This window comes from Suricata suricatta, chromosome 9 (assembly GCF_006229205.1).
Source record: "Suricata suricatta isolate VVHF042 chromosome 9, meerkat_22Aug2017_6uvM2_HiC, whole genome shotgun sequence".
Classification (NCBI taxonomy): Eukaryota; Metazoa; Chordata; class Mammalia; order Carnivora; family Herpestidae; genus Suricata; species Suricata suricatta.
The window spans coordinates 14,647,737-14,759,999 of NC_043708.1; the positions used below are offsets into that span (position 1 = coordinate 14,647,737).

Here is a 112,263-nt window from a genome sequence, read left to right on the forward strand (position 1 = left end):
TTTGTGGTTCCATACGAATTTGAGGATAGTTTGTTCTAGCTTTGAGAAGAATGTTGGTGCAATTTTGATGGGGATTGCATTGAATGTGTAGATTGCTTTGGGTAGTAATGACATTTTCACAATGTTTATTCTTCTATCCATGAACAGGGAATGTTTTTCCATTTCTTGGTGTCTTCTTCAATCTCTTTCATAAGTTTTCTGTAGTTTTCATCATATAGGTCTTTTACATCCTTGGTTAGGTTTACTCCTAGGTATTTGATAGTTTCTCGTGCAGTCGTGAATGGGATCAGTTTCTTGATTTATCTTTCAGCTGCTTCATTTTTGGTGTATAGGTATGCAATGATTTCTGTACATTGATTTTGTATCCTGCAACTTTACTGAATTCATTGATCAGTTCTAGGAGGCTTCTGGTGGAGTCAGTTGGGTTTTCCATGTAGAGTATCATGTCATTTGCGAAAACTGAAAGTTTGACTTCTTCTTTACCAATTCTGATGCCTTTTATTTCCTTTTGTTGTCTGATTGCAGATGCTAGGACTTCCAGCACTATGTTAAACAGCAGTGGTGAGAGTGGGCACCCCTGTCGTGTTCCTGATCTCAGGGGGAAAGCTCTCAGTTTTTCCCCATTGAGGGTAATATTGGCTGTGAGCTTTTCATACCCTCGAGGAGAAAGTAGGAAAAAACCTCCTAGACCTCCACCGCAGCAATCAGCAATCAGCAATCAGCAATACAGTAAGTAGGTCTTCCTTTCTCATGGTCCCTTTGAACATGGGTATCACACTTTCCCTTCTTGAATTACCAGAGATGCACTGAAAGCACTGCCCTAAAGATCTAAAATGGCTTTCCTTAGCACCAGAAAGTGTCATCTCCATGAAGGGTTAATGGCATGAGATGATGCTTTTTAGTCATATATATATATACATACATATACCCTCATAGGCCCTAGTAGATCTGGCACTCATGTGTGCCCTTCCAAAGATTCATAGTACACCTCTCTGTGGCCTTTCTAATTTCTACTGAGGCACTTTTTAGTCCATTATTTTAATCCTTTGATGTGATATAATTAACTGTGAAATGAAGTCAGGGTTTCCAAGTTCATCTATTTGTTAGTAAATGTCAATAGTCTTGGAGCCAAGACCAGACAGTTTACAATAATTTTGAACTGGATTCTTTTAGAAGGATGTTTACAAGTTCAATTACATATCCAAGGGGGATCCATGAAATGCCAGGAAGGCACGTTAATATTTTTCATAGCACTGGCAAGTCAAATCATTGTAGAGCAAGATTTCTTGATTGTATTTGATTTGAAATTAATGGAGCACACATTTCCTCAATAACAAAATTTATATTTTTATTTTCAGAGCTTGCAGTGAACAATATGGAGCCTTCCCTGGCTTGTTTCTTTATTGGCTTGCTTTTGGAACACATAACTACAACATTATTTGAGAAATCATAACCTATTTTCTAAATATGTAAAGATACACTGGTGTTTCATAAAGGGCTTAAGAAAATTATGGGCAGAAGAAAAACAGATTAGAGGCCATTATACGTTTAATGATATGTAAATGCCATTAAGTTATGACTGCCTTACTTGACTTTGGGGAGGAACCAATATAAACAATTCAAAACAACAGATATATTTTTAGGGCTGAGATATCACAACAATTAATTTGAAATTAAAAGTCATCATATATTGAATTACATCTTGAATTTCTTAGATAATAATTTTATCAAGGTGGACAAAATTGCAAACTTCTGATAGCTAAGATGATTTACATGTCTACGTATGTGAAAGGTGGCTAGTATTTTCTTACATGGGTAAGATAAATAGGGACAAGTCATCTGCGTTATAACTACAATCCTGCAGAAATTACACCATGTAGCTTATGTTCTTTTACATGTAGCCTCATCAATTTTGAACATCTGGAAAAATATAACACTGAAATAATATACGGAGTTTAAATCAAGTGAAATTATCTGATGATTACTGAGCTTTCCAGAAAACATAGAAACAAGTCATTCGAACTGAATTTCAACATTTCCCCCCTTCATTTCCAATTTATAGGAAATACATCTTGTGTCTTGGATAGAAACGAAAGTCACATTACGTTACTCTGCTCTTTGGAAGTGGCGGTCAGCACATAGCTACATACAAGGTTCTAACTAGAACATGATCGACACCTAGTGGCCACAGGTAAGTCCTCTCCAGGATTTTTCTCCTCCAGCCACACAAGAGGCAGCAAGAAAAGGATCTTTGGAGGAGAAAGAATCCAAACTCCCACATAGCTTTCCCTCATCCAAGTTTGACCCAATTTTGCCATTGTCAGCTTATTTCTGCAAACAGGGGGCATTCAGTGAATGCAACTAAATAACATAAACTTTATCACCTTGTGCTCCATCTTTAAGGTGTAGGAGATGCCAAAAAATAAAAGAAATGAATGGTCATTAAAAATTTTTTTAAAAATATTTTTTATTTATTTTTGAGAGACAGTGCGAACACAGGAGGGTCAGAGAGAGAGGGAGACACAGAATCGGAAGCAGGCTCCAGGCTCTGAACTAGCCGTCAGCACAGAGCCTGACGCGGGGCTCGAACCCACCAACCATGAGATCATGACTTGAGCTGAAGTCGGCACTGAACCGACTGAGCCACCTAGGTGCCCCTATGGTCATTTTTTTAAAGTTGAATCCAATCAGGTGTTTATTTTACGAACAAAGAATAAAACAGGACATTCCTGCATTCTTTTATTTAAAATTTTTTTTTAATGTTTATTTATTTTTGAGAGAGAGAGTGCAGGGGAGGAGTAGAGACAGAGGGAGATACAGAATTGGAAGCAGGCTTCAGGCTCTGAGCTATCAGCACAGAACCTTACTCGAGACTCGAGCTCATGGACAATGAGATTATGACCTGAGCTGAAGTTGGACACTTAACCAACTGAACCACCCAAGTGCCCCCCGTTCCTACTTTCTTTTAAATTAACCTTCTGTTACCCTCCCCCATACGTTTCTGTCCAGAAGATGTAAATAAAACAACTCAGGCAGAACTGGATTTTTCCAGAGTATAACTTTCCACAATAGGCTTTGGCAGCAACTTCTGGCTGCAGAGATAGTAAGGGAGAATCTTAACAATGCCCCTTGACCGCTGAGCTCATAAACAAGAGAATGAAAACACTCACGCAGTGCATTATTTCAGAAATTAAGGAGGTAATACGTGTTCTCCTAGTTGGTAGTAGACACCTTACATAATAGTACAATCATGTGTTAAAAGATCCTGAGAACTTTTGTTTGTTTTTGTGAGATGGGGCAAGTTGTTGGGTCTGTGAATACGTGTTATTTGTGTGTGTCTGCTGGAGGAATGGCCTACTGATGCATGGCGGGGTTACCCAATGGACCCAGACAAAGACGTCTATCATCAACAAAGCCCTTCTTGGGTCAGGGTGTTGTTGTAGCTGTTGTGTTTCCATGGCAACCTGTGGACCCAGTTAGCCAGAAAAGAACAGGGCTCTGTGCATAAATGACAGATTGATGGCAGTGTGGCTGGCCTAAAAGAAGCCCAGGGCAAGATAGAGGTGTTGAAAAAAAAATGTCTCCCTGCCATGCATTACAGATTCTATTTTAAAATTGGTATTGTGTAGGGCTGCCTGGGTGGTTCAGCCGGGTAAGTGCTGACTTCAGCTCAGGTCATGATCTCATAGGCCGTGGGTCTGAGCCCTGTGTTGGGCTCTGCGCTGACAGCGCAGAGCCTGGAGCCTGCTTTGGATTCTGTGTCTTTCTCTCTCTCTGCCCCTCCCCTGCTTGCTCTGTCTCTCTTTTTCTCATAAATAAATAAATATGAAAAAAATTAAAATTGGTGTTGTGTAATTTAAAAAAGATAAGTCAAGTTTGCAGCATCAACAGAGGTAATTGGTAAATAATTGTTTATTAGATCATAACATTAAAGAATGGAAATATAACATCTTTGGGAGAATGTATGGCTTAAATTGCAAACGGAAAATGGAATAAATGAGGGTGGGAAGCAGATTTGCCAAGGTTGTGCCTAAGCAGATGATGCTGTATCATTTGATCCAAATGAGGTGGTTATTTTTGAAATCTTTTAACTTTCTCACCCACGAACCTTCTTCAGACTAGCTGGGGAAAATGGAGGTTTTAAAAAAGACCTGTGCTCAGTTTATTCACTGGCCTTTCCAAGAGGTCTAACTGAGTTCATGAAACTAAAAAATAACATTCTGAATAAGGAAATGAAAATCAGAAATTTAAAGATGGAGAAACAGCAAGGGCCCTTAAGTCACGGTGATAGGTGTGTTTAGCCTCCTGGAAGAAGCAAGCCGGGTGATGGGGTGCTGGAGCCAGCCCGTCAGCTCGTGTGGCTATATTCCTGCCCTGCTGTCCTGAGGACCATTCTATCTCCTGGTGATGCGATTTTGGAGTGAGGTGGATTCAGAGCTGACGGCCAGGAGAGAATTCTTGAGGTGTTTTAGGTGCAGAAAAGGTGATTTTATTAGAGCACAGGGACAGGACCCGTGGGCAGAAAGAGCTGCACTGGGGGTGTGAGGAGTGACTGGTTATATACTATGGAGTTGGGGGGTCGGGGGTGGCAAGCGGGAGTTTCCAAAGGGATTTTCTTTCTTTCTTTTTTTAAAAATTTTTAACGTTTATTTATTTTTGAGAGACAGAGACAGAGCATGAGCGGAGGAGGGGCAGAGAGGGAGACAGAATCCGAAGCAGGCTCCAGGCTCTGAGCTGTCAGCACGGAGCCCAATGCAGGGCTCCAACTCATGGACCAGGAGATCAAGACCTGAGCCTGTCAGACGCTTTACAGCTTTACGGACTGAGCCACCCAGGTGGCCCTCCAAAGGGATTTTTCATATGCTAAAGATGACTTATAGGACGCTGAAGGTCTAGTTATTGTCAAGCTCAGGTTGTTTTTCCTTCTAGCAAGTTCCTGGAGAAATGATATAGTCCCCTGCCTGAAGTATTCGTCAGTGGGCTGCAGGTTACACCGAAATTTAACTTCTTGCCTTTGTTCCCCATATCTCTATGGAGGGGTGATGTTGGAGCTCCAGGAAACTGAGTCGATAGGTTTCTGGAGATTAGGCTAGAGATGAGATTGCCTTTTTCCTTGTAATTTACTAAGATATTTATGAACTGATGGAGCCTTACATCCTGCATGACTGTGATCTCTATCGGTTAACCATTTGTTTTCTTTCCTTTCCTTTGCTCTTGGGCAGCGGGGAGTGGCTGAGGGATGTCACACATCCCACCTCAGGTGGGGGCAGAGGTGAGGTAGGGGTGCTGGGGCTGGGGTGAAGGTGGGAGGGCAAAGGCCAGGTAGGAGGGGTTGTTTGCAGGGTGTCAGCTTGCCTTACGCTCCCTCATCATTAAGTAGTTGTCCTCTTATCTTGACAAAGATGAGAATAACTAGCAGTAATGAACATTTAGAAATCTCATCACAGTTTACAGTGTTTTTCACACCTATTTGTTAAAAGCAAGTGTTACTATCGACCTGGCAGTCTATAAACACTGAGCCTTAGGGAGGGCTTGAAAATTCTTTAAGGTCAAACAATTCCTCAGTGGATTATGGGGGCTGTGCCAAACTAAGTCTTCTGCCAACAGAGTCCCAGCCAGGGAGATAATAGTGACAAGGTCTTTCTCCCTCCAGACAGACTTTCCGGTTAATGGAGGACTCTAATTAGGAATTGAAAAGGCTTTTCAAAACTGAAGGGTTAACTTCCCAATGTTGGGGCTGTGGATGATTTGAGATCCTGTCTAGAAAGCTTTGCCCTGAAATCATGAGAGCATCCCCCAACCCTGGGCTTTCAGAGAGTGGCCTGCTCTGACAGGATGGATAGGCTTTTTGAAGATTTTGGCAGCTTGGTTCCTTTATCAGTTACCCCACAACATTCTAAATCAATGATTCTGTCGTCAATCAATAAGTAGAATGTTCTTATTAAGGATGTCACGAATTTGTATTTGTCCCATCTCTTTATACAGCCAGATTGAGGGAAAGTCTTGACCAGCTCTACATAACAGATCATCGTAGTTACTCTCCATATGACTTAACACATTGCCAGAGGTATTCATTCATAAAACAACTTTCCTTGTTTCCTTTTATTCTAAGTCCAATGATGCTCCTGAGTAACTCTTCATGCATATATATCTTTTGGATCCCTACAGGAAGAAACGGTAGACATGTTAAGAACAAACAAATATAAAGGAGGGAAAGCAACTCTAGAGGGAAGTCAGGAGTTTGGGGTTCAAGCCTGGCCCTGCTATCGCTTAACTGTGTGACCTTGGACAAGACACTTAACTGGCATCTGAGTTTCCAGATGTGGGTAACATTGTTTCTGGATCTCTTACTTTTACAGGTGAATATTCAAGTTACAAGTTGCCAATAATTTATCAATAATTAATCAACAGCGAAAACTATTTTAATTACTCTTCATTTTAATGGTGTATCTTTAGCCTTTAAGCATATGTTAGTGTATCTCAGCAAGACCAGACACAATCTACTAATTCTCCAGAGACTTTATGATCAGAAAAATGCAAAGAGCAGAGAGTAAACAAACAGCCTCAAAGCAAGATGGTTTTCTCTTGTGTACCTAAACCATCACAAAAAACTTTAGTAGAAAATGTAGACAGTTTGTGCACTCACTGATTTATTAGTGTGTGTCTATACAAATTTATTACTGAAAAGATATTAGTCTTGTTACCAGGATTTTTGTTTTCTAATGTGAGGGCATCAAACTGTACCAAGACATCTGCGATTAGATCATTTTGCAGGGAGGGGGAGTAGAAAGGACAGATAGGAAGAAGATAGGGAAGAGAAAGAAGAGAATGAGAGAAGAGGAAGCATATGATAAAAAAAATCTTTAAAAAAAGCACTTTGGTTCATAAAAATGTTTACCTAATGAATGCGCCTCCTTAAAACTATGCAGAGTGATGTCCACAATGAGAAAATACAAATATAAAGGAATAGAGTGTATCAAGATTCTCTAAATATTTAAAGTCCAAAAAGAAGTCCCTGAATGTAAGATTTAATGCAGTAAGTGTCTTTGTTGTCTTTAATAGGTCTTCTTGTCTAGACATTAAACTGATAATTTCAAGCATATTGTACTTAACTGTAGAATTTTAAAAAATTATCATTTTAAAGAAAGCAAAGAAGGTGTCTGAGTAGCTGAAAGAGCTTTCACAGAGCTCATAGATTTATATCATGGAAGAGGCCTTCAGAATCCTGCTCAGAGCCTATTTGCTTTTTCTTTATAAAAAGTCTTACAATCTCAGTGACTAGGGTTCCAAACTGATGTAAGCTTCGTAAGGGCTTCATGAGACCATTTCTTCTGTAACCCCAGTACTTAACCAAAGTCTAGCATATAATTTTTTAAATTTATATATTTTTTGAGAGATAGAGTGAGACAGATCAAGAGTAGGGAGGGTCAGAGAGAGGAGACACAGAATCTGAAACAGGCTCCAGGCTCTAAGGAAGCATTCAGCACAGAGCCCGATGTGGGGCTCGAACCCTCCAACTGTGAGATCATGACCTGAGCCAAAGTTGGACGCTTAACCAACTGAACCACCCAGGTGCCCCTAAAGTCTAGCATATAAAGTGAGCTCAAGAAATATTTGTTAACTAATGAGAAGATTGGAAGCAGTATTTAGTAGTCCGGGTTGTTGGAGACTGGTACATACAGTTGGGAAAAGAGATAGTTGATGGTCTGAAATCCATACAATGAGTGAGAAAAATAATGAAAACCAGACACAAAACTCACCAATTTAAGGACATAGAGTTCCATACATCTTAGTGACCTCTGAAAGGCTATAGCACAGATTAAAAAAACTAATCAATTGCCATCAATAATGACGATCTTGAGTCATTAGGATATTAAATTTTGTTTAATACTCATTTAAAATAAGTCAGGGAGCTATAGTACACTTGTAAAAGATTTCCATTGAAGAGGATTAGAATATTCAATTGGAACACTTCCTTCCCTCCCAAGCTAGACTTCCTCTTCAAAATGTAATCTTAATGATATGATACTGTGTATCTTAAAAAAATTCTTTGCTTCTATTCCAGGATGTCTAATTCCATGGTGTCTTTTGTAGACACAGAAAGCATGCTTTTTCTTTGTGCTTGTGAGTTATTAAGCTTCCCAGTACAGAATTTTAATATATTCCACATATCAGCTCTTCCTGTTTCAGTTACAAAACAGTACAGAATTGGATCAGCAACACAATTTAAGCTTGTTAGTGCCACCGTAATTCTATACATTTTATAAACTGGATTCCCAGACTTGTTGTGGTCAATTATATGTGCGTCAGGGTTCACATCATGCTCTAAAATGCTGCGAATCAGCAGCATCACATGAAAGGGAGTAAAACACAAGACAAACGTCAATGTGATACTAATAAGTAGTTTTATGATTCTCTTCTTTTCATTGTTTTCCGTGGCTTGATTATGCTGCACAGCATGGTAGACTTTTTGGTTGCAAATCATTATAATGACCAAAGGTAATACATAGCCTGTACACGTCCTAAACAGGTTCAAATTGACTTGCCATTTCTCCAGTGGGTATTTGTCATAGCATAAAGTAAAATTAGACTTTTTGGCTTCACAGTATTCTATAGTTGTTTCATCTTTCCATAAAATGACACTATTGAACATGGTTTCCAACACCCAGATGGACAGGCTGACCAGGAAGGCAGATCTTCTTGTCCTTAGAAAAGAAAACCTCAAAGGGTGGACAACTGCTAAATACCGGTCAATGGCGATGCAGGTGAGGAACGCTGTGCTGCTGTAAAAGTTCATGTACATGAAGAAAGCATTCCCTTTGCACAAGGCAGGAGAGAACGTCCAGTTGTCATTATTCCAAGTATAATCGATCCATAGAGGGAGTGTTGATGTGTAGAGCAGATCTGATAGTGATAAACTGAAGAGGTAAATTCCTAATTCGTTCTCCTTCTTTGCTTGCAGAAAAGACACACACAGAGATCCAATATTGGCTGGAACACTGGCTATAATCACAAAGATGTAAATAACTGGAAACAAGTAGTGATCCAAGTAGTGCTGTTCTTCAATGCATGAGCTGTTCATTTTTTTGTTTTGTTTTGTTTTTTCGTTTTAAGGCAGGAGTTACATTTGGTTTGACAAGGTAAATAGCAAGGTGAAGCCTTGCCTCCTTCTAGTTTGTTGTTAACATCTCATTCTTTGCTAAAATGTCTCAAATTTTCTTTGCTTTCAAAGGTTCTGACTCATCCATCAGTGCTTTTAAAGGGTGGATGTAGACTGATTTTCACAAAGATATCAATGGTTGGAAGTCAGAATCCAGCCTCCTGGCAGTTAGCTAAAATGGCTGGTGGATTTTAATGAGCAGAAGTCCATGTTCTTATTATCACAGAATGCTGATGAAGAACCCTCAGCAATCAACGGGGGCATCCCCCAGTGTCCACAGAGTGTTGTCTCCAATTTGTTTTTCTTTGCAAAACTCAGAGGAGATTGGCGGGCATGTGAATATAGAAGGCTTTGTTTTCACAGAGACTGACATCTCTTTTTAAATGCCTTGTTTCTGTAATGAAAGATGAACTAGAATAGTTTAGATGTTTACCAGATACATGACGATTTGAAACAATCCTTTTTTTGTTTTAACTTCTTGAAGATATCAAAAATGTATTAAATTACAATAAAGGCATTTAAAAAGGGGGATTATGTAATTGACTTCAATGAAGGAAATCAAGCTGAGAGATTTTTATCTATTTCAAATAAGAATTATTCACAGGATGACAGATTAGGGGGCATTCGATTTCTCACTGGACATGATCACAAAACTAAAGTTAAGAGGCATTTTAGGAGCTAATAAAAAAGATGGCAAATTTAATGATTTGCTTGCAATCAGTAAATGCTTTTGAGTTGTATGATAAACTATATAGTTATGTGGTCTCAAATGTTGCATTTTGTGTGCAATCTAGGTATAAGGCACCTTCAATATCAGCTTACTGGCCAAGAATATATTGTCACATGAAATTACATAAAGTGAAACATTTTAAAACATAGCAGCTTGCTAAAACTTCATAAATAATTAAACTGTGCTGCCTCTTATGTTTTTCCCTTTGCTTCCTTTGGGGGACGCTTATCTTACTTTTGTGAGAGGGCAGAATGTTCTTAATTCTGGGTAACATCTTGGCATCATCAGTGTCTGTCTTTGTACCTGATTGTTTATTGGCTAGTTTCTGTTTAAAGGTCTGATGTTATAGATTCACAAAGGAACAGACACTCCATTCTTCTCTTCACGGTGGAGTAGAGAAGTGCTTCGGTCTATATGCCTTTGCTTTGAATGATTTATGTGATGGGGAGCGTGAGAAGATGTACCCTCTTGTTGTGTGTTGCGGGGCCTCCACTGGACCCCATGTCCCCCCTTCCAAGTGTCATCGAGCCCTGAGCACGCAGAGGCCTTGCCATCACAAGTCACAAGGCTTCTGCTAGCAGAAGAAACTGTATGCAGAGTACATATTTATATGGCACTCTTAAAAGAAAGTGGGGAACTATATTTCCTGAAATGTCATTGTTTCCTCCCCTCACCCATAAATATGAACACAATGTGAAAAAACGTTTTAAATCAACAGGTGAAACTTCCAGAGAGAAAAACAAATTGTGATTAAAAAAAAAAAAAGAAGAAAGTGGGAGCTGAGATGGGGAAGGTAAGTGAGCAGAGAAAACTCTGGGTGCCCAGGAGGCATACTTGGATCAGAAGAACTAGCTTGGGCCCCGAATGCAGGGGAGCTAGAGACAGAGCGCTGACCCACTCAGACAGGAAGTGGTCCTCAGCCACCCCCCACCCCCCACCCCATGCAGGCTGGAGTCCAGGAGCCTCTGCCCTCAAGCAAAGCTTGACCTAGAAAGTAAACAAAAGAAGACTACAAACTGGACAGCTATTTGCAGACAGCAGGAAAGGTTGGCAAGTTTTCTGTCTCAGCTTTGTTTCTGTGAGGAGCTATGATGAAGGATTCATGGCCTCTGGCTGGTGTTCACTTGACAATGGTGCCTGAGTCTACACTACATTTTTGTAATGAGATTTTTAAAAACTGTTCATTTATTTATTTTGAGGGAGAGAGAGAAAGACTCCCAGCAAGCTCCTCACCACCCACAATGCAGACCCTGATGGAGGGCTTGAACTCACCAACTGTGAGATGATGACCTGAGCCAAAAGCAGGAACCGGATGCCTAACCGACTGAGCCAGAGTCTAACACTGTGAACTGCAGGCCAGCTATGAACTGGATCTATGTGCTCGCCTTTATCAAGGAAGTACAAACTAAAACCACAAGGAGATACGACTGTGAACCCACCAAAATGAAAAAAAAAAAAAAAACGAAAAAGACAGAAGGTAACAAGTTGTGGTGAGAGTTAGACCTCCTGGGACTCTTCTGTACCGTTGGTTGGAAAATTGCTTTGGCCCTTGTGTGTATCCCACATGGTTTGGCGATCCTCTTCTAGGCATTTGGTCAACAGAAATACATACGTACGTTTACCGAAAGACATGTGGTAGAATGAGGATATTCACCGTAGCATTATTTGTAATGTCCCCCAGAGGAATGACCACTTGCGGTAGAACAGGCAAGTAAATTATGGCATATAACACAGTTGAAATCTATACATCAGTGAAAATGAACATATTACTGCTGTGTTCAGTAACACAGCTGAAACTCTGAAACACAATACAGAGTGATGAAAAAGGCAGGCACTAAAGTACATGTACTATCTGATTAAAAACTGGGTAAAGTTAATCTATGCTCATCAGAAATCGGAGTAGTGGTCCATTTATTAAAGGCTTTCTTTTATGTGCTGGGCACCATACTAATTGGCATGCATGTTTGTTATAATTTACATTTTACTACCAGTCTATGTTATTTATTATAATCTTATACTACAAATAAAGAATTGAGCCACATATTAAGCAATTAGCCCCCAAATACCTATCTAATCTTTGGTAGAACTTGGCCACTATCCTGTATTTCAATGCTAAATAAAGCCTCTTGACTCTTAGTTATTTTCCCTTCTACTTTTTACATAAAAATGCCTTAGAGGGCTCCTGGATGACTCAGTTGGTTAAGCATTCAACTCTTGATTTTCGTTCAGGTCATGGTTTCAGGATTCATGAGTTCGAGCCCAGCATTGGACTCTGCACTGACAATGTGGAATTCTCTCTCTCTGTCTCTCTCTCTCTGTTCCTCCCCCACTCATTCTTTCTCAAAATAAATAAATAAACTTAAAGAATGCCTTAGAAATTGAGGTATTTTTGCAGCAATGCAAACCAGCTTTGTTGAGAAAGAAGAATATTTTCTATTTTCTATTAAAATTTCTAGCGCTGATTGATTAGTACAAGCCATAAGTGGTGCCTGCATGGTCCAGTCAGTTTAGCGTCCAACTTTGGCTCAGGTCATGATCTCGTGGTTCATGGGTTTGAGCCCCGCATCAGGCTCTGTGCTGACAGCTCAGAGCTTGGAGCCTGCTTCAGATTGTGTCTCCCTCTTTCTCTGCCCATCCCTTACTCATGCTCTGTTTCTCTGTGTTAAAAAAAAAATTAAAACAAAAACAAGCCATAAACAGATCTAATTAAAGAAAATAATTTGTGAATAATCATTTCTGTAAATTAGATAGAAAGTAACCACATATTTTCTAGAAAACATCACTTTCATATTGTCTATTAGACTACATAGGCTTCAAATAAACTTGTGAAAATCATCTCACATCATGTCCTCACACTTAGTGACAATGTGGTGTTATGTGCCCATAGATTTCAATGGTTTCTTTTCTATAATGGCTACTGTAGCAGATTCACTTAGACAGGCTTTATTTTTACTGCACTTGATTTGAGAAAACATGACTAAAAGGAGCAAATATCCTGCTACCACACTCAAAAGACCCTCCCTGTTCTTAAGAGTTATGAGGCTGAGTTCCGAAGAGTCTATTTTCTCCTTCAGGAATCCTCTGTGAATTATTTCAAAGTTGAAATTAATCGTCCTTAGCCACTCATAATGTGGTAGCAAACAATCTGTACATAAGACCGATTGTGAGATAGAGCCCTATGCAGCACGATACGTCTGCATTGTTGCAAATAGTCACATGGAGTTGAAGCTGGTATCTGTCTCATCAGTTCAGATGCGAGAATGAACACTAGATATCAGACCACCTTCAGGCACAGTTCAATGAGCAAGGGAACCTGTTCGAATGCAACCGCACTGACTTGCAAGTAGTCAATTGGCACTACCTTAAAGATAAAATTCCTAAGCGTGCTAAATGCAATCTCTAACAGAAAGAAGAAAGACATTTTGCAGAATCTATGTCTCTTGAGATGGAAAAGACCTTCAGGGGACCAGGTGAAGCAGGATCAGAGCACCTGTTAACATGATCTCATGGGTCTCTACTGAACAGTGCCTACCTTCTCAGGAGACCTCTGCTGACCTCATGGGCCCCCACTGAATGACGTTTGCCTTCTTAGGAGACCTGTGCTAGAATGACCTCATGGGCTCCCAGTCAACAGTGTCTACCCTCTCAGTAGACCCTGCTAACATGACCTCACAGTCCACTTCCTCAGGAGACCCTTGCCCCAAATTTTGCCCTTCAAACCTCTCACTTGCAAGACCTTGGGGAGTTCAGGATGGTAGAGTGTTAGCTCCCCATTCTCCTGGGTGGCACCATATCAATAAAGAGCTTACCTTTTTTCACTTCAAAAGCTCAATGACAGTTTTAACTGACTTGCTGCACATTAGGTGGACAAACTGTCGTTTGGTTTGGTTACAGAGTCTCATATGAAACATTCGTCAGAAAAAAAAATCAGGTACTGGTTTCGTTGGGGGAGGGGCTGGGTAATGACTGGAAGAGGGCACAAAAGGGACTTCTGAGAATTTGTCATGTTTTGGTTTTTGATATGAGTGTTGATTCTGTGAAAGAGGTCAGTTTGCAGGCACTCAACTCATCAAGCTGTACACCTAGGACATGTATATTTTTCTGCATGTATATTACACTGCAATTCAAAAGCTAAAAAGTGGAATCAAAGGCTGTGTGAGGTGAGACATAGAGAATCCTGACAACCAACCAACATCTATGTTACCTGCAGATGGGGCATAAGGGCCTTCCTAAGAACTGATATAATTTTACTTCTTTTCTCATATATACAAAGTAAATCATAGAAGCCAAAACAAACAATAAATAACTTAAACGATATGAAAATGAATTCACAAAAAAATGCTATGTGAAAAAACAAGTATCCTAGGCACCTGGAAGAAATAAATATGAATTGTCCCTTGAGGAAAGCTCAACCTAGGCTTCAAGGAATTCTCATGGAGCAAATGGATGGTTGCCAGAGGGAAGGGGCAGGATGATGAGCAACCTGGGTGAAGGGGACAGGAAGACTCTGGCTTCTAGTCATGGAAGGAAGGAGTCACGGGTCAGAAAAGGTACGGCTTAGCGAAGATTCTCAGTGGTTTTGTGATAGCGTTGTGTGGTGGTGACGGACGGTTGCTACATTTGTGGTGAGCACAGAATCACGTATTCTGTTACTGAATCACTATTTTGTCCACCTGAAACTAATGGAACATTGTGTTTCCATTATACTTATATAAAAAATATTAAGTAAAGAAGAATTCTCACATATTCTGACAAATATGAGCTCATTAAAACACACACACACACACACACACACAAATTAACCACTATGTTTGAGATTCAGCAAAAATGAGAAAGATGTGTAGTAGACCCATAAGAGATAGATTATACAATTAATTAACAAATCCATTAACAAATTAGTAGATACACAACACAAAACAAGTATGTTTAATGAGAAATAAATAACAGAATTTGAACACATGAGTATGGAGCAAGAGACTTCAAAAGATGAGTAGGCATATTTTTGGAAAGACTGGAATAGGCTTTCCAGAAATAAAAAGTGAAATAATTTAACTTAAAAAAATCAACACAGGGATTAGCTTCAGCTGAAGAGAAAATATACTGCAAGATTGATCTAAGGAAATAATACAAGGGGCGCCTGGGTGGCTCAGCCAATGAAGCCTCTGACTCTTGATTTTGGTTCAGGCCATGATTTTCAAGGTTGTAGGATCGAGCCCCATGTCAGGCTCTGCAATGATAGCATGGAGCCTGCTTGGGATTCTCTGTCTCCTTCTCTCTTTGCCCCTCTCCCGTTTGTGCACTCTCTCTCTCTCTCTCAAAATAAATAAACATTAAAAAAAATAAAGAAATAATACAAAATTATCATTGTTAAAGATAAAGATGGAAGATAAAGTGGAAAAAGCTCAGCATATGTTTAATTGGAGTTCTGTAAGGGACAGAAGAGAGAAAACAGGAAAGAGGCAATGTTCGAAAAGATAATGACTGAGAGCTGCCTGGAGCTGATGAAGGACACAGATGGAATCCTCAGATTTATGAAGTCCAGCAAATTCCAAATAGGGTTAAAAACAGGCAAAGATGGACACACTGCAATGAAGCCGCAGACCCAAGATGGAGAGAAAGAAGGCCAGAGGGCAAAAAATGGGGTACTTACAAAGAGCAAAATTTAGAGTGACAAAGGACTTCACAGAAGTAGTAACAGAAATCAGGAGACAGGGGATTGATATTTCCAAATTGTTATGAAAATGTATGTAATCCTATAATTATCTATCTAACAGAACTAAATTTCAAAACCAGAGCAAAATTAAGGACAATTTGAGATGAACTACCAGTTGGCGCCCCTGGGTGACTCAGTCGGTTGAGCAACTGACTCTTGATTTCAGGTCAGGTCATGATCCTTGATCGAGCTCCCTGTTGGGCTTCATGCTGGGAGTGAAACCTGTTTAGTCTCTCTCTCCCTCTCTCTCTCTCTCTCTCTCTCTCTCTCTCTCTCTCTCTCTCTCTGCTCCAATCTCTCTCGCTCTCTCTCACATGTATAATGGTAATAATAATAGTAAAGAGAAACTACCACTGAGGAAATTTACACCCAAAATTTTCATTAAAGAGACCTTTAAAGGATAAAAGTGAAGAAGGAAAATGACACTAGAAAAAAGTCTGAGATGCACAAAAAGTTGAATAAGCTACTGAGGACGGAACTCTGGGCTGCACAGTGTCCCGTCTATCACTAGGTTCGTGTGTCTGGGGAGAACACCTTGACCATGAAGATATTCCTCCTTGGGAGCAGGATTGAGAGATCAAGGGGACTAGCAGTGGGTGCTCCTTCCTTCCGTAGCACCCACTAGGTGGGTACCCCTTCGTCTTGGATCTGCATTTTCATTTGTCCAGTGACATTTCACATACAATACCAAGCTCTGTAGATAATAGTTGTTAAACTAATTGGTGTGAATCTGAGTTTATTTTTTTTGCTGCTGAGATTTTAATGGAATATATAATTCTTCTTATGCATACATTTTTTCAGATATTATTTTTACTACTTTAATAAAATTGTGACAAAACTGAACCAGTGCTGAGAAATTTGGGCAAGTGGCTAATTTTGACTTTAATTTTTATCAAATGCGAAAAGAAGATAATCCCTAGTGCATTGAAACAGATCCATTGTTAACCAGCTCCTCAGATGGTACAAATCACTGATGACAATTATCAAAAGATAAAATGTTTTCCCCCAGGTTATAGGAAATACTTGCTTTCATTGATCAGTTGAATAGCTACTTATGACTATTACGTCTCAACAGACTGTGAAAGTCACTTATTCAGTAAGCATTATTATTTAATATTTATTAGTACTAGAAATACTATTTCCAAATTTCACATTATTTCTGATCATATAAAAGGTATCATGAGACCACTGTACTAATGAGGAAATGGTACGGGGTAGTTTGTACGGCTGGGAGCTGGGAGCTAGGAGCTTTCTTCACAGCCACTTAATTCAGTTTGCCAGTATGATGTTTCCTGAAAAGAGAATGGAGCATAAATATTCCTCTTTTGTATATTGATAGGCTTACCTAACCATTTCTAAATGTCAATTTTGACACCCTTCTGCCACTGCTCAGAAGAAAGAAAACATGTGCCAACCTCATTTCTCTTTGTCTTATAAGGTTCTGCTTTATTGCATTTATGTAGCCTAGACTTGGCGAAAGGTTGTGAACATTACCTACAATCATGCCTAAGTCTGTTCTCTACTCATAAATATTATTTTATTGTTGAATCTAACACTTACCCATGTTTCTTGAGGTGACAGTCTTGTCGCCCGGGGAGCCGGATAAATCTGCTTGCATCGAGATGAGAAACCGGCACTGCAAGGGGACAGGAAATTACACTCCTATTTCAACATAAAACAATGAGGAAGCAGCATTTCAAAAAGAAGGATGTATTATTCATGTTTGACCAAAGAAGTCTCCTAAAGAGTTTAAAAGCTATTTTGGTTTATTACTTACCATAGTATAATTTTCATGACTCACTCTCCTCTTCGCTTCTTAATTACAATGTATACTGACATTTCTGTGTCTTAATTAATAGAATATGTACTAGACTTCCATGTAATAATTCACTCACTCATTTAGTCTGTCAACACACATGCCTATTACAGTCTTAGGGCACTGTGCTGGGAGTGATTTAGGACCTGGCAATAGCACGGGAGAAACTCATCACCTAGTGAAAGGGAAAGGCATGTTTGGTAATCATCGTAACACAATGGCAAGAGTAGATAAGTAGTACTCCAAGAGAAGTCCAAAAAAGAAAAAAGAAAAAGATAAAAGATCAGTCATGGGAATGTGTGACATAGGAGAGGGTGGCCTACATGGATTCAGCATGATCAACTTCCTGGGAGAAAAGCAGTGGAGGAAAAACGGGTGTTGGGTGTATAATGAGCGTGTTTCCTTGCTTAATGCTGCACCTTTGTGAAACCTTCCCCCCCCCCCAAGGGAACAACAGGATAAGCTATACAGTATTTCATTGTAGATCTTAAAACATTTTTTAATGTTTATTTTTGAGGGGGGTGTTGAGGCAGAGAGAGAGGGAGACACAGAATCTGAAGCAGGCTCCATGGTCTGAGCTGTCAGCACAGATCCTGACATGGAGCTTGAACTCCTGAATTGTGAGATCATGACCTGAGCTGAAGTTGGATGCTTAACTGACTAAGCCACCCAGGCACTCCTCTTTTTTTTTTTTAATGTTTATTTATTTATTTATTTTGAGACAGAGAGAGACCCACATAGAAAGAGAGGCACCTCTATTGTAAATCATTTTCTCTGATTGCCCTCTTGGGCCTGGAGTGCTAAAACCAGTTGACCTAACTGGCTTAGGTAAATCAATAATTCTACGTGACTTGGTTATATGAGAAAGATGTGAATTGTTTTAATGAAACCACATGTAGTACTTTACATGCTGACATTTGCTGCCAAATCTATAAATGGTTTAATACAAAGTGAAATTAACTCCCAGAACTTTTGAGATATAAAAAAGTCAGAAACCTCCCATATGAACTGGTTTTCATAAATTTTTATTACAAATGAAGGGAAGGGTTGCCTGGGTGTCTGGGCTTACAGCTCAGAGCCTGGAGCCTGCTTCGGATTCGGTGTCTCCCTCTCTCTCTCTTCCCCTCTCCTGCTCGAATTCTGTCTCTCTCTCAAAAATAAACATTAAAAAATAAAAAAAAACAAATGAAGAGGACAAATTATGAGGACAGAATTAATGTGGGATGGATAAATTTGACTTAAATTAGAAACTATCATCAGGACAATCTGTGTCTATTTTTGTAAAAGGACATCAGGGGATGTTGTTGGTAGGTGTTTTGTTTTGTTTGTTTGTGTTTGATTTTGCTACACAGAAGTAGAACGGGTGATCTTGCGATATAACCAAGACTTTTAATCTTGCAATTAGTCAGGACATAACACAAATGTAAAGGATTTTCTATGCTGCCTTTATAGTTTTTTCCTGGAGAATAGTAAAAGTAAGAGCCCACATTTATAAAGTACATAAAAGTTTGCAAGGTAATTTAGCATACAGTTAATTAAAACTCCATAATAATTTACATTTTTATTGAGATAATGAAAATTTTAAGTATAACCTGGAAAATTAAAAATAAAACCCTTAGGACTTTGCAAAAATGAAAGTTTCAGTTTACTTGTGGCTTTACTATAAAATTCTCATTTTTGCTCGGTTTTGCACATCTGCTTCTCTGTAGCTTCTGTGCATAGGTACTCCGTGGCCCTCACACTGTCTTATTTTACCTAAATAGACTATGCCTCTGCTTTTAAAGAAAAGGCATATTCATATTCATGTCTAGTATTTATATGTTATGCTCTTCAGAACAAAAAGGTATATAGTTACAAGATACAAGAAACGCAATCAAACTTTCACTTCTGCTTAAATAGGACAAAAAGCCGAGGTCACCTGTGCTAAAATTAAAATGTTGCCTGGGATACAACGTAAGACGTTGAACAACTTACAGTAAATGTGTTTGTTGTTTAGACCAGAATATACAACACAGTGTTTTCGACCATCAGGTTATCTAATAATCAGTTAGAAATGCCAGAGCATTGAGTCTCTGAGACATTTTAACAGCTGTGATGTGGGGAAAGCCACGCAGCAGGTGTGCAGAACACCGCCTCGAGGGGGCTGGTGTTGGCCGCGTGCCAGGTCTTTGCTCCTCTGAGGCCAGTCTGAGCCAGTCTGGCGGGGCACTCTGTCCACCCACGGGGAGAAGGACGAGGGACCATGGTTCTGCCTGGTTCCAACTTCTCCCTGGGGCAGACAGCGCAAGAGCCGAATCTGCTGATGAGGGGTCCTCTGCGAGGCCACGCGGCCCACTTGGGCCAATTTCACGAGTTAAAGCAGCAGGTAGACATGGCAGGGCACGTTCTTGGAATACTGTTGTATTTCCCTGGCTGTGTTTCCTTTTACTGCCTCCACCCAATGCAATTAGCTAGTTTGCATTTATTGCAGCTGAAGAGGAATTTTTGGCAGAAGAGTAGAAGGTTAAGGGGAGAAAGACAGTCCTAGGTTTTGAGTTTCAAAAAAATGTCTGCAGCTTAGGAGACTGGAAAGGACTGAGGCCCAGACCGTATGCTTGGGAGGGTGCCTTTAGAGACAAAGCTGAGCTTTCTGCCCCCAAGAACAGGAAGAGTCCTGCCTGGTGGGCGTGGGACTCGGGGTTGTGAGAGAGGAAGTTCTGAGGGCACAGATGTAGTGTCTGAGACCGGGACTTTTCAGCCTGACGGCTTTGCACCCCTTCCCTAGCCAGCTCTGCAGTGGGGTGCGGTCCCAGTCACTCCAGATGAGGTATACAGTCTAGGGAGAAGAGTGGACCTGTGGCCCAGGTCCATGGTGAAGTCCAGGTGGCGGGACTCAAGGGTGTGTGTGGGAGAGGTGGGAGGCAGCCTCAGCAAGATCCCCTGTGCCTAGCATAGCACTGGGGGAGTAGAATCATTTCTGGAAGGCCACGCAGGGCACACAGAAGTGATGGAAGGCCTCAGCCCACGTCATGGTGCTGCCAGAGGCCCAGCGTGTCCCACAAGCAACCTTGCAGCCATAGATGAGAGACGACTCAGGTGAGTCCTACATGAGCTGACTACTGGAGACCAGAAGGGAGTGAGAGCATCTCAGGAGAGGCCAGTGTTGATCGAGGGTCACCCTGGGATACAAGGGTGGGGCTACCACCTTCCAGCATTGCCAACATGAAAACTCCCTGCCTCTTAGCTGGCGTTGTGAACTGAATTGTGTCCCTTCAGCCCTCTGCCAAAATTCATACGCTGAAGCCCTAACCCTTAGTAGCTCAGAATGTGACTATATTTGGAGATGGGGCCTTCAAAGAGGTAAGTTAAAATGAAGGGCCCTAATCCAATCTGACCAGTGTCCTTACCAGAAGAGGAGACTAGGATACAAAGAAAGACCCGGGGTGCAGGTGCACACAGGAAAGACCCCATGAGGGCACAGGGCGGAGGTGCTGTCTTTAATTCAAGGAGAGAAGCCTCAGAAGAAACCAAACCTGCCAGCACTTTGATCTTAGACTACAAACCTCAAGAACTATGAGAAAATGAATTTCTATAGTTTAAGCCGCCATTCTGGGGTACTGTGTTGTGGTAAATACAGGTGGAACCCAGAGGAAGGAGAGGTTGGACCCTGAATTAATTGCAACTAAGTTTCCACTGCCTTGGCAGAATGAGGGATTAAAACAATTTTATCTGAGTTACAGAAAGATAGAGAATGTTCTGTTTCTTGCATCTGGCCTGAGATTGGAATCATTCGCATCCATGTGTGTCCAGGCGTGGTTCTTGGATTAGCAGCATCACGGCATGAGACTCCTGTCACGTTTGAGAGCTGCAGTGGTCTGTGCCTCCCCAGGCCCGGGGCACCAGGAGCTCAGGTGGGAGTCCAGCCATGTGTGTGGTCTAACAAGCCATGCAAGGAGTTCTGCTGCTCCCGAGTTTGAGAACAGCTGGTGTCCAAGATGGGTGTCCGGGCAGGAGACTGGGATGGGGAGGGGAGAACCCCTGAAAGGAGGGGAGTAAGGAAAACCCCTCGGTTTAAATTCTTGCCTTTGGTTACTTTAACCCTAATATTCCTTCACCAGTGATTAAATTCCATTTCGCATCATTGTACCATTAGTTTCTTAGCTCCAATGGTTTTGAAAAATTGGAGCTAATACAGCCTGTCATGTCAGACTTGTAAATGCTTTTGACTTCAACGTCAAGTCAGACAAGCCTGCGTATAGTAAGAGTTAAAATGAAGATCTGTTACCAAACTAAAGACTAGAGGCTTTAATATCTTACATACATTTTTAGAAGATCTAATATGTATTTCTCAATAGCTATAAATTACATAAATAACTTTTAATGGCCCTTATTGTGTTCACTTATTGAAAAAACCTAACAAAATGTTAAGAAGGATATTAACTCGAAATAGTTTCCTCTGATGTATTGTGGGTGTGCACACTGCTGATTACCTTAATTTTTGAAGTCGTGGTAATAAGTACACATCTTTGTGGAAGTATCTGTTCTGTTGAGTCTGTTTATGGTAGGGATAGTCAGATAGTTTAAGATTTAAGATCCAAAAAGCACTTCATGAATCCAAGTTTAACCAAGGCCAATATATTCTATTTAAGGAAGTGCAACCCGAAAGGACAGGGAAGAGAAGTACGGATGATTGGCAAAAGAAATTGGGTCGGCTGGGGCCGAGGGACTAAGGACAGACAGGAGGGAGGGGGTGGAGCCAGCTTGACTGGAGTGGACTCCGTGGTATGGGGCCAGTGAAGACAGGTTCTGTTACCCAAATCTGCAAGTAATAAAAACTCCATGGAATGCACAGAGCAGACATTATAATGAAAATCTAAGAGTGCTAGAAATACTTGCAATTTTACAGAAAGACTCTAGCATTAGACTCTTCATTCTCCCTGGTGCTTTTTTAGAGGCTGCTAAAACGTCTTGCAAATGTGCAGCAGTTGAACACAACCCTTATGGTGTTTTATAATGCCCACTTCTTTAATTTAATTCACCCAATATTAGTTACCGCAATATTTAATCCTGTATCATATGAGTGGCTTGTGGATATACGTCCTGAGGATGTGTGGTGATTTTAAAATATGTTCACAAATTCTTTGACATTCTTCCTTTTAAGAGGTGAAGCCTAATTTCCCTCCCCTTTAGTGTGGGCTAGACTTTAGCAATTCACTCTTAGTGAATAGAATAAAGCAGAAGTGATGGTCAGAAAGATCCCGTGACTTCCTCCTCACTCTCTCTCTTTGGTCTGAGGGAAGCCAGCTGCCATGGCGTGAGAAATGTCTGCTGGGTGAGTCCCTGAGTGTGCCATTTCGGAAGTGAATCTGCGAGCCTTCAGATGCTTGCAGCTCCTGCTAACATCTTTACTGCAACGCCCTGACACATGCGGACCTAGAACCACCCAGCTAAGGAGCTCCTGAATTCCTGACTGACAGGAAGGAATAGGGAGAAACGCTAAATATTTGGTGCTTTAAGTTACTGATTTTCAGATAGTCTGTTACACAGCAACAGATAAGTAATTCAGTATATATACTGTAGAGTTCACTGAACGTTATGACGTGGAGAATGGGTGCCGGTGGTAGGAGGAAATTATGAGCTCAGGATCAATTCAGCCAGATGTCAATATTCAAGAAGTTTTTCCCTTTTATAATTCAAATATTCTGTTTATTCTCCGGACTTATGGCATGTTTTAAGACATTTGAAACAAAAGTTTCTAATAATCATGGTTACTTACTGTTGATTAAAAAATATTGTATATTAAAAAAATGGAACTTCAATCCCATGGGTTGGCCATGCAGGAAGGGCAGATGTAGTGTCTTAGCCAGCTCAGGCTGCCATAACTAAAGTCATACACTAGGAGGCTTATACTGATCTTCTCATAGTTTTGGAGACTGGAAGTCCAAGAGCAAAGGGTCTGTTACTCAGTTTCCGGCAGGGGCTCCTTTTCTGTCCTGCAGGGAGCTGTCTTCCTGCTATGTTTTTACACGGTGGGTGGGGGGAGGGAGCAAGCTCATGCATGAATAAGTGTGCTAGTGTGAGCACTCTGGTGTCTCTTTTTTTATTTTCTTAATTTTTAATTTATTTTTGAGAGAGAGAGAGAGGGAGAGAGAGAGAGAGAGAGAGAGAGAGAGAGAGAGAGAGAGAGAGAGAGAGGCCAAGCAGGGGAGGGGCAGAGAGAGAGAGGGAGACACAGAATCCGAAGCAGGCTCCAGGCTCTGAGCTGTCAGCATAGAGCCTGACGTGGGGCTGGAGCTTGTGAACTGTGAGATGGTGACCTGAGCTGAATGAAATTGGATGCTTAATGTACTGATACACCCAGGTGCCCCTTTTGTGTCTCTTTTTATGAGGACACTAACCTTGTTGTACCAGGGCCCTACCTTTATGATCATATTTAACCTTCATCACCTCCGTATAGGTCCTATTTCTAAATACAGTCTCACTGGAGGGTTAGGGCTTCAACATATGAATTTTTAGGGAGAAACAATTCAGTCCATCCTATTAGGCCATAAAGTCTAAAATGGGTGTGGGAAAGCACGCTGTTGTCTAAGTTCTCCTTTCCTGATGTTGGGGGTGGAGCAGTATGTGGTGGAAGGAAGCCAAACAGCCTTCGAAGCTTCTGTGGGGTTTCTATTATCCAAAACTGTTGGTGTCAATATCAGTGAAGTGAAGTGGGGAGCCAGGACTGCTGATGTAGCCTTTAAATTGGAGTGGAAAACCAAAAACAATGCTGACAGCCAGATATGGGGAGAGGGATCTAAAATCTAGGGAGCATGAGCAGGAAGCAGGAATACAGACAAATGCTACAGGTAGTTCTTGCAAATAGGCACAGGATGGGCTTATGCTTGCTGTGGGCTGGCGAACGGAACGTCTGGCTACTGCTGTGGTCTGTTTCTACCCAGAGAACACAGCAGATATGTGGGTTGCCCCTTCTGCCAACAAATGGTTCTCTACCACTCCAGACACCAGCTAGATGTCCTACGATTCAATTCGTTTGTGTTACCAATGACCTGGAGTTAGAATTAGATCCCACAAGTTAAGGGGTCAGTCCCACAAGACCACCTCACTTCGATGTCCGTCAAAAGTCCTGGACCTCCACTACTTCTGACCAACCAGCCATAAATAGGGGTTCCCATAAGCCTTTCCTCAGGTTGAAAATTGGCTAGAACGGCTCCCAGAACTCAGGAAAGCATTTACCCCTTTATTATGAGGGATATTTATATACAGGATTCGGTAAGGCTATTTAAATGGGTACAGATGAATGGCCAGATGAAGTGGTTTACAGGGGAAGTCCAGGAATGTCCTTGCTCAGGAGATTTTGTCCTGTGGCATAGGGGCACTCTACCGCTCCCCCCAGGGTGTGGTTGTTTTTACTAACACAGAGGCTCTTCAAACCCCATGGTTTAGGGTTTTTTTTAATGGGGGGAGTTTCATTACATGCGCATGATTGAATCCTTGGCCAATTGGTGATCAATATATAGCACCTCTCCCTTTCCAGAAGGTTGGCAAGTTGGGCTGAAAGTTCTTTTTTTTTTTTTTTTTTTTTTTTTAAGGTCGGTAAATTGGGCTGAAAGTTCTTTTTTATTTTTTTTATTTTTTTAAAAATTATTTATTTATTTATTTATTTATTTATTTATTTAAATACTTTATTGTCAAATTGGTTTCCATAAAACACCCAGTGCTCTTCCCCACAAGTGCCCTCCTCCATCACCACCACCTTTTCCCCCCCTTCCCCCTTCCCTTTCAACCTTCAATTCGTTTTCAGTATTCAATAGTCTCTCAAGTTTTTCGTCCCTCTCTCTCCCCAACTCTCTTTCCCTCTTCCCCTCCCCCTGGTCCTCCATTAGGTTTCTCCTGGTTTCCTGTTAGACCTATGATTGCAAACATATGGTATCTGTCCTTCTCCGCCTGACTTATTTCGCTTAGCATGACACCCTCGAGGTCCATCCACTTTCTTACAAATGGCCTATTTTTTAAAAAATTTTAAATGTATATTTATTTTTGAGAGAAAGACCAAGACAGAACATGAGTTGGGGAGGAGCAGTGAGAGAGGGAGACACAGAATCTGAAGCAGGCTTCAGGTTTTGACTGTCAGCACAGAACCCAATGTGGGGCTCGAACTCACAAACAGTGAGATCATAACCTGAGACAAAGTCAATGCTTAACCTACTGACTGAGCCACCCAGGCTCCCCAGGAAAGTTCTAATCCTCTAGGCTTGCCTTCGTTCTTTCTGGTGACCAGGCCCATCCTGAAGCTCCCCAGGGGCCATAAGCCACAGGGCATCTCATTAGCTTAGAAAAGAATACTCATCACTCTGCAGATTCTAAGGGTTGAACCTCTATTGGGAACTGGGGACTAAGACCAAAAATCACAACCAAAGATGTTTCAATCCCCTCTATCACTCAGAAAATTATGGGGGTTTTAGGAACCCTGTATCAGGTACTGGGGGGGGGGCAAATGTATATTTCTTACTATATCACAAAACCTCAACCACATTAAATGGGACAGAGATGGGGCGGATAGTTGTGGTTACAGGCATTCAAACCATTGGCCAGGGGACTCAAGGTGGCAGTCAGACAAAGAAGCATCTGGCCAGGCCTCTGGGGAGTAGCAACAACTAGGGAAGGTGTCAGGCCCAGGTGAATGCCCTGAGGTTGAGCTAATCTCTAATTCCAGCCCTGGCCCCTAGAATCACAAATAGAAAACAGAGACAGAAGCCCAGTCCAGGACAAGCCAGTAGGATCAGACTAGAGTCGTTTGTAACAGTTCATTTCTTCACAGGGTCTTTGTTCTGACCAAGGTCCACTCTGAGCACGGTGAAAACACTGGTTAAACCTCTCAGTTCTACTCTGTCTCCCACCCCTTCCCTGCATTTCTTAGATGCCCTGGACCTGCTTGCTTTATTCCTTCCTCCTGCAACCCAAATGGGATCTCCTGAAAGATTCTGTGGCTAATGCATTTTAATACCTTTAAGACATGGGCCCAATCCCCCTGGGTGGATTTTGGCAGCAGCTTAAAGAGGTATTATTTTGAACCTTCAGATTAAATGTTCTTTCAGTGAATCTTTCCACAAATATTTATTAACACTTATTAGGTCTGTTGTAAACAAACATCGTCTGCCCTACCATAACACTATGCTGCTGTAATAGAAATTCCAGTGATTCATACACGGGACTTCACCTTCATCAGACTTGTAAAGAAGATATATGAGAGATTAGAGGGAGGGAAGGTGACTTTAAACAGATAAATCCAGGGAAGGGAAAGGAGGCACCACTGAGATGTGTCTTTAAAAATGAGTAAAGGCTTTGCCCATTTAGATATGGGAGAAAGGATATTTTCAAGCTGTAACAGCCTGAGGTAAGTTATAGAAAAGAGCACCTGTCAGGTGTGTCCTGGGAAGAGCAAGTGATTACATTGAACACAGTCTATGAAAAGAAATGGGGAACTATTTTTTTCCTACTTCCAGTCTTTTGTGACTTGGGTGCACACAGTTGTGGATTCTCAAAACATGCAGTGGTATGTTGATTATACAACACATTTTCCCTTGGACACCAAAGTATACATTTAAATTTTCTGAAGAAAATTCTAAATTCTCCTGATGACTTTGGTTGTATGTTTATTGATCAGTGATCAACCATACACTCAATATATAGAACTGGTGCCCTTATAAGAAGAGAGTTGGACCCACAAAGGTACATCATCGACTTGCAAAGGTACATCATCGACTTGCAAGCACAGAGGAAGAATCATGTAAGGACATGGAGGGATGTGGCCATCTGCGGATGCCTCAAAAGGTATCAAATCTCCCTACAACTTGATCTTGAACTTCAGAACTGTGAGGAAATAAATTTCTGTGGTTTAAACCATCGTTTTGTTGTATTTTGTTATGGCAACTTTAGCAAAGAAAGGACATTCTTCAGCTTTATCTTTAGCCACAGAGATAGACATTTACTGAGTGTGCCTCGCCCAGGGCCCAGCAGATCCTAGATCTGTTCTGTCCAATACAGGAGCTACTGACCACATGTGACTACTGTGCACTTGAAATGTGGTTAATACAAATTGAGGTGTGCTCTACATGTAACATGAACGCTAGGTTTTTGAAAACTTAATATGAAAAAAGAACATAAAGTATTTTGTTAATATATTTTCCATTGATTATATATGATAATATATGGATATTTGGGATTAAATAAAATAGATCATGAAAATTGCTCTCACTTGCTTTTTTAAAATGTTTATTTATCTTGAGAGAGAGAGAGAGAGAGAGAGAGAGAGAGAGAGAGAGAGAGAGAGAATGTGTAAGTGGGGGCAGGGGGAGGGCAGGGGCACAGAGAGAGGGAGAGAATCCCAAGCAGGTTCCATGCTGTCAGCACAGAGGCCTATACTGGGGTCGAACTCCCCAACTGTGAGGTCATTACCTGAGCTCAAATCAAGAGTCAGATGCTTAAGTGACTGAGCCACCAAGTGCCCCGAACCTTTTTTTTTTTAATGTGTCTACTAGAAAATTTCAAATTACATATGTGCTTTGCCTTATATTTGTTGGACAGCAAAGCACTAAATGTTTAAAGGAATCTTTTGAGTGGTGGGAACCTCTTGCATTGTTCCTTTCTTCGTGCTTAGGATTTGGGATTGGGTAGATTCTTCCCCTGGCAACAGTGCAGAAAATGGCACAACAACCCAAAGAAGAGACACAAGAGGCCAGAACAACTTCCTGAAGTTCTCTTATTTGAGCAAATCCACACAGTAACATGACCAGTGGAAGAACTAGGGATGGCGACATTGAGACATGTGTTTTAAGGCGAGGGAAATGCAGACACAGAAGCTGAGAACTCTCGATGATCCTCTCCATTCTGGATCCTAACCTGGAGTGTTGGCCGCGGGTCTTTGCTGTGGGCAACCGTACCCTCCGTGGCTAACTTGAGCAGAAGATGAAGGACTTCGAGAAGCCTTCAGGATGCTGCTGAGGCTGCCCAGCCAGGCTTGAGAAAAGAGGCCAGAGCCAGAGGACCAGGAAGACAGCTCAGGTCACTCTGTCCGAGCAGTGTTAGGACGGCGCTTCTGATCGTGCCGTTCTGGGCGCTAGGGGCTCCTCAGTGCCACTGCCTCTGCTGGACTTGGACGTGGTCCGGGTTGCTTTCTTGGCTGCTCATGTATCTGTCTAGTTGCCCTACATGATCAAAGTCACAGGCTCCAGGAACTCGCTCAGGGACACTGCAGAGCCCTCGCTGCTGGGGGCAGGAAGAGGGGGGATCTCGCTCCCTCCCTCCCGAAGGAGTGGGATCTGCCTCCCACCGAGTGGCACCTGGAGAATCAGCCATATGGGGCATGGGTTTAAATGACTGTCCATAACAAAAATAGGGAACAAAAATTCAGAATAGTACAAAGACATGAATGATCTTTCCCTCCAGAATTGTGTTAGTTTTGTGGACAGCAGTAAAGTTAAAAGTTATACTGTACTTAAATCTGTGTGCCATTTATGTTATTTATATGATAAACACTTGTATAGCATGTACAAACGGGGAGGGGCAGAGAGAGAGGGAGACACAGAATTCGAGCAGTCTCTGGGCTCTGAGCTGTCAGCACAGAGCCTGGCATGGGGCTCAAACTCACGAACTGTGAGATCATGACCTGAGCTGGAGTTGGAGGCCTAACTGAGCCACTCAAGCACCCCTATGCTGGTCACTTTTCTAAGTGCTGTATGAATTTTAACTCAGCTAGCCTTCCTATGAACTAATTACTGTCATCTCTATTTATAGATGGATAATCTGAAGTCCAAAGATGGAAAGTAACTGGACCAAAATCACACAGCTAGCAGGTAGAATTAGAGATTTGACACTATGCAGGCTGGGACTCCAGGGCTGATTCTAACCACTGTACCACATTGCTCTTTGCTATAGCGGTTTTAATATGAGTTATCCTTAAGAAAATGTTCAGTAAGCAATATACGATTTATTCCATTATGTGGATTCTGTCCTGTGAACTACTGTTATTGTTCTCATATAAAGCCCTGGATTAAGAGAATTCCTACACATATTCTACACTGAACAGGACACTATTAAATGCAATCAAACAATGTATGTCAAAGTAGAAAAAATCAGATAAACAGCAGATGCTACTGGATAGTTCATGAAGAGAATATACTTCATACTCTTCTGTGCCCCAGGGGATTCTACTTGAACAAATATTCCTACTTGCTTTTGTAAATAATCCTTTTCTTCCTTATCCCTTTATGTGATTATTCAGTGATTTTTAAAAATCAAACTTTAATGTTTTTTGTATTGAGACGTTGATACTTAGACCCCCAGGTTATATAGAAATTTACCCATGCTTTGTATTAGAACTTGTAAAGTTTCATAGTTTACATTTAGAGCTCTATCCATTTGAAGTTTATGTGTGGTGTGAAGTATAGATCTCAAATTTGATCATTTTCCAAATAGTTATCCAGGTATCTCCATTCATGTTTTTTTTATTGTTGTTGTTGTTTTAAGTTTATTTATTTTGAGAGAGAAACAGAGCAGAGAAAGAGGGAGAGAGAATCTCAAGCAACTTCCATGCTGTCAGCACAGAATTTGATAGGAGGCTGAGCCCAAATCAAGGCACCGATGTTTAACTGACTGAGCCACCCAGCCCTCTCCATATGTTTTAAAAAATTCCATCCTTACCCCAGTGATTTTCAGTACCATTTTCACAGTGATTTGTTAAGCATGTTTATTTATTTTTGAAGAGAAACAGAGTGTGAGAAAGGGAAGGGCAGAGAGAGAGGGAGACAGAATCCGAAGCAGGCTCCAGGCTCCGAGCTGTCAGCACAGACACCACTGTGGGGCCAGAACCCAGCAACCACGAGATCATGACCTGAGCCGAAGTTGGATGCTTAACCGACCGAGCTACCAGGACACTCTCAGTGAATTTTTTTAAAAGTTTATTTCAACTAATACGTTTTGAGTACCTATTGAGGTTTGGACACTGCACTCAGGAAGTACGAAGAGGGAAAAGACTTGGCCTCTGTCCTTCAACATGATGGCTTAATTCAGATTTTTAAAAGTAGAGCCATTTTCTAAAGTGAGACAACAGATTGCTATCAGACTTTATCAATAACCTTTCACTGAAAGGCAAAATCTCTCAACTCAAAGACCATCTGATTTTGATCACATTTTTCACTTTCATAGAATGAGAGATTTTGCTGTGATTGAGTACAGTTGTGATACTCAGAAACACTGCTCCTTTAGAAGAAAAAGTCTTTACTTTCAAAACTCACCTGAAATTCGAAAACTGAGAACCATGCTCTTCTCTTGTTTAGCTCACACCCCAAAACCACAGGAACAGGGGAAGCTGAACACATGAATACTTGTCTGAAAACAGCTATTTCCCTTGATCTTACCTCTTGAGCCAATCTGACTGCTGTGTCCAGGAGGACATGAATCTTTCTCACTTGGCTTGGATTTAATTGCTTTCTTATCGGAAACTTTCTTTTCTAATGGTGTGCTGAACATGAATGAGAAATCTGAAACAAGAGGTATTTTCTGTGGTAAGGAATTACTTTGGTATATGAACTAATAGGAACTAGGGATATGTCCTAGGGATGAGAACACGTTCTCTGTTAAATATTGTTTCCTCTTCTATAGATATCACAAAGTATACAAATATTTGTGGTGTGCCATACTTACTGTGGCTTAAGATATTGTGTTAGATAGGATGGACTGGAATAAGTTCTGGGAAGGTAAATCTATGGAATCTGGGTAGTTATCATCATGTATCACAGAGCGGAGGTGGTAGAGAAGGCATAGTTCAGGCATGTGCTGTCCTGGGAAAATAAGAAATAGAAAAAAAGGTGGCCCATATACAGAGGACTATGTAATGAATCATCCAAGCCAGAACACTTTTTAAAAAAAAAACTATTTATTTTGAGAGCCGGGGGAGGGACAGAGAGAGGGAGAGTGAGTGCTAGGCTGGATCTCAGGAACTGCAAGATCATGACCTGAGCTGAAATCAAAAGTTGGACCCTTGAACCACGAGCCCCTCATACGCCCCAAGCCAGAACACTTTTGAGGGTGAAAGGGGCTCTATTAACATTTATGTTAGAACAGACATAAGCTGGGGGTGTCCTTGGTAATCCAAAATAGATAGATCTACAGCAAGGTAAGAGAAACAGCAAGCATTGCCATCATGCGTTGAGAAAGGAGAGATGGCTGCATGGCCTGACAACTGCATTTTTGAGATGGCACAGACAGAGATTTTTCCTCCTAGTATAATTGAGATCATGAAACTTCAGTTTCTTGTTAAGGTGAAAACAATCTGAGTCCAAATAGGACCCTGAAGATAAAGGCTCACATGTCCTATAGTCTTTGGGTCTTCTCCTTGACATTTTGGGGTCTCCAGGGCTTGCATAGATACCGAAAACCTATTCCATGGGTCTGCAAAAGGGAAATTTGGGGATCAGAAATGCTTTCTCTGCAGCCACTCAGTCTCTTCAATTTGCTCAGATACCAAGAAAATCAGAAATCTTAGGCCGATACTGAATGTGGCAGAAATCTCAAAACAATTCACAACTTCCCTACCAAGGTAGGGTTATCTTTCTGGAACCACGTCAACGGGCTACATAAGGTAGTTTATGAAGCTAAACGCCAAATATCCATAATGGTTACCAGAATGGAGAACCCTCTCAGCTAACATCAGCCAAGTAGGCAACGCATTCAGCTTGGATTCACTGAGTGCCTATACCTTGTATTTCGTTTAATCACATGTCCCCCGGCGGCTGCTCTTGTTTCACCTTACACAAAGGAGACTCAGGCTCAGGAAGCTAAGTGATTCGACCAAAGAGACACCTGAACTAGGATACAGTTAGGGGCTGCAAGCTGGGTCTTCCCTCTTGCTTTGCCATAGATTGGCACGTGGTAGATGCTCCCTGAGACGTTAAGGGAAGTCCAGTTCCTTTGGCTGGCTTTGGACATCCATCTCCCCTGAGCTAACGTGCTCCAGCAGGTGAGGCCGGAAGAGTCGCAGGGAAGTGAGTTCACATGCAGGCCACACTCCACAGGGTCCCTACCAGAAGACACTCTTGGTCCACTACCCCACAACACTACTGAGGCTGCTTCCACGACGTGTGGCCCGCACTAAAGATGGCGGCCTCGGCGTCAGCAGCCTCCTGCCCTTTTCCATCATGGCGGCGGCAGGACCCGCCTCCCTAGGCGCCGGAGTCATGTGACCCACACAATGGCTGAGTGCCGACTCCAGGCTTCCCGGCAACGCAGAACGAAAGCCATGACGCCCGCCGCGGGTTCGGCGGGCCGCGCCGCGGTGCCCCTGCTGCTGTGCGCGCTGCTGGTGCCCGGCGGCGCGTACGTGCTGGACGACTCCGACGGGCTGGGCCGGGAGTTCGATGGCATCGGCGCGGTCAGCGGCGGCGGGGTGAGCGGCGGGCGGTGGGATGCGCCGGCGTTGCCAGAAGGGCGCCCCACAAGCCCCCGCCGCGCAGCCTGGCGTTTCGACGCTATCCCTTCGCGGCGGGGCTCCCGGAGGCTGCCCCTGGGCCGGGGGTCCTGGCGCCTACAGGGTTGGAACCGGAGCAGCTCGTTTTAGATGAACCTCTGTATAGAGACAATTTTAATAGACGAGGATCAGGAGGTCCTCCGAGGAGGTGACAGGTGTAGATAGTGACAAAGCTGGGGCTCGCACCGTCACCCTCGTTCCAGCCTGGGCTCCCTTGGCCGCGGAGAGGGCATTTCTGAGGCTCGCTCCAGAAATGGCCAGGGACCCGGGGAACATCTCTGTTTCCAAGAGGATGCCTGAGTGCGGGTCGGACGCGCCGGACCACTAGTGCAGGGTACGCTAACTTCAGAGGGGCCAGTGCACAGTATATTTTTATTTGGAGGCAAGACCGGTGCCTCAAGGCCTCTTTAGGAAGGTAAGAGGCCTGTCTGAGAAATGCCAGGCTAATCTAGTATCAAACGGTAGTCTAGGATTGTTTACTCTTGGGGGGCTTTTTTCTTGGCAGTGGTCAAGGTGGGGTGAATTGCCCACTCGATAAGTCAGTGCCTGTGTCTCATTAGCGGCTATTTTCGTGTGCAGGGAGGGGAAAACAGTGGGTCAACAGCCAAGGTGGCTTGCCACCTTAAGGGTAGAGGAATGCTAAAATGTACTCCCCATTCTGACTGTAGTTCTGGATTGGGACTTGAGAATGTGCATTTCAACCAATACAACCAATATGAGGTGATTCTCATATTAAGTATTGAGAGACCTTTTTTCTTTGAAGTAGAATTAGCTTTAGAATAGTTTTACATGTACAGAAAAGGTTCCGAAACAATAGAGTTCTCGTATACCCTGCAGCCATTCTTTGTTATCAACATCCCAGATGAGTAGGGCATATTTGTTACAACCTGAATTGATGACATGAAAAGCCATATTTTATATTTACTTTGTTGTTTCCTGATGCCCATTTGCTGTTTCAGGATCCCATTCAGAATGTCAACGGTGTTTACTTGTCATGTCTTAATCCATTCTGGGTGTGACACTTGGGATGGGTTCATGTTACCTAGGCATTCCGGAGACTTCTGTGAAGGGAGACAGGGCCTTTCCAGCTCTGTGTAAAATTGTGTGGGCAACAGCTGGTAATTGTCTGAGTTCCCTGGTCCCCCTGACAGGTGGCCTCTTGGCCTGGGAGCTTGCTTTGGTAGCATGATTATTGTTGGCTCTGACAAAATTTCTGTCACATGCCCTTGGTAATTGTAAGATGTCCTCAGCAATAATCTTCAGGAACCTTTGGGGAGAAAAAGAGGGGAGGGGTTATTATTCACAGATTCTGGCAAGCACATGGTGCCAGAGACCAGCTCCAGCAGGTCCAGAGCTCCCTGAAGGATGGACAGTGTCAGCGAAAGGAGTGAGAGAGCCTTGAGTTTCTTTCTGATCGCCAGGCAGGCATCTCTGCTCTGTCTGTTTTGGTGTCTTTATTTATAGGTCAAGCGATAACATGACATCAGAAAATAGAATTTTTTAGTGGCTGATTTTTTTGTGATAAGATGCTTTTTATAGTGAAAGTGTACAGAAACAGGTTTTACAGAAGTATTCTTGTAGAAACACCCCCTTCGTTCTTGAAGCCAGTACCCCAGAACAAGAAAGGAACAAACTTATCGTATTTTGCACTGGTTGGTTTTTTGCCAATATTTATGACTTTGTTCTTAATTAACAAGTTACAACCAAGTCATGTAACAGACTTACAGTGAGGTTGAGTAAATCTTATAACCAAGAGAATAACAGGATATTTTTAGTAAAAATCCAGATAACATACACATTATTTAAGTTAGTAACGCTAAAATTAAAACAGTTGTATATAGATAGGCTAGGAGTTATTTTATCTGGCTCATTAACCACAAGAGAAAGAATGTTTGTTAACGAGTTCTTTGAGAAAGCCCTTTCTTTGATGGAAGCACAAGGGGGCCCTATGCGTGTTGGCCTTGGACCTGGGTTTCTATTTTATCCATCCTCAGAACTGAAGTCAGTACAAGGGAGGGTATTTGTAGAATGTGGGCCTTGGGAAGGGACTATGTTCTGTCCTTGTTTTCTGTTTCTTATCTTCAAATTAGGTTCCTTTTCTCTGGGCCAGACTTAAATGCAACAGTTGTGTTTTTAACTCCTTCATAGTCTATGTTTTGATAACCTGGTCTGTAGTTGATGACAGGTCTGACCTGCTTTGCAGGTTGAGGTGAGTTGGGAGTGACAGACCTTTTCCCTAACCCAACTTACTCTGTCTTGATTTTTATACTTTTATTTTCTGATGTTACGTTACTCTAAGGTGCCGGGGCATATTTCAGGGTAGACTGAACTAATGGGCCAATGTTTGTGTTCCTTACTATAACCACCTTTCTTTTTATTTTTGTGGTTTAAACCTAAAATAGCCAGTAGTTCATTAAATGAGGACCCATCAGTCTTAGTATCTTTACTTGTGGCATTAAATCCAGTGTTTAAACTTGCTGGAAAATGGAGATCGTTGGTTACTTTGTACTTATTAACTCAGTTAAAAAGTATTAAAATGAGAAGAATTGTTTCATAACTCAGAGTAGGAAACTCTCATCCATTCAATAGTGTCCGTGTGTATAGTGAGGTGCTCATCTTAGATGCTTAATAAATAATGATTAGGTGAAAATTGGCACACCACTTTAGACTTCTCTGTGGAGTCCCTGGTACAGAGACTAGTTTGTGGCAGTAGTGTTTGGAATGTTCTTATTTAACCTTCACGTCTGATAGGGAAGGCGTTATGGGGCAGGTAGTTAAGAGCGTGGGTTTAAGGGGTGTTTGGGGAGCTCAGTTGGTTAAGAGTCTGACTTCCCTTTAGGTCATGATCCCAGAGTTCATGAGTTTGAGCCCCATGTCGGGCTCTGCCCTGACAGCCCAGAGCCTGCTTTGAATTCTTGCTCTCCCTCTCTTACTGCCTATTCCCTGCTTGCACTCTCTGTCTCTCAAAAATAAATAAACATAAAGAAAAAGCGTGGGTTTAAGAGCAGATTATCAGGGGTCTGTTCTGGGCCCTGCCATTCACTGTACAGCCATGGGGAAGGTGTTTAACCTCTCAGGGTCTCAGTTTCTTTTCTGGGGAGACTGTGATACCTGGGGGGAGCATTGTGAAGATAGATATAAAGTGCTTAGGATGACATCTGGAACGTGGTTATTTCATCAGTATCATCCTTTTTGATCAATTAAGAAGGTGGAAGTTATTCCAAGGACTTTACATGAAAAAGTTATTGGGCTATAAAATGTCTCAGTAGATTGAGAACTTACCCTGTGTCAGCTGTGTGCTAACACAGCTCCAGGGCTTTTTCAGGGACTGTGATTGGTAATTTGGTAATTTGTTATTCTTTGATGATGCATTTCAACATTTGGCTGTACTGCTCTGAATGGACTATTGCCAGTGACTGACACTTTTGTGTTGAGAATGACACAGGCTTGCAGTAGCATAATGATGTGGGGTGCTTAAAGTTAGCACTCTCTGTGTTAAGGATAGGTGTGCATAGAGGGCAAAAAAAACCCCAAACAGGGGGCTCTTTAAAAAAATTTTTTTTTAATGTTCATTTACTTTTGAGAGGGAAATAGTGTGAATGGGGAGGGACAGAAAGAGAGGGAGACATAGAATCCAAAGCAGGCTCCAAGCTCTGAGCTGTCAGAGCCCAATGTGGGGTGCGAACCCATGGACTGTGAGATTATCACCTGAGCCGAAGTTGGACATTTAACCAACTGAACCACTCAGGCGCCCCACCCCCACCCCCCAGAACACACCGTTCTCATGATGTAATTCAGGGTGGGAAACATTGTTTACATCTGATCAAGGATAGGTTATTGTGCATAGACAGTGTTCATTCACTTTTTAAAGAAGACCTCCTTTAATATTTGAGCCTCCACCGTCTGTAAGCTCTTTGAGAACCATGACTGTATTTTTAAGAACACTTTGTATAATGCTGGTCATTTATGGAGAGCTTACTGTGTGCCAGCTACTGTGCTGTGTCATTTACATACATCTTATTTTAGCCTTAGAAGTGCTGAAGGAGTCCTAAGGAGTATGACAGCCTACTTTACAACAGTGTGCCCTTGGTCACATAGCTTGTAGGTGATGCAGTCAGGACACAGGCGCCCTCTGACTCAAAGCCGCCTATTTTCTGTTGTCTGTCCCAGTGCAACAAACAGTACCATAGAAGATACTGCTGAATAAGAGAACAAATGGGGATATGAGCTTGAGTAAGACATAGTCCCTGTCCTCAAGGAACTCAGAGGGGAGACAAAGAAGTGTGGCAGTGAGTAGGGGGCCGGGTGAAGAGTTATGGTAGAGATGTAGACCTGAAGCCAGAGGCACACCTACATCAGATCAGTGGGGAGGGGCAGAGGGGGGCCTTCCCTGAGGAGGATGGATGGAATTGGCCAAATGAGGGTGCGGAATGCATACAGACAGAAGAAAGAGAAGTGGTTTGATCTGTCTAGATAGAAGGCAAGAGAGTGGTACTGGGTAAAGTGTCAAATAATGATCCAAATGATTAAGGGATCTGGGTATAAAACTGAGAATTTGAACTTTATCCTGAAAACTCTTGGTGGATGGGAGGTCTTGGTAGGTTTAAACAGAGTACTTTCATGGTTAGATTTACATTTTGGGAAGATTATTCTGGCATGTAATGGAGGCTAGAGTATAGGAAGGCAGACCAGAGGCCCTGAGAACATTTAGGCTATGTAATGACTGAGGGGGGCCTGGATGAAGGAAATAGGGTTGCCGTGAGGGGATGGATTGGAGTGATATTAGGGAGCTCTTGGTGACTGAAGATGGATGGGAAGTTGGTGGAAGGGTAACCCTAAGTTTATGGTTTAGGCAGATGTTGTTTACTAAGATAACAGATACAGGAGGAGGAACAGACTAAGAAAAAGTGCTATGTTTGGTTGGGGATGTGTTGAACTTGAAGTCAATAGAGGGTAGCTATGTGGGTCTGTGTCTCTGTGGCAGGGGCAGTGGGTGTGAGGGAGATAGATGAAAGTGCCACCAGGATGTCAGTGGTAACATACATGAGAGTAGGAAACAGAACATTGAGTATAAAAGTATCTTGCCCTTGGTGTCAGTGGTTTGAACCTAGAGCCTGTCTGGCTTCCAAGCCTAGGGACATGCCACTATTTCATGTTAAAACATAGTTCGTTTATTTATGGGTCCACTGCTGGTTTTGTGATGTCTTTGTTGGAGCAGTCATTGGCCATGGTTTAGATGTGATCATGTGTTCAATCCAACACCTCTGTCTTTCCATACCTTCCGATGCCAGTCTTGTGGGAGGTTTCCTGAGTACACCTTGGCCTGGGGATCATTGTGTGATCATTCTTAACAGGAACGGCACTTAGAAATCTCTAGTAAATATGGGGAGAGTATTGGTTCCTTTCAGCATTGCTGCTTAGTTTCCTGCAAGATGTTGAGGGGGATAAAATGAGCCGCTGTTCATCCATTCCATCCTGGTCCTCAGATATTGTAGTTGACAAATGCTCTTATGATGGAAAACCAAGGGGTTCCTGGGTGGCTCAGTCCAACTCTTGATTTCAGCTCCTTCATGATCCCCATGGGATCATGCCTTGCATCGGGCTCCATACTGGGCCTGGAGCCTGCTGAAGATTCTCTCTCCTCTGTCCTAACTCTGCCCCTCTCTCCTGTGTGTGCTCTCTCTCTTGTTCTCTTTCTGTCTCTCGAATAAATGAACAAATAAATAGATAAATAAATAAATAAATGATAGAGAACCTAAGTTTCTAAGTTTCATTTCTTCTAATAACTACTCTGAGTTAAGTTTCTCAATACAAATTTGTAATCATGAGGTTCATCAATAGAATGCATTAGCTTACCTCCCGCCACGCCCTCATCTCAGCAGAAGAGACACGTGCTATGGCTTTGAACCTGTGTTTTAGCTGCTGTGGAACAGCCCTATTTGTCCAGTGATGGGCAACATAAAGGCAGGTATACAAATACCCTGGGAAATGACTTTCTGCAGCTCAACTTTGCCCACAATCTGGCTAACTACGGGCATTCCAGGTGGCACGTATCAGCCCTATGGAAACGTGTTCATGATTGGATTTGCTTTATTCACACTTGTGAACTTTTTTTTTTTTTTTTAGGCAACCTCCCGACTTCTAGTAAATTACCCGGAGCCCTATCGTTCTCAAATATTGGATTATCTCTTTAAGGTAATGAAAAAAATAATGATTTAATGGCCCCTGTAATATCACCTTTGAAACTATGGTGAATTTCAATGGTAGAATTGGTCGCCCTTCATATTTCTAGCTTTAAAAAAACTGGAAAATTACTTTTGGAATAAGTGGCTGTTATTCGAAGTTAGTTTTCTCATCTGTAAAACCAAAGGCAGTAATTAGTCACTGTCATGTTTGTCTTCCGTGTGGTAAATCACAGTGTTAACACTCCTTCTTTTTCCCCAGCCAAACTTCGGTGCCTCTTTGCATATCCTAAAAGTGGAGCTAGGTGGTGATGGGCAGACAACAGGTAGGAGACTGGGAAATGGGTTTGTTTTCCTTCAGCACTTTAATCTCTACCTGACCTGAGGGACTGTGAGTCAGAGTGTAAATGATGCCAACAGTTTTTCTGTTGATTATTGCTTAGTGATTCTTATTGTTCCTTTTTTACTCTACTTAAAAAAATATTATATCAAAATACTCACTTTTCCCATAAAATGGCATTTGGACTTCAGATTGCTTATTTAGTTGAATTAATTGGTAGTAAACAAAACCACAGTTTTTAAAAAGCTCTATTCACTAGGCAGAGCATAGACATAGGGGTTTTTCTTGAGAAATTAAAAAAAGAAAGCTTTTACTGTAGAAAGCATGTAAAATGTTATTATGTTATTAGCTTTAAATAAAATACGTGGCAAAAATATGTCTCCAGTATTTCAGAGATGCAGCTTGTTCCTCCTTTAAAAACTGTTATTTTTAACCATTATATTTTCAATCTTCACTGCCACCATTTTGATTGACTTTATGCAGAACATGTAGTCAGTTAATGGACAGGAAGAAGGAAATTCTCCCAGTGATTATGCAGCGTAGTTTTAACAGGCCAGATTCCACTGTAGTGAACTTTACAGTATTGTCTCTATACACGTGTTCCTGTTGGTGACTCGGGAGTAACTTTGTTAAAGAGATATGTCTCTGGGGCGCCTGGGTGGCTCAGTCAGTTAAGCCTCCGGCTTCGGCTCAGGTCAGATCTCACGTTCGTGGGTTCGAGCCCTGCATCGGGCTCTGTGCTGACAGCTCAGAGCCTGGAGCCTGCTTCCAGTTCTGTGTCTCCTTCTCTCTCTGCCCCTCCCCCTCTCATGCTCTGTCTCTCTTTGTATTAAAAATAAATAAAACATTAAAAAAATTTAAAAAAAGAGATATGTCTCTGTGGTGGCACTAGTATTTAATTAATATTGAAAGAAAAAAATGCAAATCACAAACAAAAGAAACCTCTATAACAAACTTTCCCCAAGTCATTGTAAGAGGACATGTATTTTTTGTCCACACTTTGATTCAGAATTGATAATGACTGGCCATCTTCATTTGCTGAAGCGAAATTCTTCAAGTAGTTCTTGTAAATTCTGATATTTACCTTTAAGAGACAAGGCCCCCTCCTTGTGAGACCCTTCCTAACCGGGGCAGCTGTTTGTACAATGTGACATATGAGGACAGGTACCAGGATATCAGTTATCTACCTTGACACACTATGGAAGTTAGGATAGAATTTTCTTACAGAGGAGATGTGTAGCTGTATACTCATTCCTTTTTCTTTTTTCCCTCAAAGCTCTGTTGTCTTGGTGTCACAAGGCATGTTATAGGCTAAGGCCTGGGCAGTGAGAGTGAGGCTTAGGAGCCCGAGATTCACATCTAGGATTGAGAAGGTAAAAGCTGAGGTGATCTGAACTCAGAGTTGGACATGGGGACTTGAAAACCCCAGAGAGACCAGACCAAAAACCCAAGGAGAATGTAGTCCTAGGATTCTTCAGTTCCATGAGTTGATAACACTTCTCCTTCTCTTAACACTGCTTAGGAATAGAAAGTTGTGGTTTTATTTTTCAAGGCCTAACGATACTTAAGAGTAATGAAAAAAGATGAAATAGCACGCTTTGATCATTCATTGTCAAGTTATCTAAGATTATTCTTATTTGCCCGATATCAGGATTGGGACCGGAATACATCTTCTCTGAAATGTGTATGTGTATAGGGGACAGGGGCCCTAGAAAACACCATTAGAGGGGGGTTCCTTTCTTTTTTGCTCTCTCCCACACAGATGGTACTGAACCCTCCCACATGCACTATGCGTTAGACGAGAATTATTTCCGAGGATATGAGTGGTGGCTAATGAAGGAAGCTAAGAAGCGGAACCCTAATATTATACTGATGGGTAAGAAGTGAAGTTTGCAATGCTTTTGCGGGCTGTTTAACTTTCAGATTCTGAATTATTTATATGGAGTTACTGTTAATACTGAAGTACTAATAATGTTAACACTACCAGTATCCTACCAGCAGCAAAGCCTGTGCCAGGCTTGATCCTTTCCTTGTCCTTCTATTTTATGTCTGCTCTTTACATGTAATACCTCTGGAGTAGGGCGTTTCTCTCCCCATTTCACAGAAGCAGTGGGGGCTTAGAGAGGGGATGCCACTGACTTAAGGTCAGATGATCAGTAAATGCCAAGTTCAGATATAGAACCTAATTCCATGCTGGTGGTTTTTGTGATGCTAAACTATTTTCCTCAACAAAATTCTCATCAAAATTTATTAAAGGGCAATACTATTTAGAAAATTGTAATTAGGCACCGTAGTACATCCCAACTCTTTTTGAACTTATGCATTGCATGCGGTAGTAGATGCCATTTCTAGAAGAGGTGCACATAAAAGTGTGTGTTTTGGACCTCCACAATGTGGTGGGCACTGCTCTAGGCATTGGGGATACCCGACAATCCGGCCCCCAACTTCTGCCCGTGCAGAGCCTAAGGTCTGGCAGCAGCTTCACTGGATGATTTCTCAACTGGATCTACCATATGCACTTCACGGGTTTCACACAGCCACGCACAGACCCTTGAGAAATTGCAGGACACACAGTGATGACGTACTATCATTGTTTGAAATCAATTTGATGTTTTGAAACAGGCTTGCACATTCAGTGTGAGTGAGATCGATGAGAATCCATTTCATAGGCTTGATTTCAAGTCATTTTCAAAATCATTTTCAACAATCAAAGGAGAAGCATGAGTTTTTCTAATTTAGAAAAAAATTGAGTCAGTGTGTTCTTTCTAAATGGTCTTTTGTAAAAGATTCCAGAAATGTTGTGAGCAGTAGAAAAAAGAAGCCTCATTGACTTCAGCACATACTCACCCACTGGGCTGCTTTCACGGTCAGTTCTCATTTAAATGTAGACACTCCGGCATGCTGACCCGGTTCTTTTAACAAAGACTTACACATGGCGGGCCTTTAGAATGTATTTGGCATTTCATTGTTTCAAAACATTCCAGTGTTTTAATGTCACATGTCTTATGGGATACACACTTAGGCATTCATTCCTCCAGAGCTTAGAAAAATAAGCATTTTGTTCTTTTGGTTTTGAATTTTTTCAGAGGTGAACTAGATTGGTAATATATATTAACAGTTGAGGAACTTAACAGTTGAGCTTATTTTGATATGTTAGTAACAAAATTAGAACTTAGAATTGTAATTAATGTTCCTCTACTATTCTCATTTTCTTACTTAAAAATAATAATTAGGGTGTTGGGAGAATGTGGGTTATTTGATCTATATCATCCCACAAAGGGGTATTTTTCTGTTGAGACATTGGCATTTATCTTGAACAATGACAAACTAGTTGTGCCGAGTCTGATTGTCTGACTAGTTAGTATATTAAGGAGCCTTAAGTTTTAAGAAGATGTATTAGTGAAGGAGGAATTTATATTATACTCAACCCGTAGGAATAGTGAGGCATATGCCTTTTAGAAGAACCCCTTGATTTGACTTTTGAGGAAAGAAATTGAATATTAAATATCTCTACAGCAGGCGGTGGGCATGAGTTAAAATCTGTGTTACATTTCTTTCTATGAGTGAGTATCCTCAAGAGAGTGTTTGTGTTCTTATTTCTTTTTCTTGAAAGAGCATTTGGAATTATGGAACCTGACTCTAGGGCTCGGGAAAGAGTTGCTGAGTTCATTCACTGGAAGGGATTTTGAGAATACATGCATGATATATAATCTTTGCTCTAGTAAGATCTGCATTGGCTTTTTGTTTAGCCCGTGTTCTTTTTGCTTTCTTTTGCCTTGTTTTGGATGGTCACCAGCACTGTAATTCTCACCCCACCTTTACCTCTTGTTTCCTTCAGGGTTGCCGTGGTCATTCCCGGGATGGCTGGGAAAAGGTTTCAACTGGCCTTACGTCAATCTTCAGCTGACTGCGTACTATGTCATGACCTGGATTGTGGGCGCCAAGCATTATCACGATTTGGACATTGATTATATTGGGGTTAGTAATGTATTTAAACCTTGGTTAAGTTTTGGACTTTATCTGTAATTTCTTAAAGCAATTTGACTGTGTGGCATTTTGTTGACTGACCATTTTGTGGTCATGAGACTAATCTGTTCCGTTGGCATCTGATGACAAATTGTGTGACCTATGGTTTCTCCTCTTTTCCTAACCAAATTCAAGCCCTTTTGAAAACTGTACTAAGTGTATACTTTCTCTGAACTACTTTTTCTTTTTTTTAATTTTGATTTTGATACCACTCCAGCCCCAGTCCTCCTTCCTGAAAGCCTTCCTTGTTTCTCTAGTCGCACAAAAATAACGCGTTTACCATACAGTTAGTGATTAATCTCACTTTGCTCTTTGAGTCTTCTGTCATTCTAAATTGGACAGTGGCAGACTTTTTCTTAGTGGGTCAGAGAGTAAATATAGGTTTAGTGTGTCAGAGGCAATATTAACGATATTATGTATAGGTAATTGTATAGCCATTTAAAGTGTAGCCATTTAAAATTGTAAGAACCATTTTTGGCTTTCAGGTTGTAAATAATACACATGGTGGGCTGGATTTGGCAGGCTGGCTGAAATCTGCCTCGCCTGTCCTAAACTGTTATTTAACACCTTGTAATGATTTAAAAAATGTAAAATATGATGTCTTTCCAGCTGCTCTGTTGGCAGGCTAGAGGCACATATGTGTTGCAGTCTCCATGCATGTGTGCTTAGTAATATGCCATACGTCAAAATTGATTTTAAAAGTGTTCAGCAGTCAGCAAGCAATTACTGAGCTCCTACTACATCACAGGCCATGTGACTATTATATTCTGGGGATGCCGAGCCCTTAAGGAATTTAGTGAGAGAGAGAAACTGGGCAGAGAAACCGATAGCACAGGAGGACATGGGGATAAGTCAAGGGCCTTAGGGAGCCAGAAGCAAGAATATACTTTGTTTTTTATTATCTTTTTAAATCTATAATTGAAAATTAATTTGTATTTGAGAACATTCTTAAATGTCAGGGTATTTTTAAACCTGTAGTGAAATTAATTGTATGTTTGGTATGAAGCGGCATTTTATTATGGTCAAGTGACCATTGGAAAATGTTTCTGGTGAAGATTGGGTCATTCACATCTCAGACTCACGTGCTGTGGTGAGGAGATTCTTTGATAAGATACTTTCCCGTATCACTAGAGTTAAATTAGTTATAGTGCCTAGACTCTAGGCCATCGCTGTTATTTTTTAAAAAATATTTTTACGTGTTTATTTTTGAGAGAGAGAGAAGAGAGAGCCTGAGCAGGGGAGGAGTAGAGAGAGAAGGAGACACAGAATCCGAAGCAGTCGGCCACCTCTGTTACTAAGTTTTCTCAGCTGCAAAACGAAGGTCTTGGATGTTCCCTTTCAATTCTAAAACCTGATCCTTCGTGATGCTAAGCCAGCGGGAGTTGTACATCCTCATTAAGCATTTGCCTTTGTGATGTAGCGCATCACTGTGGTCTTATGTGTGCTAAAAAAATTACTTCTCTAATGTGCTTATAATACTTGGCTTTAGGTGTGCTGGTGGGATCTCGTAAGGAGTATGACAACACTCCCCATGTCTGCTGGGTCTCTGGTACCTAATGTGGTCCCTGGCACACGCTACCTTGTCAGTATTTGTTGAACGATTGAATGGGTATTCTAGTTTTAGAAATCACTAGAATAAGTGACGTTTTGAAAAATATCCACCAAATATTCAAGGTTTTAAAAAATATGTTAATTTTAAAAATTATGTTGTTTTATACCATGTCTACAAATTCAGGAACAGGACATTCCATAAAGTAAGAAAAATTGCTTCTTAAGAATTTTTTAAACTTTTTTTAATGTTTATTTTTGAGACAGAAAGAGAGAGACTGAGAGAGAGAGAAAGTGGGGGAGGGTCAGAGAGAGAGGGAGACACTGAATCTGAAGCAGGGTCCTGGCTCTGAGCTGTCAGCACAGAGCCTGATGTGGGGCTCGAACTCATGGACTGTGAGATCATGACCTGAGTCGAAGTGGGAGGCTTAACCGACTGAGCCACCCAGGCGCCCTGGAAAAAAATGGCTTTTTAGATTATGTTAAAGATGATGAGAGCAGTGACATCGTAACGAAAATGTCCGCTTTTGACACTTCACTTTCAATTCAGACTCTTTGGCTTTCTGTTTTGCAGATTTGGAATGAGAGGTCATTTGACATCAATTATATCAAGGTCTGTACAACTTTAAATCTTTTTATCTTAAAGTTATTAGTAAACAATTCCCTTACGGTTCCATGGAAATTAGTAGTAGGAATACTGTATTTTTTACAGCACAGATACTTGTTTTGCTAGTTGTGACATAAAACTTAAGCAAAAATGTAGTCATGTTTAAATTCCTGATTAAAGCATCTGTAATTCCCTGTGAATCCCAAATTTCATCGTCTAAAGAGTTGTGTTGAATTTTCACATTTTAAAATTTATTATTTGTAGAATTATGATAATCATTATAAAAACAACAGCATCATTTTAGGCTTTTAGGATTTAAAGAAATGTAGCTTTTTGTTTTGTTTTTCCATTTTCAACTGAGCAAACGAGGCTAAGATGAGAAAGAACAAAGCCCTTTATTTGGGGTCTGTCAGGGAGGACAGACTCTGGAGTAACCAGAAAGGGGTCTTGCTCCTGTGGGGAAAGCAAGGAGTTCTTCTGAGAAGGAAGGAACAGGTGATTCCATGATGTAGATAAAGAAGAGAACACTGCTAATCCGGTGCTGACCTGTTGAGCCACTTCTGATGACTGTCGTTGATTACTTTATTGGTGTTACAAACAAAACTGTCTAGAAGGTAGGAATTAACTTTACTGTCTTCAGCCTGTTGCTCTGTTGAAATATTATGAGCACTTGCTTGTAAAACTCTTGCCACTTCTGGCCCAGTTCAAGAGTTCATCTGTTGGAAAGGAAAGTGGAGCTTGAAAGTGGGGTCTTTTATGTCCAGAAATTTTATATATAATTCCACACCTAATATCAAGTTTCTAGTACGCAGTCTCATTATTATTTTCTTTGGAATGTCTGTTATACCAGAATGTTCTCTATGTTTCTATCCTTGGTTAGCAAATAGAGGGCACCTAACATTTGTAAAGGATGTTACTTTCTGAGTCACTCTTCCTAAATTGTTACCTCCATTTAATTCTCATTCTCTTCCATATGAGGTAACTACTATGATCGCTAGTTTTCAGGAAAGGAAAAACCATGACTAATGGCCCCTCTGTCACTGGGAAACTAATGGCAACTTAACTTTACAGGTGGAGATGCCCTCCAGTTTACCCTTCAGTTCCATTTGTTTGTGTTTCCTCCGAGAAGCACAGTTTTGTGGTTCTGTTTTGTTTCAGTTAAAGAAAACTCTTTGTCATACGTTTTTAAGCAGGTAATTCTTTTCATTGCTTCCAGCAGCAAGCATTGACTCAACGCCAGGTTTGTCAGACATTCAATATGTACTTGGAAGATAAAGACACAAAAAGTGCTGTCACTGCCCAAGAGGAGCTCATGCTTGGGGGCCGCAGAGCCCCACACGGACAACTGAAATCTCAGTCCTAAGTTCTCTAGAAGAATAATGCCCGTGCAGGGTGTCAGAAGGCGCAGAGAGGCAATGACATTCCTCCTGGGCGGATTAGGGAACTCTGTTAAAGGAGGTGACCTGGGGTCGGAAGCTTCAAGATGGGATGGATAGGAAGTCCCCTTCTTGCTAGGGCAGGGGCAGGGCACCACAGAGAAGTGAAGATTGAGAATAAAGGGATTTGGGGGAAGAGCAAGGATGGAAGGTGGAGTCGACAAGCTAGGGGTTCTGAGCCTCGCGCAGACCAGTGCGTTCACTGGGGCAATCGTGCACTTTAATCTGTAGCCCTGGAGTCTGATGGGGTGGCTTGCAGCCAGGGCCCGTGACTCAGGGGCAAGTCCAGGCTGCAGGCATTATCAGTATAGTGGTGAGAGTGTGGGGCAGGGTCCGTTGTGTGGTTATGGGAGGTGGGGCAGGGGAAATAGTATCAGATGGAAGCTCTGGGTTGTTAGTGGAAAGTCGTGGCTTCTGTGCGCACAGGGCTGACGAGGGCAGCAAGAGTCTGGAGTGGAAGCCAAGTTAGTGCGTGTGTCCTGGGTGACCTTGCCCTTGGGGCAGCCTCACAGCAGGGTCTTAGTAGTGAAGGGGAGGAACTCTTTGTCTACCCAGATTTGACATTTCACAGCTTCTATTTTTTTTTTTTCCTTGGGACTATCCATGTGTCTCTCTAGTCGTGTCCACTTCATATGAAGGAAGCATTAGGAACATTAGAATCTGGTTTCCTTTTTCTTTTAAACTAATGACCTGCAGCTCTGGTAGTGGTTATATTTATTTATTTTACTATTAAGGGTCTGTTGTGGATGCCATTAAAGTCAGAGGGAAAATCCCTCTAAAACATTTTTACCTCTTTTTTTTTCTTTTTACATTCCAACCAAGAAAGTTATCTTAATGATAATGCTCTTATTTTCCAAAGGAGGCACACTTCTACTGAGAAGTAACATTGACACCATCATGCAGGATGCTGATTTTCAAAGATGCGTCAGGTATTGTGGTTGTAATGCAACAGCTGTAAACACATTTGTAAACTTCTCTGCATCCTGTTTATCTTCCCAAAAGGTGTTAAGAAGGATGCTGAACTATCAAGGTCTCAATCAAGTGAAAATCATAGCAAGTGACAATCTCTGGGAGCCCATTTCTGCTTCTATGTTGCTTGACCCTGAGCTCTTGAAGGCGATTGATGTTATAGGGTAAGTACGGTTTTGCTGTGAAAGCTTACGTTTCTGATTGTCTGCTTGAGATACTGTGCCTTAGTTTTTGCTTTTCCTTCCCACTTGATTACATTTTCAGAGGTAGCGTTCTTGTATTTGCTTAACTAAAGCATGTATAACTGATATCTCATTACTTTTTCTTTGAAATGTATGTACAGTTGACCCTTGAACAGCACCAGGTATGAACTGAGCTAATTCGCTTATGTGTGGAACTTTTGATACTGTGAATCTATTTTCTCTTCCATATGATTTTCTTAACAGCATTTTCTTTTCGCTTATTATAAGAATACAGTGTATAGTACATAGAGCATACAAAATATGTGTTAATTGACTATTTGTGTTATTGGTCTACTGACCAACAGTCTATGAGGAGTTAAATTTTAGGGAGCCAAAGATTATACTCACATTTTTCAAATGCATGTCGGCGGGGGGCCACATGTTGCTCAAGGGTCACCCATACTTTGAGATCTTTCTGTGATAATGAAACGTATTGGTACTTTACAAAAATTGTGTTCACATTTGGAGTAATGAAGCATGGCTTTGTCTGGATTAAGGGACAGGGTAGTTTTTAAATTTTAGAAATTACAAATGCAAGACTTCCTGTGGTTGGGAGTTCTTCTGTGAATGAACACTTATGAAAATGGTTTGGCATAAGCCCTGACCATGGCCCTTGTCATGTTTCCTTAGCAGGTTGGCTTTGACCCTGCTTCTTAGTCCAGCTCTGCCATTCATTACTCTGGGTCTTGGCCTTCCTGAGTGCCAGCAGTAATTTTTTTCTCTGTCTTAACTTATTTTTTTCCAGTATTACTTAGAAATAATTGACGTATATCACTGTATAAGGTTAAGGTTTATGGCATGATGATTTGATTTACATATATTTGAGATGATTACAGAGGTTTAGTTAACATCCATCATCTCATATACGTACAGTGAAAAGGAAAACATGTTTTTTCCCTTATGATGAGTGCTCTTAGGATGTACTTTGTTAACATGCAATGACTGTATCACACGCAGTGTTAATTATAGTCATCATACTGCATATTCCATCTTTAGTCCTTACTTATAACTGGAATTTGGTACCTGTCGACCACCTTCCTCTAATTACCCCTCCTACCCAGACCGAGCAGTGTTTTTTTAAGTGAATTTGAATACAAATTTGAAAAATAGAATAGACATATGTGTCAGATTTGTTCTTTATTTGGTGTAAAGACTATTTGATTGACATGTGTCTTTTTTTTTTTTAAAGGAAGAACTTTGAATGTACACAAAGTAGGCAGAATAGAATAATACAATGAACATCCATGTTCCCATCCCTCAGCCTCCATAACTGTGACCCCATGCCCTGCTCTCCATCCACATACCCATCCATTCTGTTACCTGAACCTGAGTTTGCCTCTTGGTGGCTGTGGAGCCAACAGAGACAACCAAGCCAAAGAACAGGGAAAGGAAGGGTTTTACTTGCAACAAGTAAAGGAGAATGCTGGGCATAGGTCACAGTTATGGAGGGATGGGAACACGGATGTTCACTGTATTATTCTACTGTTTCCAAGAGCGGTGTCTCCTGGAACAGTAAGACTGGGCAAGTTTTAGGCCAAGGGTGCCTGTGTACACATGAAGGGACTTGCACCACAGGGTATTCAGCATGGAACCGGGGCAGAAGTCATCTTAAGGTGACAGGGTCCAGGCCACAAAGGTCAGCATCACCACTTCTGGGTATCTGAGTGCTCAAACACGGTTTAGATCCTGCAAAGATAGCTCCAGAATGTGTGTCAGGTCAGTCTTTATTTTTGAACCAGCACTGGGAGATTTACCACTGATTCATTGTTCCTGGTGCAATCAGCTTATCTCCTGATGTGATAGTGGCTGTGTTCTTACATTCTTTTTGTTCCCTTGTTATCTCCTGGTATCTGTTGTTCTGCAGTTTCAACATATCTCAGGAAGTTCTGCAAGTTCTACAGGCTTTGGGCAGGTAGTGCTGGTTGGTCAGGCATAGATCACAAGGTGGCTGGGGGCCCACGATGACTTTCCTTATGTCAAGGAAGATGGTCTCATCTTTCTTTCTCTGGGACCCCAGCTCTTTCCACTTCCAGTTCCTCTCTTCCTCTTCCCACCTTATTTTGAAGATCCCCCACACATTATGTTATTTCTTCCATACAAATTTTCACATGTATCTTTAAAGATAATTCTTTTTCTTTTTACCTAAATAATGCCATTATGAAATTGAAAAATGTTATCGTTTTTTGATATTATCAAATATCTGTTTTTTTTATTTTATAGTTTCATTTGATTGAATCTGGATCCAACTTAGATTCCTATACTGTGACTGGTTGCTACTAAGTCTGTTCTGATCTTTCAGTTCTTGCCCCATCTTTTTATTCCCTTTCATTTGTCAAAGAGGCTGGATTGTGTGTCCTGTAAAGTTCCCCACAGTCTGGATTTAATGCTTTCATCCTTGCAGTTTGGTTTAACCTGACTATGTGTCCTGTTTCTTGTCAGAAATTGATAGAGGCATGATTAGGTTAGATTTAGACTCTTTTTTTTTTTTTTTGGTAAGAAAACTAAGATGTATTTAAACATTTCATACATTGAAATTATAATTTTTGTCTTTATTGTTAAAACTTTCATAAATAACTCAGGTATTGAGAGGAAAGGAATTTGTATTGATTTTGAATATATTTGGCTAGGAAAATATTTACATGAAGATACAGGTTTTATTGTATCTTCATGAATAAGTTGGATGTTTAATTCATTTTATCTTTATTGATGTGCGTTTAAAATTTTTTAAAAATGTTTATTCATTTTGGAAAAAGAGAGTCTGAGTGAGAGCAGGAGAGGAATAGAGAGGGAGTGCCTTCCAGGGTACGTTTGGTAATGTCTGAAAATATTTTTGATTGGTGCTGGCATGATAGGTAGAGGCCAGAGATGTTTCTAAGTACCCTCACAAGCACTGGATAAGTTTCCCACAACAAACAATTATCCGGCCAATGTCAGTAATGCTAAAGTGGAGACCCTGTTTATACTAATCCTTTTCTTTTCTTTTCTATGTAGTTATCATGTATTGGTTTACTAGATGCAATGAGAAAATTATTTTACAACTTCCTCTCTCTCTCCTTCTCACTCCCACAGTGGAATTTTAATACCAGAATTTCTTAATCTTTGGACTCCCAAATGAGCTTGAGAAGCTTAGGCTTCTACTATCTTGATTTGTGAGCTGCAAGCTGTAACCTTTAGCTCCCGGCCAATTGGCAAGTTTTATTTATGTTTCATTTTCTTTCCTCTTCCTATTTTGCCTTCACGATATTAGTTATACATTATCAGAACATGAAACATTTATGTACTACTTAATTACTCTTTCTTTTAGTATAGTTCTGACATTAGGCATATGCAATGTGCACCTTCAAGTCTTCTGCTGAAGTTTCTTCCATGGATTCGTAGGTGTCCCAAGCTTAATATTTACCATATTTTTCAGGAAGTGCTAATAAAACAATATTTCTTGATTTCTTACATGTTTATCATTGTTTGTGGCCTTTATATGTGAAGGACAGTTTGGCTAGATATAAAATCCCTGCCTTACATTTTTTAAAATACTTGAATGTCATAAAATGTACTCCACTGGTTACTTACATAAAATGTTAACTGCTGAGAATTCTGATGCTAGACTTCTTTTCTTTCTTTCTTTTGTTGTTTTCCTCTCTCTTGGACCTCTCCCTTACTTGAATGTAGAAGACGCTGCCGGTGGTCTGCCAAAACCTATCCTATTCTTTCCAGGCCCACGGCAAGATTCGTAGCATTATTTACAGTTAAGATATGGCAATATGATTAAGTTCCTGGTGATGAAATGAGAGCAAAAGTGGTAAGAAACACCCCAGGTTCATACTCTAGGATATTGGGTACATTGTCTTCTCCCCCTTTTCTTTCCTACTGGCTGGAATCTGAGGCAGCCAGTTGGGCATGGAGAAGATTTAGGAGCTGATTGTACCAACCTTGACTTTCAATTTAGGGTGATCTATGGAAGGAAAATAAACTCTTTTTATTTAAGCCACTAACTTCTTTGTATATCGTATTATTTTTTTTGTAGAAACATTGTTTTGTCCCTGAGAATTCCATATCTTTGCACAATGGAAATAATAATAAAAAAAAGCCCTCTCATATTAGTCAATGAAACTGTCTCCAAGAATAGCAAATATCGTTTTGTAGGTAGGCTTATCTTATATTCCAGTATAAGGAATTACTTCCGTTTCCACAATGTGTCGGAGGCCTGCTCCGGCTGGTCCAGGGTCCCCGGAAGGAGCAGCGGCTTTGGTGAAAAACTCACACAGTTTCTTTCTTTCTTGGTCATCAGCCTGGCGTCATCTCTAGCTCTCTGGCATCTCTCTATCTTGTCAGGTTTTGGGCCTTTATTTATAGATTTATGACATCAAAAAATGGAATTTTTACAAATAATTCTCAGTGATAAAGATGCTTTGAAAAGGGTGCAGAAACAGGTTTTACAGAGGCATTTTTGCAGAACTACTCTAATTACAATGAGGTAACTTACACATCATAGGATAACAGGATATTCTCAGTGAAAAGCAGATAACAGACACATTTGTTTGAACTGGTAGTAAATCTTACAACTAAGAAGATAGCAGGATGTTTTCAGTAGAAGCAGATAGCAAACACATTTTATAACAATAATGCTAAGATTCAGGCATAAACAAGGCTAGGAGCATTCTGTCTGGCTCGCAAGAGGAAGAATGTATTCACGATGGTTAGTAAATAAACCTTTTGTCAACCTTGTTCTTTGATGTTGAAGGTGTAAGCCCCATAGGTGCCCTAGATGAGCCGGCCTTTGCATATGAGTTTAAGTTGTAACTACTCTTACCCATCCTCACAATGGGCACCAACTTAGCCCATTGTATGGACAGTAACTTATGCCTGGCTCTTGTTTGTTTCTTATTCCTAAATTAGGCTCTTCATCTCCGGGCCAGTGTAAATTTCTTGTGTTCTTTAACCCCCTTTATTATCCATGTCTTAAGTTTGTGAAGCTCAATAGAAGAGCCTTTCGACAACATCTGCAGTGCTTTGTTTAACTTCCTCTTTATGGAGGTGGGAATAATGCTTCTCCCCATGAGGTATCTGTGTGGGGAATATCGGTCTGATTTGGAACATTGTGAGCCCTAATCAATAGCAACAGGCTTAATCTCACATGAGCAGTAGTAGCAGAAGGAGATGCCAGTTTCAGCCTCTCAGGGCAGGAGCCGTGCAATGTCTGCCATTTCCTTACTGTGACTGTGTCATCCAGCAAGGCTGGTGCAGCTCCCAGCAACAATGGGATAATTGAAACTTTAACCTGGCCCCTTGGATCGCTGAACTATGTGAGACATCACCGTTGCTAGGATATCACTTACATTGTTTTAAATTATTTTCGTAGACCAAAACAGAATGTAGTTTAAGCAAGATAGATGCTTATTTCTTGAGTAAAAGTACAAAATAGTATACAGGAGCACAGAGCAGCTCTGTTCTATGAGGTGCCCTTTAGTTCCTGTGCTTACAGCATTAGTGTATTATCATTGCTCAGACTGTTTGTTTTTTGTTTTTTGTTTTTTTCCTTATAAATGACTTGGCATAATTCCTGTGTATTCAAAGAGTATTTTTCCTTAGCTTTAAAATCTAGTAGTTATTTACTATTTACCATTTCCAGGTATATAGCATATGCCCTTTCAATATCTGTATTTAACTATTTTCTTATTTCAGTAATATCCCACTCCATGACTTTGATTATGTATTTGGATCTTGTTTGCATATTACCTTTGTCCCATATTATTCTGAAACCATTGTTATCTCTTTATTTTGGTTTGATTCTCTATAATTCTATCCTTGCCATTCTTTCCTTATTGTGCTTTCCATTTCTGTTCTATCTTGTGTTCCTTTTTCTAAAACAGATATTTTACAATTATTCTACAATTCTCTCACTTTAGTCTCAAATACCTCTGTTGTCTAATAATTTCATTTTTATAAATTTTTTTAACGAAGTATAACATAAACACACATGCCTACATCCATACATAAAAGTAAATAAATCCCAAGAATATAGCATAATGAATTGTCACAAATTGAGCATACCCACATAACCCACAAAACCACCACCACCCAGGTCTAGGAATAGAAAATTATCAGTATCCAAGCAGCTCTCTTCTTAGAAATCCTTCTAATCATTAGCGTCTTTTTTGGTCCCAAAGGCAACTGCTACTGTTAGCTCTAACACCATAAATGAATTTTGCCTATTTAGAAACTTTATTTAGATGGCATCTTAGAGTATCTATTATTTTGATTAGCATTATATTTTTAAGATTAACTCATGTTGCCAGGTGTAGATGTATGTCGTTCATTTTAATTGCTGTTTTGCACTCAGCTGTGGGAATATACCACAATTTATCCATCTATTCTTTGTAAATCGTCTTTGGATTATTTCTAAATTTTGGCTATTTTGGCATTATGAGATTTTGCTCAGGAGTTACTGATTCTGTGGCTGCTAGCTCCATAGGAAGAGTAGATTTCCCTGCCCCATTCACATTGTACTTGGCCTGTGCTATATTTATAAATTCTTGTTTTGCAGTCATGGTGCTTTCTAGGGTCAGCTCCTGCTGGGCCCTATTCTCCCTCCTGTCTGATTGTTGTCTCTTCCTCACCTGGGGTGTTCCTGTCTCATTTAGTTTAGATTCTCATTCAAGCAGCTTATTTTCATGGTGAGGCTCTACCATTCCAGATAGAATGGTTTGCTACCTATTTCTGACATTGTTAAGGGTTTGAACCTGTATTGTCCAATATGGGTAGGCACTACCCACAGTTAGCTACAGGGCACTTGAAATGCAGTTAGTCTGAGCTTACGTGTGTTGTAAGTGTAAAATAGACACTGGGTTTTTAAAGCTTTGACATTTTGGGGCATGTGGGTCAGTTAAACATCCGATTTTGACTCAGATCATGATCTTATGGTCCATGGGTTCGAGCCCCATTTCAGGCTCTGTGCTAATAGCATGTTACTTTCCAGACTTTTACTTTTTTATACAAGTATAATTGGACCAGAGATACACAAGAGTACATTTGGCTGAGGAACAACTGAATGAGTCTTAATATTAGTATTCAGCTAAATATCATGATCACAGAATGAAGTTCTGGGATATAAGAATGACTCTAAAATGTAACACTCTGTTGAAATTATATTGCTACAAAGATTAGTAATATATATATTGTTACAAAGGTCAGTAACAGATTCTCCGTGTTGGGCATTCTAGTACCAGAACAGCAATTTCTTAATCCTGTGAGGTGCTAGCTTGCTCTTTGAGGTCTCTGCAGTGTGTGTTTATAGTACAGAATTAGATGTGTGTTTTCAGCTGAGTTCAGTGACTCTACAACATCTTGGTGGTACCCCATCTTTCTTGAATACTTCTTTTTATGTCCCCCTATTCTCTATTACATGCTCTTTTCTTCCTTATGAAATCCTGGAATACCAAACTGATGTTGTGCCAGAATTCATCTTCAAGAGGTAGAATGAATTCCTAAATGAGACATTTTCATGAAAGATTCATGACTTACATGGAATTAAATAATTAAAAATGGAAACAAGTCTTTACAATCACTGTTTTTAGTGTAGTGAATACTATGACCCCAAACTACTGAACTATGATATAATCCAGTCCCCATTATTCTTCTTGTATTGTTATTAATTTTTTAATAAGTAATTGTTGTCTTTAAAGTATACACTCATGTCCCTAAACTTATTTAGCTAATATTCTCTCTTGTTCTTGTGTTGACTGTTAATCTATTTTCTACTTCACATTTGAGATTTCTTAATTGTTGTTATTCAGTAATCAGTAACTTCCAAAATCATCATTAAAGCAGTATTTTACTCTTAGAATAATAAACATACATTTATACTTTCACTGACTGACTTTTCTCAAATAATGGAATAAGGGAGAAATCTATTACTCCAGGGATGGGTTTCTCAACCTCTGAACTTTGATATTTTCACTGGATAATTCATTGTTGTAGAGACCTGCCCTTGCATTGTAGGATGTTTGGAAGCACCTCTGGCCTTTACCCACTAGATGCCAAGAGACCTATGGCCTTTACCCAGTGGATGCCAGGAGACCTCTGGCCTTTACCCATTGGATGCCAAGAGACCTATGGCCTTTACCCACTGGATGGCAAAAGACCTCTGGCTTTAACCCACTGGGTACCAGGAGACCTCTGGCCATTACTCACTGGATGCCAGGAGACTTCCGGCCTTTACCCACTGGATGCCGGAAGACCTCTGGCCTTTGCCCACTGGGTGCCAGGAGACCTCTAGCCTTTACCCACTGGGTGTCAGGAGACCTCCGACCTTTACCCATTGGATGCCAGAAGACCTCCAGTCTTTAGACACTGGATGCCTGGAGACCTCTGGCCTTTACCCACTGGGTGCCTGGAGACCTCTGGCCTTTAGCCACTGGATGCCAGGAGACCTCTGGCCTTTAGCCACTGGATGCCTGGAGACCTCTGGCCTTTACCCACTGGGTGCCCGGAGACCTCTGGCCTTTACCCACTGGATGCCTGGAGACCTCTGGCCTTTACCCACTGGATGCCAGGATCAAACCCCACCCGGCTCTGCATTCTTCACCGGGCAAAACTGCCAGGCTGAGAACAACTACTGCTCTGCGATAATGAATTGTAGCTGCCCAAGATAGTTTTTTCTTTTTTTCCAGAAAGAACTCTCTGGGTTTTTGTTGTTTTTGACTTTGTTTTTTCCTGGGAATAAATACCAAGCAGCCTCTCTCTCTCTCTTTTGTAGAAGTAGGGGAGGAAGCACAACTTTATATAATTGATTCATTAGTCTTATTTTTGGATTCCTTCTTACTCCTTCCTTTGTACTGTTCTGAGCTCTTGAATTCCCCTGGGAATGTGTATTCTGTCTCTACCTCATTCATCTCTTGGGTGTTTTGGGTTGGAGTGTCTTAGGCTGTGGCCTCCTCTGCTACCTCCATCTGTCTGTGTGCTTCCATCCATTTCTTTAACCCACTGATGATCTTCCTTCCCATTGTGCCTGTTGTTATAGGCTTATCGAATTTTAAGGGCACCTGAGATAAAAGAATGGGAAGCAGATGCTTCCGGCTTGTGTGACATCTATCCACAAGCTACCCGGTGATTTAAAATAGAAAATACTGGTAAAGATGTTTTTTTAAATTCACTCAACAAATAGATATAAGTGACATGTTCTGCCTTTTCCCATTTCCTCCCACCCTTTCTTTTCTAGAGCTCATTATCCTGGGACCCGTACAATGAAGGATGCAAGGTTGACCAAGAAGAAGCTTTGGTCCTCTGAGGATTTTAGCACTTTAAATAATGATGTGGGTGCAGGCTGCTTGGGTCGCATATTGAATCAGAATTATGTCAATGGCTACATGACTGCGTAAGTTACTGAAAACTTTTAAAGGTTTTTATTTTGAAAAATTTCAAAAACCCAATAAGTAGAGGAAAAGTACAATGGGCTTCTTATTTCGCAGCCTAGATTCAATGGTTATTAACCACAGGTTGATCTTTACCTACATCTATACCTAAGCTTGTGATTTTTTAAATATTTGAATATTGTCAATATGTATTGGATATAGTCAGACTTACTGAGATGTAATTGATAGTAAGATTCATGGAGTTCTGTGATTTTTGACAAGCCACATATACATTTTAATGAAGAATTATAAATGGTGTATGTCATAACACTTCACCCCTAACCTGTGGCCCCAAGACATAAAGGATATTTTCCTGTATGATCGCTATATCACATTGATACGTAAGAGCATAGAGCACTGTCAAAATATTTCTAGTACTTTGTCTATATTAAAATTTTCCCAGTTGTTCCCCAAAGTGTCACTTATAGCTTTTTTTTTAAAAAAGCTGAGAGCGAATCAAGCACACATTACATTTAGATGTCATGCCCCTACAGTCTTTTTGAATACAGAATGTTTTCCTTCCTTCCCTATTTTTTCATGACAGCAGCCCTTTTGAAAAGACCAGGCAAGTGACCTTGTGGACTGGCCTCTTCCCAGCCTGCCTGATTGATTCCTCAAGACATCGTCTAACTTGTGTAACTGTGTGTTTACAAAATAGAGGTTCTTGGGGTGCCTGGAGGGCTCAGTCGGTTCAATGTCAGGTCCTGATCTTCCGGTTCCTGGGTTGAAGCCCCACGTCAGACTCTGCGCTGGCAGTGTAGAGCCTGTTTAGGGTTCTCTCTCTCTGCTCTCTGCCCCTCCCCAACTTGTGTGCTCTCTCTTTCTCTCTCAAAAATAAACAAATAAACTTAAAAAAAACCCAGATAACAAAACAAACAAAACAGAGGTTCTTAAGAGAGAACACAACTCCTTATTTCCTAGGGAAGGGTTGCTTAAATGCTTTGCGAAGCTTTACCTGTAATTAGATTCAAATTTGCCCTCTAAAATCATAATAAATAGAACAAAAGTAAGCCAATACATACTGTTGTGATGTTAATGTGGGCTAATATATTGTTCTTACAGCCTTTGTTCTTTTTCTTCCTTCTTTAAAAGAAAAGATGCTTATGGAGAGTTCGGTTCTAATAACTTAATTTGGTATTAAGAGTAATGTCCCTCTCATGACAGAGAATTTAGTAACTGCTTTTAAGTACAAAGAGGGAAACAAAATCACCCATATTTTTGCCATCCAGAGGTAACCATCCTTAAAAATTTTGGTGTGTGTCCTCCCATTTATATGAATAAAATTTTAATACAGAATTGAGACCATACTATATAATACTTAGTACATAAGCTGGTTTTTACCTAACAGGGAATTATGAACTCTTGTTTTCATGTTCAAGTATACTCCTGTTTTATCGTTTTTAATGCTTATGTATATTCTGTTACACAGAGCATGGTTTCCTGAACTTGTCTCCAGAAGCACCTGCGACACTTGTATTTTTTTAAAAATGTTTTTATTTTAGAGAGAGAGAGAGAGAGAGAGAGAGAGAGAATGAACACAAGCAGGGGAGGGGAAGAAAGAGAGGGAGACACAGAATTGGAAGCAGGCTTCAGGCTCCAAGCTGTCAGCAAAGAGCCTGACATGGGGCTCAAATTCACAAATGTGAGAACATGACCTGAGCCAAAGTCGGACACTTAACCAACTGAGCCACCCAAGCACCCTGCCCCCTGAGACACATGTTACACTGTTTCCTTGTCTAGTGGGCAGATCTACTGAATCATAACCTCTAGAAGTGTCTGGAGACTGGGTTGGTGTCATTAGTGCCCCAGGTGATTCTGAAACCACATGCGTTTGGGAAGCACTAATGTAGAAAATATACCTCATTGAATATTCTCTTCCAGAAATGGAAGTTGTTCCTATTTTAAATTAACAGATTTGTATACACTGAAATGATCAGCTGTATATAGATATCTTTGTACACATCTGTAATTATTTCATTAGGGTGTATTCTTAGAAACGGAACAAATATCTGGGTCAGGGGTATTTAGATTTTAAAGACTTTTGTGTATGTAACAAAATGCTCTTCAGATAGTTTGCTTTGGTCTATACTTCTCTCACCAGCCAGAGAAGATACTGTGTATCTTGTAATCCATGGGTAAAGTCATGGGAACTCAACATTTTCACTGATAGTAAGGTGTTTTGAAAATTGGAGCTATTATTTCTACTTCATGTTGGCAGTGATTTCCTAAGAATGTCAGTCTCTCATTTTATGACGGGTGAGGACTTGGTAAAAACAAATGAAATTCTGTGGGTAAGCTCTGACTTTTTATTTTAGCTGTGAGGAACATGGCAGTACCTGGTTCCAGAGCTTCCCTGAAAACCACAGAGTCACACTTTCAGGATTCAGTACCAACCAATAGTAGATACCTGAAGGAATGGGCCAAAACGCAGACTGGCAAGCCAGTCCATTAGCACTTGTGGAGGAGACAGAGTCCTCGTAGTAGTGGAGCTGAGACTGTGTTCTGTATGCCTCATCTGCGTTAGCACAGTGACTCCTCACAACACTCCCGTGAGCTAGGTCCACTTATTATCCCCATTTTACAGATGAGGAAACTGAGGTCCAGAGGGGTTAAATGGTGGAACCATGATTTGAACTCTGGTAGTCTGACTCTAAAAATTCTCAATTGTAAAACTTCGTAGCAGCTCAGAGTCAAGTTTTCATAAAATTATATCATGAAACTGAGGCATTGAGAAGGCTGACTGTCAAAAGGAAAGAAGGTATGGACGAAGCCTGTATTTGTATTTGACTCAAATTTGTGACCTGTCTCATGCTGATAGGGTATGATTCATCCGGCTTCACCACTGTTCAGTAAAAATTATATACCCCGTGTACACTTGTGTTTTTTAATTATGTGATTCCCCATGAAAAACACCTAGATGGATTCAACACTGGATTTTTCAAACTGTGAATGAATTTACATGACTTCTGTTTTCTTGTTTCGGGTGGTCATTTTTTGGTTCTGTACATATATTTATGTAAATTCTGATAAGGTGTTTTTACCATAGTCTTCTAGACCTTTACAGTTTGATCATAAGCTCTTTTTGTATTTCTTTTTTTTATCAAACACACCTTTTAGCACAATTGCTTGGAATTTGGTGGCGAGCTACTACGAACAGTTGCCTTATGGACGATGTGGATTGATGACCGCCCAGGAGCCGTGGAGCGGGCACTACGCGGTCGAGCCTCCTGTCTGGGCGGCAGGTACGGTTCTGAGGTACACTTCCTCCTTCCCAAATTTCCCTCCAGCAGACAAAGCAGAAAACAAAGGAGAACATACAAACTGTGTACGTGTGTGTGTGTAAGTTCTTAAGTTTGTGTCTCTGCTTTAAGCAATTGGCCGAAGTGTTTTGCAAGATCTTTTAACTACACTGCTTTCTGTATTCCATTCTTGGTTATCCTAAGACTAGGCTCGTAGAAAAGAAAGGGAAAGAGGGAAGAGAAGAGGGAAAAGAATTATTGCCTGGTGATGGAGACAAACACATTCAATAGTTGATAAATCTATAACTATAAATTGTGATAAAAATCTAATAAATGATGTATTTGTAAAGATTTATTATAACTGAAGAGTATTTAAAAGTCCTAAAATTAGTCTTAGAGACACTTTATTGTTTTATATTAATATAGTTTTGTTGATAAGAATAGTGTGCTAATAAAATCAAATGAATTATTAAATGCATAGTTAAGTATGAAAGCTATGTGAAATATTGTGGCTTTATACTGAGGAATATTGTTACAGGTAAATTTAAGACAAATGTAAAATCATGACTCTCATGCACATAAAAATGAGCACATGTTAGAGATTTGATATTACTCATGATATATAGGAACCAGGCAGATGAACCTACCATTTCAAAGGAAAAAATCAAAACAGTACAAACTTATTTAGTGTAAAGGAATTTGAAAGAAATTGTAATTGGGGACAGATTGGGTTTCCTATAACTGGGAGGGGAGGAAATCAATTAAATCCTTACCAAATAGGACATAATTTACACTTCCATCAGTTACCTACAATTTACAAGGAATTTCAAAATAGTTTAAAGATAACAGGGCTGTAGAAACAAACTTTTGTTACAGTGTCAGTCATTAGTCACAAGGGACATTGAGATCATGCAGACAATGGATGACATTGTACCACTCTTTCATGAATGATGTGATCATACTAAAAATGAATACAATTTAAACAGAATAAAAATCCTGTTGGTGAATAATATTCCAGTTCTTTCTATAATTTTTTTGGTAAAATGAAACATTTATGACCATTTTGTTTTAATATCATAACTACAGTCCTTTTTAAATCCAGTTTTCAAAGGCAGAATGCTTTCATGGGAAAATTCTGAATCTGAACTGAATTTGTTTTCATTTTAAACCTCTGTTTTGGAGATTTTATTTTTTACTTGATGTGTTTTCCTTAGATTTGCAGTCATGACATTAGTCATGAAGTCATGACTTTATTTCTAAACTCTAAAAAATACGGAAAAGTTAAGTTGGACTTGTTTGCCCTCATTGGTTAACCCCTCAAATGCTGTAATTGTTGGTCCCACATTTTCTAGATGAACTACTGTACTCTTCTAATATTGTCATTGTGTTTGGCGGTGGGATCGGGGTGTGGGATGTTGCTCAGTACATTTTCAGGACCAGGTTTGGAGGTACCCAATAAATATATATTGTGCAAGCAAAACTTGCTTGAAACCACAAAGCGTATTAGTTTTAGAAATGCACTATTAATTTTTTAACCTTATTTTTTGTAGTTATGTTACGATGGGTTAAATAGAGATGAATGCAAGTTCAGAAAGGATATCTTTATCTTACTCTTTATCTTATTCTTAAATCGACAGTGTGGTTCATTTATTTTTACCAGTAATTCCAGCTACACTTATTCTTACTACAATCGTACCATTTAACTGTACTAATTAGTCAAAAGTTGAAACATGAGGCTGGCAAATACTTTCCTCTAAAATAGAAAATAGCTTGTTAGACTCAATCAGACTCAAGTCAGTAGACAGCTTTATTTTTTATTTTTTTATTTAAAAGTTTTTAAATATTTATTTTTGAGAGATAGAGAGACAGAGAGACAGTGTGAGCAGAGGAGGGGCAGAGAGAAGAGGAGGGGGGACACATAATCTGAAGCAGCTCCAGGCTCTGAGCTGTCAGCATGGATCCCAAAGCAGGGCTCAAACTCGCAAACTGCAAGATCATAACCTGAGCCGAAGTCAGACACTTAACCAGACTGAGCCACCCAGGTGCCCCTATTTTTTATTTTTTTAAAGAAACTCTTTTATCATTGTTTTTATCTCACTGGATCTCTTTCTGCTTTACTATAGCTCATACCACTCAGTTTACTCAACCAGGTTGGTATTACCTGAAGACGGTTGGTCACTTAGAGAAAGGAGGGAGCTACGTGGCTCTGACAGATGGCTTAGGTAACCTCACCATCATCGTTGAAACTATGGTAATTCTTCATTGTTTTTATGAGATTAACTGTCTTCGTATTGGAAACACAGTATAAGCCACAACTAAACACCTCCTTTAAAGAAACAAAACCCCAGCTTTACTGAAGTGTAATTCACATGTGAGAAACAACATGTAGGGGAGGAAGAAACTTCTTCCTATACCCTCTTTGGTTCAGAAGCTGGGACCCCAGAAATTAAACTGACAAATTAACAAGAGAAAACAAAACAGAGTTTCTTGTGCATGCACCTTGCACACACATGCAAGGTACTCAGTGATGAGTGACTAAGAGGGTGGTCAGAGTTTGGGCTTATATTCCTAGATAAGGAAGTAATAGATAGGGGACACAAGGGGACTTAATGGAAAAGAAGTGCCTTTTTGGAAAGATAAATGGGTTTTCGGAGGACCAGCAGGAATGACTGTGTGGTACTGTGTGTCTGTACTGGACAGCGGTCTTTCTCCTGCCTTCAAGGCTGTAAGAGTCCTCTGCAGAAGGGACTTGGGGCAGCTTTCATTCCCATTCCTCCTTTCTGGGAGCAGATCTACCCTGAAGAGGAAGTTCTGCCAGCCTTATTTCCCAGAGGTTGCTGCTTTCAGTAAGCTAACGGAAGCTCAGAGAAGACTTATTTCTGGCATCTTTTGAATCTCAGATACTTTGAACTTTAAAGAATCTTTATACCAAAGTGGCATAGTTTCTGGTGGGATAATCTGATCCCCTTCAAACACATACTTAAAATGCACACATTTTAATATGGAAGTGACCAGTAAGCCATTGTCACAATCAAGAGAGAGAACATATCAGCACCCCAGAAGAATACTTGTGTCACTGTATAAATATTCCCTCTGTCCTCTGACGTCCCTGATCATTGCTTTTGTCACTGTAGATTAGTTTGCATTTTCTAGAGTTGTGTATCAGTGGAGTCATGCAGAATGTATTGTTTTTGTCTTGCTGCTTTCATTCAGAATAATTATTTTGAATTTCATCCATGCTGTTGATACCTATTGCTAGATAGTGTTCTGTGTAAGGACATACTGTAGTTCGCTTATCTGTTTACTTGTTGGTGATGTTTGAAATGTTTCTACTTTCTGGCTGTTACACATAAAGCTATGAACATTTGTGTACAAGTTTTATATGGACATAGATTTTTTTTGGGTAAATAGCATAGGAATGGAATAGCTGGGAAATAGGGTATGTTTATGTTTAGCTTTATAGGAAGTTGCCAAACTGTTGTCCAAAGTGATTGTATGGTTTTAAATTTCCATCAGTATTTTTCTTTATCTTTGGGAACAGTTGCTGTGATCAGTTTTAAAAATTTTAGCTCTTATTAGGGATGATGCAGTATTTCATTTTGGGTTTAATTTGCGTTCCCCTTGTTGTACCCAAGTTTGTAAAATCACCCCAAAACAAGCACCAGAGACTGCTAGGGAGACCGAGTCACGCCTGCAAAAGCAAAGGGCTTTATTACGGGCTTAAGCTCGGGCTCATAGACTCCACCAACCCGCTGGCCATGTGGAGAGAGAGCCCCGAACAAAGGCAGGGCAGGGCCTTTTATGCGTTTGGGAAGGGGAGTTACAGGAAATGATGATAGGTGTACAGTGATCCGATCCCTGCCCCCCCCATCAATACTGGCAGTTGTGGGAGCCAATCACGATATTTGGAGTATTGACCAATCAGAGTGGGCCCAGGACCCCCACGTGGGGCGTGACTAGGCCCGCCCTTAGAAAGGTCAAAGGTACCAGCCGGCCTCTCCCAATTGGGTGCTGCAGGAGTTGTTCCTCCTTAAGGTGCGCCCTTTTAGGAGAAGCCGGAGCCGGGGGACCGCCCCCCACCCCCCGCCGGCAGTGCACCGCCACCGGCTCCGAAGGCCCGGTGGGAAAGGCCAGATCGGACCTGCGTCCTTACATCCTAATGACTGATGATGTTGACCTTTTCATGTGCCTGCGCTTCATGTATCTTCTCTTCTTTTCTTTTGCCATTTTTTAATTGGTTTTTTCTTATAGTTGAATTTTGAGAGTTCTTTACATATTTTGGATACAAGTCCTTTACAGATATGTGCTTTGTAAAGATATTTTCCCAGTCTGTAGCTTTTTTCTTTTTTTTCCATTTTGTTAACAGTGTCTTTGGAAGAGCAGGAGTTTTTCATTTTTACATAGTCTAATTTTTCCATTTGTACTTTGATAAAATAAGCTCCTGGTGTGACTCTAAGACGTTTTGCCTATGGGTGCACGTCTCTTCTAGCACCGTTTGCTCAAAAGTTGATTTTTTCCCCACTGCATTGCCTTTTCACCTTTGAAAAAGAAATCAGGTGTCCATGTATAGGTGGGATTATTTCTGACTCTATTTTGTTTCTTTGACCTATGTATCTTTACACCAGTATGCATGGTTACGTGTGTATCTGTATGTGTGTGTGGGAGTGTGTGTGTGTAGAATTCCTAGCAGCAGGTAGTCTTAGCCCTTCAAATTTGTTATTTTTCAAAGTTGTTTTCTCTATTCTCAGTCATTTGCATTTCCCTGAGAATTTTAAAATCAGCTTGTTAATTTCTACAACACACACACACACACACACACACACACACACACTACCCTGCTCAGATTTTGATGGGGATTGTCTTGAATCTCTAGATCAATTTGAGGAGAATGATATTTGCACAGCACTGAGTCTTCTAACCCTTTAACTAGACATATCCTCAAAATTATATAGGTTTTCTTTAATTTCCCCAAATAATACATTTTTCATTGTACAGGTATTTCATATTATTTGTCAAATTTTGACTAAGTCACATTTCAATTCTATTGTAAATAGTAGTTTTTAACTTTTTAATTAGTAAAAAGTAATACAGTAGGTTTTTGTATAAAGGTATTGTTTGCTAGCCAAATTATGGAAAGAGCCTAAATGTCTATCAAGTGACAAATGGATCAAGAAGATGTGGTGTATCTATACAATGGAATACTACTTGGCAATGAGAAGGAATGAAATCTGGCCATTTGTAGCAACGTGGATGGAACTGGAGGGTATTATGCTAAGTGAAATAAGTCAGGCAGAGAAAGACAGATACCATATGTTTTCACTCATATGTGGAACTTGAGAAATTTAAGACCATGGGGGAAGGGAAGGGGAAAAAAGTTACAGAGAGGGAGAGAGGCAAATCATAAAAGACTCTTGAATACTGAGAGCAAACTGAGAGTTGATGGGGCTGGGGCAGAGGGGAGAGTGGGTGATAGGCATTGACGGGGGCACTTGTTGGGATGAGCACTGGGTGTTATAACCAATTTCACAATAGGTTATTTTGAAAAATAACAACAAAAACCCAACAACACAAAAAAATAAAGATACTGTTTTCTGCAACATCTCTAAACTCACCTATCATTCCAGTAGCTTTTTTTGTGGATTCCATTGGATTTTCTTTGTAAATGATCTGTGAATAGAAATAATTCTAAATCTTCCTTTCCAATCTGGGCATCTTTTATTTCTTTTTCTTGTCTGATCGTACTGGCTAGAATCTCCAATACAATGTTGAATGGAAATGTTGAGAGCGGATATTCCAGGAGGAAAGCACTGAGTATTTTACCAGTAGATGTTTAAACTTTATCAGGATGAAGTTCACCTTTATTTCTAGCTTTTTAAAAAAAAATCAGGAGTAAATACTGGATTTTATCAAGTAGTTTTTCTTGTATATATGGTTTGTAAAGCATTGTATGGTTTTCTTTTTCTTTTATTTTAGCAAAATAATTATATTAACTGATTTTTAATTGAAATTTGATATACAGACTAAAAAATGCAGGCTTTAATATAATTCAGTGGTTTTAGTACATTTACAGAGTTGTGCAACCATTACTGTTATTTAATTCTGTTACCCCCAAAAGTAACCTCATATTCATTTGCAGTCACCCTCCACTCCTTCTTCCCACGTCCCTTGGCAACCACTTTGTCTCATGGGATTTGCCTGTTTTTGATATTTCATATAAGTGGGAGTATATAATATATAACCTTTTGTGTTTGGCTTCCTTCACTTAGCTTAATGTTTTTATGGCTCTATATCAGAACCATAATATTCTATCTTATGGATATATCACATTTTGTTTATTCATTGATCAGTTAATGTATATTTGAGTTGTTTCCAATTTGTGGCCATTATGAATAATGCTGAGATTAACATTTATGTATAAGTTTTTCTGAGGACATGTTTTCATTTCTCTTTAGTATATATTGTAAGAGGGCAATTATTGGAAGAAATGTGACTTTGAGTTTACTATTTTGAGGAGCTGCCAAATTGATTTTCAAAGTTGCTGTACCATTTACATTGCTGCCAGCACTAGGTGAGGCTTCCAATTTCTCCTCATCCTCACCAACAATTGTTATTGCTTGTCTCTTTGATTATAGCCATGTTGGTGGTGTGAATTGGTATCCTGTTTTACTTTTGATTTGTATTTTACTAGTGACTAATGACATTGGACAACGTTTTATGTGTGTATTGGCCATCTGTATTTCTTCTTTGGAGAAATGCCCAGACAGACTGCCCATATTTAATTTGGGATGTTTGTCTTTTTGTTTTTGAAATATAAGCATCTTTGCATATTCTAGAAAAAAATCCCTTAGCAAATATATAATTTGTAGATATTTTCTCCCATTCTATGGGTTTTTTTTAACTTCCTTTCTAAAAATTTAAATTTAATTTTTTAAAATTATAGTATAGTTGACGTATTAGTTGTTTTTCACTTTATTAATGGTGCTCTTTAAAATACAAAAGCTTTAAACTTTGATGAAGTTGAAAAATATCCATTTTTCTTTTAGTTTTGTGCTTTTGGTGTCCTATTCAAGAAATTATTGCTTAATCCAAGGTCATGAAATTTATATCTTACATTTAGATCTTTGACCCATTTTATTTTTTAAATAGTGTTAGATATGTATCCAACTTCATTTTTTACACATGGATATCTAATTGTTTCTTCACTGTTTGTTGACTATTCATTCTCTATTGAATTGTCTTGGCTCCCTTATTGAAAATAAGTTGGCAATAAATGTGAGGGTTTTTTTTCCTGGACTATTAATTCTGTTGCGTTGGCCTATACATATGTCCTATGGGAGCATTATGCTGTCTTAATTACTGTAGCTCTATAGTATGTTTTTAAGTCAGGAAACAAGCTTTGTTATTTTTCAACATTGTGTGGGTGGTCTGGTTCCTTGCATTTCCATAGAAATTTTAGTATCAGCTTGTCAGTATTTGCAATGAGGCCAGCTTGGAGTTTGATAGGGATTACATTTAATCTGGAGATCACTTGGGTAGTGTTGCCAGTTTGACAATATCAACTCTTCCGGTGCATGAGTATGGGACATCTTTTCATTCATTGACATTTTTACTTCTTTTAATGAGGTTTATAGTTTGCAGGGTATAAATTTTGTACTTCTTCTTGTTACAGTTATTATATCTGAGTATTCTATTACTTTAATACAACTGTAAATGAATTGTGTTCTTAATATCATTTTCAGATTTTTTCTTTTGCTAGTGTATAGCAGTACAGTTGAGTTTTACATACTGATCTTGTATCCCACAAGCTTTTGTATTTTTTTCTTCGTTATAATAGTTAGTGGATTCTTGGAGGATTTTCTATATACAGGATTGTGTCATCTGCAAAGAGAGATAGTTTTGCTTCTTTCTTTTCAGTCTAGATGCCTTTAATTTTTTCCCTTTGATTAATTGTCCTTTAGTAAATATTGAATAGAAATAGTGAGAATGTACATTTTTGTCCTGTAGCTGATCTTAGGAGAGACACTTTCAGTCTTTCACAATTAAGTAAAATGTTAGCTGTGTTTTTCTTGGTAAATATTTTGTGTAAGATTGAAGAACTTCCCTTCTATTCCTAGTTTGAGTGTTTTTGTCATGAAAGAGCATTGAATTTTATCAAATGTTTTCTGAGTCTATTGAGATGATTACATGTTTTAAATTTTTATTTTATTGATACAGTATATAACGTTGATTTTTGTCTGCTATACTAGCTTTGCATTTTGGGGATAAATTTCACTTAGTCATCGTGTATAATCCTTTTTATTTTGTTGTTGGGTTTAATTTGCTAGTGTTTTGTTGAGGAATTTTGTGTCCAAATTCATGAGAAATATGGCTACATAGTTTTCTTTTCTTATAGTATCTGTGGTTTTGATAGAAAGGTAATACCCTATAGAGTTAGTTGGGGAATGTTCCTTCCTCATATTTTTTAAGTAAATTTGTGAAGGATTGGTATTAATTCTTTAAATGTGTGGTAGAATTCATCAGTGAAGACATCTGATTTTGGGATTTTCCTACAAGAAAGTTTTGGTTTATGGACTCAATTTCTTCCTATAGGTTTGTTCAGATTTTATGTTACTTTTTGAGTCAGCTTTGCTAGTTTGTGTTTTTCTGAGAATTCGTCTATTTTATATATTTTACCTAATTTGTTTGCATATATTTGTTTATAGTATTCCCTTATGTATTACCTTTCTACTTTTGTGAGGTTGTTAAAAATGTTCCTCTTACATTCCTGATTTTAGTAATATGTCTTCCTTTTTTTCTTGGTTAGAAAACCTAAAGGTTTATCAATTTTGTTCATCTTTTCAAATAAACAATTTTTGTTTATGTTGATTTTTTTCTCTTTTTTCTTTATTTCAATAATTTCCACTGTAATCTTTATTCCTTTCCTTTTGTTAACTTTAAGTTTAGTTTGCTCCTTAAAAATATTTTTTAAAAATTTTCTTAAGGTAGAATACTAGGTTATGTTTTGAGATATTTCTTATTTTTTCTTTTTTTTCTTCTTTAGTTTATTTATTTTGAGAGAGAGAGAGAGACAGACAGACAGAGACAGACAGACAATGTGAGGGGAGGGGCAGAGAGAGAGGTAGACAGAAAATCCCAAGAAGGCTCCATGCTCCCAGCACAAAACCTGATGCAGGGTTCAAACCTGCAAAACTGTGAGATCATAACCTGAGCTGAAACCAATAGTAGAACACTTAACTGACTGAGCCACCAAGTGCCCTGAGATATTCCTTTTTTTAAATATAGGTATTCACAGTTATGAATTACTCTGTAATTAGTACTTTAGCTGTATGTCTGTAAGTTTTATTATGTCATATTTTTATTTTTATTTATCTCAAAGTGTTTTCTAATTTCTTTTGTGATTTCTTCTTTGACCCATTGCTTATTTAGGAGCGAGTTATTTAATTTGTACATTTTGGGACTTTTCCCAACTTTTTATTACTGATTTTTAATTTTATTCTATTGAGATTTGAGAGTATACATTATATGATTTTAATCTTCTTAAATGTATGAGTTTTATTTTATTACCTGCACAGTATCTATCCTGGAGAATATTACATATGTATTTGAGAAGAACATATGTTCTGTTCTTGTTGGGTAGAGTACTCTTCTGTAGATGTTTGTTAGATCTAGTCGGTTTATAGTATTCAAGTCTTCTACTTCCTTGTTCTCTCTCTTGTTGATAGTGGTTAATTGAAGTCTTCAACTACTATTGTTGAATCATCTGTCCTTTTCTGTTGTTTTGTTTTATATATTTTGGGTCTGTCTTATAGGTGCATATATACTTATATTTTTATGATGAATTGATTTTTATATCATTATAAAATGTCTCTCTTTACCTCTAACAACAATTTTTTAAATTTGTTTTCAGGTCTCTTTTGTTTTTTATGACTCTAGCTATTCTTGTGGCTTCTGTTAATATGATACATCTTTTCCCCCTCCATTTACTTTCAGCCTCTTTGTATCTTTGAATCTAAAGTGTATCTCCTTTTGATAGCATATAGTTGGATCTAGTTTTATTTTAAAGGTACTCTGAACTTGGGGCCCCTGGGTGGCTCAATTACTTAAGTGTCCAACTCTTGATTTCAGCTTAGGTTGTGATTTCACAGTTTGTGAGTTCAAGCCCTGCATCAGGCTCTGTGCTGTCAGTTCTTGGGATTACTTCTCTCTCTGCCACTCTCATTGGGCTCTCTGAGTCTCTCTCTCTATAAATAAATATATAAATTCATAAAGATTGTCAGTGGAAGACATCCAATGACCACTTTAGAAAATGTACTCTGAACTTTTGATTGGATTGTTTAATCCATTCATATTTAATGTTAATATTAATATAGTTGGATTTACATCTGTCAAGTTATTTTCATTTTGATGTCTCATTTTTGGTATTCAGTTATTCTTTGTTTACTGTCTTCTTCTGCATTACATAAATATTTTCTGGTAACATTTTAATTCCTTTAATTTTTTCACTATATTTTAGTGAGTTACTTAGTTAATGGCTGTTCTAGGGTTATACATTTGACTTATTAGAATCTACTCAGATTCATATTAACTGATTTCTAATGAGATATAGAAATATTATTTCTATATTGCTCTATTCTCCTTCCCCCTTTTTGTTCTGTTATTATATGTATCATACCTCTGTTTCAAGCCTAATAAGACTTGTTATAATTATAACTTTATATATTATTTTAAGTCTTTTAAAAAATCTGAGAATAAAGGAGAGAAATTATATATTTATGTTAATCCTATTTATATTTTTGGTTGCTTTTATTACTGTAGAGTCTGTGGATTTGTCACCCTCTGGTGACATTTCCTTATTCTAATACGGTCCCCCCTCTCACCCCACCCTGGCTACTTTGTGTTATTCTTTGCAATTATATCACATTTCTATATTTTATAAGGCCAACAATACAGTTATATACATGTTATTTTATGCAGTTGCTTTTAAAATCAGTTATGGGAAGAAAGAAGAAATAGGCATTTTTACTGTCCTTTATAATTACATAATTATCTTTGTCTGTCCTTTTTGTGGATTTAAATTACTGTGTGTGGTCATTTGCTTCAGCCTGAAATACTTATTTTAATATTTTGGGGAAGTTGTATCTGGTATCAACAAATTCAGTGTTTGTTTATGTGGAAATGTACTTTGCCTTCATTTTTGAAAGATAATTTTGCTGGAAAAAGGACTCTTTGTTGACTGGTTTTTTGAGCATTTTGAATGTGTTACCCTTTGTTGTTTCTGATGATGAATGCATTCTTAATCTTACTGAAGGTTTCTTGTAAGTGGTATGTTTTTCTTTTGCTGCTTTCAAGATTTTCTTGAATATATGCTGGTGTACTTATTGATCCTACAGCTCTCTGAGGTTCTGTCATTTTTCTTTATTCTTGATTTTCCCCCCTCACTTCTTCAGGTTGGCCAATCTCCATCAGTCTGTTTTCATGTTCTCTAATTCTGCCAGTTCAGATCCACTGTTGATCTCTCTAGTGAATTTTTCATTTCAGTTCCTGTGTTTTTCAACTTCAGAATTTACACTTGGCTTTTTAAAGAATTTCAGTCACTTTATCGATATCGTCCCCTTGATGAGATGTTGTGATTATTCCTGCCTTTACTTTTCTTATTTAAGCCCGTTTCCTTTAGTTTTTCTCAAACATATATGTGTGGACTACTTCAAAGTCTGTTAAATCCAACATTTGCTTGTCCTCATGACCACTTTCGGTTACCTACTTTTTGGTGTATGGGTTAATTATTTTTGATTCATAATTTTGTTTTTGAAAGCCCAGTCTTTTATAGAATATAATGTAGCAGCTCTGAGTCCTGGTTCCCGCCCCCCCTCCCCCCGTTATTGTTTGCTTGTATGTTTGTTTAGTGTTTGGAGGGAGTATTTAGTGAGATTTAGTTCCCCCTGCACCCTGAAGCCCCAGGTGTGGCTTCCTGGAGGGTGCAGCCTTGGACATGTGCACAATCTCCCTGGGATGACAGTGGTTTCCCAGGACCCTCTTTGTTTCTTTCATTTATCACACCTCTCTGTTAATTGCTGGTAGATTGCTCTACTGTTTTCAGCACTGCCCTGGGACTTCAAATAGCTCCACAGACTGATCCAGTCAAACCCTACCCAGTTTATTTGCAGAGGTGGTGTCTGACAGTTAATGTTTAGGTTTAATCTGACCTCAGGAGGGTTCTTCTTAGCTGTCTATTTTTGTGTCTTTCTGTAGCAAACTAGCTGGGCAGTGGTTTGGCTAATAAGTCAAATGAAGCTGCCAGTCTCTTCTTATTTGCTTCCCCCCAGAAGCCCCATTATTTCTGAGAGCATCCTTACCGACTATTTAACTGTTCTGCGTTAGTTTCTTTGGGGAGACTTCTGAGTTTTCCGTTTTACAACCTGTCTGTCTCCCAGTACAAAAATCTTGGAGCCGAAGCTTAGAGCTGGGATGTGGACAAGGGTGTTTCTCTCTTTGTAACACTGCTGATTTAGGAGCACAGGGTGAGGGGTGGAGGTTTGGGACCCCAGTACTCTCAGTATCCCAAGGTGAAACCATGAATGGGAGCTGTGTGGAGGAAGGAAGCCCCTTTCCTGCCCCCCTGCCCTCCAGCCTTGTAGCCATACTTGCTGCTGCTTAGCATTGGCATTAAGTAGCTGAGGGGCTGGGGGATGAGAAACACTGAAATCCTGCTTCTCCCAGGAAGCTACTGCAGCCTCAAGCTGGGTGCTGGGAGGAGGAAGCCCTGTATTCGGGGCTGTCCCTACCTGGCATGCAGTTTCTGTCATTTGGCTAACAGAGAAAGTGACGGAGCGGACCGTGGCTTAAGTGCCAGGGTTCTTGCTCTTTTTGAGTTATAGTAGATTTTCTTGAATAGATGTCTCTTTATTTGTTGCATGGACTTAGAGTCATTTCCATTTTTCTACAAATCACTTTCACCAGTGTTGCTGGGAGCAGCTTCGTGGAGCTCCCCACATTGCCATTCTGGAAGTAGAGCTCTGCTTCAGTTTTTTAGGTGCGGTTTCCTTTAGTTCTTTGAACATACTTAACTACCTGATTTAATGTCTTTGTCCAGTAAGTCTAATATGTGACAAGTAAAGCCCGGGCTTTGTCAAACGTGGTTTCTGTTGACCACTTTTCATTCTTTCGTGTGAGCCACTCTTTCCTGTTTCATTTTACAAATCTCAGAATTATTTGTTGAATACTAGACATATTACACGATGCGATGTGGCAGCTCTGGAAGTCAGATTTTCTCCCCATCTGGCATTTGCGATCGTAGCTCTTTATCGTTGCTGTTGCCGTGTATTTGCTCAGTGACTTTCTTTCCTGAACAAATTCTGTGGTTTGTCTGCTTTATCAGTGTGGTTAGTTACCTTGGTGGTCTGCGCGTGCTGTGCAGAGGTTTCCCTGTGTTTGGAAGAGGCAGTGTTCCCCGGCCCTCACCCATGGGCCCCGTGTGCGTGGTGGGGCATGCGTCAGTGATCAGGCAGGCAGCCTGCAACTCTGCGGTCTCTTGACTTCATGTCTGAGCAAAGCTTCAAGGCCGACCTGAATTTCCCAGGGCAGCCATCAGGGCTGTTCAGGTTATCCATATCTTCTTTAGTGAGCTTTGGCTTCTCGTATCTTTCAAGAAATGTTTTTCCATTCCACTCATGTTGTTCAATTTCTGGGCATAAAGTTACTGAAATTTTCCCCTGTGATTTCTCTAATACGTATGTAATTTGTATTGATGTCACCTTTCTTCCTGTTGATAACGGCAAGTTGGGTTTCCTTTCTTTTTATCCCGATTAGTCAAGCTAGAAGTTTGTCAATTTCATTGATCTTCTTGAAGAATCTGCTTATGGTTTTTCAGTGATTCTCATTTTTCTGGGTTTCGTTTACTTGATTTCTCCTTTGATCTTTATTTTTTCTTCTTTCTTCTGCTTACTTTGTCTTTAAATTGGCCCTTCTTTTCCTCCCATCTGCAGGTGGAAACTGAAGTGCCCTATCCTTCTCTGATCAGTGTTCAGCACTATAAATGGGCTCCTAAGTACCGCTTTCATGGCAGCCCACAAACCGCACATTGTATTCTTGTAGCAGGATTCTGGCACAGAGAGTTGTGACATGAAGGCTTCTAACTTCCAGGAAGCGATTTTAATTGTGCCAGCACTGCTCAGTTGGGTTCGTACCCAAAGAACTGAGCCCCAAACATCCCGTGGCAGAGGTTTTTTTTTTTTTTTTTATACATTTTCTCTTTCTTTGTCTCCCATACATGGTAACACACATAAACACACAGTCTGATTAAGTAGTCTCAGTTTACAAGGTCATGAGGGATGTGGTCACGCAGGCGCATAGCCAGGTTACCTTGAAGTTTTCTCTCCTTTTATCTCTCTCTCCTTAGGGAGGGGACCCTAACACATTTTTATTTTGATACAACTCAAAATTCTTCCTAATTTCCCTTTTGTTTTTACTTTTTCTTTGAAACATGGCTTATTTAGAAATTTGGTATTGAGTTTCTAAATATTTTAGAGTTTTTCTAGAGGATTTTCTGTTATTTATCTCTGATTTAATTCTCTTGTGGTCAGAGGACATCTTTGTGTGACTTGAATCTATTTGAATATTGAAACTTCTTTAATGGCTGAGGATATGGTGTTCCTTAGTGAATATTGCATGTGAACTTGAAAAGAATGTGCATTCTGCGATTGTTGTGTCAGGTGATCTAGATGTCAGTCCAGGCAAGCGACACGCTAGCATTGTGCACATCACCTCTGTCCTTACTGGTTTTCTGTCTAGTTGTACATCATTCACTGAGGACTCGGTATTGGAGTCTTTAAGGACAATTGTAACTTTTTTATTGTCTGCAAAGCCTGGCCCTCTGCTTCGGTGCTCTGGGATTGTTGAATCCCCTGAAGCAGGGATTATGTCTCCTGATTCCTTTGATCCCAGCCCATGGTAGTGACTATTTTTAGTAAAAAAATGATGTTGTCAACTTGAGAACTATTTGTTGTATGTACTTGCTGAATTTAGTTGTGTATTTGAAAGTTATATTAAGATGAGATACCTTTCCAGTGAAAACATACAAGCATTTGCTTCTTATTTGATATATTTTACATTGAATACCATTATAATATAAAAATTAATATAAAATGACCCTTCAGTTATGTTGTGAATTTAAGTTTTCTTTCAGTCAGAATGCCAGGGAGCTTTACTTCTGAGTAGGCATGTTCAATAGACTTTCAGTACAGATTATGCTAGAAAAAAAGTCTTTAACAATTTGAAATAAGCTCCTATTTGTCACCTAATATATGTCATTCTGTTAATCTTGGGCATTAAATGTTTAGTTCTTTTTCCCCCCATACAATAGCTTGTATATCATATGGGTTACTTAACATGATTTTTTTTTCCTCCCAGAGCCACAAACATTCTGCGTGTATACGGCCGTTTCTGCCTTATTTCAATGTGTCACACCAGTTTGCTACCTTCCTTCTTAAGGGTTCTTTTGTAAGTAAATATGTGGGACTTTTATTTTGGTTTTGATTTGAGAATATATATAGTCATAGGCTAGCCCTTCTTAAGTGAAGTCTTCTGTATATTACCAGCTGCTAAGCATTTGTATATAAATGGATAAATGCAGTGTTGTTTTCTGTCTGCTAACTGGGTTTTAGTCAAATGGTGTGGAAACCACTAGGAGACTAAACTCTCCATGGCTAAAATTCTGTGACTAAACCTCTCCAATACTTTGAAGAACACTTACCGGAAGTCACTTGCAACAAGTTCTTGCTGGTAGAAGCATCAGGGAACTTTCAGACTTTGATCTTTTCAGTATTCTGTACAAAGAAACAACAACGTAAAAAGACACCAGATTCTTGTTATTTCTACCTATTGTTAGATTTGAATACAGAAAATACAGGGCCTTTTCTGACTACTAATTATACAAGAATTATTCTATTAATACCAGAGAATCCCTAAAAAGCATTTTACGCAGGTACAATAGTGAGTATTTTCGAAGCAAAGGCACTAAAATAGTTTTAAACATTTGCCAAAAGTCTGTAGTATTTATAGGACATAAAGTATTTGCTTGAACAATTTCTTCCTACTTTCGGAATGTTACTATTGAAGACTTGAGGTGGGTCTTTTGGCAAGTAGAAGTAGAGGGCATGTTATCATTGGTTCCTTCTTGCTGGTACTTCCTCATTTTGGAAATGCTCAGAGGATATGATGAACCCCTCAACTTTGCTTTTTGTGTGTGTTTTCTCCGCAGAGTAAAATACCAGAGCTGCAGGTGTGGTATACGAGACTTGGAAAACCATCTAAGAGGTTTCTTTTTAAACAACTGGATTCTCTATGGGTAGTTTTCAAATAAATTCCTTTATTTTCAGGATTGCAAACAGTAAAAGAGAACAGACATTTCATTAATGAATTAAGTGTTTTTAATTTTATAACTAATTTTGTGGCTTATGTGTCATAGACCTAAAGTTGTTCCCAGTGGGTTTTTTGTTTGTTTGTTTGTTTGTTTTTAGTAGAAATCCTCCTCAAGGCATAATAGGAATGTGTGCTTATAGGTGTGTTTGCTCTTAGTATTTAGGTTGCCTTAGCAAATGGTACCACCATCCCTTGGCTGCCCACGTCAGAAAATTGAATCTCATCGGGGACTGTCTTTTCCCACCTCCCCTTTCTTTACATACCACCATTGATCAAGTATAGAGCATTCTGTCATGGTCATGTTTTTCTTACACGTTCCTTTTTCCTCCATTCCCACTGGCTACTGCTTATTTCAGTTCTTTATTACCTCTCTCCTGGATTTTGGAAACTACCTTCTGGTTTTCCAGCCTCCAGTCTGACTCTGTCCAGGCCACCCATCACACTGCTACCAGAATTCAGATCTGGTTTTTGTTAATCCATTGTTTAAGTCACTCAGTGATTTTTCCTGTCACTTGACCTCCTTTAGCACAGCACATGACCCTTGTCACCTCATGGGATAAAGGACTGCTTTCATGACTCTGTGCGTGTTCTGCTAACGTGGCCTGTACTCACACACTAAACTTCTTGCATTTTTCAGAGCATGGCATGTCACTTTACTCACCTCTGTGACTTTGCACATGCTTTTTCTTCCTGCAGAACTCAGCTGAAGTGTCACTTCACCTGAAGCTTTCCCCACCAGTGTCAGCTCATGGCCAGCTAGGCATAGGTGCTTACTTTCCCCACTTTCTCCACCACACAGGGCCCATTGAGGATTGGAGACCTGCCTTAATTACCTTTTTATCTCAGGTCTCTGCGATTGTGCTTAGCACATGGGGCTTCCTCAGGAAATGTTTCAAAGAATGAATTGGTCCCAGTAAGCATGCCGCTTCACCTAACTGACACAAATCTACTTTTCCTGGAAATTACTAATGTTCTGTGAATCAGCTAGTCGTCATCAGTGATTGAACACCCGTCATATATTAAATTCTAAAAAAAGAACAGTCTGCACAATAAGTTGCTAGAAATAGGATATTAACATTGATTTTCCCCATAATAAAATAGTATTATTTGGGGATATACCTGAGCCCAGAATATGGTGTAACATATTTAATAGATCTGACCAACAATTTATTATTAAAGCAAAGATGTGCTATAAACCCCTGTAATTCAAAGTAGGAAAAAAAGCTGCTCAAATTTCATAAAATGGGCATACATCTAATGCCTACATTAATTATGCAGAGGATTCAGAGGTCTACATTTAGCACAGAACAGCTGTGATACAGGGAGTGTTTCTTGAAGGTCATGCCCGGAGCTAAGCACTTTATAAACATTATCTTGTTTAATCCTCACAACAGCCCTAGAAGGTATGTATTTTTCCTCTCATTTTGTGGAGATATGCCTTAAAGAGATTAAGTTGCCCAAAGCATAAATGTGACATAAACCTAACTTGCTAATTGAAACGTATATTGAACATGAAAGAAGTAGGACTTTTTTTTTCTTAATAGTAAAAGGTTTTTGTGCTCAGCAGCTGAGTCAACAGTGAGGTTTTATGGACTTTTCTACCTTAATAAAGTCCTGAATACACACGCAGATCTCGTATTTATGTGTATTGAACATACACAAGCTTTGGGAGCTTATAGCCTGATGGAAAAGAACAGACTAATAGAAATAGATTTTGGTGCTGTCTAGTCATCCTTTGCTCTGTGTAGTGGAATTCTTTTAAAGTCCTTTTACATTGTAGTACTTGTTTTGCTTGTTGGTGGTGTTTGCTTATTTAATACATTCCGTCAGGAACAGAAATTACATGCTGTTTTTTTCCCCTAGGAAGTGTGTCTTGGGTTTTTCCCTTATTATTTTCTTTACTTTTTTTTTCTCTCTTCTTTTTTTGGTGGTGGTGGTGGTTATATTGAAATGAAGTTGCTTTTACAGCACCAAAGACTTAATCATCCATTTCCTATATAAAAGGCAGCTACTTTTTTGCATAGACCTCAAGTATATTGTGGTATAGAGGTGGAATTTAAGGAAAGGTATTAAGCAGGCTATGTTTTAGCTTATGGGCAAGTAATAAATTGTATCATTTATATTGAATGTATGATAGATAAGCTGCTATATTACAATTGCCACTTCAGATAGCTGTGAAATTAGGTGATTAACTAGTTGTTACTTAAACCTTCTAATTGCTGTATAAGTCTAATTACAGGAAATAGAAGTTGGGGTTTTGATTTTTTACTTTGCTTTTCTGTTTGGAGTGTCATTGTAACTACTGTATTGTAAATGATGGAAAATAAATGCATATGTTAAACAAAATAAAAAAAAAATACAGTCCTATCTACAAAGTATAATTTTATAAAGTCTTCTAAATAACTTAATAAAAAGATCCCAAAGGCCTTGTTTAAGGGTGTAGCCTTCACAAGTGGTTACGAAGTTGTAACAGAAGTGAGTTTTGCCCTTTTTTGTTTTTTTTTCCCCCAAAAAGTTATTTGGCCCAAATGAGAGGAGCCAAAAGCAGCTGGCCTTGACCTCCATGTTTTCTTTTCTCAGCTCCTCGACAGTGGTGGAGCCTTCACGCTGGAGCTGCAGGAAGATGAGCTCTTCACACTCACCACTCTCACCACGGGGGGCAAGGGCAGCTACCCGCAGCCTCCCAAGTCCCGTCCCTTCCCGCAAGTGTATACGGATGATTTCGATGTTGGTGAGGTTTTTGTTTTTTGTTTCTTTTTTTTTTTTTTAACTAAAACTTAACCTGGTTTCCATTTCTAGCAGTAGCAGGTGGATTTCTACATGTTGAACTCGTGCATGATAAAGTGGCTGTAAAATGTAGCTCTAAATGTCCACACGGTAACTGAGATCTCCTTTTTGTGTTACCTCAAAGTGACTCTTGATTTGGGGACCCTATAGTTTTCAGAGCCAGAAAAAACGTAGAGGTCAGTGTTCAGAATGAAAGCTAGAATCCTAACTAGGTTTTGGTGAAGCCTAGCATTCATTCCCTACCACTTCCCTGTTGTCGGTACCTCATGGAAGCCATTCCTGGCTCTCTCCTGCAGCCTGGAGGTTAAGGTACTTCTCTCTCTGCAGCGCTGAGGGCCTGACCGCTGAGGGCACTTGTGCTCCCTTTGGCTACTTCACCTCATTGTCGGCCCGTGAGTTTTATACTTGCACTCTCCTGCTTTTCTAGGAAGAGCTATCCTAAAGCTGTTGGAAAAGCTTTTGATTTTTAGGTAATTTAGGAAAGCTGATGGACAGATTAGAAGGCACAGTCATCGTGGTGATAGTCCAAGATCTCTCAGTAGGTGATGGAACTTGATGAGTAGATGCGCAGCTTGTGGGCCTCATACACAGGGTCAGCAGCTCTCGTCTTTGCTCCTAAGATCCTTAGCTGTAGGAGAGACACAGGCAGGGAAGCTGCCATTGTGAGAGAGTGACTTGCCCCTCCTGCCACTGTAGGGCAGCTGTTTCCAGCATGGCTGGTTGGAGACTCCTAGTGCCCCCTCCCGGTCCTGGTCCTGTCTCGGTCCTGGTCACTGCCCAGCCACAGAGTCTCATCTCCCTTTCCCGGGAAGTGATGTCCTGGTTAATTGCAGCACAAGGCCCTTTGGACTGTCTATACTGGACTCCTCTCTGTTATTTTCAGGACGCAGACAACAGGGACCCCAGGGTTGCTGGGTGCCTTGTTTTCTTGCAATTCTCTGAAGTGGCCTCTTAGATGAATCCATGAATTATGCCACCTGTTGCTGCCCTTTGCTCACTTGTGTGTTGGTGGAGGGACTCTTCTTGCCCTCAGTAGACACGGAGTCTGGGGCCTGGCTGAGTTAGCCAGAGCGGAGCTCCCCGGCACCAAAACCGTTCTGTGACCGAAGCCTGAAGGGCGATTCTAAACCTTCAAATCTAAAATGTAATGCTCCGTGGACTACAAAATAAACAAAGACCTAAAGTTAAAAACTATAAGTCAGGCTGTAGCACTACTTTATATGGTTCTTAATTTCTCAAATAATGAATATGGAACACCTAGAAAAGCCTGAGGTGTGAAATAGCTGTAAGAGTGTGACCAGAAGAGTTCTTCTATAGTCTTTGTCACTGTAAGACTATCATTTAATGAAACTAAGAACAAATTGGTAGCTTGGGCCTAGCTGGTTTGGCTCCATTTTGGAAATAGAAGACAACTGGTAATTTGTGAATTCTGTAGTTCCTATGGTGAGCCTTTCCTCATCTCTCAGCTGATGACTGTGACCAGGGGTCTAGAACCTTGTTTGACAGATGCTAGAAATAACAAAACTGCCTCTTCTTGAGCCCTTGCTCGAGCCTGGCTTATGTACACACTTCCCATACATTCTTTCATTTAATTCTCTTTTCCTCATGCCCACTTAGAAATGAGGAGACTTGAGGGGCACCTGGGGGGCTCAGTCAGTTAAGCATCTGACTCTTGATTCGTCTCAGGTCATGATCCCAGGGTTGTGAGATCAAGCCCTGCGTTGGGCTCTGTGCTGAGTGTGATGCCTGCTCACGATTCTCTCCCTCTCTCTGCCCCTCTCCTGCTTGCGTGCTCTCTCACTCTGAAATTAAAAAAAAAAACCAATCTCTATTAACCTAAACTCTAAACTCCCACTTGTTGTAAGTATCATTTACTTATTTAGGACTTTTGAAATATGCTAAAATATCAGAGAGGAGAGATTCTGTAAAGACTCTATACTAAACAGAGAATTTATTGTGTTCTGAACAGACTACCCATTTTTTAGTGAAGCTCCGAATTTTGCTGATCAAACTGGTGTCTTTGAGTACTTTACGAATATTGAAGACCCTGGAGAGCATCGCTTCACGCTGCGCCAAGTTCTCAATCAGCGGCCCATCACGTGGGCTGCTGATGCCTACAACACGATCAGTGTCATAGGAGATTACAAATGGTATGTAAAATTGGTGTCTGTCGGTAGGCCTGGCTGAAAGAACCCCGTAATGTTGTTGGATACATTCTGAAGTGAAGACTTCTCAACGATCTTCCTTGTGCAGGAGTCCAAGGAGTGTGAGATAATTGTTCAATGTCCTGGCCACAGCCATGATTATGATGCCTCAGTGAGGGTCCCTCCATCAGATTTGTCCAATTTCATAGTGATTGTTACAGGAACAGAGTGATTTTAGTGTAAAATTGAGGACTTTTAGACCCAGTTATAACTGAAGATTCATTTATAAACAGACTTCGTGATTTGTGGGTTGTTTGTGGATTTGCTAGAGTTCATTTGTTGATCTGGTGTTGCCACCTGCTGGCTCCACTCTGGACGTACACCGTTTTAGCCTTTGTAGAAAATCTATTTACCAGGTGATGGTAGATGGCAGTAGTGAGAAGCCCATCAGCTTTCACTGTTCTTCCTCCTTGCCTGCCCGAGTACTACAGAGGAGTGTGGCTGTCTCTAAACCCAAACTCTTATTTCTGGCCGGGACTCTAGAGAAATCCAGAGACTCCTTAATGATAGTAGAGGGATGAGATCGAGCACCATCCAAAGAGTAACCAGAAGTATTCATAACTTTGAAGATTTCATGTATGTAAATAGCAGCACTCTTCTTTACTGCTGCAGGGGTAAGGCGGTGGGGAGGGGAGGATGGGGAAAGTGGGGAGAGACGGAAAGAGCCAAATAGTCTGAGAGAAAGAACCAGGAAAGAGCAGGGATGCCTGTCGGGAAGGGACTGTTCTCATCGTTCTTAGCCCTGCTCTCCTGGTGCGGTCACCTGCTGTGCCTGTGTGGTGAGGAACACGCAGCGACTCTCTTCAGCTGCTGAACCGGATCTCCTCCTCTGCGTCGGATTTCCAAGACTCTTTCAGATTTGGGGTCATCCTGTTTATTATGTGCTCTTTCCCAGTATTTCCTCCTGGATTCGAGGTAGCCAGGTGTGTTCAGAGATTCCCCACAAGCCCCATGCTCATTTCTGTTGTGGGGCTGCAGTGCCCCCTTGCTGTAGGGAAAGGAGGGAATGAAAACTCGGCTTCCCACAGCTACCTGTGGCAGAGCTGTCGTCCTCCCCACCTTCCAGATGGGGAAACCGAGACTTCCTGGTAAGATTGGCCTGAGATCCCAAACGTGTAAGTTCTAGAACTCGGGCGAGAGGCCAGGACTGTCTGGTGCCATGGGTCATCTCTTTGGACTACACCTCACAGCCTCGTTTTAATCATTGTCTTCTTGCTAAGAGGCGCGGGGGAGGGGGGCTGCGTGTGGTTTACCTCGAGTGCTGCTTTAGTAATTCTGATCTCAGCGTGCGCGTCTCCGTTGGTTCTTCAGGGCCGTGTGTGTGGTGGGACTTCCTGTCTCATACTGAGGCTTAGTTAAGTCCCAGCACAGTAATTTGACTGGGGAGGGTAGACTTTCCCGAAGCTACCTGACTTTCATCTTTGTAGGGAAGCTTTCGTGGGGATCTGAAGACAACCCACAAAGTTACCTTTCACTGCACACATCCCAGCTCTGCATCCCTTTGCTTAAATTTGCTTAGTGCACTGATTGGTCTTTGTGCCCTTAGCACGACCAAGAGGTTATGGCTGTGGAAGACTGGGTCACACTTGTATTCTCTTTCATTCGCTGTTTGTAAAATTGCTGGCAAGTTCTGCTGCGGGAATCTTTATTCTGGAATGTGACGTGAACAAAGGAGGTTAGGTCTTCTCCCGCCCTGACTCTAAATAGAGTAAGTTTATGGTGCTGACACCTGCACGCTTCTGGTGAGTCAGAACGGAGTAGGGGATGTAGGGAGCAAGGCCCATCCTTCGTGGTTCCTGCTGGTGACGGTCTAGAGAGACAAGCCCCCTCGACTGGAGAGGATGTACAAGGGAGACTGCGTGTCAGCCAGCTTTGCGTTTGACTTTCTTGTAATGTAGCCCAGCTTTGATTAGATGATTCAACGTGGATTTTCCTGATTGTTGTGAGCCTGTTGTAGTTGCTTCTTTGATATTTTTCTTAACAGAGTAAAATTTTATTGTGCAAAATTCACTGATGAGAAGCTGAGAAGTATAAAAACCACATAATTCTAGATCTTACTTGCCCCGTTTCCAAAATCTATTTCTTGACATTCTTAGTTTTCTTTTAGGTAAATTGCTTACCTTATTACTTGGCTTTGTGCACGCTTACTTTCTTTCCTGTTTGCAGTTTGGGTTTGACTAGGAGGTAAATTGTTTCCAGAGATCATGTTGGCGTGGAGGGGTTGTATCCTTGCAGAAGGCATCTAGTAGCGTTTATAAAAGAAGCCTGGAGCAGAGCCCCCTGTTAAAAGCTGTAGTGGCGCCTCATTGGCTGAAATCTCCTCTCCTTTGATGTGCCCCGTCCGTCAGGGATGCCTGCCGGACCAGGGCTTTCCTGACGCTACATGGACAGGGAGGCTCCGTAGGAGAAAATGGCTCTCAAATAGGATTCCTCAACCAATGGAACCTGCATCGCCTGGGAATTTGCTAGACTTGCAGACTGAAGAGCCCGATTGGAGACCGCCTGAGTCAGACACTGTGTGTGTGTGGTGGGGGGGGGGAACCAACAGACTGACTTTGACAAGCCCTCCAGGCGATTTCAGGGCTGCTCAAAGTCCAAAACCCCTGCCATGGTGTCAGCAGAGTTGCCTTTGTAGAGAAATAATTTTAGATCTTTCTTCTGCAGTTTTTAAGTCTTGCTAGGGTTAAAGGTAAATATTAGCCCCAAAGTAGCTTATGTTCTCCTAGGGGCTCTAAGCTTTTGCCTTCACGGCTTCTCTTAGCTGATGGAAATTTAATAACCTTTTTCAGAATTGTATGGAAACTTACCCTTTTATGTATTCCTAGGAAAACATGGCTTCTTTTAACATTATAGTCTTAGGTTGAGAAGTTGTTTTAATATAGAGATAAGAAATGTGTTCTTTGTTTTTAAAGTTTATTCACTTATTTTGAGAGAGAGAGAAAGAGAGAGAGAGACAAAGAGTCAAAGAGAGAGGGGGAGAGAGAGAATCCCAGGCAGGCTGCATGCTGTTGGCATAGAGCCTGATGCAGAGCTCCAACACTTCATGACCTGATTTGAAACCAAGAGTCAGGTGGTCAACAGACTGAGCCGCCCAGGCATCCCAAGAAATGTGTTCTTAAGAGACTTAAAAACTACAAACAGTACCTTATTAAAAGAGGCAACCAAATGGCTTATCTTTAGTCACATAAAACAATCATCAGTGAAGATTCTTTTTTTTTTTTTTTCCATCAATGAAGATTCTTGAAGCCCATCCCTGCTACAAGCACAGACTTAGCAAATCACATATGCACCTCAATTAGAAGTTTGGAAGCATGTGGCTGTGAAATGACACATTTGTGCTGTAACTGGAGTGGCATAATTAAAAGTGCTAATTAACAGTTTCGTTCTGCAGGTCCAATCTGACTGTAAAGTGTGATGTTTACATAGAGACTCCTGAGAAGGGAGGCGTGTTCATTGCTGGAAGAGTAAATAAAGGTGGTATCCTGATTAGAAGTGCCAGAGGAGTTTTCTTCTGGATTTTTGCAAATGGAACCTACAGAGTTACGGGTGACCTAGGTGAGTGGCTTCTGTATGTAGCTCGTGGCTCACTCTGAGATCTGCTGGGAGCTTGTTACTCACTGTGTAATGAGAGAGCTTTGCCTCTGGGTGCTTGGACCTCTAATGGGGAAGAGATTCAACACATGAGCCAATACCAAATGATTCAAAATCATAGTGTTAATTGGAGCGGCAGCTCTGTGAAAGAAGTTTGTATAGTGCTCTTTCAGGTGGAGCTGAGCTCGGCTGTCAGGATAGGACTTGTGTAGCCTGGGGTGAAGCGGACACAGTGGTGAAAGAATGCTCAGGAAACACCATAAATAAAAAGCATGACTATAAGAATGTGCTGGTATGCTAATGGAAATAGAAGGAGAGGGGTTAGTCTGCTTCAGATAGAGATATCCTGTGGGTGCCTGGGTGGCTCAGTCAGGTAAGTGTCTGACTCTTAATTTCCACTCAGGTCATAATCTCAAGGTTTGTGAGTTGGAGCCCCCATCAGGGCTCTGCCCTGATAGTGGGGAGCCTGGTTGAGATTCTCTCTCTTTCTCTCTCTGTTCCTCCTCCACTCATGCTCTCTTCTTATCTCTCTCTCAGAAATAAACATTTTTTAAAAATGGAGATATCCTGTTTCCCAATTTAGTTGATAATTTAACACTTTTCATTCATTTTAACAGCCCTTGTCTTATGTAGAATAGCGTCTTGTCCATGCGAGGTGCTTAGAATCTGTTCATACTGAATTCTGTCCAGTTCACCGCGGTGTTGGTGCACCCTGCTCTGTTCAGACAGCTGTATTGGTGCTGCCTCTCTGGATCCTCAGTCCCTTGACTCTCCCCTGTACTGGTAAAGAATCTTCTCCTGTAGTTTGCTTCTCTTTGCCTCTTGCTAAGATGGAAAGGGCTCCACAACTAACAAAGAAAGAGTAGGCAGTAAGGGCACCAGAGTAGGAATTGCAAAACCATACCATGACCCATCTAGAACATTCCTCGCTGATTTTCCAGTCCAAACCAGAGAGGTTAATCAATTGGCCCAAAGTCTCAAAATGAGTTGGTGGCAGAATTAGAACTAATGATTTAAATCGGCATCTTAGTCCCCACTGTTCTTGTGTTTTAAGCTGCTCACTCAACATCTCATTCTGCTCTCAGCCATTCAGATAGACTGTATCTGCAATTTTACTCACTGTTTTCTCTCTCTGATTCTCAGTTCACGCTCTGTCTGTGTGAGCAATTACACTAGCTGGAAATCTTACGGTGACCTTTGGCTACCACTGCTTATTCTTTATATCCAATCTGATCAAGTATAAATCTACGCCTGAACCGTAGAAGCCAGCACATTATACCCGGGATGTTTGTAAATTTATTTCACTGGTTCTCCCGTGAGCTCACATATGATATATGTCTCAGAGTCGGCTCCTGGTACGTGCTTGTGGAATGTGTGCCTGAATGCAGGATGTTTTGTTTTAAATCAGTTGTAGATCTGGAAATGTGGATCTTAGTTATCGCTCTCTTTACTACATACAAATGCCTCCCGAGAATCCCCACTGAGCTATGTGATTCTGTGATTTAGGTTTTTAAAATATATCAGTTAGGATAATCTTTGTGTGTTGCAGCTGGATGGATCATATATGCTTTAGGACATGTCGACGTGACAGCGAAAAGATGGTATACACTCACATTAATTATTAAGGTAAGTATTGACTGATCAGAATACCTGGAGGTAAAACATTCTTTTCTTGTGCTTTTCTAGCATTTTCCATTACCAAATGAGAGGGGGAAAGTGTGATAAACACAGTGATGGAAATAGGCAGAGAGTCTGTGGGGTACAGCACACCAGCAGACTCTAGGGTGATCGCGTGTATCAGGGTAAACCCGTATGAGAACCATCAGCTATTGACTTTATCACCCCACAGTGTTTGAAAGATTTGGTTTTGTTTGTTTCAATCAGGAGTAATTGGTAAATAGTCAATAATTGGGTTACTTTTTCCACGTTTGCCTGAACCAAGATTAAAATTGGAGCTTAGAGGTATAAGCAGTCACCTAAATTAATTTTTGGTGGTTGAGAATAATTTGGTTTTCAGCGAGAAGCAACATTTTTTAGAAGTTAGTTTCCATGAGTATGTTTTTGTCATAGAAGATACCAGATGAATCGTAGGATAAGAACATCTAAAAATATTTGTCAGAATTGCTGGGTGCTCATGAGTTATTGACGGACACGCATTCAAGGGACGTGCAGAAAGTTCTTCTGTGTGATATACTACTGCTGTCTGCCGTTATAGTTCTGTCATATTTGATTTAGGTTACAACAGCAGTAAATACGGACTTCAGATAACTTTTTGAAATTGTTCTTGTCTCTTGCCCAACCACCCAAACTGATACAATACACATTTTCCAGGCAGTGACAGTAGGTTTTGAACATCTGGTTTGCGTGCGGCATAGTTTTTTTTAACTCGACCACACTTGATGGGCACAACTTTGTTCCCCGTTCTTTCCTTTTCTGGTGAATGGAGGCAACGTGGGCTGGCTTTCCTTGCAGGTGGAGGGGCGGGGTCTTGGGGCGGGGTCTTGGGGCGGGGTCTTCTGCGACCTCCGGGCGCACACAGGCCGGTGTCTGTTCAGGCGGACGTTTAGAAACGGAATTGAGTTACAGTCTAGACAGATACTACTACCAAGCTGTGTCCACTTTTATAGCAGTAACAATATTTTACTTTATTATTTTTTTAATTTATAGTTTATTGTCACGTTGGTTTCCATATAACACCCAGTGCTCTTCCCCACAAGTGCCCTCCTCCATGCCCATCACCCCACTTCCCCTTTCCCCTTCCCCCTTCTGCCCTCAATTTATAATATTTTATATTATCTATTTATAAAGATTTGTTTTCAAACTAATGGATGTGAATTATGTTTCCTGGATGATTAGGGGCTTTGCACATCTTACTATATTTATTAGCTATTTGTATTTATTTTTCTCTTCTCTGAAGTTACCCATTTACATTCTTTCCTCATTTTCTTACTGTGTTTTCTTTTTCTGGTGGATCCAGATGAATTTATGATATACTTTGAGCAGCAGCCCATTTTCTGTTACGTGTGTCACAAGTATTTTCTTGTGTCTTGTGTATTCTAATTTCATATGGTATGTTTCACAAATAGAAGTTTTAAATTTTGGTGCTGTCAAATATTTCACTTTTTCCCATTGCCTTTATGTTTTATTTAAGAAAGCCTACACCTTTCTCATGGTTAGGAGCATTTTTTTCCGTCTAAACTTTTTTTTTTATGGTGGAGTCTTTAATACATCTGGAATTTATTTGTGAATCATAAGGAGAAGAGCCCAATATAAGTTTTTTAAACAAACGGATACCCGTCATTGTTTATTACGGTCCGTGATTTGAAGGCTACCTTTTTGATGTAACAAATCATCCCATGTACATAGACTTCTTTCTGAACTTGTTCTTTACATTGCTTTGTCGTTTCTCATCCAGTATCACACTATTAAAGCATTCAATTACACAGTTGACTCCCTTACTTCCTTCAGGTTCTTTCACGACCACCTCATTTAAAGTAGCACCCAGGTCCTTTTGCGCCCCCCCCCCCGCCCTTGCTTTATGTTTCTCCCAAGCTCTTCTTACTGCCTGACATTGCACAGATTCTGCTGATGCTTTATGCGCTTGCCTTACTCCCTTCACTAGAAAACGCTCCTTTGGTGACAGCCCTCTCTTACCCACTGCTGGCTGTCTGGCTCTCAGCGCGCCTGGCGTGTCTGGCGTCAGAGCAAGAGCCTGGTGGGTTCTTCACAAGTGCAGGAGTGGATGCCTCGTAGGGCAAGTTCCTCATTATTTCTTTTTCCAAATTATCTTTTGTAAGTTTAAAAAAAGTATATTTATTTCTTCTATTTGAACTTAAAAAATTCTTTTTATGTTTATTTATTATTGAGACAGAGAGAAACAGAGCATGAGTAGGGGAGAGGCAGAGAAAGAGGGAGACACAGACAGAATCCGAAGCAGGCTCCAGGCTCTGAGCTGTCAGCACAGAGCCGAATGCGGGGCTCGAATCCACAAACCCTGAGATCATGACCTGAGCCGAAGTTGGACGCTTAACCAACTGAGCCACCCAGGCGCCCCCTATTTGCACTTTTAAAACATCTTTTCAACTCCATGCATAATGCGGCCAGTAATACATTAAATTTATACATCAATTAGGACAAAACCAACTTTTTTTTTTTTTTTTTTTAAGAACGAGCTGTTTCCCCCTGCAAGACCACGAGGACAAGAACAGGCTGCATTTGGCCATTTATTAAGGTCTCCCACTGTGTCCTCCAGTTTTATTTAGTGGCTCTTGCATATTTCCTGTTAGGCTTATTTGTGGCAATGTTTTAAATTTTTTGAAACCATGAAAGGGATTTAAAAAATAAATGTCCTTAATTTTTCTCACGTGCTTTGTAGACATGGTTAAGGAAATCAGAAGGGCTTGCTGAAAATAGGTGCCTTCTGGCCCCCTGCTGGTTCCTTCCTCCTCATCCCCCGCTTCTCTGATATGGTTGCTCTGAACAGCTCAAGATGTATCTTCTGGTATCTCTTTAATTAAATGTGATTTGTAACTTCTAGAAATTAGTTCTGGTCTGGGGCACCTGGGTGGCTCAGTCAGTTGAGCATCCAGCCTCGGCTCAGGTCATGATCTCACGGTTTGTGGGTTCGAGCCCCGCATCAGGCTCTGTGCTGACAGCTCAGAGCCTGGAGCCTGCTTCAGATTCTGTGTCTCCCTCTCTCTCTCTGACCCTCCCCTGCTCGCTCTGTCTCTCAAAAATAATGTAAAAACATTTAAAAAAAAAGAAAGAAAGAAATTAGCTCTGGTTTCACCACTGAGGCAGGTGGGGATTTAATGACTTGCCCCTCCATCTCCAGTTCCGTCCGGGAGCACCCGGCTTCCTCCTCACATTTCAACTCTGGGCACTTACTCCAAGTCTTCCTCCCACCGTGTAGTCTGGTCAGGCCCCCGGCTACTGGTTGAGTTCTTCACACACCAGGAACCGCTTAGTGTTTCTGTATTGGGTGTAAGCTCCGTGGAACGGGGGGACCTTGCCATTCTCCTTCATCCTAAATTCCAGTCCATTAAATAGCACTTGGAAAATAGTTTTATGCACAAATGAAAAGGCAAAACAAAACAAAACATCTTGTTTGATGTCCATTTTCCAAATTACAGTTAATATGAGGATTTTTATCTTTTTTTACTTACGTCTTTCATTGGTCACTTACATGCCAGGGACCAGCATTAGCAAAATTACGAAGGTCATGGTTTTTCACTTAAAATAACCAGCTGTCCTTCAGTTTGCCTCTTCCCATCGTGTTTCTCTCCCAACTATAGATCCATAATCGCAGATCTGGTTGGAAACGAGCCCACGAGCTGTGTACCAGACCACACGCCCTGGGAGGCCAGCTCCAGGGTTCCTTTTCCTCTTTTACAACCACCCAGACCCGCGTTTAGGAGGATTTTATCATTTCAGACCGTGCTGGCCTCTGTTGACTTCTCCTCCACGCAGGTCAGGTGCTTTTCCCTCAGCACTACTGAGGGGTGGGTAGAGCAGTAGACGGAAGTCTTACTACATTCCACCTACCCACGTATTTTCTGTTGCTCCACTTCTGTTTGCCCATCAATAATATCAGGAAGACACATCCTTCTTAGGAAGATTGAATGAGATCGTACGTATGCACGTTTGGTACGTACTTGTTACGTAGTAAGCACGTCGTGAATCAAGTACATATTCTTAGCCGTAGGCATGTTTGAACCAAGCTGGCCAGCATTCGTATTTCCTCACTGTTGCATCCTGACTCCCTGAAAGTTATTTCACTTCTGTGAGCTTCTATTTCCTTCTCTGTAAAAGGGATATAACTTCTGTAAGGTTGTTTGGGGCTAAATGTGTTTATTCTTTCATTCCATACATTTCTAGGAAGTGCATGTTACGTGTACTCTTCTAGGTGCTAAGGGATGCAGCAGTAATGGAGACACACACGGTTTCTGCTTGCCTGGAGCCTGTATTCTCCTAGGACAGGGACAGGGCTTGGCAAGCTGTCTGTAAGGGGCCCGCCAGGAAATATTGTAGGCTCTGTGGGCCGTGTAGTCTGTGCACCTCTACTCAGCTCTGCTTTTGTGGTGAGACAGCAGCCATGGACAGTAGATAAATGGATCCGATCCATGTTGTTTACAGAAATAGGTGGCTGGCCTGTGGGCGTAGGTGGCTGCCCCTGGTTCTAAGACAGTGAGGAACACAAATCAGTCAGTCACAGGGTGAAGAAAAACTGGGACAGTGAGGTAAATGCCACTGTCCAGAGTGTGTAGGTGGAGAGCCTGGGGAAGCGCTCTTGGAGCTGGTACACTTTAGGCTGAGCCCTGCCGGATGGGAAGAGCACCCTGAGCAGCGGTCCCTGCTGGTGCCAGGCGTCATGTGAGGGAGCCTGCTGGTGCCAGGCGTCGTGTGAGGGAGCCTGCTGGTGCCAGGCCTCATGCGCACAGCAGCCCAGCAGCCAGAGGGTGGGGGGGGGGGGGGGAGGGGTTGACCTATGCTCGGGCCCCATGGCTGGGTATTGGCTCAGTGTTAATACTCACTGTCGGCCGAGCAGGGGAAGGTGATCAGTGAGCACTTTGAGAACTGCACGTAGCTGTGCCCGCGAGTGGCAGTGGGAGTCTCTGTGCCCCTGGATGTGGAGCTGGACGGCTGTGATTCAGGTTGTAGCTCTGCCGGTGAATCTGACTTTGACTTTTAATTTTTTTGTTACATTTATTTATCTTTTTGAGAGACAGAGAGAGACAGAGCATGAACAGGGGAGGGTCAGAGAGAGAGGGAGACACAGAATCCCAAGCAGGCTCCTGGCTCTGAGCTAGCAGTCAGCACAGATCCGGATGCGGGGCTCAAACCCATGAATGTGAGATCATGATTTGAGCCGAAGTCAGACGCTCAACCAGCTGAGCCACCCAGGCACCCTCTGTTTTTGACTTTTAATCTCACGCCTCAGTATCTCCCTCCATAATATGAAAGAACAAAATGAATGCCCATCGAACTGTAATTCTGTGACCTAAAAACAGGTTTTACTTTGATTCTCAGCCCAGTGCTTTGGATTGTTAGCCCTTCATTCTTTGAAATTAGCTACTTTTAAATGTTCAGCTGCAATTGATATGCTCTTAAAAGTGCTATAATAATGATAATAAGAGCTGGCATTAATTTCCCCCTATGTGCCAGGCCCTTGGCTAAGTAGGAATGACTGCTGTCTAGGGAATTATTTTTATCTTTCTCTGTCAGTGACCAGTAAGTCATTATTTCTATGGATGCCTCCCTTCTTACCCCCTGGCCCTCCCCATCCCAACATCGGTTTAAGTGACAGTTCCTATTTTTCTAACTTGAGGGTGGGTCTCCATGTGACTTTGAAGTGGTTTTTCGTACACGGGGACAAAATGGACTTAGGTGAATGGATGCCTTGGCTCCATTAGTCACACCTGAAGAGCTGGTGGCTGTTAGTCGCAACACGGGTGCCCACAAGTACTGTCAATTACATGTTTTTCTCTTTTCGTGGGCTTTTGTTTAAAACTTTATAATGTTACGAAAAGTTTTACATTTCTGTTGGTTTAGAGCATTTTGGTGGGGGTAAAGGAAATGTCAAGATATTCCTTGTGCCTTGGAAACTATTTACATAAGTAGACAAGAATTTCCTCTGAGACAGTTTTTCCTGTATTTCAAACTTCTGCTCAAACTTGTGGAATTGTGCTTTGCCATGGTCTTACGTGAGAAGGATGTTCACTCCATGGAATAGATTGGCCATACTTTTTTTTTTTAATAAACATCTGGTATTTTTTAAAATTTTTATTTATTTTTGAAAGAGAGAGAACACTAGTGGGTGAGGGGCAGACAGAGGGAGACAGAGAATCGGAAGTAGACTCCAGGCTGTGAGCTGTTCGCACAGAGCCCGACGCGGGGCTTAAACTCACGAACCAGGAGATCATGACCTGAGCTGAAGCCAGATGCTTAACCGACTGAGCCCCCCAGGCGCCCCTAGACTGGTCATACATATTAAGAAAGACCTCAGAGGATCGTGTCGTACATCTTCAAGGGGTACATTTGTCTCTCCTCCAGGGCCATGTCTCCTCTGGAATGCTGGATGGCAAGACCGTCTGGAAGAACATCCCCGTGAGTTTCCCAAAGAATGGCTGGGCCGCGATTGGAACTCACTCTTTTGAATTTGCACAGTTTGACAACTTTCATGTGGAAGCCACAAGCTAATATTCACAGAGCACCGTAGAGCACTCTGGATTTTCTCTCTTTCTTTTTGGTTTTGGTTCAGAGCCAATTCTTGTTTTGGCGGATCAATACATGAGCCTCTTGGAGGCTAGACATAGTGAAGAATAAATGGGGAGAGAAATATATTTTTGCTGGATCTTCTGGAAGATATTTTTAAAACTAACGCCGAGGGGAAACACATGAATCTTTAACGGGACCCGACATGTCCCCTAAAATGCAAGCCGTACAGAGGTCCTGTTGTTAAAGTGGTTTTGGACGGTTCACACCTCAAAGCCTTGGCATCGACGCTGAGGTCGCTTTCTTCATGTTGTGTGCAAGGGATCGTGCAGAGAGCCGAGATTGGATCTTCGCAGAGGCTGACTGTGTGTCTGACCAAGCTGCTGGCCTCATCTGGAGGGGGTGCTGCTGCAGCGGGAGCTGATGAACACCGCATGTGTTTCTTCTTGGAACCCGCTTCAGTATGCTCGTCTTCCACTCGAAAGAGCCCTGTTTCTTTTCCTTTTCACAATGATACTTTTGAATCATAGATGAGTGGATGATTTGAAAAATGCCTCATTAATAAACTACCTCTAAAGCTACTTCTGCAGTGATAAATATGATCAGATTAGTTGGGGCTGTCTGCAAGTTTTAAGTCTTTTAGATTCAGCTTTTAGTCATGTAACCCTTAAAACTCTCTGTGAACATTTTCCCAGGTGGCTGGAAGGAAGAAGGGAATCCCACGTAGCCGGCGCTGCACTGGGTCTCACAATGATGCTGTTGCAGTTTTCTTGTGTCTTATTTCGTCGTGCCTTTCGTGGTCTGCCTTGTGTGTCACTGGTGACAGACTAAAACAGCTAATGAGTTATTTTATCTTTGCGCTCGGAAGAAGGGGAACACTAAGCTTCTGTTGGTTCATAGAATTGGTTCATTCTCTAATACTGTGTGATTAGGTGCATTTATCTCATTAAAGCACAAATGTGTTTGTATTTAAGTACGGAGAGCACGTTTCTCATGCAGTATAATTGATATCTAAGCATCCATGGACATCCTAGAAACAACTCACTTTGCTCATGCTGGAAAAGTAAATTCTGGAATTCTTTATAATGAAAGTTCAAAACTTCACTGGGCTAAGTCTGCAATCTTGGAATTTGTAGTTATTTAACATAGGTGAAATTAACAAAGTTGTATATTTCTATTAAAGACAAGAAGGCAAATATTAGAATAAATCAGATTATAGAGAAAACGTTTAAACTAAAACCAAGTCTAAGTGATTTCCGTTCAGGTCTCTGCATAACTTTTTAAGTTGACTTTATTGTGGTATAATTCACATACAATAAAAGGTTCTCATTTTAAGTGTACAGTTCAGTGAGTCTTGGTAAGTGGAAATACCCACAAAGCCAACACCCCAACTAATATATGGAACATTGCTGTTACCCCAGAAAGTTCTTGTGTGCACCTGTATAGTAATTTCTTCTCACCCGCACTCACCTCAGCAACCATCGATCTGATTTCTATTGATACTGATAAATTTTCTTTGTTCTAAAACATTATAAAAGTGGCATCATACACTACGTACTCTTTGGTGAATTGTTTCTTTCAGCAGAATGCTTTTGAGATTCGTCTATGTTGCTGTTTGCTCCTTATGTCAAGGAACATTCCACTGTATGGTTCTACAGCAGTATGCCACCCCCTTCTCCCACTTTTGGTGTTACAAATAAACCTGTCCTGAACATTTGTGTACAAGTCTTTGTGTGGATGTGTGTCTTCATTTCTTAATAAATGCTCAAGAGCGAAATTGCTGGATGTTTAGGGGAGTGCCTGTATGACTTTATATGCAGCTGCGGAATGGTTTTCCAAAATGATTGTATGATTTTATACTCCCAGCAGCAGTGTTTGAGAGTTTCAGCTGTCCCACACTTTTGCCAGAGCCTCATGTAGGTGTGCGGGTATGTGTGGTAGATACCTCATACGTTGAGCATCTTTTCATGGACTTACATGTCACTCGTATATTTTCTTATGTGAAATGTCTATCTTTTGCTCATTTTAAAAATTGGGTTTTCTGTCTTATTATTGAGTTGTAAGAGCTCTTTATATATTTCAGGTGCAATTTTTAAAATCAGATATATGTTTTATAAATGGTTTTCTCCAAGTATGTGTATTTCCAAGAATACAAAAGTTTGATTTGCAATTGCAGTTTATAATTTTTTTTCTTTATGGTAGGTGATTTTGTTTTCTGGGTTTTTTGTTTGTTTGTTTGTGTGGGTATTTATTTATTTATTTATTTATTTGCATCCTAAGAAATCTGAGTCTATTCTAAATTCACAAGGATCTTACTCTTTGTTTTCTAGTATAGGTGTTATATTTTTAGTTTTTATATTCAGGTCTTTGATCCATTTTGCATTTTTTTGGTATATGCTGAGAAGTATGAGGTTTGACTTTCATTTTTTTTCCTATATGGATATTGAGTTTTTCCAGGATCATTTGTTGAAAAGACCATCCTTCGTAAACAATTAATTGACTATAACTGTGTACATCCAGAAATAAATTCTCCATTCTGTGAGACTGATTTACATGTCTACCCTTAGGTAAATACCGCACTGTCTTCATTACTATAACTCAATTGATAGTCAGTGTTGAACTCAATTTAAATCCTTCCAACTTCTTCGAAATTGTTTTGTCTAATCCAGGTAAATGTAAAGTTTCCATATACATTTTAGACTCATGTTATATATTTCTGCAAAGAGCTTCTAGAATTTTTATTTGGGATTACATTAAAAGTACAGATCAATTTGCAGAGAATGGATATCTTAATAATACTGACCCTTCAATCCATGAACGTGTTATATCTCCACATTTTTGGGCTTTCCATACTTTGAGCCATTTTTGTAGTTTTCAGTAGGATCCAGGTTTTGCACATATTTTACTAAATTTATTATTTTATGACTTTTTGGTGCTGTTGTGAAATATCTTTTTATCTCAATTTTTGGTAGTTTGTTGTGACATCACAGTAACATTTATACGATACCCACGCATCAAAACACACTTGCTTTTCTTCTGTTCACCTGCAACCCAATGACATTGCTAAATTATTCATTCTACTAGTTTGTGTGTGTGTGTGTAAATTCTTTAGGATTTTCTACATACACAGTGTCATCTGTGAAGTAGGTAGGATTTCTTCTCTTCCAATATGTCTACTTTATTTCGGATGATGCCTGATTGCACTGGTTGGGGCTTCAGAACAATGTAGAGAAAAAGTGGGAAAAGCAGATGTTCTTGCTTTTTTATGATCTGAAGGGGGAAAATGTCTCACTATTAAGTGATTAAATGATTTTTCTCCTTTTAAGGTAGTACATCACATTGTTTGATTTTCAAATATTAAAGCAACTTTCTATTCCTGAAATATGTCATGACAGGTGGGGCTTATTACTTTGTTTATATATTAGTGTATTTAATTTGCCAATATTTGGTTGAAGTTTTTTGTGTCTACATTTATGCAGAATGTTGGTCCAGTTTTTCTGTTGTTTGTTTTCTATTTTTGTATGGTTTTGGTAACAACCTCATAAAATTTGGGAAGTGTCCCTTCTTCACCTTCTTTATTTGCTGAAATACTCTGTGAGGTTCATCTATCTTAGACTCAATTAGTGGTATCAGTCACAGTCCAAGACGGAAGCCATGCCAGAAAAAAAAAGTTATTAACTGGTAACGGGATTAGCTACTAAGGGGTAATGAGAATTCCAAAGGTTATGGAAGTAGTGGGTGTAGAGACCTGCCGCTTCCTTGGCAAGGGCATAGTACTCAAGGAAGGAGCAAATTTGGACGAGGGCTTCCCTGCAAAGCTGAGACTCAGGGTCTATTAGTGATGGTGTGGCTGCAGAGGGCATAGACGTTTCCTGAGATGCGGAATACTGGGGCTGACAGACTGGAAACTACCCTGGGGAGCGGGGAGTGTTGCAGGGAAGCTGCCTCCTGGGGTGCGCCTGAAGCTCCCTAGAAAGTTACCCCTTTGTTGTGCTGGTGAAACTAATGGGAAACCACAGGGGGTGTTGGGGAACTTCAAGGGAGGGCAAACACCGTGGCTTGTCTCAGCCCTCCTGGAAGGCACGGCGCCAAATGCTCTCAGGGGCCACAAGCCAGAGGTGGGAGGAGGGAGGACACCCTGGGACAGGACGGCCAGCTCCTCCCCCGGCAGCTCTCTGCTACCCAACAGGAGTGCTTACAGGCTGCAGTCTCACAGAGCAGGTCCAGGAAGAGGGTTGGGGACTGAGAACCCTTAGCAGAAGCCAAGCTGTTTCAGTTTCTACATTTCTTATGTGAATTTGGCCATTTGTGACTTTCAAGGAATTTGTTCATCTCATATAAAGTGTCTAATTTATTGGTGTAGACCTGTTCTTAATGTATCCTTATTTTATTGTCTCTAAGGTGTTCCTAATATGGTCAATTTGGGCTTTCTGTCTTTTCATCTTTATTAGTGTAGTTCGATTTTTGTCAATTTTATTTATCTTTCAAAGAACCAGCTTTCGGTTTCTTAAAATTTCCCCCATTGTTTCTTTGTTTTCTGTTTCATTGATTGCTGCTTGTACCTCTATTTCCTTCTATTTACTTAGGGTCTTATTTTCTAGATCCTTAAGATGTAAGCTTAGATGTTTGGGTTGCCATTTTTTTTTAATATAGACACTTAACAGTATAAAGTTTTGTCTAAAACACTGATCAGCACCTTATGTATTTTGAGATGTCATGACGTCTTTTTTTAAATTCAGTTCAAAATAATTTCTTGTTTCCTTTTCCTTTTTATTTTTTGACATTTGTACTCATTAGAAGTGTTCCATTTCCAAATACTTGTGGATTTGCTATATTTTTGTTTTGTTTCGTTTTTGATACTTAATTCTGTTGTGGTCAAAGAATATACTCTATTGGATTTCAGTTATTTTAAATGTATCTAGACTAGTTTCACGACATAATTTATCTTAGTCAATGTACCCTTGAAAACAGTATACGTTCTTCAGTGATTGGCTGTAATGTTTTACAAATGTTAAGTCATGTTGGTGGATTGTGTTAAGAATTCTGTGTGTTTACTGATTTTCTGTCTACATGTTGTATCAGTTACTGAGAGAGGAGCATTAAAGTCTCCAAATACAATTGCATATTTTCTGCTTTTCCTTCAGCCTTGACAGCTGGACTCTTCTGGGGCTTTTAGAGCTTTGATAGGACAGCTAGAATACCTTTCCACCAGCACTGCTATAGCCCCATTCCTAAGGCAGGGAATTCTCCCCCTGGGCTGAATGAGTTCTCTCCACCAGAGTGGTTCTGATCTTGACTACCTCCCAGTCCTGTGAGAATCCTGATGTTCATATAGCCAACAGGACCCTGGTAACTGTCCTTTCCCTGCTTATTCTTTGCCTGGGTCATGGAGTTTATGCTATGATGATGTAGCTTACTCTAGAGCCAAAGACATGGACCCCTTTGCAGATATCTGGACCTCTTTTCTTCAGAGCTTTCTTCTTCCTATGCGCTGCATATTTCAGCCTCCTCAAACCCAGATTTAAAAAAAAAAGATTTATTTTTGAAAGAGAGAGAGTGAGAGAGAGAGGATATGAATGAGTGGAGCAGGGGCAGGGAAAGAGGGAGACAGAATCCCAAGCAGGCTCCGTGCTGTCAGCACAGAGCCCAGTGCGGGGCTGGAACTCATGAAATGTGAGATCATGACCTAGCCCAAATCAAGAGTTGGACACTCATCTGACAGAGCCATCCAGGCGCCCCTCACACTCGGATTTTATCTTCACAGTTCTACAAGCCCATCCTCTGTATTTACCCTCTGTGTGCTAGAATCTAGTAAATGCCTGCAGTCAGAAATTGGGGACCTCAAGACTCATCTCACTTGTTTCCCTTCTTCCAAGGAATACATTCCTGGGGTGCCTGTTGTCTAACTCCCTGAAACCGTCTCTTAGAGAAGACGGTCCAGTCCAGTTCCAGTTGTTATTCTCTCGTGGCTGGAGACGGAACGCTCAACCCACTCACTTTAATATTTAGTTGCCATGGACCTTTTCCAAAATCCTTTATTTAACCCTGATAATTTGAACCACATCCAGTTCTGACTTTGGTGCTGTTTCAGGTGGTATTTTGCTCTTCTCAAGTAGCTTACGGCTCTTTGGTAGGAAAAGTGTGTCTCCTACTTCTACATTCCCTAATTGAGTGCTCAGTGAGGGCTTTGCATCTGGTCAGGTTGATTTGAAACACTGGATTTGGATGTGGTTGCTAGTAACCATGAGGTGCATTTATTGAAACAGACACAGCAGAGCCTCTAGATTAAAGTGCTTTGTTAATTTCCAAACCTACTTCTTCACACATTGCCTTAGTCCTTTCAGGCTGCTGCCACAAATACTGCTGCCTGGGTAGAACAAGAGACTTGTAGCTGTGTCTTCACATGGTGGAGGGGGCTACGGAGCTCTCTGAATCCTCAAAGAACTCTCGTCCTATTCACGAAGGGTCTACCCTCATAACCAAAGCACCTCCAAAGCCCCCACCTCTATCCCCTTTCCATCACCATGAGCATTAGGATCGCAACAAATGAATTTTGAGAATACAAATATTCAGAGCACAGCACACACCTAAAAGTACCACATGGGGGAGCACCACCATAAGGGTGTTGAACTTGAGTCCAAAAAGTCTGAGCTGAATGCCAGCTCTGCTGCTTGATTTAACTGTGGTTGAAATATGTAAGCCTTGTAAGCCTTCTAGAACGGAAGCAGCTGTAAAGCAGAGAACCTAGGCTAGCCACCGAGATGCTAAAATTCTGTAACTTGTAAATCTGCCTTTCTTTGTTTAATTCAAATCTTGCTTACCTGAAGAGGTAGCTTTGTTTCTAAATCGGTAATGTTTGCCACTTATGGTTTCGCATGCTGAAGTTGATCACACAATGCCCTGCACATTTTCATTCTGGCAAAATGGCTTTGTCAAGTGAAATCATTTTGCAAATGGCATTTTATTTCATTTTAAAGTAATATGGTTGAGCCGTATGCCAGATTCCAGTCTTCTAGATATGCGATCTGCTTAAAAAGGACGGTCTTTATCATCCTCCCAGAACTATTCATAACCTTTATAAACTATCATGGTGTCCAAACAAGAGGTAATCAAGAGGCATGTTTTAGAAACCACAGTATTCTAGTTTTTGCTCATAGGTAGAGTCTTCCTAACACTTGAGTTGTCTTTTGTCTTGTTAATGTTTTACTTTCACTTGAAAGAAAGCTTGCTTTTCTTTGTATGTCAGAAGCATTATAATTTGATCATATTATTCCTAAGATAGCCTTTTTGCTTATTAATTCAAGTTCATGGCTGGTTTGAAACTGTTCTTTTTTTTAAATGTTTTTTAAAATTTATTTTTGAGAAACAGAGAGAGATAGTACGAGCAGGGGAGGGTCAGAGAGAGAGGGAGATACAGAATCTGAAGCAGGCTCCAGGCTCTGAGCTGTCAGAACAGAGCCTGACGCGGGGCTTGAACCCACGAACTGTGAGATCATGACCTGAACCGAAGCCGGACGCTTAACCGACTGAGCCACCCAGGCGCCCCTGAAACTGTTCTAAAATGTATTCTCTTCCCCTTCTCTCTCTTTTTTCCCCTTCCTTTCCTTCCCTCCTCCCTTCCTCCTTCCCTCCTTCCCTCCCACCTTTTTTTTTCTCTCCTCCCCCTCCTTCACCAATAAAATTGAACTTGATGTTCCAGAGGATTGATAATTGTTACTCAACTAGGAAAAAATGCAAACACTTTGAGGGAATGTAGGGGGCTGTTGGACAAGAAATTGGAAATGATTTTGGTCCAACAAGATATTTATAGTTTTCACATTCCTGGGGGTGGAAAACATTATAGAAGTAAGTGATTTCAAGATTATACTGAAAAGACAGTTTATTACTCTCTGCATCTGTTTAACAGATTGCACTGATTAATGTTTTTGAATTGTGTGGTATGTATTTAACACAACGTGGGAAGTGTTTCTAAGCCCGCGTTCAAGATTTTATGTGCAAGGTGGTACCATGTGCTTTGGGAATGGGCTTGGACTTTGGTGTCCATGCTTTTGCTATAGTGGATTTACTGCTGTGTTTGATAGCAAGCAGCCGTCACGCCACTTCCATTGGGAGCCCCCACTAGACACAGGCAGAGGACACAATTCCCTTTAATGTAGGTAAATGGCATTAAAACTTAACTGGGTGTGGATGGCTCAGTACGGGGCATACAGGGGCTCCTCCCACGTGAGGTGGTTCAATTTCTGGCCCTGAAGGCTCATGGGACTTCTCACCTACTTCTAATACTGTCTGATGGGGATGGGAGTTGGTCAGCTTGCTTGCAAATGGGAGGGTTCAGGATGTCTCTCCCCACCTGCGTCTCTCCAGTTGCTCTGCGGGCTGTGTGCACGGCTACTCCCTCAGTGTAACTGGTAGCAACCTCCGAACAGTTTGAGAATTTGCTGCAGGACTAGGTGGGTTGAAGAGCAGTCTTTCAGGCAGAGTGTCCTGTTGTCTGTCCCAGTCACAGAGCCTCCAGAGGTCTCTCCACACACACGCCTGTGACAGATTTACAGAGAGTTTAATTATTTTGGCAAATAAAACAACCCAAGATGCCATGATGGTTAATTTTATGTGTCACCGTGGATGGGCCATGTACTCAGCTGTTTGGTCAAACATTATTCTAGATGTTTCTGTGAAGGTGCATTTGTAGATGAGATGAACGTGTAAGCCAGTAAACTGAGCAAAGGGAAATATCCTCTATGATGTGGGTGAGCCTTATCCACTCAGCGGGAAGCCTCATTTTAAAAACTGACCTCGCTGGCAATTCTGCCAGCAGACAGCTCTTCCCTGGGCCCCTAGCCTCCAGCCTCCTTGGCAGGTTTCGGACTTGCCAAGCCTCTACAATGGTGTGAGCCAATCCCTTAAAGTAAACCTCTCTATATTGTATATCCTACTGGTTCTTTGTGTCTGCAGAGCCCTGAGTAATAGATGGTTTTACCCTGGGAACGTATCTTGGAATTCTTAAGTAGAAGTAGATAAAATTTTCTATTTGGGGTACTGCATTACATTTCCTAATAAGAATGTCACTGAGAATACAGAGATTTGGGGCTATTTTTCATAGAAGATTGAAGAGAACATGGGAAATCTTTAATAATCATTTGTGAATGAAAAGCTTATAATTAGTGTAACCATGATGGCATTTTCCCCTCTAGCAGGTGTAAAGGGTGTAAGAACCATTAACTTAATCCTTGAAAAAGAAAGCATATGGCTTGCTTGCTGGGTTATGGTGATATTTAAGCAAAAAGTTTGTTTAAAAAACTGACTTTTGGAGGCACCTGGGTGGCTCAGTCAGTTGAGTGTCTGGCTTTGGCTCAGGTCATGATCTCACGGTTTGTGGGTTCAAGTCCTGTGTCAGGCTCTATGCTGACAGCTCAGAGCCTGGAGCCTGCTTCAGATGCTGTGTCCCCACCCCCCCCTTCTGGCCCTCCCCAGCTTGTACTCTGTTTCTGTTTCTCAAAAATAAATAAATGTTGACAAAAAAATTTTAAAATAAAACTGACTTTTGAAAATTCCTCTTTTGCCTTGGTTTCAGTATGATTTTACTCCCACATTGCTGTTCATGAGAGGGAAAAAGCACCTCACCCTTCCCATTTAAGAAGATGTGCTGGGAAGAAAAATTTACATACCTCCGACCAGAATTTGGTAAAATTCTAGCTGGAGTCACCAGAGAAAGTATAAAGTAGATCTTTCCTCTGGGCACCTCGAGACTTCAAATGAAACTGGGGTTCAGTTACTAAGAAAGGGAACATGAATGTCAGGGCAGGCAATGACCAGCCTCTGCCACAGGTGCCTGTTTTGTTGTTATTTGTAAGTTGAATCCATGGAGGGGCGCCTGGGTGACTCAGTGGGCTGAGCGTTCTGACTTCTGCTCAGCTCATGATTTTTGGTTTTTGAGTTCAAGCCCCATATTGGGCTCTGTGCTGTCAGTGCAGGGCCTGCTTTGGATCTTCTGGCTCCCTTTCTCTCTGCCCTTTCCCCATGTGCACTCTCTATTTCAAAAATAAATAAACATTTCAAAGAAAAAAATTTTAAAAATAAAAGATAAAAGTTCTATCTGTAGAAACTTTTGCTTATTTTCAGTACTACTATCTTAAAGCCCGTGGACCAGAATACTCATTGTTTTGGGGGGTAACCCTCTCCCAAACACTCATACTTGTTCTACTGGAAAATGTTAGAACTGGCAGGGGGCCTGAGACATAATCTCGAACAGCGTTCTCCTTTTGCAGAGGAAGACAGGAGAGCCCGGAGAAGTGAATTGACTCCTGTGAAATGACAATGCCCTGGGAAGGCTTCTTGGAGCCGGAAGTCGGCCATCTCAGGCTGCCTCTGTACGCCCCTAATCCCTGTCATTTCAAGTTTAATCAAAGTCAGAAAGTTGTCTGACCCTTCAGTGCTGCATTATTTCTATCCATGAGACTTAACTACCAGCACCTGCCATTTGGGACTCGGCAAGCCAAGGAAGAGGCTACACACTCTTATTGTACCAGTCATGCGATTTCTTTCTCTGCAGTGTGAGGATCATTCCCAATCTCAGCATCTTGAAATAATAACAGCTGGCATCTATTGAGAATTAGTTTGTAAGCTCCGTGGAAGCAGGGATCAGGTTTGATTTTACGCACCGCTGTGTCCATCGTGGCTAGCCTAGCCCTCGATGCATCATGTATAATACGACAGCTGAAGAGCTGCTGGGTGAGTGGACGTGGTGTTTACGAGGTGGCCGACCCTGTGCCAAGCTCTTCGCGTCGGTTATCTCCTTCCATCGCCGCAACAACCCCATGAGGTAAGCGATGCTTGAAACTAAAATTTGAGAATGTGCCCAAGGATACAAACCCAGTAAGTGTTGGGGCCAACGAGAGTCTGTGTGACTCCATCCTGAATTACTAGGGAAGCTGGAGGTTTTGGGAGTTGCCATTATGGCGGGAAATGTGTAAAACTGTTGGAGGAGAGATGGGGAGTTTTAAAAGCCTGACTAGCTGGCATGTTATCCAGTACTCGAGGTAAGTTACTTATCCTTATAAAAAATGGAAGAATACAACAGGAAAAGACGGCCTGTCGGGTTAGCTGAAGATCACTGGATACATTTTGGGGGGTGGGGTGAAGTTGAGTGGAGAATAGTTATTCAATAAGTTCCTATCGCATCTTGTTTGAGATGTCGAGAGATGTTCCTCTGAGCCACACATTCAATTTGAAAATGCCATTCTGTGATGTAATCACATCTAGATTGTAGATGAGGGGCACGGAGATCTTTCTCCCAGGATTCCTTTCCATGATGGTGAATTTGTGCAGGAGGGGAGCAGTGAGCTACAGGAACTGTCTCTTTGGGGTTTCTCTGTCTCAAGCACTACTCCACCTCATTGGGAGAGAATTTTTGTATTTTTATGTATGGGGGGTGGTTTGTTTTTGTTTTGCCTGAGGCATTTCTAATGCCAGAAACCTGTGTTAGGTGGTGAATATATGATCCAGTTTCTCAGACCTGTACAGAGAGACTTAAGCCAGGATGTGGACTGAATCCCTTAAGTACACTCCTGCGATTGGCTTGGTCTAGAGGGGAGGTCTTTGTGTTGTGGATGTGGGTTAGAGGCCACATGGCTGAATGCCTTCATAGGTTTTGTTTTTTTCTCTCCTTTCGTATTTCTAGGGCATAGTTGTTCTCATCCATGGGTACAGTGGGATAATATAAGGAGATCTGAGCTTTGATGCCGAGGTTCCACCCCAAAGGGTCTAATTTAATTGGTTTGGAGAGGGGTTAGACACTGGAACTTGCTTTAGAAGCATCTAGGTGATTCTGAATGTGCAGTTGGGTCTGAGTCATTCTTGTGGCCTCCCTAGGCTCTTGCCCAGACAGCCATTGCTTCTCTTACTTTCGCCTCCTCCCTGTATTCTGACTCATCTAGCATGAGGGTTGCTGATTATACTGGATGGCATTCCTAAGACTGGAAAAGACATTGGGTTTAGTAGAGAGGGCAGGGGAGGACGCCTTCTAAGAAAAGCACAGAGTGAGAGGTGTATGTAACAAGGGACTGTTTTTCCTTTTCTTTTCAAAAATGTTTTTTTAATGTTTATTTATTTTTGAGAGAGAGAGAGAGAGAGAGAGAGAGAGAGAGAGAGAGAGAGAGTACAAGCAAGGGAGGGGCAGAGAGAGAGGGAGACAGAGGATCCAGGCTCTGCACTGACAGCAGAGAGCCTGATGCAGGGTTCAAAATCACAAACCATGAGATCGTGACCCCTGAGTAGGACGCTTAACCCACCGAGCCATCCAGGCACCCTGGAACAGTTTTTCTTTTTAGTTATAAATTAATGAATAAACCTAAGGAAAGAAATAATAAAAACTAAATAGGTATGAACACGAAAAGTTTTATAGTTTTTCCATAGCCAGTAAATCTGAGTGTAGATTATCTCCTAACAAATGGAAAAATTAGGCCAAATGAATGCATTTCTAAGAAAAGACTTTCATAAAACAGACTCAAGAAGAACTGAAGACAAGAGAATGACCAATTATCAGGAAGGATATTGACCCATTTGCCATGAAACATCAGGCACAAACTGTTTTCACTTTTAAATTCTTGAGGATCTGATGGTTCAAAATGTTCTAGAGCAGAGGGAAGAAAGTAAGCTTCTGAATTATCTTTAGGAAGCAAGCACAGCATTGGTATAAAACAATGGGTGAGTACAGCACTTAAAAACAATTAGCTAAGAATCTAGTCTTCCCTAAGAACATTGATAAGAAAATGGCAACTAAAGTATCAGCAGATAGAATCCATCAAGCAGAAAAGGATAGCACCATGGCCAAGTGATATTCATTTTCAGAAATCAAAGATGGATCAATAGTGGAAATCTGCTTGGGGTACCTGAGTGGCTCAGTCGGTTGAGTGTCCAACTTCAGCTCAGGTCACAATCCTCCTGGTCTGTCAGTTCATGCCCTGTGTCGGGCTCTGTGCTGACAGCTCAGAGCCTGGTGCCTGTTTCAGATTCTGTGTCTCCTTCTCTCTCTGCCCCTCCCTCATGCTCTGTCTCTCTCTGTCTCTCAAAAATGAATAAATGTTTAAAAAAATTAAAAAATAGTAGAAATCTGCAAAAGTAACTCTTTCTTTCATGTGATGGGTAAAGAAGGGAGAAAAATATGTTGATTTCACAAGAAGTGGCAAAGGCATTTGATATGAGGTAATATACATTCTGGATAAACAAAACAGCAAAACAGTAGTAGGTCATATTAGGGAAATTTCCATGCGATGTTTTCCTTATGCTTAATGGTGAAATACTAGAACTGGTGTTTAGTAGGGACACCCACTGCAACAACCACTCCGATTTAACAAATGTGACAAGAAGTTCAGAGCACTGAGGGAACAGTGTTTGCTGTGTTCCAGGCAAATCATTTCATCCTCCCAAAACCCTGCAAGAAAGATACTGTTATTCCCATTTTACTCATGAGGAAATAAAAGCACACACCTTTGCCCAAAGTACCACTGCTGGGAAGTGACAGAGCTGGAATTAGAATATGTGTCCTTCTAGAAGTCCTTGACTCGAGGAGACTCACAGAAATGGAGGCTGGAAGATAATTTGTAAAGATGGCATTTCTTTTAATTTCTTAGTAAATCAAGCTATACTCTAATTATAATTCCAATAAGATTTTCTTAACTTGAGAAAACAATTCTAAAGTCCTTCTGGAGGAATAGGTATTCGAGAGTAATAAGAAAAAAGAGATCTTTAAAGAAGTATAATGAGAAAGGACTTAGAGTTGTAATAACACAGTGAGCACGGTAATGGCCTGGGAACAAATGAATGGAGGACATAGAACAGGTGCCAGCAAACTGAGGCCATGTACATGCCCATCCATGTACATCTTACCTACGGTTACTTTCAATGTGCGATGGCAGAACTGAAGAGTTGTCATAGAGACCAGAGGGCCAGGGGAGCCAAAAATATTGACTGTTCCTTTACAGAAAACATTTACCCCTTGGCACGGAGTAAAGTCCCATATTCAAGTGTCTGTGGCTGGCATTTAACAATCAGTGGGACTGTTCGATTATGGCAGTTGTCTTGTTCCTTGTGCCCCCACAGTACACACATACAAATTGCAAATAGTAAGTAATCTTTCTGATAACTTTTCTTCTCTCATTGTGGGAAGAGACACCCTCATGGCACCAGAAAGTCAGACAACCTTTGTGAAGGGGAGAGTCAACTCCCTGAGTTAGTCTTGCTTTGGAAAGTATTTGTCAAGGAAGGAGATAATCTCGTGAAGTTGACCACAGGCAGAGCCAAGCACCAGAGTATTGCTATCAGGCTATTGCTCTTTTCTTTTTCTATAAAGTTTGCTTGTTTGTTTGTTTGTTTGTTTTTGAGAGAGAGAGCGCGAGAGAGTGCGAGAGAGCAGGTAGGGAAGGGCAGAGAGACAGGGAGACTGAATCCCAAGCAGGCTCCATCACAGAGCCTGGTGTGGAGCTCGTGCTCATGAACCATGAGATCACGACCTGAGTCAAAATCAGGAGTCAGAAGCTAGAGCAACTAAGCCATCCAGGCACCCCAGGCTATTGCTTTTAATTGCAAAACATTGCAAACAATCGAAATGCTCATCAGACAGGGACCAAGGAAATAAATGATGGTACATTTATACCAGGAAATACCATACCATCTTTGAAAAAGAGGGGCTTTGTTCAGGGATAGTATCATATGGTGACTAAGCCCACAGGTTTTTAAACTTGAGTGCTTAGGTCCAATCCTGATTCTTACCATTTACTAGCTGTGGGATCTTGGAGAATAATCAGTTTTGTCATTTGTGAAATAGAGATAATAGCAGCAAAGTAGGCATAAGAGCAGAAAATAACCTTCGTGGCTGGGGTTTTGTAAGGATTGGATGAGTCAATAGGATGCCTCCTTTTTAGCTCTCAATGAATATTCAATGTTATTATGTTTGTAGCTCAAGATCGATGACCATGGCATGGCATTTTACATGATAAATTAAGGTTTCGAAAGATCAAGGACATTACAATCTATTTTATATAAAAAAGCAGTCTACATGTGAGCACACATACATAAATGATAGAGGCAACCACACAATTTTCCAGTGTGTTCAAGATATTAACAGAAATCCTCTTTAAATGAGATTTCAGTGATTTTACTTTATTTGCACTGTCTTATTTGTGTGTGCACATGTGTGCATGTTTATAATGTACCACATAGTGTTTTTTAAAAACTTATTGAAAAAATCCCAAAAGGCCAGAGTTTAAATTCCCTCCTTTTATTATTTTGACTAAAATAAGTCAGCCCAGTCCTGGCAGACAGGGCACCAAGGTCCCTGAAGAGAAGCTGGGAGTGTCAGCCAGGCTTGAGAACACACTGGACCTCGGCAGGGAGCTGGGTCTCCTAGCAGGAGTTGGGCACCAGCTCACATCACCATGGCAACTGCATGGAAAGTTGACAAAGTAGTTTCAAGGGAAGAAAGCACCTTTCTTTATCATTAGGGGCATACAAAGAAGCAGCTTCTAATTTTTGTATTTTTGACAACAGTCTTCTTTCGTCTGTTGACAAAGGCCTAGAGCAAGAATTCCAGTCCTAGAACATAGGCTTGGACAACGAGTGAATGATCTGGTATGTCAGCTCACTCCACAGACCATTCTCTTGGGCAGATTTGTGCTGTTCTGATTACCTGCAGACTCTGGGGCCTACTGTGTAATAAACATGGTGGAAATGAGGCATCCAGATGAATGGTACTCTCTTCAAGACAGAATGAGCAAATCTTCAGGTTACTTGGAAGGTGCTTTGGAGCCTGGGTGAGAAGGCAATCCCCACTTCTGTAGCTCTGACCTGGGACAGTTTAGCTTCAGCCTGGCCCCCCTGCTGTAAGGTGTACCTATGTGTCTAGAGAGATGTCTTTATGGTAGGAGAGTCATCATCACTAGAAATGAGTTGTTTTGACCCCCAAACCTGCCTTTCTTGAACTCCCCAAATCGGTTCTGATCCTAGGTCAGGATTAACACCTCTCAAAGTCTAATTCTTGTCCCACTTCAAAGCCCATCAAGTAGATAGAGGTCACTGTCATGGACTGCTTTGAAAAGTGGTATTTATTTACTGTCTCAGGGTACTTCAGAAGCTCTTAGGTTTCTAGGTGTGTGGAGATAAAGCAGCCACACATCCCTTCACCACCTTGTTTGAAAAGCTGATGTAGTTTCTCCTCATCCCCCTTGCCATGTTCCTTTTGACCTAGCTTTGCTACAGACGTCAGGACAGATGTTGAGCCTTTGAGGAGGTTTCCTGGGTCCCTCAGGAGATGCCTGCCTCTGCCACTGCTCTTTTCCCCACAGGGAGAGGGTTTGCTTTCAGATCTGTCTCCTCCATTAGACCAAACAGCCACTTGGGACCATCTCTGGTTCCCAGGTGCTCGTCCGACTCTGGGACAAACCTACGGTTTGGTGATGTGGCTGCTACCAAGGACAGAGAGACAAAGCCCTCAGTGTCTGGGGCCCCTGCTGGTGCAGCCCATGATGGCATCCTCCTCCTTTTTGGTTAGTTGTCGGTGAGCATGTGCTTCAGCACAGTTGTCCTCTTCCACCAGCTGAGGTGACACGGAGCTGTGAGAGCTCCAGGGCCTGAGGGCCCACCCTTGGGCTTTGTCCATTGTTTCAATGTGACAGTTTTGAAATTTCATGCCATCACTCAGTTTGGCCTTGACCTGTTAAAATGGTGTAACAGTCTGGGCTCATGTGTGGAGTGAATCGTCCTTCCCTGGAATCACCTGCGAAGCCCCAAAAGCTAAAGATGCTAAGACCCCATGTCCCGAAGTTCAGAAAACTGCCAGAAGTTGGGTCCTGGACCTTCTCTCCAGGCCTTCCCAGAGACCCTAGCCAGAGACCGTGGCCAGAGAACTGGTCCAATTCTGATGGAAGAGGGCTGGGGCAAGGGAGAGCAGTGGCCTCTTGGGGTGTGTGTGTGTGTGTGTGTGTGTGTGTGTGTGTGTGTGTGTGTGTGTTTGTGTGTCTGTGTGTGATTAACATGCACTGTTGGTGAAGAGAGACTGTTCCTTCAAAATAAGGGAAGGGAGGCTCCCCCAGCCATGGAGAGTCTGAACCATCCCCCTTCTTTCTAGTGTGGGAGCTGACCATCACCGTACCTGCTCCACGGAAGCCCTGGTGCTGTTGGAGTATGGAGTCAGGGACTGGAGGGAGAAGCCAGGGCCTGGATGCAGCCCAGGTGGAGCTGCCTGACCTCCCCGTGGGCATGGGAAGGATGTACTCTGTGGTCTGGAGCCTCCCCCAGAAGCGGTGGCTGGCTGCCTGATGGGCTTCCCTGCCAGAGAGTTGCCTCCTGGGGGAGGGGCCTCTGCTCTCTCCTGAGGGTGCTGACAGGGGTGGGTACAGGATACATCCAGCAGAACTCCCCACAGAAAGAGACCCTGAAGACCCATGCTCTCTCCTGAGAAACCACAAATGCACTCCTGAGAGTCCATGCTCAAGCCCTGTCCCATGAAGGGTCTGATGTCTGATCAAGGTGACAAACAGAGACCGCTGACAGAAAGGAGCTGGCACTTGGTCGTAGGCGGCTGGCGGGCACCTGGGCCTCCCCGCTGTCTTCCTGCCTTGACAGCACAGCATTAGAAGGTGGAAGAAGAGACAGAGTGGGTGTGTAGCAGTTGCAGGGCCACAGGTCTGGCCTGCCTTGCAAGGAAGCCTTCAAATCAAGTAAGAGTTCGAAAAGTCAAAATGAAGAGTGTGTCTTCAAGAACTGGAATTATACTGTTCAAATAGTTGTGAGTGATCAAAAAGTAAGGGAACTGGGCTGAAATATTGCTAAAATCTTCTTCTTTCTAGCAGGTCTGCAGGTTGCCAAGCAGACCCTTTGGGCAGGGCACTTACTATTCTATGTTTATATCACCAGTGAGGGAGACCATCAGTGGCTCTATCAGCTTCACTGGATATGCTTGTATACAGTTGGTGTCCACTGTGCCACCATGAAAGCTGCTGGGAGGTTGGGTCACCATCCCATTTTTATTTTTGTTTATTTATTTATTTATTTTTTTGTGACATGAGCGGACATTGGACGCTTCACAGACTAAACCACTCAGGTGGCCCTACCCAACTGATTTATTTATTTATTTATTT

The 112,263-nt window shown here is 41.0% G+C and overlaps 2 protein-coding genes across 3 annotated transcripts; one reads left to right on the forward strand and one right to left on the reverse strand.

The window, feature by feature from the left end:
- Positions 1 to 5,920: 5,920 nt before the first annotated feature.
- Positions 5,921 to 17,236, reverse strand: GPR65 (G protein-coupled receptor 65). Its single transcript, XM_029951055.1, has 3 exons — positions 17,164 to 17,236; positions 7,761 to 9,554; positions 5,921 to 6,162 (listed from the first exon to the last, which is right to left on the reverse strand). The coding sequence occupies exon 2, from the start codon at positions 9,080 to 9,082 to the stop codon at positions 8,057 to 8,059; it is 1,026 nt and encodes a 341-aa protein (XP_029806915.1). The 5' UTR covers positions 9,083 to 9,554; positions 17,164 to 17,236; the 3' UTR covers positions 5,921 to 6,162; positions 7,761 to 8,056.
- A 15,401-nt stretch (positions 17,237 to 32,637) lies between these two features.
- On the forward strand, positions 32,638 to 95,857 carry GALC (galactosylceramidase). 2 transcript variants are annotated; one of them, XM_029951133.1, is made up of 17 exons: positions 32,638 to 32,843; positions 39,051 to 39,119; positions 39,369 to 39,432; positions 41,209 to 41,322; positions 43,285 to 43,424; positions 45,595 to 45,633; positions 48,066 to 48,196; positions 57,489 to 57,644; positions 60,799 to 60,923; positions 63,044 to 63,171; positions 76,326 to 76,415; positions 77,176 to 77,262; positions 79,917 to 80,067; positions 82,093 to 82,273; positions 85,719 to 85,882; positions 87,468 to 87,544; positions 93,971 to 95,857. In XM_029951133.1, exons 1-17 carry the CDS (start codon positions 32,649 to 32,651, stop codon positions 94,115 to 94,117), a joined length of 2,058 nt encoding a protein of 685 aa, XP_029806993.1. In that variant the 5' UTR covers positions 32,638 to 32,648; the 3' UTR covers positions 94,118 to 95,857. The 2 variants fall into 2 exon arrangements, with proteins under 2 accessions (XP_029806993.1, XP_029806994.1); XM_029951134.1 differs by lacking the exons at positions 87,468 to 87,544; positions 93,971 to 95,857 and having other exon boundaries at positions 85,706 to 85,836.
- The last annotated feature ends 16,406 nt before the right edge of the window (positions 95,858 to 112,263 follow it).

Excerpts from the sequence above, each read along its gene's own strand:
- GPR65 (XM_029951055.1), bottom strand. The coding sequence starts at position 9,082 with ATGAACAGCTCATGCATTGAAGAACAGCACTACTTGGATCACTACTTG.
- GALC (XM_029951133.1), top strand. The coding sequence starts at position 32,649 with ATGGCTGAGTGCCGACTCCAGGCTTCCCGGCAACGCAGAACGAAAGCC. Across the intron at positions 39,120-39,368 it reads TATTGGATTATCTCTTTAAG|CCAAACTTCGGTGCCTCTTT; the intron begins GTAATGAAAAAA and ends CTTTTTCCCCAG. Across the intron at positions 43,425-45,594 it reads TGGACATTGATTATATTGGG|ATTTGGAATGAGAGGTCATT; the intron begins GTTAGTAATGTA and ends TCTGTTTTGCAG.